The sequence below is a fragment of the Oncorhynchus nerka genome, linkage group LG4 (genome assembly GCF_034236695.1).
Source record: "Oncorhynchus nerka isolate Pitt River linkage group LG4, Oner_Uvic_2.0, whole genome shotgun sequence".
Lineage (NCBI taxonomy): Eukaryota > Metazoa > Chordata > Actinopteri > Salmoniformes > Salmonidae > Oncorhynchus > Oncorhynchus nerka.
In genome coordinates this window covers 86,538,716-86,682,894 of record NC_088399.1, presented here as the reverse complement: position 1 = coordinate 86,682,894, position 144,179 = coordinate 86,538,716, and the positions used below count along the sequence as shown (strand labels likewise).

At 43.2% G+C, this 144,179-nt stretch overlaps 3 protein-coding genes across 3 annotated transcripts in view; 1 reads left to right on the top strand and 2 right to left on the bottom strand.

Moving 5' to 3' along the window:
• The window catches only part of LOC115128710 (alpha-catulin-like), a 111,207-nt gene extending 93,055 nt beyond the window's left edge, over positions 1 to 18,152 (bottom strand). Inside the window, exon 1 of the mRNA XM_065017995.1 lies at positions 17,786 to 18,152. Coding sequence (XP_064874067.1) covers positions 17,786 to 17,881 — 96 coding nt within the window. The 5' untranslated portion in view covers positions 17,882 to 18,152. The remainder of the gene's footprint in view (positions 1 to 17,785) is intronic.
• Positions 18,153 to 29,830: 11,678 nt separating this feature from the next.
• LOC115128821 (elongator complex protein 2) lies at positions 29,831 to 106,217 on the top strand. Its single transcript, XM_065017993.1, has 22 exons — positions 29,831 to 29,968; positions 30,168 to 30,246; positions 30,661 to 30,731; positions 30,899 to 31,040; positions 34,394 to 34,471; positions 34,703 to 34,767; positions 34,909 to 34,975; positions 39,415 to 39,558; positions 39,937 to 40,032; positions 40,374 to 40,474; positions 51,964 to 52,095; positions 61,059 to 61,208; positions 64,123 to 64,314; positions 64,686 to 64,755; positions 64,857 to 64,955; positions 67,134 to 67,191; positions 70,103 to 70,175; positions 81,040 to 81,238; positions 83,431 to 83,552; positions 84,098 to 84,243; positions 85,072 to 85,185; positions 105,470 to 106,217. The coding sequence occupies exons 1-22, from the start codon at positions 29,837 to 29,839 to the stop codon at positions 105,651 to 105,653; spliced, it is 2,514 nt and encodes an 837-aa protein (XP_064874065.1). The 5' UTR covers positions 29,831 to 29,836; the 3' UTR covers positions 105,654 to 106,217.
• Positions 106,218 to 111,909: 5,692 nt separating this feature from the next.
• The window catches only part of LOC115117124 (gamma-aminobutyric acid type B receptor subunit 2), a 595,916-nt gene continuing 563,646 nt past the window's right edge, over positions 111,910 to 144,179 (bottom strand). The window contains exons 14-19 of the mRNA XM_065017992.1: positions 128,969 to 129,079; positions 126,864 to 127,088; positions 126,429 to 126,611; positions 124,497 to 124,626; positions 118,942 to 119,059; positions 111,910 to 115,313 (exon numbers count right to left, since the gene is read on the bottom strand). Of these exons, the coding sequence (XP_064874064.1) occupies positions 115,148 to 115,313; positions 118,942 to 119,059; positions 124,497 to 124,626; positions 126,429 to 126,611; positions 126,864 to 127,088; positions 128,969 to 129,079 (933 nt within the window). The 3' untranslated portion in view covers positions 111,910 to 115,147. The remainder of the gene's footprint in view (positions 115,314 to 118,941; positions 119,060 to 124,496; positions 124,627 to 126,428; positions 126,612 to 126,863; positions 127,089 to 128,968; positions 129,080 to 144,179) is intronic.

Here is a 144,179-nt window from a genome sequence, read left to right as displayed (position 1 = left end):
CTTCCTTGATTCCCTTTTGAAGAGGAAACAAGATATGAAAGACTCCCTCCCCTGCCTGATGAGGCTTTACTGTACCTCTCCATTTATCCCAGAGAGAAGGATCCTTTGGTGGTGAACGAGCGGCGCAGACGATTGATGGAAACCAACCTCCCCTCCCTCCTGGCCGAGATCACGCGTACACACACACACACACACACACACACACACACACACACACAAGGCCCATCGCTGAGAGTGTAAATCAATCCAGATGAGGTAAATCTACCTAGGAACCATTATCATCACACAGGGTTTTGTTGGGACCCTAATGTGAGAGGAGAGGAAAGCAATCACTGTAATTAGCAGCTCTGTGTCTTGTCATCATTATCTTGTCATCTGACTGTTGCCTCACAATAATGGCTCGGATAAGAAACTGCCTGTTTAAACTCCTGTTGTGTTTTGGCCCCAGAAACGTTCCTCTAGGAATATTGCTCGAGCTGTTATTGAGGCTCACTGCAACGGCTGACAGAATTGAACCAGGGGCCATATGTATCAAGGGTTTCAAAGTAGGAGTGCTGATGTATGATCAGTTTTGTCTTTTAAATCACAATGAGATTACATGGACAGGGGAACCTGATCCTAGATCAGCACTCTGATGACACTTGATACATTAGGCCCCAGAAGAAGAGCTAGGTCACAGTGACCAGATGTAGTGGATGTAAGTTAGCTGACTTCGCCTGGGACCAATACATGTCTTTGCTTTACATCACCACACTGGAGCATTAGCAAGACAGGAACCCAGCCTTGGTATGAGGAACCGTCCTGTTCAGGAGAATACCTTCCATAAAGGATTTACTAGCCTAGATGTTCTGCATCTAAACAAGACAAATCAGTTGGTTACTAAACCACACTGGGATCCTAAAGGGGTCTTATCCTCTGGTGATATCTCCCCTTGCCTTAATGTTGTTTCACCCATAGCTATGTCTAATGCCTTGGTAATTACAACCCTGACAGGAGGATAATCCCACATCAGGCACAGAAATTCCTTCAGTCTTCATTACCAGTAATTACAAATAATGAACAAATAATATAGAGCTGGGGAACAGTGTGAAAGTGGCTTAACTCGCTGTGTGACAGCTTCACAGCTTCCCACAGTGCTAACAGGGGCTAATGACCACGGCCCTCAGTCGAGGTGTTCCACCGAACGCTGCACGGCTACAGTGAAAACCTACATTCATTCAGATAGTAATCTAATAAAAGGATCTGTGTGACTGCTGAATGGAAGGCAAAGTAAAGGGGAAAACACTGTTTTCGGTCAGAGAGAGAGAGACACCATCGAGGTGAAATCAAATAAAAGCTAAAATGTCACATGAAAGAGTTAGTCTCGACTATCACCAGGGGTAGGCATGACAGTCAACTGATTTACGCTCGTGAGGGAGTGAGCTGTGGCAGGGCTTTCGCCTGAGTCACAATCACTCAAATTCAAACTAATAGATGGAAGATAAGATGTCAGATGTGATAAAAAGTCAACACGACTACATGTTCTATCTTGAGGGCTAGAAAAATCCCTCGCGTTTTTTCCCCAGGACTGCGGTGTTGTCAGAGACATTTGAATTTTTTTATTTTTTTTTTAAATTCAAAGTAAATGATTGCCTCAATAAATCACTTTTAAAAAGGATATCATGCCAAACATAAAAAAGCAGAAGCTTGGGGCTAGTTGAATGATTCATTGATAAAGTTCGAGCCAATGGGGGTATATTTACATTTGACATTTCCGGCATAATAGCAAATCTGCAGGATAGAGTTTAGCTGGACTGGGCTATGCGGGATCTGCCTTCACATAGGATCTCTAAGAGATCAGAGGCGGCAGAACGGATTGCTCGGGCTGGGGTGTAGGGTTTGCACTATCTCATGCAGACCGGAGAGGCCTATGTGTATCCTCACTGGAGACACCCCTCCTGTCACCACACACACACACTTTCGGTGGAGGGTGGAATGCTGGCCCCTTGCCCTTTGTCTGGACAAAGGAATGTGTCCTTTCACACACACACACACCTGTTTTCACTACATGACAAACAACCATGTTCTTTACTTTTTAAAGTACACATATTTCCTTCAAGCCACCGCATTCAGAAGTCAATCTGTAACCCAAGCCTGTCACTAAATCCACTATATGTACAGAAACCAATACCAACCACATATTTATGAAGTCGGGCTGCATTCCCATATTCTGTGTATGTATTCAAACCAGTCTACACTCAAAGACATTGTTCCAGTTAAACTTCTCTATCTACCACAGTATATCACTCACACTACGTTACATATGAAGCCATTTCAATAAGGGACGTGATCTTTCCTCTTGGAACCAGACCTTTTATAGAAGTGGTCACTCATTAATAGGAGACTTTCACACAGCGATGGAACTTCCTTATTGTCACTGCTGAGATTGTTGGGTTTCTTCCTTGCTTTGCTCCCCCCCCCCCCCTATTTTGCTGTTTAAAAAAAAAAGTGAGTACAGGAAGGTTGAGAATGTTATCTTGTCTTACCCTCCAACCAACCTGGATATGCTATCCATTTTGATGGAGTAGTGCCCTTAAAAACATTCTAGAGAGAGACTTGGATCCCCTATAACGCACAGTCCATTCCCAAGGCTAATGTTTAGCGTTAGCCTCATCTCTGCTTATCTGGCTGACGGATAGGCACTGAGGGCTAATCCATGTGGTCCAGACCAGGGACATGATTGATGGAACTAATTACCCTGAGAAGCTGCTCTTTGAACCCATCTCTGCACGAAGGAAGCATTGATGCCAGGTTCTAGAATCTACACACTGGGACAATCAAAGGAGGATTCACATTGGTGTGCCTTCTCTTCTTTGGACGGCTGGCTTTAACGTGAGCTCTGGTTTTTACCTTTGGAGGTCGGTCGCTTTTTGAAAATAAATGTTTTGGTGTTATCTAAAATTAAAGTGAGAAAAGTTATTTTAAAAGTGACAGAGTGTAGCCAAAACTCAAACAAATATGCCAGACTCATCAATCTCATTACTGTCATACGACAATAATTTCCAATGAAAACTCATTAGCATTGAATGCTGATCTTTTGTTTGGCGAGGACCTTCTCATCTATCAAAATGACAAATCTGTCCCTTTCCTATTAAAATGAGGTATGTGTAAAGTAAACCCTTTTCTGACTGGCCACATGACAACCACATTGCACAAAGGTTGACGTTTATTGGGATAAGTCTTGTCCTTGAAGCAGAACAAAGTGATTTCCTCTAGATGGGCCAGCTGCAAAGTTAATTGTCCATATTATAAAAATGTATTTATGGTTAGGCATTAGGGTTAGCAGTGTAGTTATGGTTAAGGTTTGGTTTCAAATTAAAAATATGATATTATGACTGTGGCTGTGCCAGCTAGCTGCTTCCAGAACAAGATTCATGACGAGTGGCGCAGTGGTCTAAGGCACTGCATCTCAGTGCTAGAGGCATCACTACAGACCCTGGTTCGATTCCAAGCTGTTTCACAACCGGACATGGTGATTGCGTCATCCGGGTTAGGGGAGAACTTGGCCGGGGTAGCCCATCATTGTAAATAAGAATTTGTTCTTAACGGAATTGCCTAGTTAAATAAAAAAATCAATTAAACCTGCATATTACACACACACACACACACACAGAATACCCCCAGCATCTCATTGTTTCAATGTAGACTACTCAATCCCAGTAAGAGGGGTGTTGAATGTGGCCGGTTGTATCCCAAATGGCACCCTATTCCCTATATAGTGTACTACTTTGGACCAGGGCCCATGTCTCTGGGGGAAAAAAATAGTGCACCCCTATAGGGAATAAGGTGTCAATTGGGACTTCTTTACAGACTGTTCCAGGCCAGCTCTGTTCTTTAAAGTGCAGAGATTGGTGGGTATTATCACGTCTCAGTTTATACCTTTGACTCACAGAGAGTAGAAGTAGGAGCTGGGTCATTGTGGAGATGACAGGTTGCTTTTACCTCAGTTACCTGTAGCCTGGGGGCTTTCAATAGCCTGTATAATTCATGAACCTGTGAGTCTGGGACACTGGGTTCTCAGGAGAGAGAACTAAAACACCCTAACAAAGAGTTCTGACGTCACACGGGTATCAAGTGACACTCACCAGCACCCTGCAAATCACAGGAACAGCTGCCAACTCCACCGGCCTGGATGGAGACGGTCTCTTGACCCATCCATACCTATGGTGCCATTCAGCCTGACAAGCAACCCCCGCAGCAGATCCCACACCTGGTTCAGCCAGGGGTGATTTCCTACCTTGGGTGGGGTGGCAGAGGGCAGTGAACACCTGCCAGAGGAAATCAGATCTCGAAAACTTTGGGGCGGAAACTCAACACAGTAAACCTTGAATGTACCTGTAACACACATGGGGGCATAAAACTTAGGAGGCAACAACTTTTTTTGCACTTTTGTGGTGCATTTCCAGTATCAGGCATAGCTCCAATGTTTCCACCATATCTCCAGTGTTTCCACCATAGCTCCAGTGTTTCCACCATAGCTCCAGTGTTTCCACCATAGCTCCAATGTTTCCACCATATCTCCAGTGTTTCCACCATATCTCCAGTGTTTCCACCATAGCTCCAGTGTTTCCAACCATAGCTCCAGTGTTTCCAACCATAGCTCCAGTGTTTCCAACCATAGCTCCAGTGTTTCCAACCATAGCTCCAGTGTTTCCAACCATAGCTACAGTGTTTCCAACCATAGCTACAGTGTTTCCAACCATAGCTACAGTGTTTCCAACCATAGCTACAGTGTTTCCAACCATAGCTACAGTATTTCCAACCATAGCTACAGTGTTTCCAACCATAGCGCCAGTGTTTCCAACCATAGCTCCAGTGTTTCCAACCATAGCTCCAGTGTTTCCAACCATAGCTCCAGTGTTTCCAACCATAGCTCCAGTGTTTCCACCTATAAGGCCTGGCCCCCCCAAAAATCGCAAATGTTCCGGTCCTGACTGTCTTGCTTCTTAAAGGTCATGACTGTTTTGCTTCTTAAAGGTCATGACTGTCTTGCTTCTTAAATGTCATGACTGTCTTTCTTCTTAAAGGTCATGACTGTCTTTCTTCTTAAAGGTCATGACTGTCTTGCTTCTTAAAGGTCATGACTGTCTTGCTTCTTAAAGGTCATGACTGTCTTGCTTCTTAAAGGTCATGACTGTCTTGCTTCTTAAAGGTCATGACTGTCCTGCTTCTTAAAAGGGTCCTGGCTCTGTTCTGTTATGACAACTTTCAGGTCTTTAAAGAACTCATTATCGAGGGGGGGGCTTCAAAGCTGCTCACATGGAGGCAATTAACACATAGAATTAATAGTCTGATGTGATTGACTCTGTGGCCCAGTCAGCTAAGACGGAGATGAATGGGCCCATTATAGAAGAGTAATATGACACTGATACATGCCGTCCATCGCTGGCTGTTTGTTTGCTGTTGTCCAGGCAGCAGAACTGATAGTTTATTCCTCTCTACACTTCACAGGCTGGCAGTGTGTGTGTGTTTGTGTAATTACTGTAAGCGGTGGGTATTTGTCACAAGCCCTTTACATTCCATACTGGGAGCAACTGCTGCATAGCACTGACTATCTGCATGTCTGACTCCAACACAACCACCAAACAATAGTGTGGTAGGCCAACACAAATGAATAATCAGCTTGCATGGAGTGAACCGTCTTATCATGAGAGACAGAGAGACCGAGACAGAGACCGAGACAGAGACAGAACTGCAACACGCTGCTACTCAATACTGTAGTTAACCAAAGCCCAGAGAGCAGAAGCAACATCAGTGACAGACAGTGGATGTTTTGTATTCTCTTTCCAAATAAAAGGGCTCCTCTTTCTTCCCTATGCTGGGTCTAAAGCTGGGGGTGGTCAGTTACAGTGAGATAGGGGGATCAACCCAAAACAACACCACCACCAGTGATAGAGATCACTTCCTGCCCCTAGCACGCTGACAGATATCATGTCATGGCATAAACACGGCCTGCTGGAAGCGGGCCAAGACCTGATCCTGGTGAAGGAAGCCAGAGCAGAGCAGCCCTGGTCAGACCTGGGAGGGACAGGGGACCTCCCCTCAAGTCAGACCCCCAAAATGCATCTTAAGAGACTCAAGAGTAGGAGTGCTGATCAGGTTCTCCCTGTCCATATGATTGTATAAATGATGATTTAAAAAGGGAAAACTGATCCTAGGTCAGCACTTCCTACCCAGGCCCACAGGCTGGGGTCTCCTCTCCCAGGTTGGTCTGAGGCAGCAGGCAGGCAGTTAGCTCCACTACAGATAATGAGTCTGGCTATCAGCCACCAGTCACTGGCCGACAGATGAGAGAAACTCCACTTACCTCCCCATTATCTCAGGTGAGAGATCCCTTCTGGCTAATGACTAAACTAAAACCAATGAGGAGGAGGGGGGTAAAATGGCACCCCACACACACAGCATGGATGGGCTGCCCTCCACAACACCATTCCTGGAGAGGCACTGGACTCTCATCATGCAGTATATTATTACATCTTAATACTTATTTTACCTTTATTTTACTAGGCAAGTCAGTTAAGAACAAATTCTTATTTACAATGATGGCCTACCCCGGCCAAACCCGGACGACGCTGGACCAATTGTGCGCCTCCCTACGGGACTCCCAATCACGGCCAGATGTGATACAGCCTGAAATCGAACCAGTGACACATCTTGCACACAGATGCAGTGCCCAAGAAGTCAACTGATGAACATCTGGGAGTGGTAATGAATCCCTTAATAGCCAGAGTGGGAAGAGAGGGAAGAGTGATCGAGGGAGGAGAGAGGGGACTGTGGTTATAGCAACTGGGTGGGAGGGGAGGAAATTGCAGAGAAAAAAGCTCTCTGGCTTCAGCCTCACACAGAAGCCTATTATGAGAGAACCAACCAACAGATGAAGGCCTGAACTCACATAGCCAGCCTGAAGTCAACTGTGAAATAATTGATCAGATATTGTATTAACCACATTTGTTTCACTAAAGCTAAACAAACGTCATGATGAGGGAACCGATTACCATACACAAGCGCGCACGACCACACACACACACACCTTTGTCTCTAAGGAGGTGTATCATATGGTAATTGTTTGTAGTTTGCCTTAAAGCCATGGAGTCATTCATCTTTATTACAGTCATAGCTAGAAGAAGCAAATCTGTTAAGTTCTCTATAGGTTGATGCCTCTGCTGTCTGTCTACTGCATCACCTGTGTGTCAGTCCACTGCTGGGATGGGGACATTACTAGCATAACTGATATGCTGGTTAAACAGAGCATATTCATCTGGATTCTAGGTTAGTACATTACTGCACAGGGTGGTTAATGCCACCATAAAACTCACAATTTCCATTTTCACGTGAAACATTACGGGATAGATGGTCTGGACTGGAGCATGCGGGTACCAGAGATGAATTAAATGAAAAGATGGAGAATTTTTCCAAACAGGTTTTTTGTGACAATGCAGCTCTGTAGCATTTTACCTCTTTATTCTGAGATGTTAGAAGAGTTATTTGACAAAGTAGATTTTAAAAAAGTGGTAAAAGCGTTGGGGTAGTTACCGAAAGGTCGCTGGTTCAAATACCCAATATTGCAAAGTGAAAAATCTGTCGATGAGCACACATTTCACTGCACCTATCCGGTGTATGTGATAATAAAACATTTAAAAGTGTAAAAAAAAAATACTGAAATCACTGAAGGCTGACACTGAGGTTTTGTTTAGGTAATACATCTTAAATGTTATTCCAGATCATAAATAAACAAAAGAAAAGCTCAATTTCTTCTCAAACCTTTTGACCCTATTTTGTATTTATTATGGATCTCCATTCGTTCCTCACAAGGCAGCAGCTACTCTTCCTGGGGTTTATTATGGATCTCCCTTCGTTCCTGACAAGGCAGCAGCTACTCTTCCTGGGGTTTATTATGGATCTCTATTCGTTTCTGACAAGGCAGCAGCTACTCTTCCTGGGGTTTATTATGGATCTCCATTCGTTCCTGACAAGGCAGCAGCTACTCTTCCTGGGGTTTATTAGTTCCTGACAAGGCACCAGCTACTCTTCCTGGGGTTTATTATGGATCTCCATTCGTTCCTGACAAGGCAGCAGCTACTCTTCCTGGGGTTTATTATGGATCTCCATTTGTTCCTGACAAGGCAGCAGCTACTCTTCCTGGGGTTTATTATGGATCCCTGTTAGTTCCTGACAAGGCAGCAGCTACTCTTCCTGGGGTTTATTAGTTCCTGACAAGGCAGCAGCTACTCTTCCTGGGGTTTATTATGGATCTCCATTCGTTCCTGCCAAGGCAGCAGCTACTCTTCCTGGGATTTATTAGTTCCTGCCAAGGCAGCAGCTACTCTTCCTGGGGTTTATGAGTTCCTGACAAGGCAGCAGCTACTCTTCCTGGGGTCCAGCAATATTAAGGCAGTTATATACAATAGAAACATATTACATGACATTTCATTGTAAATAAATATTTGTTATTAACTGACTTGCCTTGTTAAATGTTAAATAAAATATATTGTTTTAAAGAACACATTTAGGGTGTCCCCTCAGGCCACTAATATACTATCACATATCTACAGTACAAAATCCATATGTACGTGTGTGGAAAGTGCTTGTGTTAGTGATGTGCGGGTTGACGCAAGGCGGACAGGTTTAGGGTCATTAAATATTGTGTGGCTGAAGGGCGGGTGGAATAAAGAGAAACAACACCTCAACAAAATGTAGAATTATTGTGCAATTTATATCGGCTACAGTGAGGTTTTTCTTCTGCTATTACTGCATAAATCTGAACTTTAGGACTTAACTGCATGCACCAAATAGCCTACATAGTCCTCATCAGGGAGGGTAATTAGAAAATGTGGGTTTTTGCTCACGGAATTACAAAGCACAAAGCAATATTTCTTGAACTTATAGAACTTATTGAACTCCAAAATTAAATATAAGTATTGATATTAGTTGGCAGGGGTCATTACATCAACATTAGTGTTTGATGTATTTTCTGATACCTTTTAAGACTTTTTCTGGGTAGATGTTTTCTAAAGACCCCTTTTCCATCTGTTTATCCAGAAATCACAAAGCCTTTACTTATGCCTCATTTTTAAGATGGAACATGGATCTATGCCTTAATTTCCCACAAATACAGACTATTAGCTTTCATCTGACACCCAATTTCATATGCTCCTATGAACTTCCCATGTCAGTGCTAATGGGTCCTTTTCCATGGAAATGCCTGAGGCCTTTAAAATGTTCCCAGATGAGATCAAAGACTCAGGTGTAATTTGTAATTTTGTGTAATTTTTTTCCTTTCTTCCCACAAGACTCATACCACCACCACCACCCATACATCCAGTTAACACAAACACCACCATGTTATGTCTATACTGTATCACAGGAACTTTTGTTAAACCAAAACCAACACCTCAAATATATAGCCAAAGACCAGAACTATTATTTGACTAATCATGGCTTCAAAACAGTAATCGGATGTGAAAAGGAAGCAGAAAAGCTAGATTTACCCAGAGAACTGTTGAAAGACAAATAAAAGGGTCTTAGTTTTGACCTGGTCCTGAGAGGTGCCACAGTGACGGAGGATGCAGACAGACAGCCAGGTTGTCGTAGCCGTGTGTGTGTGCATGCATGATGCAGGACCATAGAGATACATCATTGTAGCCATAGAGATACAATACAGCAGTGTTCTATATTATTTCGTTCTGAGAATGTATAAAAGTGTTCTATTTTATTCTGTGGTTATAGTCGTGTGCAGTCGTGAGTAGGCCCATGAGTACGTCTCCCTCCCGGCTACTAACAAGCCCTCTGATCACATGCTGGTGGGAGTGGAGCTGATAACAGAACAGAGGCTGTGAGAAGTTCAACGTCACAACCTACAGACCGGGTGGAACGAACCCCATAATAACCTTCCCAGGACATTTCTCAGTGATACTGGCCTTTCATTTCCTCACAGATAATCATCCCCCCTCCTCACAACCCCACTCCCAAAGGAGAGACAATGCAACACAGCTGGACCTCCCCTTCTACTTCTGTCCTCCACACAACAGAAACCTCTCACTGCAGGGAAACAAGTGTATCAACTACACTCTCTGGCAGCCTAGCGGCATGATTATCCCCGATGGCATCATCATCAACAAGCAAACATTGATCCATACGGAAAAAACATTTAACCGAGAATTTCTGTGTTGCAAATGGTTGCTATGGGGATTGTTCCACAGGAAACATTTTTTTTAAAGAGATTGTTGTACAAACATTTTGTCCTAGACGCTTTGTTACATCTAAAAACAGATTGTGAATGTCATTATAGTGCGCTCACACACGATCATCCATCCTCACAACCGGAGAGAACTTGAAACAAACATGATTACGTTCAGTGGCTGTGCAATGTGCATTAACAACAATAACCCTGCTAGTTTTTGAAATGAGTTGGTATGAAAAAGTTAAGCTAGAGAAGTCCTTGAATCTTATAGCATTCCTTCAGAAAGGCAGAACCATTGATTGACTGGTCATTTTATCAATATTGTGACACCCGAATCAATTAGTGCATGACAAGTTACACAGTCCTCCAGGACTGTTTCCAGGTATGGGCGTTTCAAATCGTGTTTAGTGGACAAATCGTGTTTAGTGGATTGGTCGTTCGCAACGACGTGATGTGTCAGTTCTGTTCAAGATGGAAGCAGATCGACTTTTCAGATTTTGAGTGGGCTTGGCTTTAACTAAGTGTTTGACCTTCTTCTTCGCAACCTTTGTATCCGAGTCTATAGACAAAGCCCGTGGGCTTGTTTCTTGATCAAGTGGGCCCTGGATAGGGTCTTGAGTGAGAGTGGGAGAGATTTGAACTTTAACTTCCTTGCTATGGGTGTTAATTCCTGCGGACCTGGTGTCTGGTAATTCCCCGTCTAGTCCTTGTGACTTATCTTTTACGCTTTTCTCAAATGTTTCTCTTTAGTGCTTCACGTAGTGGAACTTCTGGAGAACATTGATCTACGTTTTGATCTTCCTTCAACCCTTTGTTACACTTGTGCTCTGACACTGTGGGTTGGGTGCAGGAACATAGTGAACAGATCGATTGTAGCGGTAGTCGTTTTGATGGCGACGTACTTTAGTTATTTCGACCGCGGAGGTTATTGGAATCATGGTTTCGTTGTAGAAACTGTTGTTGTGCGTCATCTCTTAACGCTCCAATACCTGTTAACGCACCCTCTAACTGGAATGAGTGCTCCTGGTCAAACTTCAAAACAGAGTAGTCAGGGCTCTTAGCGTTGCAAACTTTTGATGCCTCAAAAGCTGTGCTTGTAAGCTCTCTGAGTTGTAAGGTAGGCAAGCCAATGTGGGCTGCATGGCCCAAGTAGGTAATGAAGGTAGGATACAGGTTCGACAAGAACATTTGTTTAAACGGTAACAGGTCTTCCATACCTGTTTCAGTGAGTAGTCCAAAGTAAGCTGAACGAAGCCTATGATAGTAAGCTTGTGGGTGTTCGTTCTGAGCTTGTTTGACCGTGTTAGCCAGTGAGCTATCGTGTTTGCGAGTCGCAGAACCACTGAATTCTAATTTCAAAGCTGTGGCAAGTTTAGCGTAGTCATTTAGCACGTGTTGCTGTTGTAGACGAATGAACCTCGTTACGTGTCTATTCGACGTTCGCTTCAACAGGTAAACCCTGTCAGAACCCGTAGCGTTTGGGTAGCCATCCAACACGTCCTCTATGTCAGCTAGGAACGTCTCAGTATCGTTTGGCTGACCTGGAACGGGGTCAAAGGTGGGGAAATTCTTGACGAGTTTGTCAAGGTATTCCGCGTCAAGCGGGCGGAGAGGGTTGGCTTCATCCTGTGGGGAAAGTGGGGCCGAAGGGCTAAGCGGAGAAGCCCTTCGGCTTTGTTGGCCAAGAGGCACCATATTACTCAGTGCCGAATGGCCGAGAGGAGAAGACTGAGGGACACATGATGGAGGCAATGTCTGAAACCTATCAGCTTCACTACTTTGAGTACAGGGCTCCGTTTGCTTGGATGGATAGTCACGCTGTAGAGCGTGACCATTCTGGACTTCCTCCAGATGGTACCTACGGGTGGTATTCTGCTGCATTGCAGAGTCCACTTGAGCGCTTAGAGTACTGATTTTGGACACGTGTCGCACTTGCTCCTTTCGGTCTCAAACTTATCTGTCATGGTTTGCAGATAGAGGTCTTGAGTACGAAGCGAGAGATTCAGTGATGAGATTTCTTCCGCTTGCTTAGAAATCATGATTTCCATCTTCATCACCAGAGTTCTGTCATCATTCATTTGGTCAGCAACTTCAATGAGTTCTGCTGATTTGTCATCCAACTTAGCCATTGTGTTCATCAATTGATTTTCTTTGGTCTGCAGAATTTTGAGTAGAACCGTGTTACTCTGAGTAACGTTCAACAAAACTGCCTGCATGTTATCAAATTGCGCGCTCCTGTTTGTAGATAAATCTGTTGAGTTATCTAGTTTGGAGTGGACAACATCGTATTTAGTTTTGGCTAAATCGAGTTGTTCCTGGAGACGACGATTTTGTTGAAGAGTTTCTGCTCGTTCATCGTCTTAAGTATTTGCAATTACTTTTAATGGTTCAGATTTCAATACGCAGTTCCTCGACTAGCAGAATGTTTTCATTTCCTGCTTTTGTCAATAGTTGCTCAGTTCTCTCCACCTGTCCCCTCATGTTAGCCATGTCTGGCACGTGCTTCAGCTGTGCACTGTGGTATTGGACCGATACCACATTTTTATGGCGAAACATCAGTGGGGAGAACCATCACAAAGCTTGTGTTTGATGGTTGATTTTGGAGAGGGTTCGCAATTTCGGATGTTTTTTCTCTAATGGCATAATTAGGGTTGGTATCGCTGCTGAGGTTAGAGATCAATCCTTTTATGGGTGGAGGTTCACTAATTAGCAGAGGAGTGGTGACCACCTCCTTTGATAGCTTGCACATTATTAGAAACATTTAGAGGAAAAATTATCCTTTTTTTTTTTAGTATGGGTTTGGAATTCATTGGAAGCTGCAAAGACAAGTTTGCAAAAGCAAATTGAATTAATGAATCAATGCCAATGATTAATCCTATCTGGGTATTCAACTTTAATTAACCTGAGAAGTTGCTTCATCTAGGTTAATATGAGAAGTTTAAAAGTGTCTCATTTGATTGGAAGAACATTAAGTGATGTTCAACAATTTAACTTATGAAATTGAATGAGACGATAATCAGTACAATCTCCATTGATTGGATATCATAAGTGTAAACAGTAGATCAAATGTTGGGAACATTCAACACTGTGGCACTTCTCCCTAAGGCCGAAACCACATGGGATTCCCGCTGGGGCGGGGCTTTTGTCAGTACTGGATTACTGAATGGTTTTTCAAAAAACACATTTTACTGATTGATCAATTTAATGATAAATCAGACCTGTATAGGCTATTTGGGAATTAAACTTTAATTAACCTGAGAAGTTGCTTCATCTAGGTTAGTTTGGAAAAAGTTTACAATGTCTTATTTACACTTATTAGTTCAATTGGATAAGACATTGATATCCGTCTGGATATCATAAGTAATGACTTGTGTGACCTGAATAATTCTTCATGAAAGAATATACTAGGGCACATCAGCGGTCAATGATGTCACACGTTGAAATCAAATGGAACTAGCCGGGCCGGGACTTCCATTCCGCAAGGCGGAGCAATTTCAACGTAGCACAAGAAAATAAAATTGCTATTTTCCCCTTGTTAGCTTTAGCATGCAAGCTAAACCCTCCTTTGTGACTGATAATGCAGCACATAGGATTCCCTTGGCAAGAGAAAGGTTTAACTTAGAACGTATTATGTTCAAGCCCTTTTCGGCGTTTTTTTATTTTTACTATGTTTTAACCGGAACACGCGGCAACAACGAAATGCGCCTTGGTCTACTCGTGAGAGACACAGAGATATATATCGCTGGTCAAGCGTATCTCTCCTGAATTTCAAACGGCTGGCTCTTTGTCCTTGCTCGGGAAATTAATTATGACCGAGCCTACCTGCGTCTGAAACGCGCTAGGCAGAAATAGCCCTGCGTTTGGCCAAATGCTCTATTTCTCAGATTTCTATAATTAGCTTTCTCATACAGAAATGTATTAGCTTACGATACCCACTGACTACGTCAGTAAACAACACGGAGACGGGGAATCCTCAGCACAAACACACCCAATAATGCTTGTCTACCACTCCAAAAATGTGTAATAAACTTGGTATATTATGTAATCTGTTTTTCAATTTTATACAGGCTGAATCAAAATGAAAGCCTCATTCTATTTTAGATTCCTATCAGGGGGCACCAATAATGTTGTGTCTTTGGCTATGCCGGATTAAAACCTCTCTGTAATTAATATTACCTGATGTAATATCATGTAAATGTAATTAACTAGAAAGTCGGGGCACCACGAAATAATATTTATAGAGCTGTTATCTTCCAAATAAACTCTTAAAGAACTCTTAAAGACCTAGTAATATTTTACATCAATAGCAGTCAATAGCAGTCAACTTAATTCAGTCTCATCTGAAAGTTGTAAATTCTTGGGTATCTGCACGAACCCTGGCTAACAATTTGAATCAGCAATACAAAATTGGGTTTAATTATTTATTTACTAAATACCTAACTAATCACACAGAATTACATATGCACAGAAAGAATCATACCTTGATTACAAATTACGCCATAGAAGGAAAACGTCCCTAGCGGGCGTAACAGATATGACAGCTTATTACACAAAGGAAAGGGGCTGGGTTTGAGTGAAAGAGCAGGAAAACTGAGGCACACAGGGAGAAGCTGTGCTATCGTAAATACCGTATCTGATGCATTCTAAATTACCGCCCATTTGGAAAAGGAAAATGCAATAAATATTTACTCTGAGCTGCGCTTCGGTAGGTTGGTGGTAGATGGAAGGCCGTGTTGCCCAACCGAGTCCTTTGTAGAATGTCTCTGGTGGTAAATTGAATACGTTGTAGTAACGTCATTGTGTGGTAGATGGGATACTCCGTCTGTTTTTTCCTAGCCCACGTTTGCATCTGCTGTTGCTAACTTAACGGCTAGGAGGTAACACTTCTGTAGTGAATAAGAGTTCAAAGTTCATACCATTCGCAACCAAAGCTCACACTGATGTTGGCTTCATTCTGTAGTTATTATCTGAACCATTCTGACATAGGACCGTTGTCCTACATCCTCGGAACATGAGGTTATATTGTCGTTAAGGGTTTATATAGGAAGGGAGAAGAGGGCGTGTTTGAAAAGTTTTATAGCCCATGTCCCTTCACAGGGGTGGGCCATTGATTGAGCAGAGCCCTATCTTATGAAAACCCAATTCTCACATTTTAGAATCTAAAATCACATTTCATTCCCTCACGAATAAATTCATATTCAAACATTTAAATTGAACAACAATTCCATGTGAATCAGATAACTCTGATGTGTAGACTTTCCACTGTAGAGTTTGTCATCTTATCATTGATGAGAATGTCTCAGATGACAACCGAACTGACATCATATTCATTTAGTACCACCGCATATGTTCAATTGTTCAGATTACCATAACATATGTCACCCCCCCCCCATCTACTGATGTTCCCAGAATCTCTATGTTAACCAAAGGTTTTGCAAATGTAACCTCAGTAGGGTAGAGAGAGGACAAAGGGGGAAAAAGAGGTATTTATGACTGTCATAAACCTATCCCCCAGGCCAATACTTTTATACTTGTTTCCTCCAGCATCTTCACAGGGTTTTTTGCTGTTGTTCTGAGATTGATTTACACTTTTCGCACCAAAGTATGTTCTAGGAGACAGGACGCATCTCCTTCCTAAGTGGTATGACGGCTGCGTGGTCCCATGGTGTTTATACTTGCATACTGTTGTTTGTACCAATGAACATGGTACCTTCAGGCGTTTGGAAATTGCTTCCAAGGATGAACCAGACTTGTGGAGGTCTACAATTTTTTTTCTGAGGTCTTGGCTGATTTCTTTTGATTTTCCCATGATGTCAAGCAAAGAGGCACTACGTTTGAAGGTAGGCCTTGAAATACATCCACAGGTACACCTCAAATTGACTCAAATGATGTCAATTAGCCTATCAGAAGCTTCTAAAGCCATGATATTTTCTGGAATTTTCCAAGCTGTTTAAAGACAGTCAACTTAGTGCATGTAAACTTCTGACCCACTGGAATTGTGATACAGTGAATTATAAGTGAAATAATCTGTCTGTAAACAATTGTTGGAAAAATGACTTGTCATGCACAAAGTAGATGTCCTAACCGACTTGCCAAAACTATAGTTTGTTATCAAGAAATGTGTGAAGTGGTTGAAAAGCGAGTTTTAATGACTCCAACTTAAGTGTATGTAAACTTCCAACTTCAACTGTAGGTGGGTGTGGGCAGTGTGGAGTGCAATTGAGATTTGGTTGTCTATGGATCTGTTGAGGTGGTATCTCTTATCTCTCCCTCTCTCATTCCCCCCATTGCAAGCTGACCATGTGACTAGCTAGAATTGGAAATCAGCCCGAAGGTCACATCAGGGAATAACAGGCTAGTTTTACATTGAAACAAGCCATTTCAGAGAATCTGATTATGTTATTGATCTGATCTGGACAAATCCTATTCTTCAAATGGGGATATTACTCTTTGTGCGATCTGAGAAATGTAGACATAATTTGCTTATAGCTTTCTCTAGAGAACTACAATAGCCTAAGAACCGGCTGAGCAGCCCTAGACCTTATGCTTTTTACCTGCAGAAGAGCAGGTGCTTTTTGTTTACCTGATGAACACTGCATTATCTGAGACTTTAGAGAATGGTAGGTATGGCAAAAAATTAGAGATGTTGCTTGAAAACCAAAATCAAATCAAATTTATTTATATAGCCCTTCGTACATCAGCTGATATCTCAAAGTGCTGTACAGAAACCCAGCCTAAAACCCCAAACAGCAAGCAATGCAGGTGTAGAAGCACAAAACATGTGTCAAATTAGCCTAATAGTAATTAGTGGGTGGGGTCAACACGGTTCTGGAAGTCAGCTCACTGGGAAAAACTATTTCCATGATATTCAGAGTAACTTTCTCTACAATCCTACATGTGCATCGGTCCCCTAGCATTGTTCCAATGGGTGGAGAAAAGTAACATTTTTAGTTCAGAGAATAATTGTAACTTTTTAGATGTTTGGGTCAGTCCTCCTGTGCATTAATTAGAAAAGTTAGGATATGCAGGGGGAAATGTTCACAGACCATTTGATAAACTACATCTAACTGCAACGAAGGCTAACTACACTGTAATCAAATATAGGCCTAACTTAAGTGAAGCCGTTTCAAAAACACCATTCAGGGCAAGCGATACATGGTAGCCTTCCAAAAAGAGGAAACATTTTGAAACTTCCTTGTGTCCACACATTCTTTCCGTAGTTGGTCCCCATGCAACGAAATCAGTTTTGAAACTTTTGACAGCTAAGGACTTAGACACATTTGAACTGTTTAACTGCAACACTTTACGGCTTGAGTTTAATATTTTGCTATCAGATTTCAAACCATTTCAAAAACATAAAACGCAGTTGTATCAATATAGGCTAATTCAACCGGCTCTATCAAACTTCCATGTCTGAATAGGCTGGTTTTAAAACCGACAACTGGAGAGCAATGCAATCTCTCCTTCAATCGACATAGCGTAGCCTGGTAAATTAAACATAACAAATCGTCCTTTTATATTATTAACAACAAAGTTTGGAGTAGCTCGTTCTCGCGCAAAACTCACCTGCGAGACCAATGGGACAAGTGTTTGTTCCACAGACCGAGTTTTGATTTCCAGTCCGGAATCAAAGTTCCCACTGCCGCAAGGAGATGAAGCCATTCCCGCCGACCTTTTTATTGCACGATTCACTATTGAGTTACCGCTACCTGGCGTAACGTTTCAATAAATTTGGGCAATGTCTAAATCTTTGTGATTTCTTCCTCTGGTTACACGATCGACTGACTGCCCCTATAAAAAACCATGCCGTTGTAATCCACTCGTGTTCGACTGTGCTGCGTTCCGTGCGTCCGCTAATGTCCTTGTAGTTAGGCTACTCAACTACAGCAGACCGAAAGGGGACTGCAGCAACTAGAGAGTGGGTTTGCTATCCAGGACTATAGCCGTATGGACAGGAACTGACTGACACATGAGAGAGCACACTGAGGACGTGGGGTAGTTTTACCCTATAATTTACATAAATAATTTCAGTTTGTCTTAAACTCGTACAAAAGTGGTATATTTTCCTCATAGCTTATAGCCTACCCTAACAGTGTTTCGTTATGGCATAGTTATCCATTGACATGGATAACAAAAACCACTATGTGATTATATATTCCATGACTCTTGGACAGCATGTAAAGTATTTCTACACTGAACAAAAATATAAACACAACATGCAAACATTTATCTGATTTTACTGAGTTACAGATTATATAGGAAATCAGTCAATATAAATAAATTAGGCCCTAATCTATGGATTTCACATGACTGGGAATACAGATATGCATCTGTTGGTCACAGGTACCAAAAACAAAAGGTAGAGGCATGGATCAGAAAACCAGTCAGTATCTGGTGTGACCACCATTTGCCTCATGCAGTGCGACACTGTGGCCAGTGGAATGTTGTCCCACTCCTCTTCAATGGCTGTGCGATGTTGCTGTATATTGGCGAGAACTGGAACATGTGGTTGTGCACGTTGATCCAGAGCATCCCAAACATACTGAATGGGTTTACATTTCAGGTGAGTATGCAGACCATGGGAAAAACTGGGACATTTTCAACTTCCAGGAATTGTGTACAGTTCCTTGTGACACATGGGGCAGTGCATTGTCAGGCTGAAACATCAGGTGATGGCAGCAGATGAATGGCAAAACTATGGGCCTCATGGTATCTCTGTGCATTCAAATGCAATTGTGCTTGTTGTCCGAAACGTATGCTTGCCCATACCATAACCCCACCTCCACCAAGGGGCACTCTGTTCACAACATTGACATCAGCGAACCACTCCCCTGCACGATGCCATACACACTGCTCTTTGGTTCTACCCACCAGTGTCGTCAGTAGACCTGAGCTCCCAGGGCTTCAGCCCCGGATGTTTTTTTTTGTTTGTTTTTTACAACTCACTTTAATATGAGTTTCCGTAACCACACATCACTTGCGCTATGCAGTATTACATTTATATAATAGTATTACATTACATGTTTTGGTTTATTTTTTGGCTTGCCTCAAGACATTTATTTTGTGTGCACGAACAGCCCCAAAAAACTTTGCAGAAGATCAAAACAAACAATGAAGTCACAAAATGTCGTCATAATATATGGGCAAACTGTTCCAAACCTTTTTGGGAAGCATGCGGATGTAACAGTATAGCTTCTGTCCCTCTCCTCACCCCGACCTGGGCTCGAACCAGGGACCCTCTGCACACATCAACAACAGTCACACACGAAGCATCATTACCCATCGCTCGACAAAAGCCGAGGCCCTTGCAGAGCAAGGGGAACAACTACTTCAAGGCCTCAGAGCGAGTGACGTCACCGATTGAAACGCTATTAGTGCGCATCACCGCTAACTAGCTAGCCATTTCACATCGGTTACACGGACGCCTTAAGCCAGAGGTTTGTGCAGGGTGGTGGTAGCTAACTAGCTAGTCTCCCTCAGCATAAGGGTTGGTGGTAGCTAACTAGCTAGTCTCCCTCAGCATAAGGGTTGGTGGTAGCTAACTAGCTAGTCTCCCTCAGCATAAGGGTTGGTGGTAGATAACTAGCTAGCCTCCCTCAGCATAAGGGTTGGTGGTAGCTAACTAGCTAGCCTCCCTCAGCATAAGGGTTGATGGTAAACTAGCTAGTCTCACTCAGTTTAAGGGTTGGTGGCAGCTAACTAGCTAGTCTCCCTCGGCATAAGGGTTGGCTAATGCTAATAAGCCAGAGTTAGCGCTCAGCACCCTAAAGCTATTGGGTGTCAATTATTTAATTAACAGTATATTTAGTGAATAGGAAAGCTAAGGATGCTGATATACAGTAAGTCATGATATTAAGAAAAACATTTATTTCAAGTGAGTGTATTTTGGGGTTTGTTTCTTTAGTTTGGTTGGCAAGTAGCCTAGTGGCGTTGGGCCAGTAAATGAAAGGCTGCTGGATCGAATCCCCGAGCTGACAAGGTAAAAATCTGTCGTTCTGCCAACTGAACAAGGCAGTTAACCGACTGTTCCCCGGTAGGCTGTCATTGTAAATAAGAATTTGTTAACTTTCTTGCCTAGTTAAATAAAGGTTAAATTTAGCTTGGCTGGCTAGCCACTTCGGTAGCTACTGGCTGGCTAACGTTTTTCTGACTGAAGCACATACTGTATTTTCTGACAGGGACACAGTGCCCACCTGTGGAATGAAGCTGAACCCTGTTTACAATTAGCAATGTTGTGGTAGAACTGACTAAATTAAAGGAATCATAGAATTCTTATAACCTATTCCATTCCACAAGTTGGTGGTAGCTAACTAGGCTCATGTCTGTTATTTCCATATAGGCAATTTAAAACAAAAATATCTATTATTAAATTGTTGAAATTATTTAATTGATCTTTTATTTGTATTACTCTTTTTATTCACTTAGCTACTTCCTTTTTCCATTGTTGTTGCATTGTCTAGAGGTTAACCTACAAGTAAAGCGTTTCATTGCACTGAGTACTCCCTGTTTATCACGTGTATATGACAAATAAACAAACTTGAACTTAGAAGGGAAGGAAAGACAGAAATAGAGGGGAAAAGATGGCCAGCTTTGTGGTTAGGTTGTATGTGAACACAACATTGAAAATACATAGGCACTTAAGTTATGTGTCCTCAAATATGATTTAATCCAAAAATCTTGCATTAGCTGATATAACTGATTAAATAAAATGTATCATAGATGTCTTATTTCATTCTACAGGTATTTTTTGGCTCATGTCTCTTTATGACCAAGGGGCTATGCAGCTTTTTATGTCATGTTTGGAGTTGTGTTGCGCTGATATTTGGACACTTGACTTTTTCTTCACATTTCAGTTGCCCTGGTCGTGTCAGTATACAGTAACTTTAAAAGAGCAACTTCCCCTAAAAAACAACTTCATATTTAGAAAACAGCCTATGTAGCATCGATATGAGGCGGAAACATTTATTCTACTGTCAAAATTGACCACAAAGTGTAAATAGGATAATTTTGGTTGTAAAGTCAGTCTGAGTTTTGTGAGACTTATGGTAGTGACTGCATCACACCACCTGATTGTAATGCCTGTGGTAAATTTGGGTTGACTTTGGATAGCCCTATGGGGTTAATTGGGGATCATCGGTAAATTACACACAATGCACATGGGACAATATGTTACAATTCCAATAGCTCCAAATTCCAATGACTTTAAAACCTCAAACCTACTATGAATTGTAGAAATTCATATACAAATATGGAAAGCATTTAATGAGAAGACTAAAAGGTGTGCAACATGAAAATATTGTCTCATTTACATTGTGTAAATTCTTGTCGGTCCCTAACTAGCCGTGGAGAGTTAGGTCGCACACCAGCCAACTAAATCATTTTGGGCTAACTCTTCATACCTGTGAAAACACACACAAGACACCGACCTCAAACCACACCCTGAAACCAACTCACCTTTGAATTCAGTCATGGCCGCTAGCATTTCTCAATGAACCAAATTTAACATGAGGCCAAATCAGGAAGTACAGTCGCCCTTTAAAAACTATCTAATAACATGTTGCACCTCTACCTTGCTTCCTTCCAGATGTGCCAAGGAGGAGGACAGATGAGAACAGCAGGCCAGTGGAGCATTTAGAACAGCAGCATGGTAGGGAAGAGGATGATTTAGATGACCCAAATACAGGCTCAAACAAGTTACCCCAGTATCCCCTTGACCGTTTTGGATTGGAAAACTGAAGAAGATGATGAAGAGACACCAGAAGAACAGAACAGGCCATAATAGAAGATGATAGACAAAGGAGACAGTAACAAACAAGAACCTGAGAAAATAATGTTTCATCATATTTGCATACTGTTTTACCCACTTCATATGTATATACTGTATTCTAGTCAAGGCTCATCCTATATAACTACTGCTTTACACACTTTTCTTATTCATATACTGTCCATACTGTCTACACACAATTTCAGATATTTATTGATTTCTTTCTTTAAACTTTTGGTGATTTGTGTATATTGTTTTGTCAGGTATACTTCACTGTTGGGAGCTAGAAACAAGCATTTCGCTGCACCTGCGATAACATCTGCAAAATATGTGTACCCGACAAATTAAATGAGATTTGTCGGATTTTGACAGCATCAGACAAGACACAGACAGCAACAGACAAGATACAGCGAAAGTGACAGAAGAAGGCAGATGGAGAGAGAACAGAGGTGGGTTGAGCACACAGTAGACCAGCAGTAGACTGTATCACTTCAAGCTATTCTATAGATTCAAATTATTTGTATTTATTTACACAGATTATAACAGGTGAAATACAGACATTGGAAAAGTAAAACAAGGTTGACAAAATATTTTCTGGGGAGGGGAATATTCCTGTGAAATTACTATTAAAACAATTGTGTACTTTTACACTTTTTAGAACCAAGAAAGGACAAGAGAGGAGGGTAGACAAGAGACAGCAACATAGAATACTAAGAGACAGCAACAGATGAGAAAGTGTGAACACACACTCACTTAAAGCTGCTCTATGGATTCTAATTACAGCACTGTGTGTGCATGTGTGCGCATGCTCGTGTATGAGAGAGAGTGTTTGGGTACTGTGGGATTCTTGAATCTGTTTGGCTCATTGGACAGGTAAGAATCCATGTTTGAACTTGTTGATTGTTTTTTTGCAATACATTGTAGATGTATGTGTTCCAGAGTAGAGAGACCCATAGTAGCTACTGTAATTGAATACTGCTGTGGCAGGTGGGAAGGTGAAAGTTACCTGAAAAATATCTAATCACAAAATGTTTATCTCAAAGTGCAAATTAAATAAAATTAAGTAAATTCATGCATTTAGCTGTTGAAATTCCATTTTTATGCTGGGGGAGAATGCCCCTGAACCCCCCTACTGATTTTGGGCTAAACCACAATATCTTAAAATCCTAGAAACTCCCTACTGACCACCATGTTTATATAGTGGATACAGAACAACCACATGTCGTAGTGCTTTGGTTCTACCCAACATGTTTATATAGAGGATGCAGAACAACCACATCTCATAGTGCTTTGGTTCTACCCAACATGTTTTTTAGAGGTTGCAGAACAACCACATCTCATAGTGCTTTGGTTCTACCCAACATGTTTTTTAGAGGTTGCAGAACAACCACATCTCATAGTGCTTTGGTTCTACCCAACATGTTTTTTAGAGGTTGCAGAACAACCACAGCTCTCAGATCAGCCGTCATAGAATCTACTGGGCTGAATGGAATTCGAGTGAGATTGGATGCTTGAACATGCTTGAACACTGGATTGTGTGTTAAACTATGACGATGTACAGGGCTTTTGCTTATTAGTCTATTCTACAATTCAGGGGTTATCATAAAGTTCAGAGTTATCTTATGCTTTACATTTATCAAGAACAGGAGACTAACAAGTTCAGAAGCACTGCAATTACAATGTAGTCCATGTAGAGTTGTCCTCTACGGAGTATACAGTTGTGTTGGTCTGCAATAGGGAAATTGCCAAACATTGTTACATTGACTCGCTGATTCATTTTGTCAATACCAAGAGGCATCCTCCCAGACGAATAGAACACTAGTTATTCAGAGCAGTCTTTTTCATTTATTGCCATACTGTATTTCAATGTCTTTTTTTTCTAATCTCGCTTTTTTTTCTAATCTCCCAGACAAATTGACTGTTCTGTTTTTGTTTGTCAACAACATTTTTTTTTGTTTAAGCATATCCGCACTGTCCATTTTTCATTTTGGGGGAATTGAGTACCAGCTCCTATATAAAACAAAGTAGCCTATCACCGGCCATGAAAAGGAATGGAAATGTTTTCCATAATTTTTGTTAATGTAATTAATGAAGGCACACTTAAATATTAGCCTATCAATCACTTAAAACTCGACATATCAGCCATCATCGGAATGACCCTTCAGTGCGTGTCTGTGTGTGCTGCGTGTGTTCCAGTGCCAGTGCCAGTGCAGTGCGTGTCTGTGTGTGCTGCTTGTGTTCCAGTGCCAGTGCGAGTGCGTGTCTGTGTATGCTGCGTGTTTGCGAGTGCGTGTCTGTGTGTGCTGCGTGTGTGCCAGTGCGAGTGCGTGTCTGTGTGTGCTGCGTGTGTGCCAGTGCGAGTGCGACATTTCAGCAGCAGGTAGGCTAAAATGACAGACAGACTAAGTAGATAGCCAATTCAAAACATAACTTGTAGCAGTTAACTCGATAGTTAACTATACCTAACTAAGCATTAATCTCGTCGTCGCCTTATTTCTACTGGCACTACATAAATCTTGAAAAATGGTGATTCCACTCCATTAAACAGTAGCCATGTAATTGCAACACCGTTAAAAAATTATTGACAAATGACTTGCTGTGCATAGATCTTCCCTGAAACATTCATATTTGAGCCTTATATATAAACATGTCTAGTAAGATACCTTGCTTTGAAGTAGCCTACCTTGTCTATTTGATTCCCGATTCATTGAATGAGGGAATCATTAGATAAAAACAGAAGTATTTGGTTGTAATGTTGCAAAATGTTATATCAAGGGTGGCAACCATCCTCCAGCATAGTTACTGGGGGTGCAGGCCTTTGTTCAAGCCCTGGTCAAACCACATTGTAGCCTAAACATCAGCTGCACAACAGTACTTTGATAAGCAGCCTTGGGAGCTTCAGGGCTGGATCAGAAGCCTGCACACCCAGGAGCTCTCCAGATTGAGGGTTGACCACATGTTGAAAACGTTGTGTGTGTGTGGAGTGTAATGAAAAATGCATATGAAAAAAATTAGCAGAGGTCTCTATAGCATACCATTTGTGAATTTCGGTGAATACAATCTAATCAAATCAAATTTGATTTGTCACATTCGCTGAATACAACAGGTGTAGTAGACCCTACAGTGAAATCCTTAAACAATGCCGTTTTAAGAAAAACAAATAAAAATAGAAATAATAACAAATAATTAAGGAGTAACAATAAAATACCAGTAGTGAGGCTATAAACAGGGGGTTCCGGTACAGAGGGTACCGGTACAGAGTCAATGTGTGGGGGCACCAATTAGTCGAGGTAATATGTACATGTAGGTACAGGTAAAGTGACTATGCATGGATAATAAACAGAGAAGGTGGTGGGGACAATGCAAATAGTCTGGGTAGACATTTGATTAACTGTTCAAGAGTCTTACAGCTTGGGGGTAGAAGCTGTTAAGAAGCCTTTTTGACCTAGACTTGGCGCCCCTGTACAGATTGCAATGCGGTAGCAGAATGAGCGGTCTCTAACTAGGGTAGCTGGAGTCCTTAGCAATTTTTTGGGCCTTCCTCTGTCACCGCCTGGTATAGAGGTCCTGGATGGCAGGAAGCTTAGCCCCAGTGATGTACTGGGCCGTACGCACTACCCTCTGTAGTGCCTTGCGGTCGGAGGCTGAGCAGTTGCCATTCCAGGCAGTGATGCAACCGGTCAGGATGATCTCGATCTCGATGGTGCAGCTGTAGAACTTTTTGAGGATCTGAGGACCCATGCCAAATCTTTTCAGTCTCCTGAGGGGAATAGGTGTTGTCGTGCCCTCTTCATGACTGCCTTGGTGTGTTTGGAACATGATTGTTTGTTGGTGATGTGGACACCAAGGAACTTGAAGCTCTTAACCTGCTCCACTACAGCCCCGTCGATGAGAATGGGGGCGTGCTCAGTCCTCCTTTTTCTGTATTCCACAATCATCTGCGTTGTCTTGATTAACATGGAGGTAGAGATTGTTACCCTGGCACCACACTGTCAGGTCTCTGACCTCCTCCCTATAGGCTGTCTCATCGTTGTCAGTGATTGGGCCTACCACTGTTGTTTCGTCAGCAAACTTAATGATGGTGTTGGAGTCATGCCTGGCCATGCAGTCATGAGTGAAAAGGGAGTACAGGAAGGGACTGAGCACGCACCCCTGAGGGGACCCAATGCTGAGGATCAGCGTGGCAGATGTATTGTTACCTACCCTTACCAGCTGGGGGAGGCCCGTCAGGAAGTCCAGGACCCAGTTGCAGAAGGAGGTGTTAAGTCCCAGTGTCCTTAGCTTAGTGATGAGATTTGAGGGCACTATGGTGTTGAACGCTGAGCTGTAGTCAATGAATAGCATTCTCATGTAAGTGCTCCTTTTGTCCAGGTGGGAAAAGGCTGTGTGGAGTGCAATAGAGATTGCATCATCTATGGATATGTTGGGGCGGTATGCAAATTGGAGTGGGTCTAGGGTTTCTGGGATGATGGTGTTGATGTGAGCCATGCCTTTCAATGCACTTCATGGCTACAGACTTGAGTGCTACGTGTCGGTAGTCATTTGGGCAGGTTACCATGGTGTTCTTGGGCACAGGGACTATGGTGGTCTGCTTGAAACATGTTAGTATTACAGACTTGGACAGGTTGAAAATGTCAGTGAAGACACTTGCCAGTTGGTCAGTGCATGCTCGGAGTACACGTCCTGGTAATCCGTCTGGCCCTGCGACCTTGTGAATGTTGACCTGTTTAAAGGTCTTACTCACACCGGCTACAGAGAGTGTGATCACACAGTCGTCCGGAACAGTTAGTACTCTCACGCATTGTTCAGTGTTGCTTGCCTCGAAACGAGCATAATAGTTATTTAGCTCATCCGGTAGGCTCGTGTCACTGGGCAGCTCGCGGCTGTGCTTCCCTTTTGTATTCCATAAAAGACCGTGCTTGATCTGGAATGAAAGAAGTGAAGAAGCTGTCTTTTTACAAGTCTGTCCAAGTCTGGTCTTGTAAAAACACAGCTTCTGCACTTCTTTCATCCCAAATCAAGCACTGCTATTAGCCGTTAAATACAAGATGTGTCGGCATTGTGTGATTGTCTTACTAACAGCTGCCGCTGAAGTTATTATGCTCTTCAGAACCGCTGACTGCTATTTCACTCTCTGTATCTTTCTTCATGGCTGTGCGGCTCTTGGGAACAGAACTGCTGAGCTGAATGTAAAGATCATGAAAGGAGGGTGATTTTGTGTACAGTGAAATGTGGAATCAGCTGCATAGTCAGTAAGTTTCCTAGGATATGCAGATTAAGGATTTTTAAGTATTTTCTCAGGAATATTGGGTTCATGGGCAGGCATATGATTATTCAAATAATCTATGAACTAAGTTTGAGTGGTAGTTTTCACTGCAAAATGCAATAGTGTCATATCTTGTCTGAAATAGAGTTATGGAATGTAAGTTCTAAAAATGTACAACAGCTTTCATATATAATTTCCTGTAGCATGTCTTTTTTGCTCCAAAGGTATGTAGGTTTTAGGGTAACGACACTGCATTGACACTGATACAACCATGAACCATAAAAACAAAGTTGTTTTTCTGCTTCCAGAGAGTGGCGGGCAATGACGGAAATATTCCCATACCTCTACTATTAAACCCCCTTGCCCTGGCATTTGAGACCACAGGTGCAAGCTGGTGATTGTGCCACCCACCCAGCCTGCCAGTGCTATATTCCAAATATGCACATGCCACTGCTGCCCAGTCTGCCAGAGGGAGGCCCTTATGGGCTAGGCTCATTGAATTACCTGTAAACAAAAGAAAGCTGCAGAAAGTGACATAGTAATCTGTCTGCTGTGTTTTGTTTGGGTATTTCCGCTCGTGTTAAATCCCGCACAAGCTTAATTAATACTCTCCGAGCCTCTCTCTCTATCCTGCACGCTAAACTACAGACCGTCTGTCCGCTCTGCAAGCTGATGTGTGCAGGTAGGGATAACATTATACACACACACACACACACTTATGGGGTTGTGTCTCCCTTGTGAATGACACGGGTTTGACCTCTGCTGGCCTTAGTGATTAGCTGTACCTGCGCCCCCAATCTGTCCGGTGCTGGGCGAGATAATAAAGTGATCATTTCTGATGCAGAATGTGTCTGTGGCTTACATCAGAGAGCCGGCACAACAAAGCCTTCAGCATGGCTGGTGCCATACTGCCTGTGCCCCAAATGGCACCCTATTTCCTTTGTATTGTACTACTTTTGGCCAGAGGCCAGTGTACTATATAGAGAATAGGGTGCCATTTGGGATGCAGCCTGTATTGTAGATGTTGTATGATTCTTAGGGTGATTTTAAAATATTTGTTTTTATTTTATATTTAACCTGTATTTAATTAATTAAATCTTATTCTTGATTTATTTGTCATGAATCATGTTGTGTCAGCGGGTTCCGAGATGACAACCCATTTTCTTCTTTGTGATCAAGTCAAGAGGTGGTTTTTAAACTGCTTCTGACAAAACTGTTGTCTGAGACCTTTGCTATATACCTTGTTTTGACGAGCAGTTCCTTCCAGCCCAGAACGGACAGACCAACTCAGGTCAACCACATCACTTCAGTGTGTAGCCTACTGACAGAGTAACCTTTCATACAGTGCCTGTGATCATATGCCACTGGCAGCTCTGTCATGACCCTGTATATGTTGGGCTGTTTGAAGATGGATTCGTCTTGCTTTCTTTGCATGTTATATCTTCTGACATGCAAATCAGCAAGGCTGACAGTACAGAGGATACGGTGGAGACACATGACATAATGGAACAAAAGGCTGCAACACTCTTCTTGTCACATTAATTCCGTTGTCAGTGTTCAAAGCACTGGCTTATGTATTTCACAGAAACAAAGCTAAATGCAATACAACCCTCATCCACAGCGCTAAACCATATCTTAATGTAGTCCTATAACAGTGTAAATGTTAACATCCAATATAGCTTCTATTTGAACTAAATGATTCCCAAAGCCCAGACCATTCCCAGAGAAACAGTCCAGTTATTTATTTCCCATTGCCGTGGTTTATGACTTGAGCAACCAGAAATGACAGGTCAAACTATTTTGGGGGCCCCCTGTAAAACTGCCTTTAGTCACACCAGGTCATTTTGGACTATTCTAAGCCCATGGTACAACAGTAGTACACAGCTGTGTTTCAAAATGGGTCAGCCTGACAACTTTAATTATATAAATAATTCTAAAACTTAAAACCCATGGTATGCTATGGTAATTGCAACATGAGTTGGAATGCATTTAGTGAGCTTAGCTTTGGTTTAATTCCATGGTTTTAAAATTTAAATGGGGGACATTTCAATCCACTCAGTACACAAAGCACAAATACTTTTAAAAACCTAAATGCTCACTTGTGACACATTAAATACACAAACCAGCTAGGGTAGGCTACACAACGTCATTATCTCTGGTAGTAGTGTGTATGCCCATTCCTTTTCAAATACAATACTTTTAAGGAATTCACTATAATATATATATTAAACCTTCTCCAGCCCAATTTAAATATTTGAACTTGCCATTAGTTTGTTATCATATCAATTACTTTATTCAATGAGTGTATTGCACCACCTACTGGATTATACCGAATAATGAGCAGAAGAGTTCAGTAACTAGAATGTCCCCTCTCATTTAGACACAATTTATTTACATGATAAACCGTGGGTTATGTTTGCCAGTAATACTGTAGCGGCTGTCCCCCTCAGCGAAACAAAAATATACAGTTAGTCCAGAGTGAGTTCCAGATCATTTTATCCATCGCCGTATAGGAGCGGAACGTTCGTAGAATCTTGTGCGGCGCGTATACCCATATTTACGGTAACTCTACCGGCTAGCATACAAGATGGCGGCTCCCATAATAGAAACATGTCATGTCGCATGTTGTGCAAATCGAACCCCAAATGTTCTTTCATGGGGTCGTGGGGGGCTCATTGCATATGGAACATGCAATTCTGTCGCTCTCTATGACCCACAGGTTATATATTTCTTTCACAATTTGAATTATTCGTGTCGTTGCAGTGGCAGCATAGGCTAGCTATAGCTAGCTACATCATCAGTCTCGTCATTTTTGACAGTTCACGTTAATCAGCTTTATTTTGTATTGTGCTGGGTGTCCTTATGTTGTTATTTTTGCTGTGACAGTCAGCTTTACTCTTTTACATACCATTATACAGGAGAAGTGTGTTGTTGCTGTCCTCAATGGACATACCGGGAGGGTGAACACAGTCCAGTGGGTCCACAGAGAGGACTGTGGTGAGTAGCTACCTGCATGCTTCATCCATTGCTTTGGTATGCTGATAATGTCAAATCAAATCAAATTTATTTATATAGCCCTTCGTACATCAGTTGATATCTCAAAGTGCTGTACAGAAACCCAGCCTAAAACCCCAAACAGCAAACAATGCAGGTGTAAAAGCACGGTGTGCTTTATAATGTTCATCCAATGCTTTGGTATGCTGATAATGTGCTTTATAATGTTCATCCAATGCTTTGGTATGCTGATAATGTGCTTTATAATGTTCATCCATTGCTTTGGTATGATGATAATGTGCTTTATAATGTTCATCCGATGCTTTGGTATGCTGATAATGTGCATTATATGCTTTATCCTTTGCTTTGATAGACTGTGTCTGACTATTGGTTGTTCTTCCCTGATGGCTGTTAAAGGTAGAGAAACTCACCTGGTGTCAGGAGGGTCTGACAGTCTACTGATTGTGTGGGAGGCCCAAGATGGAAAGGTGTGTTTTTAAAGCCATTAGAAGTAGGAATAGTCCTCATACCATATGTCAATGATCTGTATTGACACTTCTGTGTACATTTGATACATTATCTAAACACAGCAATAGTTTCACTAATATTGGTCCTTTCTAAGGCATATGTTTTGTGTTTGTGCCCCCTGCCCCAGTTTAAACAGTATGTTGAGTGTGTTGGGCATACTGGACCAGTGTGTGCTGTGGATGCCATCCACCTGGACAACAATAAGCTACTCATCGCCTCCACAGCCTCCGACTCCACTGTAAAACTATGGCTCTACACTGGGAGTAAAGGTAAGGGAAGCTTTTTTTGTCTCAGCGATAGACAAGTGTCCTGTCCAGCGGGTGTACTTGTACATCAAGTTGCCTCACGCTACAGGAACAGGAGATGGAAACTTAACTCGGGCAAGGCTACTTTACTTAGTTTTTTTGTGACATGGAACAGGTAAAGGAACTCTTTAGGACAGTCAGATTGGGGAAGGCAATCAGATCAGTGATATTGGACTCATGGGCCTGCATCCCAAATGACACCCTATTACCTATGTAATGCACTACTTTTGACCAGGGCTCATAGGCCACCTCAGTAGTACTCTCAAGTACTGATGGGGCGGCAGGGTAGCCTAGTGGTTAGAGTGTTGGACTAGTAACCGGAAGGTTGCGAGTTGCCCCTAGACGCTGATCGTGGCTCAGTTTTAAAATAAAAATGGTATTTGTCACATGCTTCGTAAACAACAGGTGTAGACTAACAGTGAAATGCTTACTTACAGGTCCCTTTCCAACAATGCAGAGTTGAAGATAAATATTACAAACATTTAAATAGTGACACGAGGAATAAGTACACAGTGAATAACAATAACGAGTAAAAATAACATGGCTAAATACAAGCAGTACCAGTACTGAGTCGATGTGCAGGAGTATGAGGTGGCTATATACGTATATATAGGGTTGAAGTGACTAGGCAACAGGATACATAATTGACTGAGCTGTGTCAGCAGTGTATGTGGAGCAGTAGCGTATGTGGTGAAAGTGTGTGTGTGGCGTGAGTATGCATGTGTGCGAGTGTTGTGTGTGTGTGTGTGGGGGGGTGGAGTCCAGTGTGTGTGGGGCGGGGGGGGGTAGAGTCCAGTGTGTGTACATAGTCAAGTGCAAGAGTTAATAAAAAAAATAAAGGGTCAATGCAGGTAGTCCGGGTAACTGTTTGGTATTTAGCAGTCTTATGGCTTGGGGGTAGAAGCTGTTCCAGACTTGGCGAATTGGTACCACTTCTGTACCAGGCGATGTCAGAGGAAGGCCTTAAAAATTGTCATGGACTCCAGCCACCCAAGCCATACACTGTTCTCCCTGCTACCGGAAGAACAGTGTATGGCTTGGGTGGCTGGAGTCTATGACAATTTTTAAGGCCTTCCTCTGACATCGCCTGGTCCAGAACTCCTGGATGGCAGGGAGCTCGGGCCCAGTGATGTACTCACCACCCTCTGTAACTCCTGGATAGCAGGGAGCTCGGGCCCAGTGATGTACTGGACCGTACTCACCACCCTCTGTAACTCCTGGATGGCAGGGAGCTCGGGCCCAGTGATGTACTGGACCGTACTCACCACCCTCTGTAACTCCTGGATGGCAGGGAGCTCAGGCCCAGTGATGTACTGGACCATACTCACCACCCTCTGTAACTCCTGGATGGCAGGGAGCTCGGGCCCAGTGATGTACTAGACCGTACTCACCACACTCTGTAACTCCTAGATGGCAGGGAGCTCGGGCCCAGTGATGTACTAGACCGTACTCACCACCCTCTGTAACTCCTAGATGGCAGGGAGCTCGGGCCCAGTGATGTACTGGACCGTACTCACCACCCTCTGTAACTCCTGGATGGCAGGGAGCTTGGGCCCAGTGATGTACTAGACCGTACTCACCACCCTCTGTAACTCCTGGATGGCAGGGAGCTCGGGCCCAGTGATGTACTAGACCGTACTCACCACCCTCTGTAACTCCTGGATGGCAGGGAGCTTGGGCCCAGTGATGTACTGGACCGTACTCACCACCCTCTGTAACTCCTGGATGGCAGGGAGCTCGGGCCCAGTGATGTACTAGACCGTACTCACCACCCTCTGTGCCTTGCAGTTGCCGTACCCAACGGTGATACAGCCAGTCAAGATGCTGTCAATGGTGCAGCTGTGGAACTTTTTGAGGATCTGAGGGCCCATGCCAAATATTTTCAGCCTCCTGAGGGGGGGCATTGTCATGGCCTCTTCATGACTGTGTACATGTAGGCGTGTGTGGACCATATTCATTCCTTGGAACTTGAAAGAAAAAGGAGAGAAGAATCCAGATATGTAACTTAACTGATCCCCCCCCTCCTCTCTCCCCAATCACCAATGTAGATGCATGTTCCCCAATAATAGATAAGGTTAGGATTGGATGAGGAGAGATGATCCTAGACCTGTACCTAGGGGAAACTTCACCACAAAGCAAGAGAGACATCTGTGAGTTAATCTGTGCTGAATTGTTCCAGCTAGCCTGACATCTGCTGCTATGCTGTGGTAGCACAGACAGAACAGTCTGGTCATTTGAATCGCAGCGTTTAATGAGTCATCACTTATCAGGTCTGATATTGTACTGATCTATTGTTACCGGCGTGGTTTCCACTCTATCATGACACCAGGATTGTATCAGGACATGGTTTGGTATCAAGGATATTATGCCGGGTCGTATTCATTAGTGCACAAGACATGGTGTCTAGTGAATACGACCCGGGATCACTCTGTTGTCTGCGTACCAAATGGTACCCTGTTCCCTATATAGTGCACTACATTTGACCAGAGCCCTAGGGTGTCATTTGGGATGCTGGGATGGCATTATATTCACTGGACTGTTCTCTTCTCATCCTTATAAGTTCTGTGAGAGGAGAGGAGGAAGGAGGATGAAGAGAATAGTGGGGGGGGGTACTGTAAATTAGCTGCTATCATCTTCCTCTTCTTTGATGATATTTCATAAAAAATCAGGCCCTATTCATTTTGATGTGAGTTTCTTGTCAGGTCAAAGTAATTTCCATGTATCCTAGTATCAGTGCTGTTTTAATTTGAGATCTGTCCCTGGTGGCGACATCTTGTTTCCTTTGTAGCGTTGGTTGTTTTTTCCCTCTCTGGGTGTTGGTGGGTGTGGGGGGAAGCGAACGCTGATGTTACGTGACAGTCATGGAGATGGCCGTGTAGCCAAATGGTACTCTTTTTTTCCCCTACAGAGTGCATTACTTTGACCAGATTTTTTTGGGCCCCGGTCAAAAGTAGTGCACTATATAGGGAGTAGGGTGATATTTGGGACACTGGCTGGGTCTGTCCTCAAGGCATGTTGTCTAATGTAGCCCAGCCGGAGCTCTGCTACAAGTATGTGTTGCTAGTGCTAGCTAGTACCTGGAAGACCCCTGGGTTTCTGGGGAAAGGAGAGAAGTTCAATATGTCACCCTTTGACAAATGTCTCTGCAGATAGCATCAATGGAACTATCCTGGCTGTTAGCCATCTCACCTCTCTAGGATAAGTTAATGAAATCATCTCGGAACAGTTCATTTATGGAACCCAATGATTTTTCATAATTTTTATGCCCTATCATTAAGGCTAATTTTTCTGTATTTATGTTTCCTCTTACTATGAAGCGGAGTGCACCCATACCATATCCTTTGGGAGCGGGTTTATGATGGATGTCTCGCTAGCGTGGTTGCCAGGCAGCAGAGGTAAGCTGTTTCCACAGCAGCAGTGAACCCTCCACACCTCAGATCATCTTGAAGTGTTCCGCATGTCATCTCGACTGCCTTTCACATGCCTATTCCTTTTGATGCTTTGTCCGCCCCCCCTTCCTCCCCTCCACTCAATCTGTCTTAAAAACATGAGGCACATGCAAATGTGTTATTATGCGGTCTGACTTCAGCAAGCGTGGCAAGACTAACACAATACACTCATTGCAGTTCCCATACTTGCCTGCGGGGGCGACGATTGCAGAATCCATTTGTATGCACAGTGCAATGGACAGGTAAGCTCAAGTAGCTGACTATATGGGCCAACTAATAAAGGTCATGTTAACATGAATACATTTAGTATGTTGGGTTAACGATGTTTAAACATATTTATTGACATTGATGCCGACCTTCTTCTTTCCCTGTGTCTCTGACAGTTCAGGAAAGTCCTCTCCTTGCAAGGGCATGAGGATTGGATCCGTGGTGTGGAGTGGGCCTGTGTAGGTGAGGACCACACCACTGTTTTAAAAATCTATTTCTTCATTGCCTTGTTTTATCTGGTGTGACCTACATAAATCTGACAAATAATCAGATAGTTTGACCAAATGGATTTGTGGTATAATCTGTATGTCCTGCTGACTAGTTAGGTACAGGTGGTTGTGTCACCCTGCTGGCTAGTTAGGTACAGGTGGTTGTGTAACCCTGCTGACTAGTTAGGTACAGGTGGTTGTCACCCTGCTGACTAGTTAGGTACAGGTGGTTGTCACCCTGCTGACTGGTTAGGTACAGGTGGTTGTCACCCTGCTGGCTAGTTAGGTACAGGTGGTTGTCACCCTGCTGACTAGGTAGGTACAGGTGGTTGTCACCCTGCTGACTAGTTAGGTACAGGTGGTTGTGTAACCCTGCTGACTGGTTAGGTACAGGTGGTTGTAACCCTGCTGACTAGTTAGGTACAGGTGGTTGTGTAACCCTGCTGACTAGTTAGGTACAGGTGGTTGTCACCCTGCTGACTAGTTAGGTACAGGTGGTTGTGTAACACTGCTGACTAGTTAGGTACAGGTGGTTGTGTAACACTGCTGACTAGTTAGGTACAGGTGGTTGTGTAACACTGCTGACTAGTTAGGTACAGGTGGTTGTCACCCTGCTGACTAGTTAGGTACAGGTGGTTGTGTAACCCTGCTGACTAGTTAGGTACAGGTGGTTGTGTAACCCTGCTGACTGGTTAGGTACATGTGGTTGTCACCCTGCTGACTAGTTAGGTACAGGTGGTTGTCACCCTGCTGACTAGTTAGGTACAGGTGGTTGTGTAACCCTGCTGACTAGGTAGGTACAGGTGGTTGTCACCCTGCTGACTAGTTAGGTACAGGTGGTTGTCACCCTGCTGACTAGTTAGGTACAGGTGGTTGTCACCCTGCTGACTAGTTAGGTACAGGTGGTTGTCACCCTGCTGACTAGTTAGGTACAGGTGGTTGTGTAACCCTGCTGACTAGGTAGGTACAGGTGGTTGTCACCCTGCTGACTAGTTAGGTACAGGTGGTTGTCACCCTGCTGACTAGTTAGGTACAGGTGGTTGTCACCCTGCTGACTAGTTAGGTACAGGTGGTTGTGTAACCCTGCTGACTAGTTAGGTACAGGTGGTTGTGTAACCCTGCTGACTAGTTAGGTACAGGTGGTTGTGTAACCCTGCTGACTAGTTAGGTACAGGTGGTTGTGTAACCCTGCTGACTGGTTAGGTACAGGTGGTTGTGTAACCCTGCTGACTAGTTGGGTACAGGTGGTTGTGTCACCCTGCTGACTAGTTGGGTACAGGTGGTTGTGTCACCCTGCTGACTAGTTGGGTACAGGTGGTTGTGTAACCCTGCTGACTAGTTAGGTACAGGTGGTTGTCACCCTGCTGACTAGTTAGGTACAGGTGGTTGTGTAACCCTGCTGACTAGTTAGGTACAGGTGGTTGTCACCCTGCTGACTAGTTAGGTACAGGTGGTTGTCACCCTGCTGACTAGTTAGGTACAGGTGGTTGTGTAACCCTGCTGACTAGTTAGGTACAGGTGGTTGTGTAACCCTGCTGACTAGTTAGGTACAGGTGGTTGTGTAACCCTGCTGACTAGTTAGGTACAGGTGGTTGTGTAACCCTGCTGACTAGTTAGGTACAGGTGGTTGTCACCCTGCTGACTAGTTAGGTACAGGTGGTTGTGTAACCCTGCTGACTAGTTAGGTACAGGTGGTTGTCACCCTGCTGACTAGTTAGGTACAGGTGGTTGTGTAACCCTGCTGACTAGTTAGGTACAGGTGGTTGTGTAACCCTGCTGACTAGTTAGGTACAGGTGGTTGTGTCACCCTGCTGACTAGTTAGGTACAGGTGGTTGTGTCACCCTGCTGACTAGTTAGGTACAGGTGGTTGTCACCCTGCTGACTAGTTAGGTACAGGTGGTTGTGTAACCCTGCTGGCTAGTTAGGTACAGGTGGTTGTCACCCTGCTGACTAGTTAGGTACAGGTGGTTGTCACCCTGCTGACTAGTTAGGTACAGGTGGTTGTCACCCTGCTGGCTAGTTAGGTACAGGTGGTTGTCACCCTGCTGACTAGTTAGGTACAGGTGGTTGTCACCCTGCTGACTAGTTAGGTACAGGTGGTTGTGTAACCCTGCTGACTAGTTAGGTACAGGTGGTTGTCACCCTGCTGACTAGTTAGGTACAGGTGGTTGTGTAACCCTGCTGACTAGTTAGGTACAGGTGGCTGTCACCCTGCTGACTAGTTAGGTACAGGTGGTTGTGTAACCCTGCTGACTAGTTAGGTACAGGTGGTTGTCACCCTGCTGACTAGTTAGGTACAGGTGGTTGTGTAACCCTGCTGACTAGTTAGGTACAGGTGGTTGTCACCCTGCTGACTAGTTAGGTACAGGTGGTTGTGTAACCCTGCTGACTAGTTAGGTACAGGTGGTTGTCACCCTGCTGACTAGTTAGGTACAGGTGGTTGTCACCCTGCTGACTAGTTAGGTACAGGTGGTTGTGTAACCCTGCTGACTAGTTAGGTACAGGTGGTTGTGTAACCCTGCTGACTAGTTAGGTACAGGTGGTTGTGTAACCCTGCTGACTAGTTAGGTACAGGTGGTTGTGTAACCCTGCTGACTAGTTAGGTACAGGTGGTTGTGTAACCCTGCTGACTAGTTAGGTACAGGTGGTTGTGTAAACCACTCCAGAGGTACTCCAGCAGTGCTCTGTTCAGGGCTACATCATAAATGGCTGCATGTATCACTTAATGTATCACTGTATGTATCACTGTATGTATCACTGTATGTATCACTGTATGTATCACTGTATGCCCTTTATATAGTGTGTTACTTTTGATCAGAGTCCTATTTTTTTATTATTTTATTTCACCTTTATTTAACTAGGCCAGTCAAGAACAAATTCTTATTTTACAATGGTGGCGTGCCAAACCTTCCCCTGCCCCGGCCAAACCTTCCCCTGCCCCAGACGACTCTGGGACAATTTTTCGCCGCCCTATGGGACTCCCGATCACGGCCAGTTGCGATACAGCCTGGATTCAAACCAGGGTCTGTAGTGACGCCTCTAGCATTGAGGTGCAGTGCCTTAGACCGCTGCGCCACTCGGGAGTCCTATTGGGCCGGGTCAAAAGTAGTGCACTATTCAGGGCATAGGGTGCCATTTGAGATGCACCCCAGGGTTTGTAAAAGCTATTCCATCTCCTTCACCGACCCTCATCACTAGACTCATCCCACTCAGTTGATGACTTACTCCAAGCTGGTCAGCCAGTATTGGCAGAGACATAGTGTGTCCCAAATGGCACCATATTCCCTACATAGTGCACTATTTTTAACCAGAGACTCTGATCCAAAGTAGTGCACTATATAGGGAATAGGGTGCCATTTGGGATGCTGTCAGAGATTAATTTATATGCACCAGCCCCACAGGCAGGGTAAAATTGCTCTCCACCTTAAAAGGGTAAAAGAAAATGAAAATGTGTCCTTTTATGACTAGGACGTCTGTTTAATTAGATTTCACTTCTGTAGACGGACGTCTTTCCATAATGCATGAAACGGCTGCAGCAGAGCCCAGTCACTGCTTTATTTCTCCCCCCCTCTCTCAGATACACTGTATCCTTCAAGCAGCTATTTCCACAGCCCTGTCTTTTGAGATCACTCCTTTTCATTCCAGCCCTTGTTAGGACATGGTTCAGCCAATGTTCTGACACTTTGTGGTGACTAAAGGTCCCCTCTCGTCACAGGAGTAAGGGTATTAGTCCTGGTGTCCTGGCCCCCTCATACTACCATGGCCATCTAATCACCCCGTTTCTTTCAACCAATCTCCTCGCTCTCTTCCCCAGGTAGTCGTAGTTGGACTGTTCTCTCTTCTCAGCTGTCTTACCTAGAGTGCATCTGAAATGGCCCCCTGTTCCCTCTGTAGTGCCCTCATTTTGCTCAGAGGATATAGGGAATAGATCACATTAAGTGACAATAATGAGTCTACATCGAGTCTCACTTGTCAAAGATGTCTTCTGACTTCAACAGGATATCCTGATTTTTTTTTTTTTTTTAATAAAAAAAAAAATATATATATATTTTACCTTTTTATCTAGGCAAGTCAGTTAGGAACACATTCTTATTTTCAATGACGGCCTAGGAACAGTGGGTTAACTGCCTTGTTCAGGGGCAGAAAGACTGATTTTTACCTTGTCAGCTCAGAGATTCGATCTTGCAACCATTCGGTTACTAGTCCAACGCTCTAACGACTAGGCTACCTGCCACCCCCGGAATAAATAAAGTTTAAATTAATGAAAGTTAATAAATAAAGGTTAAAGTTTAATAAATAAAGAATAAATAAATAAATAAAGGTTCAAGGTTAATAAATAAATAAAGGTTCAAGGTTAATAAATAAATAAAGGTTAAATTCAAATCAACTAATGTCTACCTCCATGCTGGCAGACGGGGATCTGTTACTGGCCAGCTGTGCTCAGGACTGTCTGATCCGGGTTTGGAGGCTGGTTGCCAAGTCTAGGACGAAGAGAAACGCACAGGAAGAACGCACCATTAGGATGTCTGAAGATGTCTTTACACTGACACAGAACGGTGAGCAGACAGCATCAGGTTTCATTAGAAAAATGTGTTGTTTAGAATGATTAAAAATGAATGATTGAATCAAAACGTCAGGTTTGAGTCACTTTCACAGTCTATTTCAATGTCTGTCTAGCAAGAAGAATCACGTGATCATTAATGTGAATGTCATCATTGTCGATGTTCATTGAATTGATGCCTTTTAATTTAAATGTTTTGTAAATGTTGTGTTATTTTAATGCGGGGAAATTTGGATTGTTCCCCTGGCAACAACCGTACAATTCTAAAACATGCCTTTTAACTGAATAAGTTATCACACAGATGTGGATGGAGTTTGATTGTACAATCATACCGTTCGACTTTAGATTCATGCATGTTGTCTTTTTGCCCCAGATGCGTCCTCAGCATTTGCAGTGACGCTAGAGTCAGTCCTTGCCGGCCACGAGAACAAGGTCTATGGAGTCCACTGGCAGCCCCCTGTCATCAAAGGTACTTTACTGTCAACCTATACGCCATTTGTTCCCCAGATCACACTTGACTTATTTCACTGTGATGTGGAGGTGTCATACTAAATGGTTTCATGGGGATGGAGGGAGAGTGATTTGTTCCACACGCCCATGACATCAGAAAGGGTGAACGCTGAACTCTTTTAATAGTTCACATCACTCACTGTCTGTGCGCTGCGGTACTTTCATGATGTTTTTATCCATCCAACCTGCGTTGCTGTATCTTGGCTCCGAGGAAGACGTTTCTCCTAGGTACAGTTCAGCATCTAGGGGCGATTTCACTACTGTGTTCCTTCATTGTGAAGCTCTTTGTCTCCCCTACAGGTGGCGACCAGCACCAGTCTCTGAGCCTGCTCTCTGCTTCCATGGACAAGACCATGATCCTGTGGGCTCAGGAGGAAGGCTCAGGGGTGTGGGTGGAGCAGGTCAGTGTCTACTTCTGGTTGTGTCCCAAACAGCACCCTGTTCCCTATAGGGCACTACTTTGGTCTCTGGTCTTAATAGGGTGGTGTTCAGGACAGAGACCTGTGGTAAAGGTCACCCCCCCCCCCCCCCCCCCACTCACACACACACACACATCTCTCTCGCGCTCTCTCGCGCTCTCTCTCGCTCTCTCTCTGTCTCTGTCTCTCTGTCAATTCAATTCAAGGGGCTTTATTGGCATGGGACACGTGTTACATTGCCAAACAAGTGAGGTAGATAATATACAAAAGTGAAATAAACAATCAAAATTAACAGTAAACATTACACACACAGAAATTTCAAAACAATAAAGACATTACAAATGTCATATTATACATATATATATATATATATATATACAGTGTTGTAACAATGTACAAATGGTTAAAGAACACAAGGGAAAATAAATAAGCATAAATATGGGTTGTGTATTTACAATGGTGTTTGTTCTTCACTGGTTGCCCTTTTCTTGAGGCAACAGGTGACAAATCTTGTTGCTGTGATGGCACACTGTGGAATTTCCCCCAGTAGATATGGGAGTTTATCAAAATTGGATTTGTTTTCGAATTCTTTGTGGATCTGTATAATCTGAGGGAAATATGTCTCTCTAATATGGTCATACGTTGGACAGGAGGTTAGGAAGTGCAGCTCAGTTTCCACCTCATTTTGTGGGCAGTGAGCACATAGCCTGTCTTCTCTTGAGAGCCATGTCTGCCTACGGCGGCCTTTCTCAATAGCAAGGCTATGCTCACTGAGTCTGTACATAGTCAAAGCTTTCCTTAATTTTGGGTCAGTCACAGTGGTCAGGTATTCTGCCGCTGTGTACTCTCTATTTAGGGCCAAATAGCATTCTAGTTTGCTCAGTTTTTTTGTTAATTCTTTCCAATGTGTTAAGTAATTATCTTTTTGTTTTCTCATGATTTGGTTTAATTGTGCTGCTGTCCTGGGGCTCTGTAGGGTGTGTTTGTGAACAGAGCCCCAGGACCAGCTTGCTTAGGGGACTCCTCTCCGACTCTTCTCCAGCTTCATCGCTCTGTAGGTGATGGCTTTGTTATGGAAGGTTTGGGAATTGCTTCCTTTTAGGTGGTTATAGAATTTAACGGCTCTTTTCTGTGGGTATCGGCCTAATTCTGCTCTGCATGCATTATTTGGTGTTCTACGTTGTACACGGAGGATATTTTTGCAGAATTCTGCGTGCAGAGTCTGTTTGGTGTTTGTCCCATTTTGTGAAGTCTTGGTTGGTGAGCGGACCCCAGACCTCACAACCGTAAAGGGCAATGGGCTCTGACTTATTCAAGTATTTTTAGCCAAATCCTAATTGGTATGTTGAAATGTATGTTCCTTTTGATGGCATAGAATGCCCTTCTTGCCTTGTCTCTCAGATCGTTCACAGCTTTGTGGAAGTTACCTGTGGCACTGATGTTTAGGCCAAGGTATGTATCGTTTTTTTGTGTGCTCTAGGGCAACAGTGTCTAGATGGAATTTGTATTTGTGGTCCTGGTGACTGGACCTTTTTTGGAACACCGTTATTTTGACGAAATGTGTGCGTTGTTGTTTGTGGACATGGATTTTATAATTTTATAATGTCGTATGTTTTACCCCCAACACCACTTTCCATCAGTTTGTATAGCAGACCCTCATGCCAGATTGAGTCGAAGGCTTTTTTGAAATCAACAAAGCATTAGAAGACTTTGCCTTTGTTTTGGTTTGTTTGGTTGTCAATTAGGGTGTGCAGGGTGAATATGTGGTCTGTTGTACGGTAATTTGGTAAAAAGCCAATTTGACTTTTGCTCAGTACATTGTTTTAATTGAGGAAATGTACGAGTCTGCTGTTAATGATAATGCAGAGGATTTTCCCAAGGTTACGGTTGACGCATATTCCACGGTAGTTATTGGGGTCAAATTTGTCTCCACTTTTGTGGATTGGGGTGATCAGTCCTTGGTTCCAAATATTGGGGAAGATGCCAGAGCTAAGGATGATGTTAAAGAGTTTTAGTATAGCCAATTGGAATTTGTTTTCTGTATATTTGATCATTTCATTGAGGATACCATCAACACCACAGGCCTTTTTGGGTTGGAGGGTTTTTATTTTGTCCTGTAACTCATTCAAGGTAATTGGAGAATCCAGTGGGTTCTGGTAGTCTTTAATAGTTGATTCTAAGATCTGTATTTGATCATGTATATGTTTTGTTATAGAGCCAAACATATTGGAGAAGTGGTTTACCCATACATCTCCATTTTGGATAGATAATTCTTCGTGTTGTTGTTTGTTTAGTGTTTTCCAATTTTCCCAGAAGTGGTTAGAGTCTATGGATTCTTCAATTACATTGAGCTGATTTCTGACATGCTGTTCCTTCTTTTTCCGTAGTGTATTTCTGTATTGTTTTAGTGATTCACCAGAGTGAAGGCGTAGACTCAGGTTTTCTGAGTCTCTATGTTTTTGGTTGGACAGGTTTCTCAATTTCTATCTTCGATTTTTGCATTCTTCAATAAAACCATTTGTCATTGTTGTTGATTTTCTTCGGTTTTCTATTTGAGATTTTTAGATTTGATAGGGAAGCTGAGAGGTCAAATATACTGTTGAGATTTTCTACTGCCAAGTTTACACCTTCACTATTACAGTGGAACATTTTACCCAGGAAATTGTCTAAAAGGGATTGAATTTGTTGTTGCCTAATTGTTTTTTGGTAGGTTTTCAAACTGCATTCCTTCCATCTATAGCATTTCTTAATGTTACTCAGTTCCTTTGGCTTTGATGCCTGTCTCTCTCTCTCTCTCTCTGTGTGTGTGTGTGTGTGTGTCTGTCTGTCTGTCTGTCGGTCTCTCTCAGTTTTTGTCTCTCTCAGAACATCTGCTGTTTCACTGTGCTGGGCTAAATTTAACAGAAGTGTGGAAGATGTAAGTTCCTCCCCATCTGCCCCTGAGTTTCAGGAGTGTTGAATTCTGGGAGAGACCTTTCTTCTCCTCCTCCACTCTTAACATCTCCTCTGAAATCAATAGATGACTATGCTACTACAAAAGACATAGTTGACTTTATCACCAGAATCATGCTTAAATCCCAATGTCAGAGCTCTACTGTACGACTATTTGACTTGCATATGTGCCTAAATATTTAGCTGTGCGTTTCCATTTAAGAGCACCAGTATACCTAGAATAATGAAGGATTCTAGCTTTATTACCTCTAATATTTTGTATTGTGTTCCCAAATTATTTTGTGTGTGTGCCTACATTTTTCAACTTAGGCACACATGTGCTCCTTGTAAAAAAAACAAGTCAGCGTAGAGCTCTGCTTTGTAGCATGGCTATATAGTGATGACCCCCCCCCCTCACTGGCTATCAGCCTAAAAGCAGGCCTTGGCCCATATTCATAAAGCATCTCATGTTAGGAGTACTGATCTACGATCAGGTCCACCTTGTTCTTGTAATCTTATTCATTGTAATAAAAAAATGCTAAAGTCTAAGACACTTTGAATATAGGGCCAGGCCCTCACCCCAATCCAACCTGAACAGGGCTTTGAGTGGCACTCTCGGAGAGGAAGATGACATGATGGAAGGATAACAGTCTACAGGGGATCAATCGATCTTGGCGTTTGTGCGTACAGTGGCAGAAATTCAGTTCCTCCACTCTGACACCAGGAGCCTGATAAGGATCTGCAACAAAGTTTAAAAATGGTTCCAGGCTCCTACTCTTGACGTTGATTAGAACAAGGTCGTCAATCGAAGGAAAGAGCAGCAGCAGCAGGTCTCTGGAAAAGACAACATGGCTCCTCTGGCCAGGGCTTTGACCCAGCAAGGCAGGAGGAATACACACCTGGAATAGCTCCTGTCTTTGTTCAGTGTGAAAGTGCATAAGATATGTGAACAGTTAATTTTTTTTCCCCCCCCTGATTTTTCAAACGGGGAGAAACCTTACAAAGGAAGCCAACGTCTGTTATTGTACACGTCAATGATTGACATCTAATTGCAGATTTCTTCCTCCCCACTGTGCTCACATCCAGTGGAAAGCTCAATAGGTGTAATTCACATTAATAATACTCTTTTGTCAAAGGATATTACAATCTAAAAAAAAACACACTTAAAAAGTGCTGGGCAAAGCCCAGGTTAATGGAAGCACACAGTGGGAAGAGGTTTGTCACTTATCAATGACACATTCACAATTGGGATAGATGACATTGCTAAGGCCTTTCACATGTCCTGTCTGCACCAGAAGGATACATATCCCTTTCTATACTGAACCAAAATATAAACGCAACATGTAAAATGTTGGTCCCATGTTTCATGAGCTGAAAATAAAGATCCCAGAATTCTTCCATGCGCACAGAAAGCTTATTTTTCTCAAGTTTTGTGCACAAATGTGTTTACTTCCCTGTTAGTGAGCATTTTTCCTTTGCCAAGATAATTCATCCACCTGACTGGTGTGGCATATCAAGAAGCTCATTAAACAGCATGATCATTACACAGGTGCACCTTGTGATGGGGACAATAAAAGGCCTCTAAAATGTGCAGTTTTGTCACACAACACAATGCCACAGATGTTTCAAGTTTTTGAGGCAGCGTGCAATTGGTATACTGACTGCAGGAATGTCCACCAGAGCTGTTGCCACAGAAGTGAATGTTCGTTTCTCGTCCATAAGCCGTTTAAGATCATTTGGCAGTATGTCCATAACCGTAGACCATGTGTAACCAAGCCAGCCCAGGACCTCCACATCCGACTTCTTCACCTGTGGGATCGTCTGAGACCAGTCCCCAGACAGCTGATGAAAATGAGGAGTATTTCTGTCTGTAATAACGCCCTTTTTTGGGGAAAAATTAATTCTGAGTGGGTGGGCCTGGCTCCCTAGTGGGTGGGCCTGGCTGCCAAGTGGGTGGGCCTGGCTGCCAAGTGGGTGATCCTATGCCCTCCAAGGCCCATCCATGGCTGCGCTCCTGTCCAGTCATGTGAAATCCATAGATTAGGGACTAATTCATTTTTTAAATTGACTGATTTCATTATATTCACTAACTCAGTGAAATTGTTGCATTTTATATTTTTATTTATTGTAGATCAGGTTCATGTTCAGTGAGGGGAAAAGGTTTTAAAAGGGAAGTGAAATGGGGGAGGAACAACCAGAACTTGTCTAATAAGAATCGCTTGTTTTCATTTTCCGTTATAAAACGTTTTGCTATGGACTTAAAGGCCCACTGAGCTTAGCCAGGCAGTACATGACCAACCTGGGTTATGTCTTAATTAACACCTTACCCCTCCATGATGATTAGAGTAATTGGTGAAATTTAGCGGAGGGCCGGGGCAAGCAGTGGGATGGCGTAAATCACCAAGTACTAACGAGTCATACTGGTAATTAGGGACCGGGGAGACCAATAGACCAGAGCATCCCTCCCTCCCTCAGATGTGTCTGTGTTTGTATGTCTGTGTCTATGTTCGTATGTCTGTGTCTATGTTCTTATGTCTGTGTCTATTTTTGTATGTCGGTGTTCGCGTGTCTGTGTTTCTGGATTCGTGTGTCTGGATTCGTGTGTCTGGGCTCGTGTGTCTGTGTCTGGATTGGTGTGTTCGTGCATTTGTGTCCGTGTGTCTGTCTGTGTTCGCGTGTTTGTATGTCTGTGTTCGCGTGGCTGTGTTTGTATGTCTGTGTTCGCATGGCTGTGTTTGTATGTCTGTGTTCGCATGGCTGTGTTTGTATGTCTGTGTTCGTATTTGTGTCTGTCTGTGTTTGTATTTGTGTCTGTGTTCGTATTTGTGTCTGTGTTCGTGTGTTCGTATTTGTGTCTGTGTTCGTATTTGTGTCTGTCTGTGTTCGTATTTGTGTCTGTGTTCGTGTGTTCGTATTTGTGTCTGTGTTCGTATTTGTGTCTGTCTGTGTTCGTATTTGTGTCTGTCTGTGTTCGTATTTGTGTCTGTGTTCGTATTTGTGTCTGTGTTCGTGTGTCTGTGTGTGTTCGTATATCTGTGTTCGTGTGTCTGTTTTCGTATTTGTCTGTGTTCGTGTGTCTGTACGTGTGTTCTTTTTATTTTACCTTTATTTTGACGGGGAGTCAATTCTGAGACCAACACCTCTTGTCTTTTGTGTATCCATCAACCAATCAAATCAAATTCATGCGCCAAATGCAACAGGTGTCGACCTTACTGTGAAATTCTTACTTACAAGCCCCTAACCAACACTGCAGTTCAAGAAAGAGAGTTAAGAAAATATTTACCAAATAAACTAAAGTAAAAAATACAATTATAAAGTAACACAATTACATTACATCATAATAACGAGGCTATATACAGGGTGTACCACTACCGAGTCAATGTGTGGAGGTACAGTTTAGTCGAGGTCATTTGTACGTGTAGGTAAATTAATTCGTTTATCTAGTTGTCAAAAAGTGCTTTACAGGAACCGATCTAGACCCCAAAGAGCAAGCAGAGACAGTAGCATAGGCCAGGGAAAACTAGGTCCTCTATTGGTTTCTTCCATCTAAGGAGTTTTCCCTGGCCTATGCTACTGTCTCTGCTTGCTCTTTGGGGTCTAGATCGGTTCCTGTTTCGTATAAACCTGTGGATGGTCAAAGCATCCCTTTACTGTACCGTATGGCCTTCTCATTGGTTTCCAGAACAACATCATTCAGTCCCTCCCTCCTTTCTCTTGAATGAAATATGCCTCCCCCTCTTCTCTGTAGTTCTTGTTCTATTCCTCCCCCTCTATCCGCTGGCCAGCCGATAAGACCCCGCGTCGCACCTCGCATCCATATTGTTTTCCCTGCCTAACAAGACTGATGTCGTTTTTGTTGTGCCTCTGTGAATTTTGCATGATTCACGGTGGGGCTGTTGTGTGTAAAAAAATCAATCGGGTTAATGTTGCATCGCTCTGTCCTCCCTCGGATCTCCTCGTCATCTATCCCCTGAATGGCTGGGGAGATGGATCTCTCCTGGTCGTCTATCCCCTGAATGGCTGGGGAGATGGCTCTCTTCTGGTCGTCTATCCCCTGAATGGCTGGTGGAGATGGATCTCTCCTGGTCATTTATCACCTGAATGGCTGGGGGAGATGGGTCTCTCCTCCTCGTTGTCTATCCCCTGAATGGCTGGGGTAGATTGGTGCCACTCAAGTGAAAGCGGACAGATTTATAGCAGTCGTTAGTTCCGCCTTATCGCAGCCTTAGGATCAACAGAAATTTGTCTTTGAAGGTCATTGATGGCTGGGCCTCTAGGAGGGAGAATAATGAAGTTGGCACTAAAAACCTCCCTGCCAAGCTGCTGCTAAGGCCCCCAGGTTACATGTATCATTACGCTACAAGGAGAAGAAATGTGTAGGCCTAATGTTTGGTGAATGTTATTCAAATTTCAACCCAAAATCCAACTTGAATAGGACTAAGAGTATACATACTGCTTCTGCTACTACTACTACTACTGCTTCTGCTACTAATACCACTACTACTACTCTCTCTCTTTATCCCTTCCTTCTCTCTTTATCCCCTTCTCACTCACTCAATTCAAGGGTCTTTATTGGCATGGAAACCTATGTTAAGTAGGTAATATACAAAAGTGAAATAAACAATAAAGATGAACAGTAAACTTTACACTCACAGAAATTCCAAAATAATCAAGACATTAACAATGTTGTTATATGTTGTAACGATGTGCAAATAGTTAAAGTACAAAAGGGAAAATAAATATGGGTTGTATTTCCAATGGTGTTTGTTCTTCACTGGTTGCCCTTTTCTTGTGGCAACAGGTCACAACTCTTGCTGCTGTGATGGCACACTGGGATTTCACCCAGTAGATATGGGAGTTTATCAAAATCGGGTTTGTTTTCGAATTCTTTGTTTATCTCAGGGAAATATGTCTCTAATATGGTCATACATTTAACAGGAAATGCAGCTCAGGAAATGCAGCTCAGTTTCCACCTCATTTTGTGGGCAGCCTTTCTTCTCTTGAGAACCAGGTCTGCCTACGGCAGCATTTCTCAATAGCAAGGCTATGGTCACTGAGTCTGTACATAGTCAAAGCTTTCCTTAAGTTTGGGTCAGTCATAGTGGTCAGGAAATCCCAGTGTGCCATCACAGCAGCAATATTTGTGACCTGTTGCCACAAGAAAAGGGCAACAAGTGAAGAACAAACATCATTGAAAATTCTGCCACAGTGGTCAGGTATTCTGCCACAGTGTACTCTCTGTTTAGGGCCAAATAGCATTCTAGTTTGCTCTGTTTTTTGTTAATTCTTTCCGATGTGTCAACAAGTCATCCTCTCTCTCTCTATTTCTCTCTCTCTATTTCTCTCTCTTTCTCTCTCTCTCTCTCTCTCGATTTCTCTCTCGCGCGCTTCATCCCCTCTCTCTCTCTCGCGCCTCATCCTCTCTCTCTCTCTCGCGCCTCATCCTCTCTCTCTCTCTCGCCTCATCCTCTCTCTCTCTCTCTCGCGCTTCATCCTCTCTCTCTCTCTCGCGCTTCATCGCCTCTCTCTTTCTCTCTCTCTCTCTTGCTTCATCGTCTCTCTCGCTCTCTCTCTCTCTTTCTCTCGCTCTCTCTCTCTTTCTCTCTCTCTCTCTCTCGTGCTTCATCCCCCCTCTCTCTCTATCTCTCTCGTGCTTCATCCCCCCTCTTTCTCTCTTTTGCTTCATTGTCTCTCTCTCGCTCTCTCTCTCGTGCTTCATCGTCTCTTTCTCTCTCTCATTCTCTCTCTTGCTTCATTGTCTCTCTCTCGCTCTCTCTCTCTCGTGCTTCATCTTCTCTCTCTCTCTCGTGCTTCATCGTCTCTCTCTCTCTCTCTCGATTGGACTGGATCTCTTCCTTTGGGCCAGGTTTAGCTGCTAGGATTCTGTAAAAGCCCTTTGTTCCGGTAGGTTGAGTGGTGTGACCTGATGAGCAGCTCAATCGGTATAGGACCCAGGCTTTCATGAACTCTTCATGAACAAAGACTTAGGCCTAGTTGGATATGACAATATTGCAAGGTTCTTGTACATGTTTTCTTCATGTGTTATACTCTCAGGAGCAAATATTGAGTTTGAGGTAGTTGACACCGTTTTAGTGTTATCTGTTTGTATTTCTCATTGTTTCTTTAATACTTGTATGTTTACTAGTGTGGTAGATGTTGCTGAGTGAAAGTTATTTCTGTGTTGCACTTTAATCCTTCTGCAAATGGCCCTGGTTACACAGCCGACAAAAGTGTTTTTAATGTAGGCTGTCTTGTTATTTTGATTTAGGTTTTTAAAATGGTTTTCCCCTGGATATCACTGTCAGGAACTAGATCCGTACACGCGATGACTTAATTTGGATAACGTTTGCTTATTATGTCTTAATGTTATCACTCAATTATAATCTTCTTTTGCTCCACAATTCTCTCTGCCTGAAATATACTTGTTTTCCACTTAGGTCCTCTTCATTTAGTTATTGTTAATTGGCAAATTACTTCATTGGGAAATTGTCCAAATTGGGGGTCCGTATTAATAAAGCGTCCTAGAGCAGGAGTCCTGATCTAGGATTAGTTTAACCTTTTATTGACAGGCCTGTTCCTAGATCAGCACTCTTTTTGAATATGGGTGCTGATTGATAGACTTACTACACCTGTGAAAATAAAGCATTCTGTCTCTAGTTTAAACACTGCACATTGAACTACTAGTACATAACTTCTCTCTATATAGATTTAATGAAATATAGATTTACATAAATGTACTGCAGCATTATTAAAGTGTGAAGCGGGTGGTTGTGATGTTGAAAGACCAGATTGTATTCTGTTCGCCGCAGGCCGAATTTTTGTCGACGCGGATGGTTGGGTGGGCCGGAACATAATTCAAATCATTTGTACCCTGCAAATTGATCACAACTAAGCCCAAAAAGAGATGTATTTGAAAATAACATTCATTTCATAGCTTGATTATTTCTTCCAGCTTTGCATCATTTCATCATCTGACTTGACTACCTGATTTATTTGTCACCCACCCTTTGCGCTTGAATGGTGTTTGTTAATGAGAGATGGTTGGATGGAGAAAGAGTGGACATATATTTATTCCAGCTTTGCATCATTTCATCTTCTGACTTGACTACCTCATCTCTGTTCCCCACACATACCATTATCTGTAAGGTACCTCAGTCTAGCAGTGCATTCAACCACCAAGACCAGGGAGGTTTTCCAATGCCTCGCAAAGAAAGGCATCTATTGGTAGATGGGTAAAAAAAAAAAAAAGCAGACATTGAATATCCCTACGAGCATGGTGAAGTTATTAATTATTAACTCATTTGCCAGAGAGGAAGGAAACCGCTCAGATTTCAAAACAGTTAGGGGTTAATGGCTGTGATAGGAGAACACTGATAATGGATCAACAACATTGTAGTTACTCCACAATACTAACCTAAGTGACATTGTAAAGGAAGCCTGTACAGAATTCAAATATTCCCAAACATCCTGTTTGCAACAAGGCACTGAAGTAATACTGCTAAACATGTCAAAGCAATTTACTTTTTGTCCTGAATACAAAGTGTTATGTTTGGGGGAAATCCAATGCAACAGATTACTGAGTACCACTCTCCATTTTTTTGAAGCATGGTGGTGGCGGCATCATGTTATGGGTATGCTTGTAATCGTTAAGGACTGGGGAGTTTTTCAGGATAAAAAATAAATGGAATAGAGCTAAGCACAGGCAAAATCCTTGAGGAAAATCTGTTTAAGTCTGCTTTCCACTAGACACAGGGAGATCAATTCACTTTTCAGCAGGACAATAACCTAAAACACAAGGCCAAATATGCACTGCAATTGCTTATCTAGAAGACAGTCAATGTTCTTGAGTGGCCGAGTTACTGTTCTTAATTCAGTCTGTAACACAAAATGTGGAATAAGTCAAGGGGTATGAATACTTTCTGAAGGCACTGTGAATCAGTGGACCATAGCTCTTAATACCTAGGATTATCTATTAGTCGTTTCTTAATCGTACGGTCAGGAGGTTTGCCTGACTAGCCTCGAACTAGCTATGTCCAGAGTTTTTAATGTCATAATTGGTGATGTAGTTGTAGAAAAAATAGGTGTGTAAACGCTGATCATCGGTCGAGGTGGATAAAGTAACGCTCCCTATACTTTCAATGCATTTTTCCCAGAAAATGGGAGTAAATGAGGTTTACGTTTGTTTAACCTCTACTACACCACTGGTCCTAATGTCATTTAACCTCCGCTGGTCCTAATGTCATTTAACCTCCGCTGGTCCTAATGTCATTTAACCTCCGCTGGTCCTAATGTCATTTATCCTCCGCTGGTCCTAATGTCATTTAACCTCCGCTGGTCCTAATGTCATTTAACCTCCGCTGGTCCTAATGTCATTTAACCTCCGCTGGTCCTAATGTCATTTAACCTCCGCTGGTCCTAATGTCATTTAACCTCCGCTGGTCCTAATGTCATTTAACCTCCGCTGGTCCTAATGTCATTTAACCTCCGCTGGTCCCCTCCCTCTCTCGCTCCCCTCCCTCCCTCTCTCTCGCTCTCTCCAGGTGCGTGTAGGGGAGGTGGGGGGAAACACACTGGGTTTCTATGGTTGTCAGATGAGTCCAGACGGATCCATGATCCTGGCCCATGCCTTCCACGGAGCGCTGCATCTCTGGACCCAGAGCCACGGCAAAGAGGTGAGACTTCTATTCTATTTCATTATTCTACATCTCTGGCACCAGAACCACGACAAAGAGGTGAGAATTATGGGACAGTACAGCATTGCAGTGCCAACGACACTTCACATAGCCCCCTGCTTGTGAAGATAGACTAATGATTAATCTGCACAGTAGTGGGTCTATCCCAAATGAGCGAGGGAGGGAGCGAGAGAGACTGTGCTAAGTGTAATTAAACTGACTAAAGACCCAGACTGCTGGAGTGTATGACTGGGAATCAGACCTGACTGAGTGGCTGACTACTCTGTTACCCTGGGAACCAGAACTGACTGAGTGGCTGACTACTCTGTTACCCTGGGAACCAGAACTGACTGAGTGGCTGACTACTCTGTTACCCTGGGAATCAGACCTGACGCTGAGTGGCTGACTACTCTGTTACCCTGGGAGCCAGAACTGACTGAGTGGCTGACTACTCTGTTACCCTGGGAACCAGAACTGACTGAGTGGCTGACTACTCTGTTATACCTTTGTTGTTTCACACTGATCTGAGTCTAACTGAGCTGATCTGTTCTGGCCTGGTTCAACATGAAAGAAACACATCTGAGTCAACACAGTGTGGTTGGGGTCACCAGGATAGTGTGGAGAAGGTATCGGGTCTGATTCCCAGTTACCTGGCACAGCAGTGTGAAAAGGGCATGTCTGTGTGTGTGGTGTCCCAGGGAGAGGGGAGACCAGTGGTGGTGGTATCTGGTCACTGACTCAATCTGTTTCTGTCTGAATTAATAAAGCAATTAACATCCCATCATGCTTAGGGTCATTATTTTGTCTATCATGACTGGAAGAGATCTCAGTGACTTTGAAAAAGGGGTCTGTCACCCAATTCAACACTTATAGGAGAGACTGAAGTAGTGCCTGAGACAGAGTTTTCCACCAACATCAACAAAACACCAAATTATGTAATTTCTTGTGGAAGAATGGTGTCACATCCCTCCAATAGAGGTCCAGACACTTGTAGAATCTATGCCAATGCGTATTGAAGCTGTTCTGGTGGCTTGTGGTGCCCAACACCCTATTAAGACGCTTTATGTTGGTGTTTCCTTTATTTTGGCAGATACCTGTGGTCACTGACTCTCTGTATCTGTCTGTTTGTTATGTCCCAGGGAGAGTGGAGACCAGGAGTGGTGATATCTGGTCACTGACTCTCTGTATCTGTCTGTTTGTTATGAACCAGGGAGAGTGGAGACCAGGGGTGGTGATATCTGGTCACTGACTCTCTGTATCTGTCTGTTTGTTATGTCCCAGGGAGAGTGGAGACCAGGGGTGGTGATATCTAGTCACTGACTCTCTGTATCTGTCTGTTTGTTATGAACCAGGGAGAGTGGAGACCAGGGGTGGTGATATCTGGTCACTGACTCTCTGTATCTGTCTGTTTGTTATGTCCCAGGGAGAGTGGAGACCAGGAGTGGTGATATCTGGTCACTGACTCTCTGTATCTGTCTGTTTGTTATGTCCCAGGGAGAGTGGAGACCAGGGGTGGTAATATCTGGTCACTGACTCTCTGTATCTGTCTGTTTGTTATGTCCCAGGGAGAGTGGAGACCAGGGGTGGTGATATCTGGTCACTGACTCCCTGTATCTGTCTGTTTGTTATGTCCCAGGGAGAGTGGAGACCAGGGGTGGTGATATCTGGTCACTGACTCCCTGTATCTGTCTGTTTGTTATGTCCCAGGGAGAGAGGAGACCAGGGGTGGTGATATCTGGTCACTGACTCTCTGTATCTGTCTGTTTGTTATGTCCCAGGGAGAGTGGAGACCAGGGGTGGTGATATCTGGTCACTGACTCTCTGTATCTGTCTGTTTGTTATGTCCCAGGGAGAGTGGACACCAGGGGTGGTGATATCTGGTCACTGACTCTCTGTATCTGTCTGTTTGTTATGTCCCAGGGAGAGTGGAGACCAGGGGTGGTGATATCTAGTCACTGACTCTCTGTATCTGTCTGTTTGTTATGAACCAGGGAGAGTGGAGACCAGGGGTGGTGATATCTGGTCACTGACTCCCTGTATCTGTCTGTTTGTTATGTCCCAGGGAGAGTGGATACCAGGGGTGGTGATATCTGGTCACTGACTCTCTGTATCTGTCTGTTTGTTATGTCCCAGGGAGAGTGGAGACCAGGGGTGGTGATATCTGGTCACTGACTCCCTGTATCTGTCTGTTTGTTATGTCCCAGGGAGAGAGGAGACCAGGGGTGGTGATATCTGGTCACTGACTCTCTGTATCTGTCTGTTTGTTATGTCCCAGGGAGAGTGGAGACCAGGGGTGGTGATATCTGGTCACTGACTCTCTGTATCTGTCTGTTTGTTATGTCCCAGGGAGAGTGGACACCAGGGGTGGTGATATCTGGTCACTGACTCTCTGTATCTGTCTGTTTGTTATGTCCCAGGGAGAGTGGAGACCAGGGGTGGTGATATCTAGTCACTGACTCTCTGTATCTGTCTGTTTGTTATGAACCAGGGAGAGTGGAGACCAGGGGTGGTGATATCTGGTCACTGACTCCCTGTATCTGTCTGTTTGTTATGTCCCAGGGAGAGTGGATACCAGGGGTGGTGATATCTGGTCACTGACTCTCTGTATCTGTCTGTTTGTTATGTCCCAGGGAGAGTGGAGACCAGGGGTGGTGATATCTGGTCAATGACTCTCTGTATCTGTCTGTTTGTTATGTCCCAGGGAGAGTGGAGACCAGGGGTGGTGATATCTGGTCACTGACTCCCTGTATCTGTCTGTTTGTTATGTCCCAGGGAGAGTGGAGACCAGGGGTGGTGGTATCTGGTCACTGACTCTCTGTATCTGTCTGTTTGTTATGAACCAGGGAGAGTGGAGACCAGGAGTGGTGATATCTGGTCACTGACTCTCTGTATCTGTCTGTTTGTTATGTCCCAGGGAGAGTGGAGACCAGGGGTGGTGATATCTGGTCACTGACTCCCTGTATCTGTCTGTTTGTTATGTCCCAGGGAGAGTGGAGACCAGGGGTGGTGATATCTGGTCACTGACTCTCTGTATCTGTCTGTTTGTTATGTCCCAGGGAGAGTGGAGACCAGGGGTGGTGATATCTAGTCACTGACTCTCTGTATCTGTCTGTTTGTTATGTCCCAGGGAGAGTGGAGACCAGGGGTGGTGATATCTGGTCACTGACTCTCTGTATCTGTCTGTTTGTTATGTCCCAGGGAGAGTGGAGACCAGGGGTGGTGAGTCACTGACAGGGGTGGAGACCAGGGGTGATATCTGGTCACTGACTCTCTGTATCTGTCTGTTTGTTATGAACCAGGGAGAGTGGAGACCAGGGGTGGTGATATCTGGTCACTGACTCTCTGTATCTGTCTGTTTGTTATGAACCAGGAGAGTGGAGACCAGGGGTGGTGATATCTGGTCACTGACTCTCTGTATCTGTCTGTTTGTTATGTCCCAGGGAGAGTGGAGACCAGGGGTGGTGATATCTGGTCACTGACTCTCTGTATCTGTCTGTTTGTTATGTCCCAGGGAGAGTGGAGACCAGGGGTGGTGATATCTGGTCACTGACTCCCTGTATCTGTCTGTTTGTTATGTCCCAGGGAGAGTGGAGACCAGGGGTGGTGATATCTGGTCACTGACTCCCTGTATCTGTCTGTTTGTTATGTCCCAGGGAGAGTGGAGACCAGGGGTGGTGATATCTGGTCACTGACTTCCTGTCTGTCTGTTTGTTATGTCCCAGGGAGAGTGGAGACCAGGGGTGGTGATATCTGGTCACTGACTCCCTGTATCTGTCTGTTTGTTATGTCCCAGGGAGAGTGGAGACCAGGGGTGGTGATATCTGGTCACTGACTCTCTGTATCTGTCTGTTTGTTATGTCCCAGGGAGAGTGGAGACCAGGGGTGGTGATATCTGGTCACTGACTCTCTGTATCTGTCTGTTTGTTATGTCCCAGGGAGAGTGGAGACCAGGGGTGGTGATATCTGGTCACTGACTTCCTGTATCTGTCTGTTTGTTATGTCCCAGGGAGAGTGGAGACCAGGGGTGGTGATATCTGGTCACTGACTCTCTGTATCTGTCTGTTTGTTATGTCCCAGGGAGAGTGGAGACCAGGGGTGGTGATATCTAGTCACTGACTCTCTGTATCTGTCTGTTTGTTATGTCCCAGGGAGAGTGGAGACCAGGGGTGGTGATATCTGGTCACTGACTCCCTGTATCTGTTTGTTATGTCCCAGGGAGAGAGGAGACCAGGGGTGGTGATATCTGGTCACTGACTCCCTGTATCTGTCTGTTTGTTATGTCCCAGGGAGAGAGGAGACCAGGGGTGGTGATATGTGGTCACTGACTCTCTGTTTCTGTCTGTTTGTTATGTCCCAGGGAGAGTGGAGACCAGGGGTGGTGATATCTGGTCACTGACTCTCTGTATCTGTCTGTTTGTTATGAACCAGGGAGAGTGGAGACCAGGGGTGGTGATATCTGGTCACTGACTCTCTGTATCTGTCTGTTTGTTATGTCCCAGGGAGAGTGGAGACCAGGGGTGGTGATATCTGGTCACTGACTCCCTGTATCTGTCTGTTTGTTATGTCCCAGGGAGAGTGGAGACCAGGGGTGGTGATATCTGGTCACTGACTCCCTGTATCTGTCTGTTTGTTATGTCCCAGGGAGAGAGGAGACCAGGGGTGGTGATATCTGGTCACTGACTCTCTGTATCTGTCTGTTTGTTATGTCCCAGGGAGAGTGGAGACCAGGGGTGGTGATATCTGGTCACTGACTCTCTGTATCTGTCTGTTTGTTATGTCCCAGGGAGAGTGGACACCAGGGGTGGTGATATCTGGTCACTGACTCTCTGTATCTGTCTGTTTGTTATGTCCCAGGGAGAGTGGAGACCAGGGGTGGTGATATCTAGTCACTGACTCTCTGTATCTGTCTGTTTGTTATGAACCAGGGAGAGTGGAGACCAGGGGTGGTGATATCTGGTCACTGACTCCCTGTATCTGTCTGTTTGTTATGTCCCAGGGAGAGTGGATACCAGGGGTGGTGATATCTGGTCACTGACTCTCTGTATCTGTCTGTTTGTTATGTCCCAGGGAGAGTGGAGACCAGGGGTGGTGATATCTGGTCAATGACTCTCTGTATCTGTCTGTTTGTTATGTCCCAGGGAGAGTGGAGACCAGGGGTGGTGATATCTGGTCACTGACTCCCTGTATCTGTCTGTTTGTTATGAACCAGGGAGAGTGGAGACCAGGAGTGGTGATATCTGGTCACTGACTCTCTGTATCTGTCTGTTTGTTATGTCCCAGGGAGAGTGGAGACCAGGGGTGGTGATATCTGGTCACTGACTCCCTGTATCTGTCTGTTTGTTATGTCCCAGGGAGAGTGGAGACCAGGGGTGGTGATATCTGGTCACTGACTCTCTGTATCTGTCTGTTTGTTATGTCCCAGGGAGAGTGGAGACCAGGGGTGGTGATATCTAGTCACTGACTCTCTGTATCTGTCTGTTTGTTATGTCCCAGGGAGAGTGGAGACCAGGGGTGGTGATATCTGGTCACTGACTCTCTGTATCTGTCTGTTTGTTATGTCCCAGGGAGAGTGGAGACCAGGGGTGGTGATATCATGTCACTGACTCTCTGTTTCTGTCTGTTTGTTATGTCCCAGGGAGAGTGGAGACCAGGGGTGGTGATATCTGGTCACTGACTCTCTGTATCTGTCTGTTTGTTATGAACCAGGGAGAGTGGAGACCAGGGGTGGTGATATCTGGTCACTGACTCTCTGTATCTGTCTGTTTGTTATGAACCAGGGAGAGTGGAGACCAGGGGTGGTGATATCTGGTCACTGACTCTCTGTATCTGTCTGTTTGTTATGTCCCAGGGAGAGTGGAGACCAGGGGTGGTGATATCTGGTCACTGACTCTCTGTATCTGTCTGTTTGTTATGTCCCAGGGAGAGTGGAGACCAGGGGTGGTGATATCTGGTCACTGACTCCCTGTATCTGTCTGTTTGTTATGTCCCAGGGAGAGTGGAGACCAGGGGTGGTGATATCTGGTCACTGACTCCTGTATCTGTCTGTTTGTTATGTCCCAGGGAGAGTGGAGACCAGGGGTGGTGATATCTGGTCACTGACTTCCTGTATCTGTCTGTTTGTTATGTCCCAGGGAGAGTGGAGACCAGGGGTGGTGATATCTGGTCACTGACTCCCTGTATCTGTCTGTTTGTTATGTCCCAGGGAGAGTGGAGACCAGGGGTGGTGATATCTGGTCACTGACTCTCTGTATCTGTCTGTTTGTTATGTCCCAGGGAGAGTGGAGACCAGGGGTGGTGATATCTGGTCACTGACTCTCTGTATCTGTCTGTTTGTTATGTCCCAGGGAGAGTGGAGACCAGGGGTGGTGATATCTGGTCACTGACTCCCTGTATCTGTCTGTTTGTTATGTCCCAGGGAGAGAGGAGACCAGGGGTGGTGATATCTGGTCACTGACTCTCTGTATCTCTCTGTTTGTTATGTCCCAGGGAGAGTGGAGACCAGGGGTGGTGATATCTGGTCACTGACTCTCTGTATCTGTCTGTTTGTTATGTCCCAGGGAGAGTGGAGACCAGGGGTGGTGATATCTGGTCACTGACTCTCTGTTTCTGTCTGTTTGTTATGTCCCAGGGAGAGTGGAGACCAGGGGTGGTGATATCTGGTCACTGACTCTCTGTATCTGTCTGTTTGTTATGAACCAGGGAGAGTGGAGACCAGGGGTGGTGATATCTGGTCACTGACTCTCTGTATCTGTCTGTTTGTTATGAACCAGGGAGAGTGGAGACCAGGGGTGGTGATATCTGGTCACTGACTCTCTGTATCTGTCTGTTTGTTATGTCCCAGGGAGAGTGGAGACCAGGGGTGGTGATATCTGGTCACTGACTCTCTGTATCTGTCTGTTTGTTATGTCCCAGGGAGAGTGGAGACCAGGGGTGGTGATATCTGGTCACTGACTCCCTGTATCTGTCTGTTTGTTATGTCCCAGGGAGAGTGGAGACCAGGGGTGGTGATATCTGGTCACTGACTCCCTGTATCTGTCTGTTTGTTATGTCCCAGGGAGAGTGGAGACCAGGGGTGGTGATATCTGGTCACTGACTTCCTGTATCTGTCTGTTTGTTATGTCCCAGGGAGAGTGGAGACCAGGGGTGGTGATATCTGGTCACTGACTCCCTGTATCTGTCTGTTTGTTATGTCCCAGGGAGAGTGGAGACCAGGGGTGGTGATATCTGGTCACTGACTCTCTGTATCTGTCTGTTTGTTATGTCCCAGGGAGAGTGGAGACCAGGGGTGGTGATATCTGGTCACTGACTCTCTGTATCTGTCTGTTTGTTATGTCCCAGGGAGTGTGGAGACCAGGGGTGGTGATATCTGGTCACTGACTCTCTGTATCTGTCTGTTTGTTATGTCCCAGGGAGAGTGGAGACCAGGGGTGGTGATATCTGGTCACTGACTCCCTGTATCTGTCTGTTTGTTATGTCCCAGGGAGAGTGGAGACCAGGGGTGGTGATATCTGGTCACTGACTCCCTGTATCTGTCTGTTTGTTATGTCCCAGGGAGAGTGGAGACCAGGGGTGGTGATATCTGGTCACTGACTTCCTGTATCTGTCTGTTTGTTATGTCCCAGGGAGAGTGGAGACCAGGGGTGGTGATATCTGGTCACTGACTCTCTGTATCTGTCTGTTTGTTATGAACCAGGGAGAGTGGAGACCAGGGGTGGTGATATCTGGTCACTGACTCCCTGTATCTGTCTGTTTGTTATGTCCCAGGGAGAGTGGAGACCAGGGGTGGTGATATCTGGTCACTGACTCCCTGTATCTGTTTGTTATGTCCCAGGGAGAGAGGAGACCAGGGGTGGTGATATCTGGTCACTGACTCCCTGTATCTGTCTGTTTGTTATGTCCCAGGGAGAGAGGAGACCAGGGGTGGTGATATCTGGTCACTGACTCTCTGTATCTGTCTGTTTGTTATGTCCCAGGGAGAGTGGAGACCAGGGGTGGTGATATCTGGTCACTGACTCCCTGTATCTGTCTGTTTGTTATGTCCCAGGGAGAGTGGAGACCAGGGGTGGTGATATCTGGTCACTGACTCCCTGTATCTGTTTGTTATGTCCCAGGGAGAGAGGAGACCAGGGGTGGTGATATCTGGTCACTGACTCCCTGTATCTGTCTGTTTGTTATGTCCCAGGGAGAGAGGAGACCAGGGGTGGTGATATCTGGTCACTGACTCTCTGTATCTGTCTGTTTGTTATGTCCCAGGGAGAGTGGAGACCAGGGGTGGTGATATCTGGTCACTGACTCCCTGTATCTGTCTGTTTGTTATGTCCCAGGGAGAGAGGAGACCAGGGGTGGTGATATCTGGTCACTGACTCTCTGTATCTGTCTGTTTGTTATGTCCCAGGGAGAGTGGAGACCAGGGGTGGTGATATCTGGTCACTGACTCTCTGTATCTGTCTGTTTGTTATGTCCCAGGGAGAGTGGAGACCAGGGGTGGTGATATCTGGTCACTGACTCTCTGTATCTGTCTGTTTGTTATGTCCCAGGGAGAGTGGAGACCAGGGGTGGTGATATCTGGTCACTGACTCTCTGTATCTGTCTGTTTGTTATGTCCCAGGGAGAGTGGAGACCAGGAGTGGTGATATCTGGTCACTGACTCTCTGTATCTGTCTGTTTGTTATGTCCCAGGGAGAGTGGAGACCAGGGGTGGTGATATCTGGTCACTGACTCTCTGTATCTGTCTGTTTGTTATGTCCCAGGGAGAGTGGAGACCAGGGGTGGTGATATCTGGTCACCGACTCCCTGTATCTGTCTGTTTGTTATGTCCCAGGGAGAGTGGAGACCAGGGGTGGTGATATCTGGTCACTGACTCTCTGTATCTGTCTGTTTGTTATGTCCCAGGGAGAGTGGAGACCAGGGGTGGTGATATCTGGTCACTGACTCTCTGTATCTGTCTGTTTGTTATGTCCCAGGGAGAGTGGAGACCAGGAGTGGTGATATCTGGTCACTTCAACGCAGTTCAGGACCTGAGCTGGGACCCTGAGGGGGAATTCATCCTCAGTGTGGGGTCAGACCAGACCACAAGGCTATTAACACCCTGGAAGAGGATGGACCAAACACAGGTACATGTAACCTAGGGCTCTCCAATCCTCTTCCTGCAGAGCTACCCTCCTGTAGGTTTTTGCTCCTAATTCAGCTTAGCAACCAGCTAATTATTCAAATCAGGTGTGCTAGATTAGGGTTGGAGTGTCTCTGTCCCTGATGTAACCTATAAACCCCTTTCACTCCTGTAGGCAGACTCAAGTATGCACTGAAGACACCTAAATACCACATAGACATCATGTTGATGCTCCAATAATGAAACCATAATGCAATTCTAGAGAAAATATACTTTTGTATGCAGTACTACATTTTTTTAAATGTATTTTTATTTAACTAGGCCAGTCAGTTAAGAACAAAATCTTATTTTCAATGAAGGCCTACCGGGGAACAGTGAGTTCTTCAGGGGCAGAACAACAGATTTTTACCTTGTCAGCTCGGGATTTGATGCAGCAACCTTTTGGTTACTGGCCAAACGCTCTAACCACTAGGATCCCTGCCGCCTCTTTACTATGGTCTTTACCCAAACGTCTGGCTACATACTGTGGCCCTAAAACTCAAAAGTATATTTTTTGCTCAGTGTTTTTCCGCTTTGTAATGACCAAATATCATCTACCGGTTTTGCATTTTTTTTTAGTAAGACAGTGTTCTATTGTGTTTCATTTGACATTTACAGTAGCATTTTAACAGTTTGTGAAGATGAATTAGTTTTACTATTCCTTCATTTTCTAATGGAAGACGAAGGAGTCGACAATTTGTTGTTTAGGTTTACACTGTAATGTGTCTGTCTGTCAGGAAAACCTTGTTAAGAGTGGCAAATGTGTTTCTCTATGTCTCATATTCATGCACTTAACCACACTCTTCAAATTGCTTATTTCTTTCTGAGGTAATTTTTTGAAGAGAATAGTGCGTTTTTAGAATGATTCCCAGAATACCTATTGTGGGAATCCATTTCAAAGGATCACATAAACCCTTTTACTCTGAAATGAATACTTCTCTCAAAGTTATGCATATGTATTAAATGTTGCCATCACATTTCCTAACCCCTGCTCTGAACTCATCGCAACGTCACATCATACACCAGGGATACATTCAGGTGTATTAAATGAAAATAACAAACAAGACACACGAAAGCTATAGGCAGCATCCCAAATGGCACCACATCCCCAGTAATGACTATATAGTACACTACTACTATAGGGAATAGAGCGTTATTTGGGCTGCAGCCATAGGAGATCTCCTCTGACATATCCTCCACTATTTCTTCCCTCCTTTCCTCCCCGCAGCCCACCTGGCATGAGATCTCAAACTCTAAAATGTTACCTCACGATCTCTTCAGTATCCCCCCCCCCCCCCCCCTTTGAGTAACACTCAACCATTACTTCCATGTTAATCATCCCAGTCGTTTACTTGCCAAAAAGCTACACAGTTATGATCAATTAGCTGATATAGCAACTATTGAATCTGAAACAGGGGAATTACTATCAGAATACAAATTATTCCATCAAAGATTCTCCCACTTCTATAAAGAACTGTACACCTCTGATTGTAAATGCACACTAAGCCACACTCAGGCCTTTCTAAAATATTCTCTCAACAGAGGAAGCCACCTTGCTGGGAGCCCGCTATTGCTTGAAATGATTACTACAGCTGTTCATAAGCGTTACATTGGGAGAACTGTGAACACATCACTAATTTCGCTTTTATAATAATAAATCAATAAAAGGTAAGGATGCTACCCAGTGTTCTCACTATCGCCACGATCTTTGATGAACACATATATTATTATTTTCCACAATGTTGTTGTCATGTCTCGAGACTTGTTAAAAAGCATTTATCCTTGGATAACCTCAGTTGGCTATTACATACCTTAGATCCATCAAACTCAACTCTGGACCTCGAAGCCAGTTACACAGCTTTCTTTTTAATTGTTCCACTCTAATCGGGGACTGATTTAGACCTGGGACACCAGGTGGGTTAATTATCAGGTAGAACAGAAAACCAGTAGGCTCCGGACCTCGTTGGGTAATGGTTATAAAATCCATGCTTTAGATGCTTCATCAGAAACAACAGCTCCTTGGGCTATATTATCTCTCTGTGCAGAAAAAGCTTTTGATAGACTAGAATGGTCATATTTCCGGTCTGTCTTGGAACGTATGGGAATCGGCTCCAATTTCATTAATATGACAATCCCTCAGCAGTCCCTACATGCCAATCCATCAGCCATAGTTATAACAGACAATATCTGCTCTGCTCTGTTCAGAATCACTAGAAGCAGCAGACAAGGCGATCCAATTTCGCCTCTGCTATTCTTATTATCCATGGAAGCTCTGGCCCAGTTCATTCGTCAATCGAAGGAAATAACACCAATTTCTCTCAAATCTATTGATCACTTCATCTCATTATACACAGATGATATTTGACTATATCTAGACAATGTACATTACATTGACAATGTACTTTGCGGCAACAGTTTGGAGAAAGCTCTTTCCTGTGTCACCATGACAATATCCCCGTTCACAAAGTGAGGTCCATACAGAAATGGTTTGTCGAGTTCAGTGTGGAAGAACTTGACTGGCCTCCACAGAGCCCTGATCTCAACCCCATCGAACACCTTTGGGATTAATTGGAACGCCGACTACGAGCCAGGACTAATGGCCCAACATCAGTGCCCGACCTCACTTATACACTTGTGACTGAATGGAAGCAAGTACCCACAGCAATGTTCCAAGAAGAGTGGAGGCTGTTATAGCAGCAAAGGGGGAACCAACTCCATATTAATGCCCATGATTTTGGAATAAGTTGTTAGACGAGTAGTTTTGATCATGTAGTGTATCTCTTTCCCCTTCCCACAGCCCACCTGGAACGAGATCGCTAACTGTATCTCAGTATGTCTTCAGTAGCTCTTCCCCTCTGTCCCCTGTGTCTTAACTACAGCCTACCTGGCACGAGATCTCTCGCCCCCAGATCCACGGCTATGACATGCAGTGTCTGGCCATGGTGGGCCGCTTCCAGTACGTCTCCGGGGCCGACGAGAAGGTCCTCCGGGTGTTCCGCGCCCCACGCAACTTTGTGGAGAACTTTGCAAACATCTCTGGCACTTCTCTGGCGAAACTGCTGGCCTTCAGTGTGAGTAGTAGTTCCTAAATCCTGCTTTGCTGTTGGTCGAAGTACCAACATTCTGTTTTGTTATTGTTTGAGCAGTGTGTCAATCAACGCCAGTTGCTTCCTACATCACCCCCACTGGCTACTGTTGGCCTCAATCTCAATTCGTCCTTCCATGATTCCTCGCATCCTATGTCTATGCCTCCCCATCAACCATATTGGAGAAGATCCCTCCCCTCGGGCCTTCTTCTCCAATGCGTTTTGAGAAGTAGGCAAGGGAAAAGGATGTGAGGACTTGAAGTGAAATGAACTGGGAAAGAGCCTAGAACTTTTGAAATTCCCCTTTGACCCCTCTCCCCTGTATGTGTGTGGGTATGTCTGTTTCTCTTTCCCAGGACACTGTAGATCAACCAGAAGGGGCCAGTACCCCTGCCCTAGGTCTCTCCAACAAGGCTGTGTTTCAAGGTACGGCTCCAAGTCCATCCTAAACTTGGTCTATCTGCACATAACCGTCAATGTCTCGTTATATCTGGCTGATTTTGATAGTTTCTTCTTTTGATTGACAGGTGATCTTACTCCCAAGACCAATGAAGAGGAGGGAACCGGGTTCAACAGTGTTTCTGACCAATACCAAGAGTCCTACTTCCACCCGCTCACCCTTAATGGTATTGTATACTGAAAACTTACCATCCCTATTACAATATTAGACCCATTTAACAGCCGCATCTGTCTGAGGCATGGCTCCCACAATACATAATACCTACATAACCCTTAATACTGTTTTTTATTGGGATGGGATAAACTTCCTTTCTACACGGCCTCAGTCAGTGCAGCCCATCTCTCCTTCACTCTCTCCATATTTCTGTTTATTCCTTTAAGGGACAATGATATCCAGCCTTCGTGACTGACTATTTATTAGATGCCTCTGCTCTGTTCTATTTTGTTCTGCCCTGTTCTTTAATGCTCTGCTCTGTTCTGCTCTGTTCTTTAATGCTCTGCTCTGTTCTGCCCTGTTCTTTAATGCTCTGTTCTTTAATGCTCTGCTCTGTTCTGCTCTGTTCTTTAATGCTCTGCTCTGTTCTGCTCTGTTCTTTAATGCTCTGCTCTGTTCTGCCCTGTTCTTTAATGCTCTGTTCTTTAATGCTCTGCTCTGTTCTGCTCTGTTCTTTAATGCTCTGTTCTGCTCTGTTCTTTAATGCTCTGCTCTGTTCTGCTCTTCTTTAATGCTCTGCTCTGTTCTGCTCTGTTCTTTAATGCTCTGCTCTGTTCTGCTCTTCTACTCTGCACTGTTCTGCTCTGCTATGCTCTATTCTCCATGCCTGCATTTTAGAAGAGTGGGATGAATCGGAGCACCTGGAGACATGTAATTACTAAATAAGGATGAGAAGCAGCGCAGGAAGAGAAGGGTGGTGGGATGAGGGCGAGGGGAGTGGGAGTGAGAAAGAGATGGAGAGCGAGACGGGGGGGAGAGCGAGACTGGAGGGGGGGGACTGGGGGAGAGAGCGAGAGTGTAAAGAGGGACGGAGGGTTAGCGAGAGGAAGATGAGAGACAGATCTAATTGTATTTGTCACATGATTTGTAAACAACAGGTGTAGACTAACAGTGAAGTGCTTACTTACGGACCCTTCCCAACAATGCAGAGAGAAAAAAAGAAGGAAAATAAGAGAAAAAAAATAACTGGAGGAATAAATCCACAATGAAAGAGAATCAAGGGATGGGGAGCTTTGGGTGCCTTGCCTCTAGTCAAACACTGCCATGTGTTGTCATTCATTGTGATTGTAAAAATCTCCTTATAGTCTTGAGATCATCATTACAATGACGTCTTATAGGATTACAGAGTTAGGATATTAATGACTCGTTTGTGTGTGTGTGTGTGTGTGCGCAGAGCGAAGTTATAATATCGATGACTAGGCTACAGGGCTATGTGTGTCTGCATGTACAGTTCTACGGGGAGAGGGAAATGAGGTGGATGGAATAATGAGTCGTTAACAGAATAATGAGTTTACACAATAGTGAGTTGTCAAAAGAATAATCAGTTAACAGAGTAATGCCATGTCTCTGATTAACTACTAGAAAGGATTAAGTGAAGGAACCATTTGGGAGAAACAGGAAGCCTGGGACAAATAACAACGAGAGGGAACGAGGCTTTACATGTCATGTGTAATGAAGGAGAGTAAGGGTTGTGTAAGTTTACACGTCCCAAATGGCACCCTATTCCTTACATAGTGCACTACTTTTGACCAAGGCCCATAAGGAATAGGGTGCCATTTGGGATACACACTGTCTGCAGGAGTAGATAGTGAAGTTGTCTTGGCATGGGTGGAGAATGAGAGAAGGGGTACATTTGATTCTCATTTCGCAGCACCCCTCAAAGCGAACAGCCGTTGAAAATTGGGAGATAAAGAGTCGTTGTTACAAAATGGTTTTTCAGAAATAGCAAACTGAGGGTTAGGTATTGGAGCTAAATGCTAACGATGAGCGCTGTGAAGAATCCGAGAGAGAACATTGTCTTGAGGCGGTCAATTCTGTTCTTCATTCTGTTTCGTGTCTCCAGTGTGTCTCTTCTTTAATTCTCTCCCTCCCTCCCTCCCTCCCTCCCTCCCTCCCTCTCTCCCTCCCTCTCTCCCTCCCCTCTCTCCCTCTCTGCTTAACATTAGGGTTTGTTTCACAAGAAAATCATAAATGCCATTGACGTAGATACAATCTCCACATAGATACAATCTTCATTTTAGTCAATTGGAAAATGGTTCCCATTAGGGTGAATGTTGAATACGTTAAATACAGTAGTTATGTAATTATTTTGAAATGGACTTTCTTTGTAATTTTGTGTGTGTGTCCACAGAGCCACCGCCAGAGGACCACCTCCTTCAAAACACACTATGGCCTGAGGTCCAAAAACTGTTAGTGTCCCATGATCATTCTAACAGTCCTTTCATTCCATCTTCACACATACACGCACACACACACTTTCGGTCTCAATGGCTATATTTACACAGGCATCCCAATTCTAATCTTTTTCCACTAATTGGTATTTTGACCAATCGGATCAGGTGTTTATCAGAATTGGGCTGCATGTGTAAAGGCAGCTAATGTTAGAGTACCACTTTTGCACACGCTTCATCAACTACAGAATCAGACTTGTCAGAAAAGGTTTCAGCACTGTTTCCTGCTTTCTAGGAATGCACTCAAGGCATCTATGATTTCAACCTTTAGTGTGCAGCATCCATTTTCCATGCGACACGATATTTCAACGCATTTCTCATATTTATAGACAAATAACTGGTTGTGGTTTTTTCCGCCTCCTGTGAGGATTAATGGGTCTGAAAATATTTCTAAACCTCAGAGCCAGCCAAAGACCTCCCACCAATCAGAATGCAGATTTCCCCATGAGCCTCTTCTCTGCCCAGGAGAATATATCGCCTCTATTTGTTGCCAATGTTAAATCTATTTACCAGTCAGTCCTGCATTAACATGACATACAGCTGTGACATTTACTGCAAGTACTGCCATTGTGTTTTTGAATAGCACTTTTCTTACTCCCATTTGGCAAGGATTGCATTGTATAATTGAACGCGTAATAGCAACATTAAAATTCATGTGGTGTCATATTTTTGATTCTGTGGTAGGGTTTCTATTCTGAGTATATTTCTGAATATGAAATGTTTAGAAGGTTTGGTAGGTTGAGAGGATGAGATGTTTCTGCGTTCTTGTGTGTGTGTGCCCTGCAGTCTGCTGTTCTGGAGTACCGTACGTCACTGTTTAATTCCACAGTCTAGCTCTAGCGTGCTTTACCAGTAAGGTATCATCTGTGTCTTCTTAACCTTTGCAGCCTGTGTGAGTGGAATCTACATAATTCCAGCTAGAAAACCTTCCGCTCTCTGGCTGAGTCCCAAATGTCACCCTAGTCCCTACAGTTGAAGTCGGAAGTTTACATACACTTAGGTTGGAGTCATTAAAACTCGTTTTTCAACAACTCCACAAAAATACTTGTCAACAGCCTATAGTTTTGACAAGTCAGTTAGGACATCTACTTTGTGCATGACACAAGTCATTTTCCCAACAATTGTTTACAGTCAGATTATTTCACTTATAATTCACTGTATCACAATTCCAGTGGGTCAGAAGTTTACATACACTAAGTTGACTACCTTTAAACAGATTGGAAAATTCCAGAAAATGGTGTCATGGCTTCAGAAGAGTCAATTGGAGGTGTACCTGTGTATGTATTTCAAGGCCTACCTTCAAACTCAGTGCCTCTTGACATCATGGGAACATCAAAAGAAATCAGCCAAGACCTGAGAAGAAAATTTTAGACCTCCAGAAGTCTGGTTCATTGGCATCAATTTCCAAATGCCTGAAGGTACCACATTCATCTGTACAAACAACAGTACGCAAGTATAAACACCATGGGACCACGCAGCCGTCATACCGTTCAGGAAGGAGACGCGTTCTGTCTCCAAGAGATTAACGTACTTTGGTGCGAAAAGTACAAATCAATCCCAGAACAACAGCAAAGGACCTTGTGAAGATGCTGAAGGAAACAGGTACAAAAGTATCTATATCCACAGTAAAACGAGTCCTATATGGACATAACCTGAAATGCAGCTCAGTAAGGCAGAAGCCACTGCTCCAAAACCGCCATAAAAAAGCCAGACTATGGTTTGCAACTGCACATGGGGACAAAGATCGTACTTGTTGGAGAAATGTCCTCTGATCTGATTAAACAAAAATAGAACTGTTTGACCATAATGACCATCGTTATGTTTGGTGGAAAAAGGGGGAGGTTTGCAAGCTGGAGAACACCATCCCAACCGTGAAGCACGGGTGGCAGCATCATGTTGTGGGGGTGCTTTGCTGCAGGAGGGACTGGTTGCACTTCACAAAATAGATGGCATCATGAGGATGGAAAATTATGTGGATATATTGAAGCAACATCTCAAGACATCAGTCAGGAAGTTAAAGCTTGGTCGCAAATGGGTCTTCCAAATGGACAATGACCCCAAGCATACTTCCAAAGTTGTGGGCAGAACTGAAAAAGTGTGTGCGAGCAAGGAGGCCTACAAACCTTACTCAGTTACACCAGCTCTGTCAGGAAGAATGGGTCAAAATTCACCCAACTTATTGTGGGAAGCTTGTGGAAGGCCACCTGAAACATTTGACCAAAGTTAAACTATTTTTAAGCAATGCTACCAAATACTGAAATACTAATTGAGTGTATGTAAACTTCTGACCCACTGGGAATGTGACGAAATAAATAAAAGCTGAAATAAATCATACTCTCTGCTATTATTCAGACATTTCACATTCTTAAAATAAAGTGGTGATCCTAACTGACCTAAGACAAGGAATTTTTACTAGGATTAAATGTCAGGAATTGTGAAAAAACAGAGTTTAAATGACTTTGGCTAAGGTGTATGTAAACTTCCGACTTCAACTGTATATAGTCCACTATCTTTGATCAGAGCCCTGTGCACTAATAGGGAATTGTGGGCCGTTTGGGACGTAGTCGCTCTGTTTCAAATGCCCCTGTTTAGACCCTGGCAGCTCGCCAGAAGCGTGATTCTAAGATGCGCCATTTTAAAGCTTTCAGGAGGATTGTTTGTGCTTCAAGTTTGACCACTTGTCTTTTATCACAGTCGCATCTGGTGACTAAGCTCTCATCACTCCTCTTCGCTCCCTCCCCTCTGCTCTCTCTCTTTTTCATATTCTTGCTCTCTCTCTCTCCTTCTCTCTATCCTTCTCTCTATCCTTCTCTCTCTCTCTCTCTCTCTCTCTCTCTCTCTCTCTCTCTCTCTCTCTCTCTCTCTCCAGGTATGGACATGGCTTTGAGATGTTCTGTCTGGCGTCTGACAGTGGGAGGACGGTGGTGGCTTCGGCATGTAAGGTAGTGTGACAAGTTGGAGGTCAAATGCCAAACGTCGATCTGTGACTGTAGCAAAGCACATTGTACTTTATTAGCAGGGGTTGGAACTGGTTCCGGGAACATAACTGAAAACCATAAATTGTTTTAACAAATAGAGGAATCAGACCCGGGAACGAAAGTGATCTTCTACTGTTCCGGAACATTTAAATTTAAAGCATGGGAGCCGGTTAATAACGTTTTTTTTTTTAATGTTCCTGGCATCTACTGTAGGCTACTGACGTTGCGGGTCTACTTTTGGCTACTGACGTTGCGGGTCTACTTTTGGCTACTGACGTTGCGGGGTCTACTGTAGGCTACTGACGTTGCGGGTCTACTTTTGGCTACTGACGTGGCGGGGTCTACTGTAGGCTACTGACGTTGCGGGTCTACTTTTGGCTACTGACGTTGCGGGTCTACTTTTGGCTACTGACGTTGCGGGTCTACTTTTGGCTACTGACGTTGCGGGTCTACTTTTGGCTACTGACGTTGCGGGTCTACCGTAGGCTACTGACGTTGCGGATCTACTTTTGGCTACTGACGTTGCGGATCTACTTTTGGCTACTGACGTTGCGGGTCTACTGTAGGCTACTGACGTTGCGGGTCTACTGTAGGCTACTGACGTTGCGGGTCTACTTTTGTCTACTGACGTTGCGGGTCTACTTTTGTCTACTGACGTTGCGGGTCTACTTTTGGCTACTGACGTTGCGGGGTCTACCGTAGGCTACTGACGTTGCGGGGTCTACCGTAGGCTACTGACGTTGCGGGGTCTACCGTAGGCTACTGACGTTGCGGGGTCTACCGTAGGCTACCGATGTTGCGGGTCTACCGTAGGCTACTGACGTTGCGGGGTCTACCGTAGGCTACTGACGTTGCGGGGTCTACCGTAGGCTACTGACGTTGCGAGTCTACCGTAGGCTACTGACGTTGCGGGGTCTACCGTAGGCTACTGACGTTGCGGGGTCTACCGTAGGCTACTGACGTTGCGGGGTCTACCGTAGGCTACTGACGTTGCGAGTCTACCGTAGGCTACTGACGTTGCGGGGTCTACCGTAGGCTACTGACGTTGCGGGGTCTACCGTAGGCTACTGACGTTGCGGGGTCTACCGTAGGCTACTGACGTTGCGAGTCTACCGTAGGCTACTGACGTTGCGAGTCTACCGTAGGCTACTGACGTTGCGAGTCTACCGTAGGCTACTGACGTTGCGGAGTCTACCGTAGGCTACTGACGTTGCGGGGTCTACCGTAGGCTACTGACGTTGCGGGGTCTACCGTAGGCTACTGACGTTGCGGGGTCTACCGTAGGCTACTGACGTTGCGGGGTCTACCGTAGGCTACTGACGTTGCGAGGTCTACCGTAGGCTACTGACGTTGCGGGGTCTACTGTAGGCTACTGACGTTGTGAGCATGATTCAGAAAATGGGGGGATTTTTTGAGTTGTTGAGATGACTGGATTAACTTTATCAATGCTAATTAGGATAGTATAGTTATCACATTTCACATTGGATTTATTAACTACATAAACGTAAAATGTGTTTTTATTTAAAATTCTGGTGCTGATCTACACACACTAGCTAGCTCTGGTCCAACCAATGTTAAGCCAACCCCCGAAATCACAGACTTATCCTCTCTTCTTCATCTATGGTATTGAATCTACCTACTTCAATTGCCAGAGACAGTATCCCTGTTCTCAACTGAGCGCACAAGGATCTTTTTGATTTCTTGTTAGTTGACAGTGATATATCAGTTGAAGGGTTTATACCTAAGTTTATCTTGTGTTTGATCATGTTGACATTGCATGATAACTTATTTGTAAATATGTGTTGTAGATCCTCCTCCTTAAATATGTAATTTACTGGTTACAACAGGGTTTCCCAAACTCGGTGCACATTTTGGTTAGGGGTCCCTAACACTATACACTAGCCTATACCCTAACACTAGCCTATACACTAGCCTATACCCTAACACTAGCCTATACACTAGCCTATACCCTAACACTATACACTAGCCTATACCCTAACACTATACACTATACACTAGCCTATACCCTAACACTATACACTAGCCTATACCCTAACACTATACACTATACACTAGCCTATACCCTAACACTATACACTAGCCTATACCCTAACACTAACACTATACACTAGCCTATACCCTAACACTATACACTAGCCTATACCCTAACACTATACACTAGCCTATACCCTAACACTATACACTAGCCTATACCCTAACACTATACACTAGCCTATACCCTAACACTATACACTAGCCTATACCCTAACACTATACACTAGCCTATACCCTAACACTATACACTAGCCTATACCCTAACACTATACACTAGCCTATACCCTAACACTATACACTAGCCTATACCCTAACACTATACACTAGCCTATACACTAACACTATACACTAGCCTATACCCTTAACACTATACACTAGCCTATACACTAACACTACACTAGCCTATACCCTTAACACTACACTAGCCTATACCCTAACACTATACACTAGCCTATACCCTAACACTAGCCTATACACTAGCCTATACCCTAACACTATACACTAGCCTATACCCTAACACTAGCCTATACACTAGCCTATACCCTAACACTATACACTAGCCTTTACCCTAACACTATACACTAGCCTATACCCTAACACTATACACTAGCCTATACCCTAACACTATACACTAGCCTATACCCTAACACTATACACTAGCCTATACCCTAACACTATACACTAGCCTATACCCTAACACTATACACTAGCCTATACCCTAACACTATACACTAGCCTATACCCTAACACTATACACTAGCCTATACCCTAACACTATACACTAGCCTATACCCTAACACTATACACTAGCCTATACCCTAACACTATACACTAGCCTATACCCTAACACTATACACTAGCCTATACCCTAACACTATACACTAGCCTATACCCTAACACTATACACTAGCCTATACCCTAACACTATACACTAGCCTATACCCTAACACTATACACTAGCCTATACCCTAACACTATACACTAGCCTATACCCTAACACTATACACTAGCCTATACCCTAACACTATACACTAGCCTATTCCCTAACACTAGCCTATACCCTAACACTATACACTAGCCTATACCCTAACACTAGCCTATACCCTACCACTATACACTAGCCTATACCCTAACACTATACACTAGCCTATACACTATACACTAGCCTATACACTATACACTAGCCTATACACTAACACTATACACTAGCCTATACCCTCACACTATACACTAGCCTATACCCTAACACTATACACTAGCCTATACCCTAACACTATACACTAGCCTATACCCTAACACTATACACTAGCCTATACCCTAACACTATACACTAGCCTATACCCTAACACTATACACTAGCCTATACCCTAACACTATACACTAGCCTATACCCTAACACTATACACTAGCCTATACCCTAACACTATACACTAGCCTATACCCTAACACTAACACTACACTAGCCTATACCCTAACACTAACACTACACTAGCCTATACCCTAACACTACACTAGCCTATACCCTAACACTACACTAGCCTATACCCTAACACTATACACTAGCCTATACCCTAACACTATACACTAGCCTATACCCTAACACTATACACTAGCCTATACCCTAACACTAGCCTATACACTAGCCTATACCCTAACACTATACACTAGCCTATACCCTAACACTAGCCTATACCCTAACACTATACACTAGCCTATACCCTAACACTAGCCTATACCCTAACACTATACACTAGCCTATACCCTAACACTAGCCTATACCCTAACACTAGCCTATACCCTAACACTAGCCTATACCCTAACACTAGCCTATACCCTAACACTAGCCTATACCCTAACACTAGCCTATACCCTAACACTAGCCTATACCCTAACACTAGCCTATACCCTAACACTAGCCTATACCCTAACACTAGCCTATACCCTAACACTAGCCTATACCCTAACACTAGCCTATACCCTAACACTAGCCTATACCCTAACACTATACACTAGCCTATACCCTAACACTATACACTAGCCTATACCCTAACACTAGCCTATACACTAGCCTATTCCCTAACACTAGCCTATACCCTAACACTATACACTAGCCTATACCCTAACACTATACACTAGCCTATACACTAACACTATACACTAGCCTATACCCTAACACTATACACTAGCCTATACACTAGCCTATTCCCTAACACTAGCCTATACCCTAACACTATACACTAGCCTATACACTAACACTATACACTAGCCTATACCCTAACACTATACACTAGCCTATACCCTCACACTATACACTAGCCTATACCCTAACACTATACACTAGCCTATACCCTAACACTATACACTAGCCTATACCCTAACACTATACACTAGCCTATACCCTAACACTATACACTAGCCTATACACTAACACTATACACTAGCCTATACCCTAACACTAACACTATACACTAGCCTATACCCTAACACTAACACTATACACTAGCCTATACCCTAACACTATACACTAGCCTATACCCTAACACTACACTAGCCTATACCCTAACACTACACTAGCCTATACCCTAACACTATACACTAGCCTATACCCTAACACTATACACTAGCCTATACCCTAACACTAGCCTATACACTAGCCTATACCCTCACACTATACACTAGCCTATACCCTCACACTATACACTAGCCTATACCCTAACACTAGCCTATACCCTAACACTATACACTAGCCTATACCCTAACACTATACACTAGCCTATACCCTAACACTATACACTAGCCTATACCCTAACACTATACAGCTGATTCAAATGATCACATTTTGATGAGTTATTTGAATCGGCTGTGTAGTGCTAGGGCAAAAACCAATCTGTACTTGACTATTTATATTTTTGACTTCTTCAACTTCTCTACATTCCTAAAGAAAATTATGTACTTTTTACTCTATACATTTTCCCTGACATCCAAAAGTACTCATTACATTTTAAATGCTTAGCAGGTCAGGAAAATGGTCCAATTCACACACTTATCAAGAGAACATCCCTGGTCAGATTGACATGCACACATTAGCACACTGCTGGACTTGGTAAAGGTCCGTGTCAGTGCGGGTGGACAGTCAGCTTTTTAATCGGAGCAAAATCAATCTGAAAGTGTCTATTTTTCAGGGAAATAACCTGTTATCTGTCAGGTGAAGTCCATTAGCAGCCATCAGGATCATTCAGATTCCTATCACAACTGGAATGATGTGATTTGATGGCAGTCACCTGACCTGGGTGGTCCTGCAGTCCATGCTGTCACCTACAGGACATATTTGCTGTGGGTTCCAAATTGGCCCATTATCTTTCCTGCTGTCTCGCCTTTAGCCAATACAAACATAGGCCTCTATTTTTTTAAGTCACTTCAATAGACTAGACCAGGGTTGCTAGTACATCTTTGAGTCAAAGTTTAAAATTAGTGTTTACCGAACACAGAGGGAGGAGAATTGTATACTGTTTGCCCCCTGGTGAGGAATGGAGATAGTATTAGCTAATCTATACAGCACTTGGACAAGCTCGCATTAATGGCTGGAATGGTATCTAACATAGCATGAATGGTATAGGGTCCTATGACTATCTTGTCAGCTATGTGTGGGGTCCTCCAACCGCTATTCTTCTCTGGTTCTAGGCCTCTTAGGCTGAGCTAGTTCAGTATGGTCCTCCAACCACTATTCTTCTCTGGTTCTAGGCCTCTTAGGCTGAGCTAGTTCAGTATGGTCCTCCAACCGTTATTCTTCTCTGGTTCTAGGCCTCTTAGGCTGAGCTAGTTCAGTATGGTCCTCCAACCGCTATTCTTCTCTGGTTCTAGGCCTCTTAGGCTGAGCTAGTTCAGTATGGTCCTCCAACCGCTATTCTTCTCTGGTTCTAGGCCTCTTAGGCTGAGCTAGTTCAGTATGGTCCTCCAACCGCTATTCTTCTCTGGTTCTAGGCCTCTTAGGCTGAGCTAGTTCAGTATGGTCCTCCAACCGCTATTCTTCTCTGGTTCTAGGCCTCTTAGGCTGAGCTAGTTCAGTATGGTCCTCCAACCGCTATTCTTCTCTGGTTCTAGGCCTCTTAGGCTGAGCTAGTTCAGTATGGTCCTCCAACCGCTATTCTTCTCTGGTTCTAGGCCTCTTAGGCTGAGCTAGTTCAGTATGGTCCTCCAACAGCTATTCTTCTCTGGTTCTAGGCCTCTTAGGCTGAGCTAGTTCAGTATGGTCCTCCAACAGCTATTCTTCTCTGGTTCTAGGCCTCTTAGGCTGAGCTAGTTCAGTATGGTCCTCCAACAGCTATTCTTCTCTGGTTCTAGGCCTCTTAGGCTGAGCTAGTTCAGTATGGTCCTCCAACCGCTATTCTTCTCTGGTTCTAGGTCTCTTAGGCTGAGCTAGTTCAGTATGGTCCTCCAACCGCTATTCTTCTCTGGTTCTAGGCCTCTTAGCCTGAGCTAGTTCAGTATGGTCCTCCAGCTGGCTGCTTCTCTTCTCTGGTTCTAGGTCTCTTAGGCTGAGCTAGTTCAGTATGGTCCTCCAACCGCTATTCTTCTCTGGTTCTAGGCCTCTTAGGCTGAGCTAGTTCAGTATGGTCCTCCAGCTGCTTCTCTTCTCTGGTTCTAGGTCTCTTAGGCTGAGCTAGTTCAGTATGGTCCTCCAACCGCTATTCTTCTCTGGTTCTAGGCCTCTTAGGCTGAGCTAGTTCAGTATGGTCCTCCAACAGCTATTCTTCTCTGGTTCTAGGCCTCTTAGGCTGAGCTAGTTCAGTATGGTCCTCCAACCGCTATTCTTCTCTGGTTCTAGGCCTCTTAGGCTGAGCTAGTTCAGTATGGTCCTCCAACCGTTATTCTTCTCTGGTTCTAGGCCTCTTAGGCTGAGCTAGTTCAGTATGGTCCTCCAACCGCTATTCTTCTCTGGTTCTAGGCCTCTTAGGCTGAGCTAGTTCAGTATGGTCCTCCAGCTGGCTGCTTCTCTTCTCTGGTTCTAGGTCTCTTAGGCTGAGCTAGTTCAGTATGGTCCTCCAACAGCTATTCTTCTCTGGTTCTAGGCCTCTTAGGCTGAGCTAGTTCAGTATGGTCCTCCAACCGCTATTCTTCTCTGGTTCTAGGCCTCTTAGGCTGAGCTAGTTCAGTATGGTCCTCCAGCTGGCTGCTTCTCTTCTCTGGTTCTAGGTCTCTTAGGCTGAGCTAGTTCAGTATGGTCCTCCAACCGCTATTCTTCTCTGGTTCTAGGCCTCTTAGGCTGAGCTAGTTCAGTATGGTCCTCCAACCGCTATTCTTCTCTGGTTCTAGGCCTCTTAGGCTGAGCTAGTTCAGTATGGTCCTCCAACCGCTATTCTTCTCTGGTTCTAGGCCTCTTAGGCTGAGCTAGTTCAGTATGGTCCTCCAACCGCTATTCTTCTCTGGTTCTAGGCCTCTTAGGCTGAGCTAGTTCAGTATGGTCCTCCAACAGCTATTCTTCTCTGGTTCTAGGCCTCTTAGGCTGAGCTAGTTCAGTATGGTCCTCCAACAGCTATTCTTCTCTGGTTCTAGGCCTCTTAGGCTGAGCTAGTTCAGTATGGTCCTCCAACCGCTATTCTTCTCTGGTTCTAGGTCTCTTAGGCTGAGCTAGTTCAGTATGGTCCTCCAACCGCTATTCTTCTCTGGTTCTAGGCCTCTTAGCCTGAGCTAGTTCAGTATGGTCCTCCAGCTGGCTGCTTCTCTTCTCTGGTTCTAGGTCTCTTAGGCTGAGCTAGTTCAGTATGGTCCTCCAACCGCTATTCTTCTCTGGTTCTAGGCCTCTTAGGCTGAGCTAGTTCAGTATGGTCCTCCAGCTGCTTCTCTTCTCTGGTTCTAGGTCTCTTAGGCTGAGCTAGTTCAGTATGGTCCTCCAACCGCTATTCTTCTCTGGTTCTAGGCCTCTTAGGCTGAGCTAGTTCAGTATGGTCCTCCAACAGCTATTCTTCTCTGGTTCTAGGCCTCTTAGGCTGAGCTAGTTCAGTATGGTCCTCCAACCGCTATTCTTCTCTGGTTCTAGGCCTCTTAGGCTGAGCTAGTTCAGTATGGTCCTCCAACCGTTATTCTTCTCTGGTTCTAGGCCTCTTAGGCTGAGCTAGTTCAGTATGGTCCTCCAACCGCTATTCTTCTCTGGTTCTAGGCCTCTTAGGCTGAGCTAGTTCAGTATGGTCCTCCAGCTGGCTGCTTCTCTTCTCTGGTTCTAGGTCTCTTAGGCTGAGCTAGTTCAGTATGGTCCTCCAACAGCTATTCTTCTCTGGTTCTAGGCCTCTTAGGCTGAGCTAGTTCAGTATGGTCCTCCAACCGCTATTCTTCTCTGGTTCTAGGCCTCTTAGGCTGAGCTAGTTCAGTATGGTCCTCCAGCTGGCTGCTTCTCTTCTCTGGTTCTAGGTCTCTTAGGCTGAGCTAGTTCAGTATGGTCCTCCAACCGCTATTCTTCTCTGGTTCTAGGCCTCTTAGGCTGAGCTAGTTCAGTATGGTCCTCCAACAGCTATTCTTCTCTGGTTCTAGGCCTCTTAGGCTGAGCTAGTTCAGTATGGTCCTCCAACCGCTATTCTTCTCTGGTTCTAGGCCTCTTAGGCTGAGCTAGTTCAGTATGGTCCTCCAACCGCTATTCTTCTCTGGTTCTAGGCCTCTTAGGCTGAGCTAGTTCAGTATGGTCCTCCAACCGCTATTCTTCTCTGGTTCTAGGCCTCTTAGGCTGAGCTAGTTCAGTATGGTCCTCCAGCTGGCTGCTTCTCTTCTCTGGTTCTAGGTCTCTTAGGCTGAGCTAGTTCAGTATGGTCCTCCAACAGCTATTCTTCTCTGGTTCTAGGCCTCTTAGGCTGAGCTAGTTCAGTATGGTCCTCCAACCGCTATTCTTCTCTGGTTCTAGGCCTCTTAGGCTGAGCTAGTTCAGTATGGTCCTCCAGCTGGCTGCTTCTCTTCTCTGGTTCTAGGTCTCTTAGGCTGAGCTAGTTCAGTATGGTCCTCCAACCGCTATTCTTCTCTGGTTCTAGGCCTCTTAGGCTGAGCTAGTTCAGTATGGTCCTCCAACCGCTAGTTTCTTCTCTGGTTCTAGGCCTCTTATTCTTCTCTGGTTCTAGGCCTCTTAGGCTGAGCTAGTTCAGTATGGTCCTCCAACCGCTATTCTTCTCTGGTTCTAGGCCTCTTAGGCTGAGCTAGTTCAGTATGGTCCTCCAACCGCTATTCTTCTCTGGTTCTAGGCCTCTTAGGCTGAGCTAGTTCAGTATGGTCCTCCAACAGCTATTCTTCTCTGGTTCTAGGCCTCTTAGGCTGAGCTAGTTCAGTATGGTCCTCCAACAGCTATTCTTCTCTGGTTCTAGGCCTCTTAGGCTGAGCTAGTTCAGTATGGTCCTCCAACCGCTATTCTTCTCTGGTTCTAGGTCTCTTAGGCTGAGCTAGTTCAGTATGGTCCTCCAACCGCTATTCTTCTCTGGTTCTAGGCCTCTTAGGCTGAGCTAGTTCAGTATGGTCCTCCAACCTGAGCTAGTTCTATGGTTCTAGGCTCCAGCTAGTTCAGCTATTCTTCTCTGGTTCTAGGCCTCTTAGGCTGAGCTAGTTCAGTATGGTCCTCCAGCTGGCTGCTTCTCTTCTCTGGTTCTAGGTCTCTTAGGCTGAGCTAGTTCAGTATGGTCCTCCAACAGCTATTCTTCTCTGGTTCTAGGCCTCTTAGGCTGAGCTAGTTCAGTATGGTCCTCCAGCTGGCTGCTTCTCTTCTCTGGTTCTAGGTCTCTTAGGCTGAGCTAGTTCAGTATGGTCCTCCAACCGCTATTCTTCTCTGGTTCTAGGCCTCTTAGGCTGAGCTAGTTCAGTATGGTCCTCCAACCGCTATTCTTCTCTGGTTCTAGGCCTCTTAGGCTGAGCTAGTTCAGTATGGTCCTCCAACCGCTATTCTTCTCTGGTTCTAGGCCTCTTAGGCTGAGCTAGTTCAGTATGGTCCTCCAACCGCTATTCTTCTCTGGTTCTAGGCCTCTTAGGCTGAGCTAGTTCAGTATGGTCCTCCAACAGCTATTCTTCTCTGGTTCTAGGCCTCTTAGGCTGAGCTAGTTCAGTATGGTCCTCCAACAGCTATTCTTCTCTGGTTCTAGGCCTCTTAGGCTGAGCTAGTTCAGTATGGTCCTCCAGCTGGCTGCTTCTCTTCTCTGGTTCTAGGTCTCTTAGGCTGAGCTAGTTCAGTATGGTCCTCCAACCGCTATTCTTCTCTGGTTCTAGGCCTCTTAGGCTGAGCTAGTTCAGTATGGTCCTCCAACAGCTATTCTTCTCTGGTTCTAGGCCTCTTAGGCTGAGCTAGTTCAGTATGGTCCTCCAACAGCTATTCTTCTCTGGTTCTAGGCCTCTTAGGCTGAGCTAGTTCAGTATGGTCCTCCAACCGCTATTCTTCTCTGGTTCTAGGTCTCTTAGGCTGAGCTAGTTCAGTATGGTCCTCCAACCGCTATTCTTCTCTGGTTCTAGGCCTCTTAGGCTGAGCTAGTTCAGTATGGTCCTCCAGCTGGCTGCTTCTCTTCTCTGGTTCTAGGTCTCTTAGGCTGAGCTAGTTCAGTATGGTCCTCCAACCGCTATTCTTCTCTGGTTCTAGGCCTCTTAGGCTGAGCTAGTTCAGTATGGTCCTCCAGCTGCTTCTCTTCTCTGGTTCTAGGTCTCTTAGGCTGAGCTAGTTCAGTATGGTCCTCCAACCGCTATTCTTCTCTGGTTCTAGGCCTCTTAGGCTGAGCTAGTTCAGTATGGTCTTCCAGATGCTTCTCTTCTCTGGTTCTAGGCCTCTAAGGCTGAGCATGCGGCCGTGCTGCTCTGGAGCTCCACTTCCTGGCGCCAGCTACAGGCGCTGCCCTGCCACAGCCTCACTGTCACCCAGATGGCCTTCTCTCCCAATGGACTGTTCCTATTGGCCGTGTCCCGGGACAGGACCTGGTCGCTATGGAAACGGGACGACCCCGCCGCCACCCCTACAAACACAGGTGAGCTGAGGGTCCTGTCTGTCTGCTTTACTGGTATTATGCTTTTTCTTTTAATAGTATTTTCTTCCTGCTTTTGAAGTTAGTTTGGTTTCATGTCAGGTGTTTAAGCAGCCAAGAGCTAGTTTAGTTTGAGTTTAGTCCTGTTTTACTAGCCTAGGGATAGTTTGGAGCCATACAACCAATGTCTCAAATCCCCATTTAAACCCAGTCAGGTAAATCACCAGTGACACAGCCCTAATCGGTGAAGCAACTGTTTTTCTTTCCCTATTTGCCTGTGGTGGGTTCCTTGGTGGGTTCCCCGGCGAACTGGCAGTCTGTTCCAGTTGAGCCCTGAATTACTCACGGTCTCACACATGCCTGCACACGTGCAGACACACTCTCTCTCTCTCTTAACCAGTCTAGACATGCCAATCGAGGGGCTGGAAAGCACAGTACAGGACGGCCCAGCCGGCCAGTAAAGACGGGGATGGAGAGTGGCTGTAGCTGGAGGTAGAGAGAAGACAGGCCTCCCTAAGCTCCGACGGCACGTGCGTGCGTGTAGGGAAGGGAAAGGGGGATATCTAGTCAGTTGTACAACTGAATGCATTCAACTGAAATGTGTCTTCCACATTTAACCCCCTCTGAATCAGAGAGGTGTGGGGAGATGCCTAAATCGACATCCACGTCATCGGCGCCTGGGGAACAGTGGGTTAACTGCCTTGATCAGGGTCAGAAAGACCGATTTTATTATTTTTTACCTTGTGTGTGTACACTGCTACTAGCATGGATCTATCTGGAGAACGGCTGATGCAGGCAGAATAGTTATTAGTAATCAAATGGAAGTCAAAACTCTTTCTTTAACCATAGATCACATTTGTTTCCCCCAAATACTGTGACAACTATTGGGTGGAATGTGCTTTGTGGCTTGTCACAATTTTTGTATTTATTATTTGTTTTGACTCTAGTGTTCCATTTGTACATGTTAATTTGTGTGGTATAACACAAAAAGAAACCATGCCAAGCATCACACAGTTCTTCTCCCTAAAGTCCAATTCCCCTCAGAGTTTCACTTAATTGTGTTTCGACCCCCCACACACACACACACACACACATGCTGAGTTCACACACAAGAAACATGCCTATACAAACTGTGGGACTAGACACATGCCTATACAAACTGTGGGACTAGAAACATGCCTATACAAACTGTGGGACTAGAAACATGCCTATACAAACTGTGGGACTAGAAACATGCCTATACAAACTGTGGGACTAGAAACATGCCTATACAAACTGTGGGACTAGAAACATGCCTATACAAACTGTGGGACTAGAAACATGCCTATACAAACTGTGGGACTAGACACGTGTGAAACAACAGTGTCTCTCTAGAGGGCTGACTGCTGGAACGACACAGACAGCAGTGTCTCTCTAGAGGGCTGGCTGCTGGAACGACACAGACAACAGTGTCTCTCTAGAGGGCTGGCTGCTGGAACGACACAGACAACAGTGTCTCTCTAGAGGGCTGGCTGCTGGAACGACACAGACAACAGTGTCTCTCTAGAGGGCTGGCTGCTGGAACGACACAGACAACAGTGTCTCTCTAGAGGGCTGGCTGCTGGAACGACACAGACAACAGTGTCTCTCTAGAGGGCTGGCTGCTGGAACGACACAGACAACAGTGTCTCTCTAGAGGGCTGGCTGCTGGAACGACACAGACAACAGTGTCTCTCTAGAGGGCTGGCTGCTGGAACGACACAGACAACAGTGTCTCTCTAGAGGGCTGGCTGCTGGAACGACACAGACAACAGTGTCTCTCTAGAGGGCTGGCTGCTGGAACGACACAGACAACAGTGTCTCTCTAGAGGGCTGGCTGCTGGAACGACACAGACAACAGTGTCTCTCTAGAGGGCTGGCTGCTGGAACTACACAGACAGCAGTGTCTCTAGAGTGGTGGCTGCTGGAACACAGACAGCAGTGTCTCTCTAGAGGCTGCTGGAACGACACAGAACAGTGCATCACAACCAACATTAATGACAGACATCATGGAGAGGAGGAACTGAGGCTTTGGGTTTATTTGTGTGTCAGTGGAGAGATTCATTGTTACCACTGAGCAGTTATGTACTGTTTTAGAACGTTTTGTGGTTCAATACTAATGCAAAGTGCAAGGTAGATGGGTATTTATTGTGCCTGTGTGTGTCTCCCCCATCCAGAGCCCCATTTCTCCCTGTACACATCTACCAGGAAGGACACGGCCGTACACACGCGCATCATATGGTCATGTGACTGGAGTGCCGACAACAAGTACTTTGTGACGTCGAGTCGAGACAAGAAGGTCATTATTCTACACCAGCAAGACCTTAGTGTTGTTAGTAGAGGTAGCTTGTATTCTCCGGACTTCAACGTCTATTCACTGCGTGTGTTCACAAAGTTTCTCAGAGAAGGAGCACTGATCAAGGATCAGTTTTGTTGTTTAAATGGTGATGAATAAGAGGGTGGGGGGGGGTCCGATCCTAGAGCAGAACTTCTACTCTGAGAACCTTTTTGAAACAGGCCCTGATCCACAGTTTAAGAGTCCTTTGATGTCAATGCAAGACTGAAACATAATGATGTGCTAATCTCAAACCAGCATCAGCCTTCAAAGGTTGTTCCTTACAAATGAGCTCCTCGGTAAGTAAAGGTCACAATGGTAAGGAAGAGGCAGTAAAATACTGTTCATCATAGGCTACATCCCAAATGGCAACCTTTTCCCTTTACAGTGCACTACTTTTGACCAGGGCCCATAGAACTACATAGGCTATAGGATACCACCTGGGACCTACACACATTCTATGTTAGTGTGACTTTCCAGAATAACTTAATTCAAGTTTCTCTCTACAGGTGATCGTGTGGGGTGACTGCAGCAGTTGTGAGGCCATTGTGACCCCTGATGAACCCCCAGTCATCCGGCCCTGTTCCTCCATATTAGATGTAGGAGACTCGGCCACTGCTGTCTCCTTCTGCCCCATCCTGTGCCCCGGCAACAGGTACAATACTGAGGCAGTGCTTATTTTCTGAATTCCAATTGAACCACTAGCTCCCTTCACCCTAGACACTGCTGTAGGCCTGCAATACGATAGGTATTAGCAATATGGTTGAAATGTATACGCAGCCTATCAGAAGGCATAGGGAAGCTTTAGCCGTTATCCTATCCAATCGTTTCAGATCAACAAGAGTTCCTAGGGGTTTCATATCTTGATGGTAGTGTGTATGGATGGAGTGTGTATGCTTCCCTTGTAGCCAACTGTCTGTCTATGGCCTAGTAACCCATCTTTGCACATGCACTTTATTCGCACATGCGCTTTATTTCCACATGCGCTTTATTTCCACATGCGCTTTATTTCCACATGCGCTTTATTTCCACATGCGCTTTATCTCCACATGCGCTTTATCTCCACATGCGCTTTATTTCCACATGCGCTTTATCTCCACATGCGCTTTATCTCCACATGCGCTTTATCTCCACATGCGCTTTATTTCCACATGCTCTTTATTTCCACATGCGCTTTTTTCCCCAGCTGGCTTCTAAAGTTGATGACGTTTCTGTGTTATTTAGCCTTTTGTGTGATGTGTTGAACTATTATACATGTCTAGCTGTAAGCCTGCCTGTTAACCACATGTCCATCTGGGACAATAAGCCTGCCTGTTAACCACATGTCCATCTGGGACAATAAGCCTGCCTGTTAACCACATGTCCATCTGGGACAGTAAGCCTGCCTGTTAACCACATGTCCATCTGGGACAATAAGCCTGCCTGTTAACCACATGTCCATCTGGGACAATAAAGTTTGATTGATTGATGTATGTTCCTCCAGCTATCTGCTGGCGGTGGGGCTGGAGAGTGGCCAGGTCCTGCTGTATAAGTGGGAACTCAGTGAGGAGCCTGCTGGAGCATCAGACTGGACCAGATATGGAGAAACAGACTCCTCGTATCCTTTAGACACACACACCGGTATGCATGCATGCACGCCCCCACAAACACACAATCCCAAGCTTTCATCACACATTTCAGTTTCTAAAATTACCCCCCCCCCCCCCTGCGCACACACCTTTTGGCACTGACTAACTACAGGCCTTTAGTCCAGCTGTCCTATAAGCACTGGTTCCATTATTCTACGCTGAAGCCTCCTCAAGACAACATATCTCAATGGATAAATACCCCAAAAGGTACTCTGACTCTTTAGGCAGGAGTTGTTATGACTCTGCCCAGAGTTTTTAGAGTACGTCCATAGTGGACCCTATTCCCTACCCTAAGGGTCCTGGTCAAAACTAGTGCACTATATAGGGAATAGGGTGGCATCTGGAAGGTAGCCAGAGAAAGAACATCCTCAAGTGGGTTTGAATAGCTGTGTATTGAACGGAGGGTTATTGAAGAGGAAATTGCAATCAACAGGCTCTTTTTTCTGAAGGCCCCACCGGCTGAGTCATGAAGAGAAGGAAGGGAAATCTCTGGACTGAAGGAATGTACTAACAATGTAATGTTACCTGATCTGTGAACGTTTGGTTTATTCATGGACCACAATTAACATGAATAAGACAAACGATAACGAAGTGAGGTATCACAATGGACGTGCCAATAACAGCTGAGGACAGAGTGGCATCTGATTCAGCGCCAACAAATACATACTACTGTATAAAACAACATTTAGCAGATTCAGCACATTTGGAAATTTCATATGAGAACGTCTATGCTTCATCAGGTTTTATTTTGGTGCGTTATATCTGAATGTGACACCCTCAGGGAGCTAACACAGGTCTTTAGGTCTCAGGCATATTAAACTACTCATCATGCAACCATGGTTGACCTAACCCTAGAAATATAATTCATTCTTATATAGTACCATGCGCCTAAAAAACTATTTTACATAGTCTGCTTGTGGTAGACACAACACAATGATACACTGACTGTAGTACAGTATGGAGACACAACTCAATGATACACTATGACTGTAGTACAGTATGGAGACACAACACAGTGATACACTGACTGTAGTACAGTATGGAGACACAACTCAATGATACACTATGACTGTAGTACAGTATGGAGACACAACACAATGATACACTATGACTGTAGTACAGTATGGAAACACAACACAATGATACACTATGACTGTAGTACAGTATGGAGACACAACACAATGATACACTATGACTGTAGTACAGTATGGAGACACAACACAATGATACACTATGACTGTAGTACAGTATGGAGACAACACAATGATATACTATGACTGTAGTACAGTATGGAGACACAACACAATGATACACTATGACTGTAGTACAGTATGGAGACATAACACAATGATACACTATGACTGTAGTACAGTATGGAGACACAACACAATGATACACTATGACTGTAGTACAGTATGGAGACACAACACAATGATACACTATGACTGTAGTACAGTATGGAGACACAACACAATGATACACTGACTGTAGTACAGTATGGAGACACAACACAATGATACACTATGACTGTAGTACAGTATGGAGACACAACACAATGATACACTATGACTGTAGTACAGTATGGAAACAACACAATGATACACTATGACTGTAGTACAGTATGGAAACATAACACAATGAACCACTATGACTGTAGTACAGTATGGAAACACAACACAATGAACCACTATGACTGTAGTACAGTATGGAAACACAACACAATGATACACTATGACTGTAGTACAGTATGGAGACACAACACAATGATACACTATGACTGTAGTACAGTATGGAGACACAACACAATGATACACTATGACTGTAGTACAGTATGGAGACACAACACAATGATACACTATGACTGTAGTACAGTATGGAGACAACACAATGATATACTATGACTGTAGTACAGTATGGAGACACAACACAATGATACACTATGACTGTAGTACAGTATGGAGACATAACACAATGATACACTATGACTGTAGTACAGTATGGAGACACAACACAATGATACACTATGACTGTAGTACAGTATGGAGACACAACACAATGATACACTATGACTGTAGTACAGTATGGAGACACAACACAATGATACACTGACTGTAGTACAGTATGGAGACACAACACAATGATACACTATGACTGTAGTACAGTATGGAGACACAACACAATGATACACTGACTGTAGTACAGTATGGAAACACAACACAATGAACCACTATGACTGTAGTACAGTATGGAAACACAACACAATGATACACTATGACTGTAGTACAGTATGGAGACACAACACAATGATACACTATGACTGTAGTACAGTATGGAGACACAACACAATGATACACTATGACTGTAGTACAGTATGGAAACATAACACAATGAACAGTACTATGACTGTAGTACAGTATGGAGACACAACACAATGATACCACTATGACTGTAGTACAGTATGGAAACACAACACAATGATACACTATGACTGTAGTACAGTATGGAGACAAACACAATGATACACTATGACTGTAGTACAGTATGGAGACACAACAACAATGATACACTATGACTGTAGTACAGTATGGAGACACAACACAATGATACACTGACTGTAGTACAGTATGGAGACACAACACAATGATACACTGACTTTAGTAAAGTATGGAAACACAACTCAATGATACACTATGACTGTAGTACAGTATGGAGACACAACACAATGATACACTATGATTGTAGTACAGTATGGAGACAAACACAATGATACACTATGACTGTAGTACAGTATGGAACACAACACAATGATACACTATGACTGTAGTACAGTATGGAAACAATGATACACAATGATACACTATGACTGTAGTACAGTATGGAGACACAACACAATGATACACTATGACTGTAGTACAGTATGGAGACACAACACAATGATACACTATGACTGTAGTACAGTATGGAAACACAACACAATGATACACTATGACTGTAGTACAGTATGGAAACAACACAATGATACACTATGACTGTAGTACAGTATGGAGACACAACACAATGATACACTGACTGTAGTACAGTATGGAGACAACACAATAGACACAACTCAATGATACACTATGACTGTAGTACAGTATGGAAACACAACTCAATGATACACTGACTGTAGTACAGTATGGAAACAACTCAATGATACACTGACTGTAGTACAGTATGGAGACACAACACAATGATACACTGACTGTAGTACAGTATGGAAACACAACTCAATAATACACTATGACTGTAGTACAGTATGGAGACAACACAATGATACACTGACTGTAGTACAGTATGGAGACACAACACAATGACACACTATGACTGTAGTACAGTATGGAGACACAACACAATGACACACTATGACTGTAGTACAGTATGGAGACACAACACAATGACACACTATGACTGTAGTACAGTATGGAGACACAACACAATGATACACTATGACTGTAGTACAGTATGGAGACACAACACAATGATACACTATGACTGTAGTACAGTATGGAGACAACACAATGATACACTATGACTGTAGTACAGTATGGAGACACAACACAATGATACACTATGACTGTAGTACAGTATGGAGACACAACACAATGATACACTGACTGTAGTACAGTATGGAGACACAACACAATGATACACTATGACTGTAGTACAGTATGGAGACACAACACAATGATACACTATGACTGTAGTACAGTATGGAGACACAACACAATGATACACTATGACTGTAGTACAGTATGGAGACATAACACAATGATACACTGACTGTAGTACAGTATGGAGACACAACACAATGATACACTATGACAGTGGTACAGTATGGAGACACAACACAATGATACACTATGACTGTAGTACAGTATGGAGACAACACAATGATACACTGACTGTAGTACAGTATGGAGACAACACAATGATACACTATGACTGTAGTACAGTATGGAGACAACACAATGATACACTATGACTGTAGTACAGTATGGAGACACAACACAATGATACACTATGACTGTAGTACAGTATGGAGACACAACTCAATGATACACTATGACTGTAGTACAGTATGGAGACAACACAATGATACACTATGACTGTAGTACAGTATGGAAACAACACAATGATACACTATGACTGTAGTACAGTATGGAAACACAACACAATGATACACTATGACTGTAGTACAGTATGGAGACACAACACAATGATACACTATGACTGTAGTACAGTATGGAGACACAACACAATGATACACTATGACTGTAGTACATTATGGAGACAACACAATGATACACTGACTGTAGTACAGTATGGAGACACAACACAATGATACACTATGACTGTAGTACAGTATGGAGACACAACACAATGATACACTATGACTGTAGTACAGTATGGAGACACAACACAATGATACACTATGACTGTAGTACAGTATGGAGACACAACACAATGATACACTATGACTGTAGTACAGTATGGAGACACAACACAATGATACACTATGACTGTAGTACAGTATGGAGACATAACACAATGATACACTGACTGTAGTGCTGTATGGAGACACAACACAATGATACACTATGACTGTAGTACAGTATGGAGACACAACACAATGATACACTATGACTGTAGTACAGTATGGAGACAACACAATGATACACTATGACTGTAGTACAGTATGGAGACACAACACAATGATACACTATGACTGTAGTACAGTATGGAGACACAACACAATGATACACTATGACTGTAGTACAGTATGGAGACACAACACAATGATACACTATGACTGTAGTACAGTATGGAGACACAACACAATGATACACTATGACTGTAGTACAGTATGGAGACACAACACAATGATACAATATGACTGTAGTACAGTATGGAGACACAACACAATGATACACTGACTGTAGTACAGTATGGAGACACAACACAATGATACACTATGACTGTAGTACAGTATGGAGACACAACACAATGATACACTATGACTGTAGTACAGTATGGAGACACAACACAATGATACACTATGACTGTAGTACAGTATGGAGACACAACACAATGATACACTATGACTGTAGTACAGTATGGAGACACAACACAACACAATGATATGGAGACAACTGATACACTGACTGTAGTACAGTATGGAGACAACACAATGATACACTTACTGTAGTACAGTATGGAGACACAACACAATGATACACTTACTGTAGTACAGTATGGAGACACAACACAATGATACACTATGACTGTAGTACAGTATGGAAACAACACAATGATACACTATGACTGTAGTACAGTATGGAGACAACACAATGATACACTTACTGTAGTACAGTATGGATACACAATGATACACTATGACTGTAGTACAGTATGGAGACACAACACAATGATACACTATGACTGTATTACAGTATGGAGACACAACACAATGATACACTATGACTGTAGTACAGTATGGAGACACAACACAATGATACACTATGACTGTAGTACAGTATGGAGACACAACACAATGATACACTATGACTGTAGTACAGTATGGAGACACAACACAATGATACACTATGACTGTAGTACAGTATGGAGACACAACACAATGATACACTATGACTGTAGTACAGTATGGAGACATAACACAATGATACACTGACTGTAGTACAGTATGGAGACAACACAATGATACACTGACTGTAGTACAGGATGGAGACGCAACACAATGATACACTGACTGTAGTACAGTATGGAGACGCAACACAATGATACACTGACTGTAGTACAGTATGGAGACACAACACAATGATACACTGACTGTAGTACAGTATGGAAACACAACACAATGATACACTATGACTGTAGTACAGTATGGAGACATAACACAATGATACACTATGACTGTAGTACAGTATGGAGACACAACACAATGATACACTATGACTGTGGTACAGTATGGAGACAACACAATGATACACTATGACTGTAGTACAGTATGGAGACAACACAATGATACACTGACTGTAGTACAGTATGGAGACAACACAATGATACACTATGACTGTAGTACAGTATGGAGACACAACACAATGATACACTATGACTGTAGTACAGTATGGAGACACAACACAATGATACACTATGACTGTAGTACAGTATGGAGACACAACACAATGATACACTATGACTGTAGTACAGTATGGAGACACAACACAATGATACACTGACTGTAGTACAGTATGGAGACAACACAATGATACACTGACTGTAGTACAGTATGGAGACAACACAATGATACACTTACTGTAGTACAGTATGGAGACACAACACAATGATACACTATGACTGTAGTACAGTATGGAAACAACACAATGATACACTATGACTGTAGTACAGTATGGAGACAACACAATGATACACTTACTGTAGTACAGTATGGAGACAACACAATGATACACTTACTGTAGTACAGTATGGCGACACAACACAATGATACACTATGACTGTAGTACAGTATGGAGACACAACACAATGATACACTATGACTGTATTACAGTATGGAGACACAACACAATGATACACTATGACTGTAGTACAGTATGGAGACACAACACAATGATACACTATGACTGTAGTACAGTATGGAGACACAACACAATGATACACTATGACTGTAGTACAGTATGGAGACACAACACAATGATACACTATGACTGTAGTACAGTATGGAGACATAACACAATGATACACTGACTGTAGTACAGTATGGAGACAACACAATGATACACTGACTGTAGTACAGTATGGAGACACAACACAATGATACATTATGACTGTAGTACAGTATGGAGACACAACACAATGATACACTATGACTGTAGTACAGTATGGAGACACAACACAATGATACACTGACTGTAGTACAGTATGGAGACACAACACAATGATACACTATGACTGTAGTACAGTATGGAGACACAACACAATGATACACTGACTGTAGTACAGTATGGAGACACAACACAATGATACACTATGACTGTAGTACAGTATGGAGACACAACACAATGATACACTATGACTGTAGTACAGTATGGAGACACAACACAATGATACACTGACTGTAGTACAGTATGGAGACGCAACACAATGATACACTGACTGTAGTACAGTATGGAGACGCAACACAATGATACACTGACTGTAGTACAGTATGGAGACACAACACAATGATACACTATGACTGTAGTACAGTATGGAGACACAACACAATGATACACTATGACTGTAGTACAGTATGGAGACACAACACAATGATACACTATGACTGTAGTACAGTATGGAGACAACACAATGATACACTGACTGTAGTACAGTATGGAGACAACACAATGATACACTATGACTGTAGTACAGTATGGAGACACAACACAATGATACACTATGACTGTAGTACAGTATGGAGACACAACACAATGATACACTGACTGTAGTACAGTATGGAGACACAACACAATGATACACTGACTGTAGTACAGTATGGAGACAACACAATGATACACTGACTGTAGTACAGTATGGAGACAACACAATGATACACTTACTGTAGTACAGTATGGAGACACAACACAATGATACACTATGACTGTAGTACAGTATGGAAACAACACAATGATACACTATGACTGTAGTACAGTATGGAGACAAACACAATGATACACTATGACTGTAGTACAGTATGGAGACACAACACAATGATACACTATGACTGTAGTACAGTATGGAGACACAACACAATGATACACTATGACTGTAGTACAGTATGGAGACACAACACAATGATACACTATGACTGTAGTACAGTATGGAGACACAACACAATGATACACTATGACTGTAGTACAGTATGGAGACACAACACAATGATACACTATGACTGTAGTACAGTATGGAGACACAACACAATGATACACTATGACTGTAGTACAGTATGGAGACACAACACAATGATACACTATGACTGTAGTACAGTATGGAGACACAACACAATGATACACTATGACTGTAGTACAGTATGGAGACACAACACAATGATACACTATGACTGTAGTACAGTATGGAGACACAACACAATGATACACTATGACTGTAGTACAGTATGGAGACACAACACAATGATACACTATGACTGTAGTACAGTATGGAGACACAACACAATGATACACTATGACTGTAGTACAGTATGGAGACATAACACAATGATACACTGACTGTAGTACAGTATGGAGACACAACACAATGATACACTATGACTGTAGTACAGTATGGAGACACAACACAATGATACACTATGACTGTAGTACAGTATGGAGACACAACACAATGATACACTATGACTGTAGTACAGTATGGAGACACAACACAATGATACACTATGACTGTAGTACAGTATGGAGACACAACACAATGATACACTATGACTGTAGTACAGTATGGAGACACAACACAATGATACACTATGACTGTAGTACAGTATGGAGACACAACACAATGATACACTATGACTGTAGTACAGTATGGAGACACAACACAATGATACACTATGACTGTAGTACAGTATGGAGACATAACACAATGATACACTGACTGTAGTACAGTATGGAGACACAACACAATGATACACTGACTGTAGTACAGTATGGAGACACAACACAATGATACACTATGACTGTAGTACAGTATGGAGACACAACACAATGATACACTATGACTGTAGTACAGTATGGAGACACAACACAATGATACACTGACTGTAGTACAGTATGGAGACACAACACAATGATACACTATGACTGTAGTACAGTATGGAGACACAACACAATGATACACTATGACTGTAGTACAGTATGGAGACACAACACAATGATACACTATGACTGTAGTACAGTATGGAGACACAACACAATGATACACTATGACTGTAGTACAGTATGGAGACACAACACAATGATACACTGACTGTAGTACAGTATGGAGACGCAACACAATGATACACTGACTGTAGTACAGTATGGAGACGCAACACAATGATACACTGACTGTAGTACAGTATGGAGACGCAACACAATGATACACTATGACTGTAGTACAGTATGGAGACGCAACACAATGATACACTATGACTGTGGTACAGTATGGAGACACAACACAATGATACACTATGACTGTAGTACAGTATGGAGACAACACAATGATACACTGACTGTAGTACAGTATGGAGACAACACAATGATACACTATGACTGTAGTACAGTATGGAGACACAACACAATGATACACTATGACTGTAGTACAGTATGGAGACACAACACAATGATACACTGACTGTAGTACAGTATGGAGACACAACACAATGATACACTGACTGTAGTACAGTATGGAGACAACACAATGATACACTGACTGTAGTACAGTATGGAGACAACACAATGATACACTTACTGTAGTACAGTATGGAGACACAACACAATGATACACTATGACTGTAGTACAGTATGGAAACAACACAATGATACACTATGACTGTAGTACAGTATGGAGACAACACAATGATACACTTACTGTAGTACAGTATGGAGACACAACACAATGATACACTATGACTGTAGTACAGTATGGAGACACAACACAATGATACACTATGACTGTATTACAGTATGGAGACACAACACAATGATACACTATGACTGTAGTACAGTATGGAGACACAACACAATGATACACTATGACTGTAGTACAGTATGGAGACACAACACAATGATACACTATGACTGTAGTACAGTATGGAGACACAACACAATGATACACTATGACTGTAGTACAGTATGGAGACATAACACAATGATACACTGACTGTAGTACAGTATGGAGACACAACACAATGATACACTATGACTGTAGTACAGTATGGAGACACAACACAATGATACACTATGACTGTAGTACAGTATGGATACACAACACAATGATACACTGACTGTAGTACAGTATGGAGACACAACACAATGATACACTGACTGTAGTACAGTATGGAGACACAACACAATGATACACTATGACTGTAGTACAGTATGGAGACACAACACAATGATACACTATGACTGTAGTACAGTATGGAGACACAACACAATGATACACTATGACTGTAGTACAGTATGGAGACATAACAATGATACACTGACTGTAGTACAGTATGGAGACAACACAATGATACACTGACTGTAGTACAGTATGGAGACACAACACAATGATACATTATGACTGTAGTACAGTATGGAGACACAACACAATGATACACTATGACTGTAGTACAGTATGGAGACACAACACAATGATACACTGACTGTAGTACAGTATGGAGACACAACACAATGATACACTATGACTGTAGTACAGTATGGAGACACAACACAATGATACACTGACTGTAGTACCGTATGGAGACACAACACAATGATACACTATGACTGTAGTACAGTATGGAGACACAACACAATGATACACTATGACTGTAGTACAGTATGGAGACACAACACAATGATACACTGACTGTAGTACAGTATGGAGACGCAACACAATGATACACTGACTGTAGTACAGTATGGAGACGCAACACAATGATACACTGACTGTAGTACAGTATGGAGACGCAACACAATGATACACTATGACTGTAGTACAGTATGGAGACGCAACACAATGATACACTATGACTGTAGTACAGTATGGAGACACAACACAATGATACAATATGACTGTAGTACAGTATGGAGACACAACACAATGATACACTGACTGTAGTACAGTATGGAGACACAACACAATGATACACACACTATGACTGTAGTACAGTATGGAGACACAACTCAATGATACACTATGACTGTAGTACAGTATGGAGACATAACACAATGATACACTGACTGTAGTACAGGATGGAGACGCAACACAATGATACACTGACTGTAGTACAGTATGGAGACGCAACACAATGATACACTGACTGTAGTACAGTATGGAGACGCAACACAATGATACACTGACTGTAGTACAGTATGGAGACGCAACACAATGATACACTATGACTGTACTACAGTATGGAGACACAACTCAATGATACACTATGACTGTAGTACAGTATGGAGACAACTCAATGATACACTGACTGTAGTACAGTATGGAGACACAACACAATGATACACTATGACTGTAGTACAGTATGGAGACACAACACAATGATACACTATGACTGTAGTACAGTATGGAAACAACACAATGATACACTATGACTGTAGTACAGTATGGAAACATAACACAATGAACCACTATGACTGTAATGATGAACACTATGACTGTAGTACAGTATGGAAACACAACACAATGATACACTATGACTGTAGTACAGTATGGAAACACAACACAATGATACACTATGACTGTAGTACAGTATGGAGACACAACTCAATGATACACTATGACTGTAGTACAGTATGGAGACACAACACAATGATACACTGACTTTAGTAAAGTATGGAAACACAACTCAATGATACACTATGACTGTAGTACAGTATGGAGACACAACACAATGATACACTATGACTGTAGTACAGTATGGAGACACAACACAATGATACACTATGATTGTAGTACAGTATGGAGACAACACAATGATACACTGACTGTAGTACAGTATGGAGACACAACACAATGATACACTATGACTGTAGTACAGTATGGAAACAACACAATGATACACTATGACTGTAGTACAGTATGGAGACAACACAATGATACACTTACTGTAGTACAGTATGGAGACACAACACAATGATACACTATGACTGTAGTACAGTATGGAAACACAACTCAATGATACACTATGACTGTAGTACAGTATGGAAACAACACAATGATACACTATGACTGTAGTACAGTATGGAGACACAACTCAATGATACACTGACTGTAGTACAGTGTGGAGACACAACTCAATGATACACTGACTGTAGTACAGTGTGGAGACACAACTCAATGATACACTGACTGTAGTACAGTATGGAAACACAACTCAATGATACACTGACTGTAGTACAGTATGGAGACACAACACAATGATACACTGACTGTAGTACAGTATGGAAACACAACTCAATAATACACTATGACTGTAGTACAGTATGGAGACAACACAATGATACACTGACTGTAGTACAGTATGGAGACACAACACAATGATACACTATGACTGTAGTACAGTATGGAGACAACACAATGATACACTATGACTGTAGTACAGTATGGAGACACAACACAATGATACACTATGACTGTAGTACAGTATGGAGACACAACTCAATGATACACTATGACTGTAGTACAGTATGGAGACAACACAATGATACACTATGACTGTAGTACAGTATGGAAACAACACAATGATACACTATGACTGTAGTACAGTATGGAAACACAACACAATGATACACTATGACTGTAGTACAGTATGGAGACACAACACAATAATACACTATGACTGTAGTACAGTATGGAGACACAACACAATGATACACTATGACTGTAGTACAGTATGGAGACACAACACAATGATACACTATGACTGTAGTACAGTATGGAGACACAACACAATGATACACTATGACTGTAGTACAGTATGGAGACATAACACAATGATACACTGACTGTAGTACAGTATGGAGACACAACACAATGATACACTATGACAGTGGTACAGTATGGAGACACAACACAATGATACACTATGACTGTAGTACAGTATGGAGACAAAACAATGATACACTGACTGTAGTACAGTATGGAGACAACACAATGATACACTATGACTGTAGTACAGTATGGAGACAACACAATGATACACTATGACTGTAGTACAGTATGGAGACACAACACAATGATACACTATGACTGTAGTACAGTATGGAGACACAACTCAATGATACACTATGACTGTAGTACAGTATGGAGACACAACACAATGATACACTATGACTGTAGTACAGTATGGAGACACAACACAATGATACACTATGACTGTAGTACAGTATGGAGACACAACACAATGATACACTATGACTGTAGTACAGTATGGAGACACAACACAATGATACACTATGACTGTAGTACAGTATGGAGACACAACACAATGATACACTATGACTGTAGTACAGTATGGAGACACAACACAATGATACACTATGACTGTAGTACAGTATGGAGACACAACACAATGATACACTATGACTGTAGTACAGTATGGAGACACAACACAATGATACACTATGACTGTAGTACAGTATGGAGACACAACACAATGATACACTATGACTGTAGTACAGTATGGAGACACAACACAATGATACACTATGACTGTAGTACAGTATGGAGACACAACACAATGATACAATATGACTGTAGTACAGTATGGAGACACAACACAATGATACACTGACTGTAGTACAGTATGGAGACACAACACAATGATACACTATGACTGTAGTACAGTATGGAGACACAACTCAATGATACACTATGACTGTAGTACAGTATGGAGACATAACACAATGATACACTATGACTGTAGTACAGTATGGAGACACAACACAATGATACACTATGACTGTAGTACAGTATGGAGACACAACACAATGATACACTGACTGTAGTACAGTATGGAGACACAACACAATGATACACTGACTGTAGTACAGTATGGAGACAACACAATGATACACTGACTGTAGTACAGTATGGAGACAAACACAATGATACACTTGACTGTAGTACAGTATGGAACAACACAATGATACACTATGACTGTAGTACAGTATGGAAACAACACAATGATACACTATGACTGTAGTACAGTATGGAGACACAACACAATGATACACTTGACTGTAGTACAGTATGGAGACACAACACAATGATACACTATGACTGTAGTACAGTATGGAGACACAACACAATGATACACTATGACTGTATTACAGTATGGAGACACAACACAATGATACACTATGACTGTAGTACAGTATGGAGACACAACACAATGATACACTATGACTGTAGTACAGTATGGAGACACAACACAATGATACACTATGACTGTAGTACAGTATGGAGACACAACACAATGATACACTATGACTGTAGTACAGTATGGAGACACAACACAATGATACACTATGACTGTAGTACAGTATGGAGACACAACACAATGATACACTATGACTGTAGTACAGTATGGAGACATAACACAATGATACACTATGACTGTAGTACAGTATGGAGACACAACACAATGATACACTATGACTGTAGTACAGTATGGAGACACAACACAATGATACACTATGACTGTAGTACAGTATGGAGACACAACACAATGATACACTGACTGTAGTACAGTATGGAGACACAACACAATGATACACTATGACTGTAGTACAGTATGGAGACACAACACAATGATACACTGACTGTAGTACAGTATGGAGACACAACACAATGATACACTATGACTGTAGTACAGTATGGAGACACAACACAATGATACACTATGACTGTAGTACAGTATGGAGACACAACACAATGATACACTATGACTGTAGTACAGTATGGAGACACAACACAATGATACACATACTGTAGTACAGTATGGAGACACAACACAATGATACACTATGACTGTAGTACAGTATGGAGACACAACACAATGATACACTGATTGTAGTACAGTATGGAGACGCAACACAATGATACACTGACTGTAGTACAGTATGGAGACGCAACACAATGATACACTGACTGTAGTACAGTATGGAGACGCAACACAATGATACACTGACTGTAGTACAGTATGGAGACGCAACACAATGATACACTATGACTGTAGTACAGTATGGAGACGCAACACAATGATAAACTATGACTGTAGTACAGTATGGAGACACAACACAATGATACACTATGACTGTAGTACAGTATGGAGACACAACTCAATGATACACTATGACTGTAGTACAGTATGGAGACATAACACAATGATACACTGACTGTAGTACAGGATGGAGACGCAACACAATGATACACTGACTGTAGTACAGGATGGAGACGCAACACAATGATACACTGACTGTAGTACAGTATGGAGACGCAACACAATGATACACTGACTGTAGTACAGTATGGAGACGCAACACAATGATACACTGACTGTAGTACAGTATGGAGACGCAACACAATGATACACTGACTGTAGTACAGTATGGAGACGCAACACAATGATACACTATGACTGTAGTACAGTATGGAGACACAACTCAATGATACACTATGACTGTAGTACAGTATGGAGACATAACACAATGATACACTGACTGTAGTACAGGATGGAGACGCAACACAATGATACACTGACTGTAGTACAGTATGGAGACGCAACACAATGATACACTGACTGTAGTACAGTATGGAGACGCAACACAATGATACACTAACTGTAGTACAGTATGGAAACGCAACACAATGATACACTATGACTGTAGTACAGTATGGAGACATAACACAATGATACACTATGACTGTAGTACAGTATGGAGACACAACACAATGATACACTGACTGTAGTACAGTATGGAGACACAACACAATGATGCACTATGACTGTAGTACAGTATGGAAACAACACAATGATACACTATGACTGTAGTACAGTATGGAAACATAACACAATGAACCACTATGACTGTAGTACAGTATGGAAACACAACACAATGATACACTGACTGTAGTACAGTATGGAGACACAACACAATGATACACTATGACTGTAGTACAGTATGGAGACACAACTCAATGATACACTATGACTGTAGTACAGTATGGAGACATAACACAATGATACACTGACTGTAGTACAGGATGGAGACGCAACACAATGATACACTGACTGTAGTACAGTATGGAGACACAACACAATGATACACTGACTGTAGTACAGTATGGAAACACAACACAATGATACACTATGACTGTAGTACAGTATGGAGACACAACACAATGATACACTATGACTGTGGTACAGTATGGAGACAACACAATGATACACTGACTGTAGTACAGTATGGAGACAACACAATGATACACTCTGACTGTAGTACAGTATGGAGACACAACACAATGATACACTATGACTGTAGTACAGTATGGAGACACAACACAATGATACACTATGACTGTAGTACAGTATGGAGACACAACACAATGATACACTGACTGTAGTACAGTATGGAAACAACACAATTATACACTATGACTGTAGTACAGTATGGAGACACAACACAATGATACACTATGACTGTAGTACAGTATGGAAACAACACAATTATACACCATGACTGTGGTACAGTATGGAGACAACACAATGATACACTTACTGTAGTACAGTATGGGGACAACACAATGATACACTTACTGTAGTACAGTATGGAGACACAACACAATGATACACTATGACTGTAGTACAGTATGGAGACACAACTCAATGATACACTATGACTGTAGTACAGTATGGAGACAACACAATGATACACTATGACTGTAGTACAGTATGGAAACAACACAATGATACACTATGACTGTAGTACAGTATGGAAACACAACACAATGATACACTGACTGTAGTACAGTATGGAGACACAACACAATGATACACTATGACTGTAGTACAGTATGGAGACACAACACAATGATACACTATGACTGTAGTACAGTATGGAGACACAACACAATGATACACTATGACTGTAGTACAGTATGGAGACACAACACAATGATACACTATGACTGTAGTACAGTATGGAGACACAACACAATGATACACTATGACTGTAGTACAGTATGGAGACACAACACAATGATACACTGACTGTAGTACAGTATGGAGACAACACAATGATACACTATGACTGTAGTACAGTATGGAGACACAACACAATGATACACTATGACTGTAGTACAGTATGGAAACAACACAATGATACACTATGACTGTAGTACAGTATGGAGACAACACAATGATACACTTACTGTAGTACAGTATGGGGACACAACACAATGATACACTATGACTGTAGTACAGTATGGAGACACAACACAATGATACACTGACTGTAGTACAGTATGGAGACAACACAATGATACACTTACTGTAGTACAGTATGGAGACACAACACAATGATACACTATGACTGTAGTACAGTATGGAGACAACACAATGATACACTTACTGTAGTACAGTATGGGGACACAACACAATGATACACTATGACTGTAGTACAGTATGGAGACACAACTCAATGATACACTATGACTGTAGTACAGTATGGAGACAACACAATGATACACTTACTGTAGTACAGTATGGAGACACAACACAATGATACACTATGACTGTAGTACAGTATGGAGACATAACACAATGATACACTATGACTGTAGTACAGTATGGAGACACAACACAATGATACACCATGACTGTGGTACAGTATGGAGACACAACACAATGATACACTATGACTGTAGTACAGTATGGAAACAACACAATGATACACTATGACTGTAGTACAGTATGGAGACAACACAATGATACGCTTACTGTAGTACAGTATGGAGACACAACACAATGATACACTATGACTGTAGTACAGTATGGAGACACAACACAATGATACACTATGACTGTATTACAGTATGGAGACACAACACAATGATACACTTACTGTAGTACAGTATGGAGACACAACACAATGATACACTATGACTGTAGTACAGTATGGAGACACAACACAATGATACACTATGACTGTAGTACAGTATGGAGACACAACACAATGATACACTATGACTGTAGTACAGTATGGAGACACAACACAATGATACACTATGACTGTAGTACAGTATGGAGACATAACACAATGATACACTGACTGTAGTACAGTATGGAGACAACACAATGATACACTGACTGTAGTACAGTATGGAGACACAACACAATGATACACTGACTGTAGTACAGTATGGAGACAACACAATGATACACTGACTGTAGTACAGTATGGAGACACAACACAATGATACACTATGACTGTAGTACAGTATGGAGACACAACACAATGATACACTATGACTGTAGTACAGTATGGAGACACAACACAATGATACACTATGACTGTAGTACAGTATGGAGACACAACACAATGATACACTGACTGTAGTACAGTATGGAGACAAAACACAATGATACACTATGACTGTAGTACAGTATGGAGACACAACACAATGATACACTGACTGTAGTACAGTATGGAGACACAACACAATGATACACTATGACTGTAGTACAGTATGGAGACACAACACAATGATACAATATGACTGTAGTACAGTATGGAGACACAACACAATGATGCACTGACTGTAGTACAGTATGGAGACACAACACAATGATACACTATGACTGTAGTACAGTATGGAGACACAACTCAATGATACACTATGACTGTAGTACAGTATGGAGACATAACACAATGATACACTGACTGTAGTACAGGATGGAGACACAACACAATGATACACTGACTGTAGTACAGTATGGAGACGCAACACAATGATACACTGACTGTAGTACAGTATGGAGACACAACACAATGATACACTGACTGTAGTACAGTATGGAAACACAACACAATGATAGACTATGACTGTAGTACAGTATGGAGACACAACACAATGATACACTATGACTGTGGTACAGTATGGAGACACAACACAATGATACACTATGACTGTGGTACAGTATGGAGACACAACACAATGATACACTATGACTGTAGTACAGTATGGAGACAACACAATGATACACTATGACTGTAGTACAGTATGGAGACAACACAATGATACACTATGACTGTAGTACAGTTTGAGACACAACACAATGATACACTGACTGTAGTACAGTATGGAGACAACACAATGATACACTTACTGTAGTACAGTATGGAAACAACACAATGATACACTATGACTGTAGTACAGTATGGAGACAACACAATGATACACTTACTGTAGTACAGTATGGATACACAACTCAATGATACACTATGACTGTAGTACAGTATGGAGACACAACACAATGATACACTGACTGTAGTACAGTATGGAGACACAACTCAATGATACACTATGACTGTAGTACAGTATGGAAACAACACAATGATACACTATGACTGTAGTACAGTATGGAGACAACAAAATGATACACTGACTGTAGTACAGTATGGAGACACAACACAATGATACACTATGACTGTAGTACAGTATGGAGACACAACACAATGATACACTATGACTGTAGTACAGTATGGAGACAAACACAATGATACACTGACTGTAGTACAGTATGGAGACACAACACAATGATACACTATGACTGTAGTACAGTATGGAGACACAACACAATGATACAATATGACTGTAGTACAGTATGGAGACACAACACAATGATACACTGACTGTAGTACAGTATGGAGACGCAACTCAATGATACACTATGACTGTAGTACAGTATGGAGACGCAACACAATGATACACTGACTGTAGTACAGGATGGAGACGCAACACAATGATACACTATGACTGTAGTACAGTATGGAGACGCAACTCAATGATACACTGACTGTAGTACAGTATGGAGACACAACACAATGATACACTATGACTGTAGTACAGTATGGAGACACAACACAATGATACACTGATTGTAGTACAGTATGGAGACACAACACAATGATACACTATGACTGTAGTACAGTATGGAGACACAACACAATGATACACTATGACTGTAGTACAGTATGGAGACATAACACAATGATACACTATGACTGTAGTACAGTATGGAGACACACCACAATGATACACTGACTGTAGTACAGTATGGAGACATAACACAATGATACACTATGACTGTAGTACAGTATTTTACCACTCTGTTGTTTCCTTGACAACGCTTCCCCCCTCCAGTCAGAGTCACTCGCTGACGGTGAAGAGGCTACGCTGGAGGCCGAGGGCGGGCCGAGCCGGCCAGGGGGGTGAGGAGGAAGGCGAGGGCAGCATCACAGCAGCAGGCAGCTCCTGGGTACAGCTAGCCAGTGCAGGGGCAGACCACTCTGTCAAAATCTTCAACATCAACAGACTGGCTGTGTAGCTAGCGTTGGGCCGGAGACACTGACATCATTAGATCGTGGTATCCTGACACTGCTGACTGAGACTACAGGGCTGTCTGGAGAGGAGTGGGTCAGACCTTGGGCTGGCTGTTCACTGGGTCATTCCATTCACCCTCTGTGACAACCAGCCAGCTAGCTCAGACAAGATAGTCACATGGCCAGGTCTGTTGATCTGGGTTCCAGGCTGCTTTCATGATGCCCCAAGCCCAGGACTTCTCTCTCTCTCTCGATGCAGCCCTGGTCTTTATCTTCCGTATTTATGCTCTTATTAAGGTCTGAGACGAGGGATATTAGGCTCACCGTTTCAACATACTTTTATGTTAATGTATTCATTTGTTAGGGTTCAGTAACTGTCAAATCAAGTCATGTTTGAAAGTCCCCTGGCTTCTTGATTACCATATCTTCTTTCATTGTGGTGTATTGCGGTCTCTTCATGTTCTGATGGCTTGAAATATCCTTAGAAAAAAAGGACACTGCAAAGTACTGCTGATACTTTTAATGTAAAATAAGTTACATTTCTGAATAAAGCTCTTTTTGTATACATAGGTTGATTCCTGTGAGTTAGTACCAGAACCAGTTGACCCCAATGACAATGATGACTGCATGACTTTGGCATTTTCCATCCCACTGTAGCAAAATGTAATAGCATACATCCAGCCTTGATTGGGAGTCCCATAGGGCGGCGCAGCGTCATCCAGGTTTGGTCAGGGTAGGTCGTCATTGTAAATAAGAATTTGTTCTTAACTGACTTGCCTAAACAATATATATATATAAAACATTGTTGATATACCATACAATTAACTTAATATAGACTACAACTTAGCAGTAGATTCCCTTCTCTTATGCTTGATACAGTGGAGTACTAGGGTAGAATAGGGTACAATTTATCATTCTCAAGGAGAGAGCCAGAGGAAATCCATATTTACATCCCAAATACCTCCCAATTCCCTTGCATAGTGCACTACTTTTGAGCTGAGCACATTAGGCTCTGTTCAAAAGTAGTGCACTAAATAGGGAACAGGTTGCCATTAGGATCATTGCCTACGGTTAGGATGTACTGTACATGCCGCAGAGGGAGCCATGGTTACGTGATGGACATCAATATACTCACGGTAGTGTGCAAGTGTAGGCCATAACTCACTCTCCCTCTAATGGCAGAGCATGTATATGGAGACATTATTCAATCTGGGGCCCCTTGTCTAATAATATACACTACGGGTAAAAAGTTTTAGAACACCTACTCATTCAAGGGTTTTTCTTTATTTTTACTATTTTCTACATTGTAGAATAATAGTGAAGACATCAAAACTATGAAATAACACATGGAATCATGTAGTTACCAAAAACCTTTTAACAAATCTAAATATGCCTTGATGACAGCTTGACATACTCTTGGAATTCTCTCAACCAGCTTCATGAGGTAGTCACCTGGAATGCATTTCAATTAACAGGTGTGCCTTCTTAAAAGTTAATTTGTGGAATTTCTTTCAATGCGTTTGAGCCAATCAGTTGTTTTGTGACAAGGTAGGGGGGTATACAGAAGATAGCCCTATTTGGTCAAATACAATGTCCATATTATGGCAAGAACAGCTCAAATAAGCAAAGAGAAACAACAGTCCATTATTTAAGACATGAAGGTCAGTCAATCCGGTAAATTTCAAGAACTTTGAACGTTTCTTCATGGGCTGTCGCAAAAAACATCAAGCGCTATGATGAAACTGGCTCTCATGAGGACTGCTACAGGAAAGGAAGACCCAGAGTTACCTCTGCTGCAGAGGATAAGTTCATTAGTTACCAGCCTCAGAAATTACAGCCCAAATAAATACTTCACAGCGTTCAACAGACACATCTCAACATCAACTGTTCAGAAGAGACTGTGAATCAGGCCTTCATGGTCGAATTGCTGCAAATAAACCACTATTAAGGACAACAATAAGAAGAGACTTGCTTGGGCCAAGAAACACAAGCAATGGACATTAGACCGGTGGAAATGTGTCCTTTGGTCTGATGAGTCCAAATTTAACATTTTTGGTTCCAACCGGCGTGTTATTGTGAGATGCGGTGTGGGTGAACGGATTATCTCTGCATGTGTACAGTGGGGCAAAAAAGTATTTAGTCAGCCACCAATTGTGCAAGTTCTCCCACTTAAAAAGATGAGAGGCCTGTAATTTTCATCATAGGTTCACTTCAACTATGACAGACAAAATGAGAAGGGAAAAAAAATCCTGAAAATCACATTGTAGGATTTTTAATTAATTTATTTGCAAATTATGGTGGAAAAAAAGTGTGTATATGTATACAGCATTATGTATACAGTATCCTTTGAATCAGTGGATCACTTTGGCTGTGTTTACACAGGCAGCCCAATTCAGATTTTTTTTTTCTCACTGATTGACCAATCACATCAGATATTTTTCAGAGCTGATCTGATTGGTCAAAAAAACAATTAGTGAAAACATGATCAGAATTGAGCTGGCTATGTAAACCTAGAGCCTCTGAACAGAAAACGGATTACTACATAATACCATATTGGCTTGAAGTGTACAGAGGTCCATAGGTGTACAGTACAGTAGGCCTTGAGGTTGTCTTGCTGTAGCCTCAGTCCTACCTCTCATAGAGGATTGTTCTGGGCCTCTGAGCCCTCTGTCTAGCACTTACATGGTCAATATTTGACAGCACGATGGAAAGGCCTCTCTCTCTCTGTGTCTCTGTCTCTCACACACTCACTCACATCCTGTTTGCCATTGTGCCTTGACAGTTGTATTATTTATCAACCTCTGCACATGGATCTTTTCATTCCTAATGTATTGGCCTTCCTGGCTCTCTCTCTCTCTCTCTGTAATGTGTATGGATTGTAGACAGCTGAGCTCATGTGCTGCGACCCGGTCTGTTTATGCCTGATTCCATTTTACCCCGTACATCATAGTTAGCTATAGTTTTAGTATGCTTTCGGCCTTACAATTTTGAGCAATTTTATTTATTTTTTTTCTTCAATTTCTTTTTCTTCTTCATGATCAGTGATGGAAATAAAACATGTAATCACTGTAGCAATTTATTAAGCAACAGATTTTTTTGCAATTGTTTTATTGAAAAATCTGATAATCCCATGCATCTGAAAAAAATACTGCAAGAAAAGGAAAGCAACATTTTTTCTGTGATTTTATGTACGTATGAGAACCAAAATCATTTGAAAGGTCCAGACTACTGTAGAATCATGATGACTGCCATTTCCCCCACAATGCCTTTCGACAGCAAATAATTGCACTCCATTCTTTGTGGTAATGGATTCATTTGTACTCCTTCTAGAAGGGTTCTGAGGTGATAAAGCAAAGCAGCTCATGAATGATCAGGGCTAGATTATATCAGATCTGCGCGAGCTGACATCCCTATAACGGTTGTTTTGGAGGTGGAACTGTGTTGGAGCTGTCAAATCCACAAGCGGCTGCTTGCGTCACTTTATCGCGGACACTGCCATTGGACGCAACGAAACCACACCCGAAATTCAGACGAAGCCCACGCAGCTGTGTTAGAAGTTCAAAAACTCAAATGCGTAATGTTTTGTTATCTACACCTCAATTAGGCTATACATTCCTCCGCTCCAAATGAACATGAAAACATGTCATTATTTCTATCATCAATAGAGTCTACACTTTCATTCGGCGTTATGAACTTTAACATGGTAAGGATAGTAAGGGCGTGATTGGTGATTTTACAGTTCATACCGCAGTTACACCTGTAAAGCATCTGCTATATGCGGATGTCGCCCAACACAGCTTAACATTGAATCGAGGCCTTCGACAACTTTGCCTTGTGGATAAAACAGTTGTTTTAATTGCCGTTATAATGAACATAACTGAGATCACAATAACAAAAACATGAACTGTGCTTTACTTGACTTCCTATTTCTTTAAAAGCTATAGGTAAAGAGCACTGGCCTAAGGGTAGACAACAGTACATAAATAGGCCTCTGAATACGGGCAGACTGAAACAATCTGGAGGTCTTTACCCTATTAGGCTTTTTGAATTGATCCAAACAAAGCTTTTATAGAGTTATTTTCAGTCTCACTTTATTTGACGATGATGTGAAAAGTAAAGGCTGTCCAATGACATTGACATTTTAAAGAAGAATTCTGTTCAAAACGCCCCATAACAACCGATGGTTCCAGAATCTTATTGTGTTCCAGTGTGATACTTATTTCATACACATTTTCATATCTATCTCAACTGTACATACCATAGTTACAGATACTGTAAATAAAAAAAACGTTTCCAATGAGTTCCAAGTATCATCGTGGCCATTGTGAACATCAAGGTTTCTTATGAAAAATCTAGGTTTAGAACATAAAGATTGGTATATATATTTCTCTATGTTTCTGGAATAATAAAACAAGTTATTGCCCTTCTCATACATGTTATATTTTGCAATTAACATAAGGTTATTAAATTGAACTTAAATTCTACAATGTGTATGGAATACCACATGTTCAATTGACAAAAACAACAGAATGATGTTTATTTTTATATACACTACCAGTCAAATGTTTGGACACACCTACTCATTCAAGGGTTTTTCTTTGTTTTTACTATTTTCTACATTGTAGAATAATAGTAAAGATGTCAAAACTATAAAATAACACATATGGAATCATGTAGTAACCAAAAATGTGTTTGTTAAATCAAAATATATTTTAGTTTCTTCAAAGTAGACACCCTTTGCCTTGATGACAGCTTTGCACACTTTTGGCATTCTCTCCAACAGTCTTGAAGGAGTTCCCACATATGCTGAGCACTTGTTGGCTGTTTTTCCTTCACTCTGTGTTCTAACTCATCCCAAACCATCATTGGGCTGAGGTTGGATGGTTGTGGAGGCCAGGTAATCTGATGCAGCGCTCCATCACTCTCCTTCTTGGTCAAATAGCCCTTACACAACCTGGAGTTGTATTGGGTCATTGTCCTGTTGAAAAACAAATGATAATCCCACTAAGCGCAAACCAAATGGGATGGAATATCGCGCAGAATGCTGTGGTAGCCATGCTTGTTAAGTGTGCCTTGAATTCTAAATATCACAGACAGTGTTACCAGCAAAGCACCATCACACCTCCCCCTCCATGCTTCACGGTGGGAACCACACATGCGGAGATCATCCGTTCACCTACTCTGCGTCTCACAAAGACATGGCCGTTGGAACCAAAAATCACAAATTTGGACTCATCAGAATAAAGGACAGATTTCCACCGGTCTAATGTCCATCGCTTTTGTTTCTTGGCCCAAGCAAGTCTCTTATTATTATTGGTGTCCTTTAGTAGGGGTTTCTTTGCAGAAATTCAACCATGAAAGCTTGGTTCACGCAGTCTCCTCTGAACAGTTGATGTTGAGATGTGTCTGTTACTTGAACTCTGTGAAGCATTTATTTGGGCTGCAATTTCTGAGGCTGATAACTAATGAACTTATCCTCTGCAGCAGAGGTAACTCTGAGTCTTCCTTTCCTGTGGCGGTCCTCATGAGAACCAGTTTCATCATAGCGCTTGATGGTTTTTACGACAGCACTTGAAGAAACATTCAAAGTTCTTGAAATTTACCGGATTGACTAACCTTCATGTCTTAAAGTAATGATAGACTGTCGTTTCTCTTTGTTTATTTGAGCTGTTCTTGCCATAATATGGACTTGGTCTTTGACCAAATAGCGCTGTCTTCTGTACACCACCGCTACCTTGTTACAACACAACAGATTGGCTTCAACGCAATAAGAATGAAAGAAATTCCACAAATGAACTTTTAACAAGGCACACCTGTTAATTTAAATGCATTCCAGATGACTACCCCATGAAGCTGGTTGAGAGAATGCCAAGAGTGTGCAAAGATGTCAAGGCAAAGGGTGGCTACTTTGAAGAATCTCCAAATATAAAATATATTTTTTTGCTTACTACATAAAATACATTTAAAAAAAACATGGTTCCATATGTGTTATTTCATAGTTTTGATGTCTTCACTATTATTCTTCAATGTAGAAAATAATACAAATAAATACACCCTCGAACGAGTAGGTGTGTCCAAACTTTTGACTGGTACTGTATATTTCTCATATTACATTTTGTAATAGATTTTCCAGAAACCCTGATGATGATATATACAAATATATATATATATATATATATATATATATATATATACACACACACGTGTTTTTGACCTTTAAACTGATAGAAACCGAAGAACAGAGTAGCCCTGGCTAATACAGAACGTTAGCATGAAAAAGCAGTTTATTACCAGTTATTATGAGCCCTTTAACTACTAACATTGCATTTGAAGAACTATTGTTGCAGACGTTGAGAACAATTTTTAATTAATAATAGAAAATTAGGGCACATAGCAAATGAAAGTAACAGTACCTGATAAACAGCATTTGGCATTTTGTAAGAACAATAAATAGTGACTGTCAGATTCCATGAATGCTGAGAAAAGAACATTTTTGATGTGTTATTGACTGTTCTATAGGTTAATTCTGACACAGCTAGCCAAAGCTAGTACGTGTTGTACACTTATTGCCCTCAGCATCTTGCAGCATGTGTAATGCTGCATGTAGTTTACATTATATTGTGTGTGTGGGGGGGGATTTCTCACTGAGAATCTTGGCTTTGACATTGACTGCTTGATGATGTCCTCTTAAAGACAGGATATAGAAATGAAACCAGCGTGACAGAAGAAACAGAGTGGATTTGTCACGACAGTCGTAAAAACAGGTAACTCCTATGTGAATGATACATTTTATTTCATGCCATCTTGAGAAAGCCAAACACCAAATATTTCATACATAAATCAACACCATCAGGGTATCAGCAAATTTTACACAATCACATATAATGTAATATATAAAATGTGTTTTTTTTTCTTTTTCTGAAGGAACAACCAACCCCAGTGTCTCACTCACTCAGAAGTGACTGTGTGTTTCTCTGGTGGGCAAAGAGGGATGAGAAAGAAGCCTTTTCGCTTCATGGAGGTCTGTGCTGCTGTGTTGCGGCTCTGGACAGCCCCATTGACTCCAGGCTAGGGGGAGGAGCTCAGACAGGAATTCACACCTGGATGTGTCCAATAGCAGTACTGTCTCCAACCTGCTCCTTCCCAACCATTCCTTGTCCTCCAATAGGCTTCCTCCTTGGCTGACAGACATCATCAGCGTTCAGACGCCAAGCCCAGCTCACAGAGCAGCCCACTCTCTGTAATGAGTTGTCCCCAAGTGATCTATCTCACCCTGTATATTCCAGGTGTAGGAGCAGTGAATGGTTAAGAAGTCATGACAGGTTATACAATTTCCAGATGCGTTACAGATTCTTGTTGAGTTAATTTAGCCTGGCCCACACCATTACCACCACTACCTACTGGGCCTGGTGTATACTGTGGCTCCTGCAGGGTACAGGATATGACTACAAGCACAGAGCTCAACGAACGCCTTTTAAAAACTAAAACTGGAACCAAGACACCAATGGTGAAATATATGCTGAAACAAATCTAGACTTTTGATGATGATACGTAGCTTTTTGGTGGATTTCGTCCACTTTGTGTTTTTCTTGTTCTTGTGACAACAGTTGTACAAATAAAATGACGATAGCTAGCTATGTCTACGGCCCCATTTTAGTCCAAGAAATGACCTTTGGGCCAACTGCACAGAAATACATTTCTATAGTAACTCTGATGTATGTTCCACTGTTGCTAAGTGCCAGGTGATTTAGAGTTGCTTCTCCCAGTCTGTGGTTCAATTGTTGTGGTCGGTTCTGTGGTCTCCATCGGCGCCATTTCTGCTCAAACCACATCTGGAGGGGCGGCAGCGTAGCCTAGTGGTTAGAGCGTTGGACTAGTAACCGGAAGGTTGCGAGTTCAAACCCCCGAGCTGACAAGGTACAAATCTGTCGTTCTGCCCCTGAACAGGCAGTTAACCCACTGTTCCCAGGCCGTCATTGAAAATAAGAATGTGTTCTTAACTGACTTGCCTGGTTAAATAAAGGTAAAAAAAAAAAAAAGGGTTCACATATGCCGTACGTATTTGCCATTTTGGTCATTGACATTTAGATAAACGAATTGAAACAGCTTAAAGGGACTTAATTTCACGGTTTCAAAACTACTGATGAATCCGAAATGGCAAACCCACATCCTCATTACGATCTGAATGTATGTCTTGTCAACAGAACCTCTGTCCAAGTCTTCGATCTCCGTTTCTCACCACTTTTGATGCTGTCTGACCCTGCACCTATTTCATTGACTTATGAAACGTATATTCATTAGAAAGATGCTTCTTTATCCTCACTACAGCCAGATAATGGAGCGACATCACAGTTTCTGGACCATTTACAGTGGTAATGGGAGCCTGTTTGGCGAGGCCTCGTCTGGACACGTAACATCACTAGGATACGGTGTGCACTCCTGTTTCCCTATAGGTGTGTATCTTTATGTGTTTGTGTGTGTGTGTCAACACATAGTGAACACGGAGAGTCATTACTATTGTCATTGTTTCCTGGAAATCTGTCCTGTTTGGTTCTGTTGCCTTTTAAAGGCATTCTACTGTAGTATTTAATTGTTGTTTTGGAGGTCAATTACACTAGGGAAGTTGAAACACATTAAAGGCCTATGCAAAGAGAGAGCATAATCTTTAAGAAAAATGAATGGTGCAAATGTAGCAAAGTGTAAAATAAGATGTGTGCATATTACTCCAAGTTAAAAGAATTGGCCCCTGGTGTCTTACCACAGTTTCCTAGTCACAGAAATTAGAGTAATCTTACTTCTTGCCATGAGCCAATCCATTTAACACAATTAACACACTACAATGATGCAGTAATATTACACAAACCAATTTGTCTTACATTTTGCTTTGTAGTAGGCCAGTTTTTACGGTTTCATTCGTTTTTCAGGACCTCCTACCCCTATACAGACCCCCACCCCCCCAATATGTTCATTCACAGCATACTCAAAGCTAACGGTACGTCAAAGTCAGAAAGTATGCTATTTACATGCTTGTTCACAATGGTGAATTTTGATGAATCCTACGTCAGTCCGGGCTGGAACTCTTTTGTTCCTATAGTAACGCCTCCCAGGCATTGACGTAGCTGAAATGCTCACGTTTTGACAGGCTCACACATAGTCCAGTGTATGACAAAATAAAAACAACAACGTAAAAACCCTCCGAAGCAGATCCACCCCAGGTCTGGTCAGGTCCTCTGCTGTTGGGGTGGTGGGGTGAGACCAAAGGAGGTTGTTGCTCTGGATCGTGTGTCATTTGTAAGGTCCTCCTGTGCCCTCCCCCCTTCCCGACCCATGGTTCTAGAGAGGGGTTCTAGAGACCGAGGCATGACGAGTGGAACCAACTTCCCCCTCCCTGGTCCAACAGACATATTATTCCAATGTTGCTGACAGCCTAAGCTAGGGTCTGCTTGTTGTTTTTAAAACACAGATGTCCTTTCTTGGAAGCACCAGGGGAGACTGATGCTCACAGGCCTGAGACCATGACCCGGTAGGACGGGGGCATGTGTCTGTGCCGCGGGCTGGAGCCAGGGCTGGCGTTGGGGCTGGTACAGCTGGCGTCCACCCCCCCTATGGAGGGTAGGTAGGCATGGTGCAGGATGGGTAGCTGCAACGAGAGCCTGCGCTGTATGCTGTGGACAGAGAGGTATAGCATGTTAAGTATCATTTAAGATCATTATATTCACCTGACTAATTACAAGTTTAAATTGAAGAAGTTGATGTCCCATGTGTGCTGTCAAAGTGCTAAACCCTGTACAATCTTTCTAAATTGATGTGGTGCTACATTGCGAACACACTGTACATACAAAACTATTTACATCCAGCCAGCTTCTGTATGTGCTGTTTCACTGTCAATAATTCAAATGGGCTTTTTGTACACCAGCACTTCTGATTACTGATGCAAAGAGGGCTGAATGACTGTACACTGTAGTTACAATACTGTAACAGGGTCACAACGCAGTCAGTGACATCTCACTTCTCACTGGCATTACCGCACACAGTCGAAGAGCTCCCCGCCCCCCTCCTCCGCCCCCACAGTAACACACCAGGGTCCCCCCCCTCCGCCTCCACCCCCACAGTAACACACCAGATCCTCCCCGGTCCCCCTCCTCCTATACCCCACAGTAACACACCAGAGCCTCCCGGTCCCCTCCCCCTCCTCCTCCACCCCCACAGTAACACACCAGAGCCTCCCCGATCCCCTCCTTCTCCCACCCCCACAGTAACACACCAGAGCCTCCCGATCCCCTCCTCCTCCACCCCCACAGTAAAACACCAGAACCTCCCCGGTCCCCTCCTCCTCCACCCCCACAGTAACACACCAGAGCCTCCCGATCCCCTCCTCCTCCACCCCCACAGTAAAACACCAGAGCCTCCCGATCCCCTCCTTCTCCATCCCCCACAGTAACACACCAGAGCCTCCCCGGTCCCCTCCCCTCCACCCCCACAGTAACACACCAGAGCTTCCCCGGTCCCCTCCTCCTCCACCCCCCACAGTAAAACACCAGAACCTCCCCGGTCCCCTCCCCCTCCTCCTCCACCCCCACAGTAACACACCAGAGCCTCCCGATCCCCTCCTCCTCCACCCCCACAGTAACACACCAGAGCCTCCCGGTCCCCTCCTTCTCCACCCCCCACAGTAACACACCAGAGCCTCCCGGTCCCCTCCCCTCCACCCCCCACAGTAACACACCAGAGCCTCCCCAGTCCCCTCCTCCACCCCCACAGTAACACACCAGAGCCTCCCTGGTCCCCTCCTCCTCCACCCCCACAGTAACACACCAGAGTCTCCCCGGTCCCCCCCTCCTCCTCCACCCCCCCACAGTATCACACCAGAGCCTCCCCAGTCCCCTCCTCCACCCCCACAGTAACACACCAGAGCCTCCCTGGTCCCCTCCTCCTCCACCCCCACAGTAACACACCAGCATCTCCCCGGTCCCCTCCCCCTCCTCCTCCACCCCCCACAGTAACACACCAGCGTCTCCCTGGTCCCCTCCCCCTCCGCCTCTACCCCCCACAGTATCACACCAGAGCCTCCCTGGTCCCTCCTCTCTACTCCTCTCCACTAACCCATAATCCACTCCGTGCTTTGGAGATCTTCTGACAAAAATAAAATGTCATGCTTCTGCCTGGTGTGACAGCTCACACCGCACCTCTCTGCTAGAGCCATTGCTTTTCAAGCCGATTACCTAACCAAATGGCAGTTATGTAAATATAGAAAAAACATGTCCTTCAAAGTCTTTCAATTCTGCCAACTTTCAAAAGAGACCAGTGAATTGTCTCACAGGTTGTTGTACATGTTTCTTGATGAAATAACACTTTATTGACATGGGTTTACATATGTTTACATTGCCAAATTCAAATTCTTTGTGAGTCTTTGTAATCTGAGGGAAATATGTGTCTCTAATATGGGCATATATTTGGCAGGAGGTTAGGAAGTGCAGCTCAGTTCCAACTCATTTTGTGGGCAGTGTGCACATAGCCTGTCTTCTCTTGAGAGCCAGGTCTGCCTACGGCAGCCTCTCTCAATAGCAAGGCCATGCTCACTGAGTCTGTACATAGTCAAAGCTTTCCTTAATTGTGGGTCAGTCACAGTGGTCAGGTATTCTGCCACTGTGTACTGTCTGTTTAGGGCCAAATAGAATTCTAGTTTGCACAGTTTTTTTGTTATTTCTTTCCAATGTGTGAAGTATTTTTATTTATTTTCTAATGATTTGGTTGGGTCTAATTGTGTTGCTGTCCTGGGGCTCTGTGGGGTGTGTTTGTGTTTGTGAACAGAGCCCCAGGACCAGCTTGCTTAGGGGAGTTTTCTCCAGGTTCATCTCGCTGTAGGTGATGGCTTTGTTATGGAAGGTTTGGGAATCACCTCCCTCCCACCATGTGATCAAACATTCATGTGGTGTGCGAATAACTCAGTGTTCTTCCACTTCTTCTGTCTCCCCAGTCTATTTTCAACCCCTGCTGCTACTGCTGCTTCCAACTGTAGCCGTAAATCACTGGTTACATAAGCTCTGTGACTCTCTCATGGATCCTCCCTCTTGGTTCCTCTCCCTCCTTCTCATGTCCTCTCTCTATCATGTAATTTCTGTCTCCCTCTCTCTATCCGTTTTCTGCTCTCTCTCTTCTGTGTCTTCTCTATCATGGTTCCCCTCTCTGTTCCTCTCATGTCACCACTCACTCACTCACTCACTCACTCACTCACTCACTCACTCACTCACTCACTCACTCACTCACTCACTCACTCACTCACTCACTCACTCACTCACTCACTCACTCACTCACTCACTCACTCACTCACTCACTCACTCACTCACTCACTCACTCACTCACTCACTCACTCACGTGTTCTCTCTATCCAATCCCAGTTAGATGAACGTAGGAGGAGGAGGAGAGCTTGGAGGACGAGGGAAAAGATGTGAGGGGAGGGGAGGAGGGGAGAGCAGTCACTATGAGGGGAGGAGGGGAGAGCGGTCACTGTGAGGGGAGGAGGGGAGAGCGGTCACTGTGAGGGGAGGAGGGGAGAGCGGTCACTGTGAGGGGAGGAGGGGAGAGCGGTCACTGTGAGGGGAGGAGGGGAGAGCGGTCACTGTGAGGGGAGGAGGGGAGAGCGGTCACTGTGAGGGGAGGAGGGGAGAGCGGTCACTGTGAGGGGAGGAGGGGAGAGCGGTCACTGTGAGGGGAGGAGGGGAGAGCGGTCACTGTGAGGGGAGGAGGGGAGAGCGGTCACTGTGAGGGGAGGAGGGGAGAGCGGTCGCTGTGAGGGGAGGAGGGGGGGAGAGCGGTCACTGTGAGGGGAGAGTGGTCGCTGTGAGGGGAGGAGGAGGGAGAAGAGGAGGCTCTCAATGATGCTTTAAACTCTTTTTTCCCCTCTCTGATGAAGTCTACATGCCCCAGCCTGCTCATGAATAATAAGTGAAGGTAGCTCTTTATTTGTCAGCTGAGTGTGTTATGAGTGTTCTGGACCGCCACGTTTTAAGAGTTGGGACAACATGCAGTCAGCTGTGCTCTGCCGGTTATGTGTGTGTGTGTGTGTGTGTGGGGGGGGAGGGGGAGAGAGTGTGTGGGAGGGGGAGAGAGTGTGTGTAGATGATTGGGACGTTATATTGGTCCATCTTTTATAGAGCTGGTTGCCAGAGCAACCGCCATGCAGTGCTGGTGGTGGAGGCAATACATCTGATGTCTAGTCTGCAAAAAAAGATAACAATAGGAGGAAAAAGGGGGGAGGAAAAAGGAGGAGGGATACTTTTGAGGAGAACTCACTGTTCAGGTGAGTTGATATCCTCCAGAGGACCTCTGTTTATTCTGGAAGGATCCATGGAGCCCCACTGGGCCTGAGGCTTCTGCTCAAGATGATTCTTCACTATCGATTTCTCCCCCTCTGCAGAGACACGGAGAGATGACACAGCAAACAGGATCAATCCCCATACAGGCTGTCACACCATGCCATAAAATGACTCCCTATTCTCTACAACACAGTAGGAACACCTGTACTTTCCATGACATAGACTGACTAGGTGAATACAGGTGAAAGCTATGATCCCTTTTTGATGTCACTTGATAAATCCATTTGAAATCAGTGTATATGGAAGGGAGGAGACAGGTTAAAGAAGGATTTTTAAGCCTTGAGACAATTGAGACATGGATTGTGTTACGTGTGTCATTCAGAGGGTGAATGGGCAAGACAAAATATTTAAGTGTCTTTGAACGTGGTATGATAGTAGGTGCCAGGCGCACCGGTTTGTGTGAAACCCAGCAGCGCTGCGGTTTCCTGTGTGTATCAAGAATGGTCCACCACCCAAAGGACTTCCAGCCAACTTGACAGAACTGTAGGAAGCATTGGGCCAGAATCCCTGTGGAACGCTTTCGACACCTTGCAGCGTCCATGTCCTGACCAATTGAGGCTGTTCTGAGAGCAGAAACGGGGGAGCTGCACCTCAATATTAGGATGTACTGTACACTCAGTGTAGTTCACTACCTTTGACCAGGACCCGATAGGATTCCAATAGAGCTCTGGGCAAAAGTAGTGCACTATATAGGGAATAGTATGCCATTGGTATGTCCCCTATGCCTGGTTCAGATCACAACACCTGAGAAGCTAATGTACCACCATCAGTCATACTAATAATAATAGATAGTATTACAATGCCAAGCATGTCAAGCATTCTCTCAAAGCAAATGCTAAGTATGAAAATATTGACTGTGAAGATTCTAAGATCTTCATTTGCCTGTAACAGCGTCACTGTCAGACATTACATCACTGATACAGTATCTGTCAGGCATTACATCACTGATACAGTATCTGTCAGACATTACATCACTGATACAGTATCTGTCAGACATTACATCACTGATACAGTATCTGTCGGGCATTACATCACTGATACAGTATCTGTCAGGCATTACATCACTGATACAGTATCTGTCAGACATTACATCACTGATACAGTATCTGTCAGGCATTACATCACTGATACAGTATCTGTCAGGCATTACATCACTGATACAGTATCTGTCAGACATTACATCACTGATACAGTATCTGTCAGGCATTACATCACTGATACAGTATCTGTCGGACATTACATCACTGATACAGTATCTGTCGGGCATTACATCACCGATACAGTATCTGTCAGGCATTACATCACCGATACAGTATCTGTCAGACATTACATCACTGATACAGTATCTGTCAGACATTACATCACTGATACAGTATCTGTCAGGCATTACATCACTGATACAGTATCTGTCAGGCATTACTCACTGTCAGTATCTGCATTACATCACTGATACAGTATCTGTCGGACATTACATCACTGATACAGTATTACTCACTGATCACAGTATTACATCACTGATACATCACCGTATCTGTCAGGCATCACCGATACAGTCACTTACATCACCGAGTATCTGTCAGATTACATCACTGATACAGTATCTGTCGGATCATCACTGATACAGTATCTGTCAGACATTACATCACTGATACAGTATCTGTCGGGATACAGTATCTGTCAGGCATCATCACTGATACAGTATCTGTCAGGCATTACATCACTGATACAGTATCTGTCGGACATTACATCACCGATACAGTATCTGTCAGGCATTACATCACTGATACAGTATCTGTCAGACATTACATCACTGATACAGTATCTGTCAGGCATTACATCACTGATACAGTATCTGTCGGACATTACATCACTGATACAGTATCTGTCAGGCATTACATCACTGATACAGTATCTGTCAGACAGTATCTGTCAGACATTACATCACTGATACAGTATCTGCATTACATCACCGATACAGTATCTGTCAGGCATTACATCACTGATACAGTATCTGTCAGTTACATCACTGACATTACATCACTGATACAGTATCTGTCAGGCATTACATCACTGATACAGTATTACATCACTGATACAGGGCATTACATCACTGATACAGTATCTTACATCATCACGATACAGTATCTGTCAGACATTACATCACTGATACAGTATCTGTCGGGCATTACATCACTGATACAGTATCTGTCAGGCATTACATCACTGATACAGTATCTGTCGGGCAGTACATCACTGATACAGTATCTGTCAGGCATTACATCACTGATACAGTATCTGTCGGGCAGTACATCACTGATACAGTATCTGTCGGGCATTACATCACTGATACAGTATCTGTCAGGCATTACATCACTGATACAGTATCTGTCGGGCAGTACATCACTGATACAGTATCTGTCAGGCATTACATCACTGATACAGTATCAGGGCATACATCACTGATACAGTATCTGTCAGGCATTACATCACTGATACAGTATCTGTCGGGCATTACATCACTGATACAGTAGGCATTACATCACTGATACAGTATCTGTCGGGCATTACATCACTGATACAGTATCTGTCAGGCATTACATCACTGATACAGTATCTGTCGGGCATTACATCACTGATACAGTATCTGTCAGGCATTACATCACTGATACAGTATCTGTCGGGCATTACATCACTGATACAGTATCTGTCGGGCATTACATCACTGATACAGTATCTGTCGGGCATTACTTTAAAGGCAGCAGCAAACAAAGACAACACTTCTGTTTTGTGTGTTCAACACATGCTAAATGGAGCTCTGCTGGTAGCACAATGAGACAGATAGAGAGAGAGAGAGCGCTTCTTGATGTTGTGGAAAATATTTTAGTCCAGGGGGGAAACAGCCTGACAGGATTCTGGTGTTGGCCTCTCGTCGCCGTGGGAGACAGACGGTGAGTGTGAACACAGTTGTTATCAAAGTAAACAGCCTTATCAGTGTTTCAAGCACCACCTGGAGAGCCCCAAAACGAGCCCCTTTTGTGTCCAGTTATTCCTCTCCAGTTGACCCAGATCTTCACCTCTTAGCATAACATTGACCTGATTGGACGATCACATTGTGGCATTGTGTATCCGAAATGTGCATCTGAAGAGGAGGATACAGGGGCGCATGTCTAAACATAGCATAGTGCATTCATATGGATTGGATTGCGGCGGTAAATGATTTATTAATGTGAGCAATTCACGGTATAATCCTATTTGGAAATTAATAATATATAAACCCAGCTCTGAAAACAATGTTGGTGGGATGGTGTCAAAAGAGCAATTTACTGTAACAGGTCACTATCTCTTGTGCCCTGAGAGATAACCTCACAGTAATATGAATGTCTTCTGAACTCTGTAACTACTCTCCAGATCCTTTACGGCACCCATATTAGGTTCCTCAATTGTCTTATGAAACTCTCAAACTTGTCAACTGACTGCTAACAACTGTAGTAGTTGAGGACTATGTATTTTAACTGGCCTGACAACTGAGGCAATTCCTAATATGGATGCCGTGGTCAGTCAACCCCACCGCTCTACCTTCATGTCGAAACCATGTGCTAATGAATATTCATGCACTATGGAGAGTGTTCTTTGTACTTGGTTGTGATTGTAATCTGTTGTACTCTTATAACAGCCCCTCATTCACAGCCCAAATGCATTTAGTCCAGCCAGTCTCATGAATACTGATGGCTGAGGTAGATATATGGTCGTGGTGATGTTCTCTACAATGTGGCTGAATCCTCATGGTGAATATAATGACCCATTTATATTTCTCTATATGCCTGTCTGTCAGTCTAAATGCTGAACAGAAGCTTATCATTGAGCAATCGACAAACTTAGGTTCAGGGTACTGTAGTCCTGAACTACGAGAGAGGTACTATGGTGTAGTCTTTGGCCTGGTTTGCTAACTACCTCTCTCAAAGAGTGCAGTGTATAAAGTCAGAACATCTGCTGTCTCAGCCACTGCCTGTCACCAAAGGTGTACCCCAAGGCTCGATCCTAGGCCCCACTCTCTACTTAATTTACATCAACAACATAGCTCAGGCAGTAGGAAGCTCTCATCCATTTATATGCAGATGATAGTCTTATACTCAGCTGGCCCCTCCCCAGATTTTGTGTTAAACACTCTACAAAAAGCTTTCTTAGTGTCCAACCAGCTTTCTCTGCCCTTAACCTTTGGTAAGTAGAATGCCCCTTTCTCCACAGATGTGATTACTACCTCTGAGGAATTAGAGTTTGAGATGGTACTTGGGAGTATGGCTAGAGACGGTACACTGTCCTTCTCTCAGCACATATAAAAGCTGCAGGCTAAAGTTAAATCTAGACTTGGTTTCCACTATCGTAATCACTCCTCTTTCACCCCAGATTAACCCTGATTCAGATGAACATACTACCCATGCTAGATTACGGAGACGTAATTTATAGATCGGCAGGTAAGGGTGCTCTCGAGCGGCTAGATGGTCTTTACCATTCGGCCATCAGAATTGCCACCAATGCTCCTTGTAGGACACATCACTGCACTCTATACTCCTCTGTAAACTGGTCATCTCTGTATACCCGTCCCAAGACCCACTGGTTGATGCTTATTTATAAAACCCTCTTAGGCCTCACTCCCCCCTATCTGAGATACCTACTGCAGCCCTCATCCTCCACATACAACACCTGTTCTGCCAGTCACATTCTGTTAAAGGTCCCCGAAGCACACACATCCCTGGGTCGGTCGTATTTTCAGTTCGCTGCAGCTAGCGACTGGAACGAGCTACAACAAACACTTAAACGGGACAGTTTTATCTCAGTCTCTTCATTCAAAGATTCAATCATGGACACTCTTACTGATAGTTGTGGCTACTTTGCGTGATGTATTGTTGTCTCTACCTTCTTGCCCTTTGTGCTGTTGTTTCTGCCCAATAATGTTTGTACCCTGTTTTGTGCTGCTGCCATGTTTTGCTGCTGCCATGTTGTGCTGCTGCCATGTTGTGTTGCTAGCATGTTGTTGTCATGTTGTGTTGCTACCATGCTGTGTTGTTGTTTTAGGTCTCTCTTTATGTTGTGTTGTCTCTCTTGTCATGATGTGTGTTTTGTCCTATATTTTTATATTATTTTTATTTTTAATCCCAGCCCCCTTTTTGCCTTTTGCTAGGCCGTCATTGTAAATAAGAATTTGCCCTTAACTGACTTGCCTAGTTCAATAAAGGTTCAATAAAAAAATACAAAATAAAAATAGTTGTCATGCTGTTCCCTATCTATGAGGAGAGCACAGCTGTTTTACCTGGGACAGATGAATACAACTCTTCAGAGAGAATCACGTGCAGACAGTGGGTGCAGCAGCAGCAGTCCATGCTGACAGAGGTGAGTCTGTCTGTTCTAATGAGTGAGGAATATGTGGGAGGTGATGCTGTAGAAGTGTGAACAAAAGCAGCAGTGGTCAGTCACCTTTGCCGTCGGTAAAGTTGCGTATGCTGAGGATGTTGTTGACGTCTCCGTAGTGGTTCTGCTTGATGTACGGGGTCTTCTCTGGGGTATCCTGCAGCTGCATGGTCACCTCTTCCAGTTCCTTATCCAACTGCACAGACAACATGTACTTTATGGGGTTAAAATAGTGTTTAAGTTGTTAACATAATGTTTAAGATGTTAAAATGGTGTTTAAGATGTTGACATAATGTTTAAGATGTTGAAATAGTTTTTAAGATGTTGACATAATGTTTAAGATGTGAACATAATGTTTCAGAGGTTAAAATAGTTTTAAACTTTGGGAGTAATGATTAATACATGTTGAACAAATGGTTTGTAAATGCCTTATAAATGGTTTATTATGGACCCTTAAAACAAAGTGTTACCCAATTGTTAAAATATAGTGAAATAGTGATGGAAAAAACTGCAAGGACAGATGAGGGTTGCCTACTGAAATGTATTGATTTTGATCAGAAAGAAACCTTTTCTATTCAACTCCATTGTACTTCAAGAATGGCGTTAGGAACAACTACAAGGGCTACTCTTACTCTTTATCAGGTGTTACTGGCAGACAGGACCTATTAGAGACAATTTATAGAGTGACAGGATGGTGTTACTGGCAGACAGGACCTATTAGAGACACTTTATAGATGGTGCTACTGGCAGACAGGACCTATTAGAGACACTTTATAGATGGTGCTACTGGCAGACATGACCTATTAGAGACACTTTATAGATGGTGTTACTGGCAGACAGGACCTATTAGAGACACTTTATAGATGGTGTTACTGGCAGACAGGACCTATTAGAGACACTTTATAGATGGTGCTACTGGCAGACAGGACCTATTAGAGACACTTTATAGATGGTGCTACTGGCAGACAGGACCTATTAGAGACACTTTATAGATGGTGTTACTGGCAGACAGGACCTATTAGAGACACTTTATAGATGGTGCTACTGGCAGACAGGACCTATTAGAGACACTTTATAGATGGTGGTACTGGCAGACAGGACCTATTAGAGACACTTTATAGATGGTGCTACTGGCAGACAGGACCTATTAGAGACACTTTATAGAGTGACAGGATGGTGCTACTGGCAGACAGGACCAACTAGAGACACTTTATAGATGGTGTTACTGGCAGACAGGACCTATTAGAGACACTTTATAGATGGTGCTACTGGCAGACAGGACCTATTAGAGACACTTTATAGATGGTGTTACTGGCAGACAGGACCTATTAGAGACACTTTATAGATGGTGCTACTGGCAGACAGGACCTATTAGAGACACTTTATAGATGGTGTTACTGGCAGACAGGACCTATTAGAGACACTTTATAGATGGTGCTACTGGCAGACAGGACCTATTAGAGACACTTTATAGATGGTGTTACTGGCAGACAGGACCTATTAGAGACACTTTATAGATGGTGCTACTGGCAGACAGAACCTATTAGAGACACTTTATAGATGGTGCTACTGGCAGACAGGACCAACTAGAGACACTTTATAGATGGTGCTACTGGCAGACAGGACCTATTAGAGACACTTTATAGATGGTGCTACTGGCAGACAGGACCAACTAGAGACACTTTATAGAGTGACAGGATGGTGCTACTGGCAGACAGGACCAACTATAGACAAGGCAATGTCTGAGGACACTGTCATTGCTGTTATGTCACGCAAACGTAAGACTTATATATGAAGAATCCCATACTTTAGATAAATAGAAAAAACAGGGTGTCTCTCTGGTCACATCAATAGGGACACGAGCGTTTCCTGACTGTGAAATTGAGAGAACTTTGGGGACTAAATGTAGGTAACAGGACTGGTGTGGTCGGGAGAGACTCCCTGGCCTCTTCATGTGTGATGATGACATGACATAAGGCAGTATCACGATGACGTCACCTCTGTTATCTTCATGCGGAGGCGGTGGTTGTCGGTCTGCAGGCCGTCCAGTCTGGACGTGTTGGCCTGGTTCACACTGGTCACTGACGTGGACGTCTTGGAGTCCTCTTTCTTCTGGTTCGTGTTGAACTTTAACCTCCGGTTCTGAGTAGCTGCGTCTGGATTGGTCCTCATCGTGATGAACTGCAAGTTGTCATAATAAAGGGCAGTGGCTTAGAATGACAGGTTGAGGTGTCACACCACATTCCTCCTCTGATGTCATGTTACGTTTACTCATATCGAAATGTTTAAAAACAAGGGAAAGTATTTCATACAATCAGCAACATTATCACTTCCTGAGATTCTCTTAGAGTGCATGAATCCAGTGGGTTGAGCAGTTTCATGCCCCTTGGCTGGACAGGAAGGGGACAGTATACCATTTCCTGTGTTTCTTACCTTTGGCACAAACACCAGACAGAGAGTGATGGTGCTGCAGAAGATGATGACCAGAGCCACGATGCAGAACTGCACATTGGGCTGGTCTCGCGTGAGGAAGGACACGGCCGCCCCGATGATACACATGATGCCCACGTTGTACACACTCATCCCGATGTACTTGCTGTCATTCAGGGCCGGGATGCTCACATTCCTCGTCTCCCAAGCAAGGAAGCACCCAAACAACTGGAGGAGAGGATAGAAGAGAGGGAGAGAAGGGGAAGGATAAGAAAGGGAAGAGGAGGAGAGAGAGAGAAGACAGGAGAGAGAGGGGAAAGGAGAGGAGAGGGGAGGGGAAGGATAAGAAGGAAAGAGGAGGAGAGAGAGAGAAGACAGGAGAGAGAGAGAAGACAGGAGAGAGAGGGGAAAGGAGAGAGGAGAGGAGGGGAAGGATAAGAAGGGAAGAGGAGGAGAGAGAGAAGACAGGAAAGAGAGAGAAGACAGGAGAGAGAGAGAAGACAGGAGAGAGAGGGGAAAGGAGAGGAGAGAGGAGGGAAGGGGAAGGATAAGAAGGGAAGAGGAGGAGAGAGAGAGAAGACAGGAGAGAGAGAGAAGACAGGAGAGACAGGGGAAAGGAGAGGAGAGGAGAGAGGAGAGGAGGGGAAGGATAAGAAGGGAAGAGGAGGAGAGAGAGAAGACAGGAGAGAGAGAGAGAAGACAGGAGAGAGAGAGAAGACAGGAGGGAAAGGAGAGGAGAGAGGAGGGGAGGGGAAGGATAAGAAGGGAAGAGGAGGAGAGAGAGAGAAGACAGGAGAGAGAGGGGAAAGGAGAGGAGAGAGGAGGGGAGGGGGACAGGAGAGTAGAGGAGATAAATAATTAAATATTAACAGGGATGTATAGGCCTATTTATGTTACTACATACTGTAGCTGTTGTGATATAGAGATGTACATTATGTACATTTGCACAAATATATGAATTATACCAGCTAATGTGACCTACATAGCAGACAGCAGCATTGATGTAAACTTGAAAAGCCTTTTGATTTTGTGGTCATAAATGGTTTATTTTCTGAGAGTGCTTTTGTGTTCTTCACAGAACACTGCATGGAATATTCTAGAACAGAACCCCAGTGTGTCTCAACATTATAATGATGTCGCAGCATCACAGGAGCACTCGTCACATGATCACACCTTGGGATAGGATGTGTGTGTGTGTGTGTGTGTGTGTGTGTGTGTGTGTGTGTGTGTGCGCTATAGGATAGATGATGACTCAATCCTCAGATGCTGCTCCTACTGTTGTCATGTCCCAGTTTTGTCTCAGACACAACTACTCTGAAGTTTGTCACGCCATGTATCCCACTTTCTGTCTAACTGCTCTCTTTCTGTTTCCTCTCTCTGTCATGGCTATAAGTGGACTGAAAGGCTGAATTATTTACAGTCTGGACTAGTTAAGTTAAGGAGTTCAAACACACCAGCCGAGGGGAAGCGGAACATTTTCAAATATGTCACATTTAATTTAGAAACCTTAGGCTTCTGGAGGGGTTTGGTTAACTACATCCACTGGGAGCTCTGCTTGGAGGCACACACACACACGCACGCACGCACGCACGCACGCACGCACGCACGCACGCACACACACACTGAACCTAGTTACTACTCAATGGACCACTCTTATTTGGTTGAGGAGAGAACAGTGATCAAAGTATTTTGTGTTTCCTTTGATATTTCTCTTTCTCACAGTGGAAGGTTCTCTTCAGTGAAGGACAAGTCTATTGTGTGTAACTCATCACTGAACCGATGGCAGGTCATGTGCTATTTCTCTCTGTATAGTAGAGTATGAGTCATATCCCAGTATTCAGACAGAACAATAGAATGTGCTCTATGCCTGATGAAATCGACATCTAACAACCACAGATATGATTACCATACGTGTGCTTTGTGAGTGGCAGAAAACTCTCCATCATGACACAATGACCATGGTATACACATGCTAGACGGTGTTCAGATAACAGCCACCACCTCTTCCTTTCCTGCAGCTCAGAGACTACCTCCCTAACCATGAGTAGGCCCTTGAGGTGACGGACACACACACACACACACACACACCAATCTCTCTCCTTACTCACCATAAGCAGGCCCTTGTATGCGTAAACGATCCCCAGCCAAATGGTCATGTGTGTGTTCTCACAGTGTTCCAGGAAGGGTCGGATGGCTATGTCCCGCCCCTGGGGGTCCGCCTGTAGGGACACACAGAGAGAGAGAAAAGGTCAACCAGTGAAGAACAAACACCATTGTAAATGCAACCCATATTTATGCTTATTTATTTTCCCTTTTGTACTTTAACCATTTGTACATCGTCACAATACTTAATTGTAACAATAATATGACAGTTGTAATGTCTTTATTATTTTGGAACTTCTGTGAGTGTAATGTTTACTATTCATTTTTATTGTTTATTTCACTTTTGTATATTATCTACTTCACTTGCTTGGGCAATGTTAACATATGTTTCCCATACCAATAAAGCCCCTTGAATTGAATTGAGAGAAGTGAAGGGCTGGTCAGTGGTGGGCGCATGCATGTCAAAAACAACAACAACAATACCAACAACAACAGCCTAAGCAAAAATATTTTCTACTACAATCAAATTCTGAACAGTACTTCTTCCAAAAAATACAAGTTAGACAGTGTCACACATATACACACATATACACAGCAACTACAGTTGATTATGATCTTATGTGACATGCAGTACAAGTTTTTAAAGGCTTGGACACACCTACTACATTGTAGAATAATAGTGAAGACATCAACACTATGAAATAACACATACCAATTTTTTTTTTTTAAATCAAAATATATTTTATATTTGAGATTCTTTGAGATTCCCTTTGCCTTGATGACAGCTTTGGACACTCTTGGCATTCTCTCAACCAGCTTAATGAGGAATGCTTTTCCAACAGTCTTGAAAGAGTTCCCACATGCTGAGCACTTGTTGGGTGCTTTTCCTTCACTCTGCGGTCCAACTCATCCTAAACCATCTCAATTGGGTTGAGGTCGGGTGATTGTGGAGGCCAGGTCATTTGACGCAGCACTCCATCACTCTCCTTCTTGGTCAAATAGCGTTTACACAGCATGGAGGTGTGTTTTGGGTAATTGTCCTGTTGAAAAACAAATGATAGTCCCACTAAACGAAAACCAGATAGCCATGCTGGTTAAGTGTGCCTTGGATTCTAAATAAATCACAGACAGTGTCACCAGCAAAGCAGCATCACAACCCCTCCTCCATGGTGGGAACCACACATGCGGAGATCATCCGTTCACCTACTCTGCGTCTCACAAAGACACAGCGGTTGGAACCAAAAATGTCAAATTTGGACTCCGAAAAAAGGAAAGATTTCCACCAGTCTAATGTCCATTGCTCGTGTTTCTTGGCCCAAGCAAGTCTCTTCTTCTTATTGGTGTCCTTTAGTAGTGGTTTCTTTGCAGCAATTCAACCATGAAAGCCTGATTCACGCAGTCTGCTCTGAACAGTTGATGTTGAGATGTGTCTGTCACTTGAACTCTGTGAAGCATTTCTTTGGGCCGCAATTTCTGAAGTGGTAACTCTATTGAACTTATCCTCTGCAGCAGAGGTAACTATGGGTCTTCCTTTCCTGTGGCGGTCCTCATGAGGGCCAGTTTCATCATAGCGCTTGATGGTTTTTCTGACTGCACTTGAAGAAACGTTCAAAGTTCTTGAAATGTTCCGCATTGACTGACCTTCATGTCTTAAAGTAATGATGGACTGTCGTTTCTTTTTTGCTTATTTGAGCTGTTCTTGCCATAATATGGACTTGGTATTTTACCAAATAGTGCTATCTTCTGTATACCAAACCTACTTTGTCACAACAATATGAATAAACTTATTAAATTACAAGCCTAGTTGGTTTAGCCACCGAAAAAATGTGCAACCTTCTCGCTAGCCATGATTGGCTGAGATAATGAGTGGGCTCGACATGCCGAGAGATGAGTTCAGATTGGTCTGCCATATAGCACGCTTCTGTCTATTTGAGCTGGTCAGTAAGTTGAGGTAATCCTGTCTAACGCTGCTTTTTAAAAAGTGTATTGCGTAGTAGAACTGCATAAGTGTTGCTCTCCACTTTCTGGAGGAATGAGTTTTGAAATCAGTGGAATTAGAGTATGATAGCTAAGGAGATGGAGAAAACACCTGTGTCCGGATTACATCTTCACACTAAGGGCAACCATGGCATCCATGACAGGGAGAAGCGTCCGTCCATAATGTATACAGGTAAGATAGTCTAGCTAGCTATATTTTCAGATATTACACGTTTCTAATTTTGACAAAGTCGTTTTCATTTGTACTTTTAGCTGGCTCGCTAGCTAACGTTACATGTATGATCTTATTATTCATACCTCTAGTTATAGGCTAGTTATATTCTTACCTCGCTAACAGGCTAGTTATAGCCTGTTAGCGAGCTAACATTGAACCTGGTTGGTTAGCTACCTGCAGATTCATGCAGTGTAGAAACGTCATGAGTTGGGACTATGGTTAATTGATTACCTAGCTAGCTAGCTACATGTCTTAACAAAATACTCCACTATGCAAGTAACTATTTCAATAGAATGTCACTACGACAACTGTTGATAGACATAGCTGGTAAATTCACTCTGGCTATCCACTCAGAGCACTCTCGTCTGAGTGAGCCAGAGCGCAGAATAACTGACGAATTTACAAACGCTCAACACCTGTTGAATATTTTACATTTTGTTATTTCACCATTATTTAACCAGGTAGGCCAGTTGAGAACAAGTTCTCATTTACAACTGCGACCTGGCCAAGTGTTACGGATACAGTTATCCTGTGTGTGTGTGTATCCTGTGTGTGTGTTTCTTTTCTCTCCTTCTCCCCTCACAGGTGAAAACCATCACTCCCCAATCAGTCAACAATCAATCATCAATCAGAAGACACACCTCCTCGTTCCTACCCTATCACAGTTCCTTCCCCATGGTTTAAGAACCCCATCATTTGTTTGTTCTAGAGCTCAATCTCTAGCTCAATCTCTCTGTAAATGCCATGTCTGTAGGTCTCTGTGTTTCACTCTCGCTTTGTGTCTTCACCTCTCTTTTGTTTAAGCACCTCCATAGCACTTTGTCATCACCTGTGAGTATTGTTTTTGGTTATGGTGTTTGTTTGTTGCTGGTGGGAAAAGGGGGAAACCAAGACAAGTCGCCCATGGGCATACACTACCCGTAGGTGAACTTTGTTAAATACACTAGTTAGAACTGGGCGGAACACCAACTGTATTTTTGGTTAGTTAGCTGTTGTTAAAGTAGGCTAGTCTAGCTTAGGGGTGTTTTTGAATACTTATTGTTTCTTTTCTTGGGTCCAGCTCAGCCCCTTTTCCTGCTCCCCCCATTACCGTGTGTTTATAAATAAACCTAGAGTTTGACGATAGATTTCTGTTGTCGTGGTTATTTCGTGCACACTTTTACTTTGTCACAATAATAATTTGCATGAGTTATGTTACGGGTCTCATTACCATTCCCCCTAGACTGTCGGGCCAAAAGGGATTCGTAACACCAAGACAAAGCAAAGCAGTGCAACACAAACAACAACAAAGAGTTACACATGGATAATCAAACATACAGCCAATAATACAATAGAAAAAGTCATATACAGTGTGTGCAAATGAGGTAGGATAAGGGGGATAAGGCAATAAATAGGCCATAGTGGTGAAATAATTACAATATAGCAATTAAACACTGGAGTGATAGATGTGTAGAAGATGAGTGTGCAAGGAGAAGTACTGGGTAAAGGATAAAGGTAAAGGAGAAAAATAAATAACAGTATGGGGATGAGGTAGTTGGATGGGCTATTTACAGATGGCCTATGTACAGGTGCAGTGATCTGTGAGCTGCTCTGACAGTTGGTGCTTAAAGTTAGTGAGGGAGATATGAGTCTCCAGCTTCAGGCATTTTTGCAGTTCGTTCCAGTCATTGGCAGCAGAGAACTGGAAGGAAAGGCGACCAAAGGAAGAATTGGCTTTGGGGGTGACCAGTGCAATATACCTGCTGGAGCGCATGCTACGGGTGGGTGCTGCTATGGTGACCAGTGAGCTGAGATGAGGCAGGGCTTTACCTAGCAAAGACTTACAGATGATTTGGAGCCAGTGGGTTTGGCGACGAATATGAAGCGAGGGCCAGCCATCGAGAGCATACAGGTCGCAGTGGTGGGTAGTATATGGGGCTTTGGTGACAAAACTGATGGCACTGTGATAGACTGCATCCAATTTGCTGAGTAGAGTGTTGGAGGCTATTTTGTAAATGACATTGCCGAAGTCAAGGATCGGTAGGATAGTCAGTTTTACGAGGGTCTGATCGGCAGCATGAGTGAAGGATGCTTTGTTGCGAAATAGGATGCCGATTCTAGACTTAATTTTGGATTGGAGATGCTTAATGTGAGTTTGGAAGGAGAGTTTACAGTCTATCCAGACACCTAGGTATTTGTAGTTGTCAACATATTCTAAGTCAGAACCATCCAGAGTAGTGATGCTTGATGGGCAGGCAGGTGTGGGCAGTGATTGGCTGAAGAGCATGCATTTATAAATGTTATTTTCTACTCTCTATATATAGCCATGTTATTTTCTACTCCCTATATATAGTCATGTTATTATCTACTCCCTATATATAGCCATGTTATTATCTACTCCCTATATATAGCCATGTTATTATCTACTCCCTATATATAGCCATGTTATTATCTACTCCCTATATATAGTCATGTTATTATCTACTCCCTATATATAGTCATGTTATTATCTATTCCCTATATATAGCCATGTTATTATCTACTCCCTATATATAGTCATGTTATTATCTACTCCCTATATATAGCCATGTTATTATCTACTCCCTATATATAGCCATGTTATTATCTACTCCCTATATATAGTCATGTTATTATCTACTCCCTATATATAGCCATGTTATTATCTACTCCCTATATATAGCCATGTTATTATCTACTCCCTATATATAGCCATGTTATTTTCTACTCCCTATATATAGTCATGTTATTATCTACTCCCTATACACAGCCATGTTATTTTCTACTCATTGTTTTTCGTTATTCACTGTGTATTTATTCCTTGTGCCACTATTTAAATGTTCTCTCTGCATTGTTGAAAAAGGACCGTAAGTAAGCATTTAACTGTTAGTCTACACCTGTTGTTTAGAAAGCACGTGACAAATACAATTTGATTTGATATGAATAAAAAATGCAGGTGTATAATGAAACTGAGGAGGTACAACAGCAATACACAATAAAAGTTCAGTTTTCGGCTCAATATTCAAAACACAAAGCCCACAAAGGATTCAAACATTTAGGTAGCATGCAGACAGTCCCTATACACACAAGCCTGGCGGAATGTAACCTAGCCGAGACCGAGGCTACATCCCAAATGTAACCTAGCCGAGACAGAGGCTACATCCCAAATGTAACCTAGCCGAGACAGAGGCTACATCCCAAATGTAACCTAGCCGAGACAGAGGCTACATCCCAAATGGCACTCTGTTCCCTAAGTAGTGAACAATGCGGTCTAGAGTGGTCTAAATCGCTGCCTCCAGATCTCATATATCGCTGCAGTTTGAATCCAGTCCACTGATAATGCAGCACACTCTCTCTTTCCTCTTAACCTGTCTTATCCCATAAACAGAAAACAAACGAGGAAAACACGCAAGTCCTCAACTGGCAGCTTCACTAAATAGTACCCGCAAAACACCAGTCTCAACATCAACAGTGAAGAGACGACTCCGGAATGCTGGCCTTCTAGGCAGAGTTCCTCTGTTCAGTCTCAACGTCAACAGTGAAGAGACGACTCCGGAATGCTGGCCTTCTAGGCAGAGTTCCTCTGTTCAGTCTCAACGTCAACAGTGAAGAGACGACTCCGGAATGCTGGCCTTCTAGGCAGAGTTCCTCTGTCCAGTCTCAACATCAACAGTGAAGAGACGACTCCGGAATGCTGGCCTTCTAGGCAGAGTTCCTCTGTCCAGTCTCAACATCAACAGTGAAGAGACGACTCTGGAATGCTGGCCTTCTAGGCAGAGTTCCTCTGTTCAGTCTCAACATCAACAGTGAAGAGACGACTCCGGAATGCTGGCCTTCTAGGCAGAGTTCCTCTGTCCAGTCTCAACATCAACAGTGAAGAGACGACTCCGGAATGCTGGCCTTCTAGGCAGAGTTCCTCTGTTCAGTCTCAACATCAACAGTGAAGAGACGACTCCGGAATGCTGGCCTTCTAGGCAGAGTTCCTCTGTTCAGTCTCAACATCAACAGTGAAGAGACGACTCCGGAATGCTGGCCTTCTAGGCAGAGTTCCTCTGTCCAGTCTCAACATCAACAGTGAAGAGACGACTCCGGAATGCTGGCCTTCTAGGCAGAGTTCCTCTGTCCAGTCTCAACATCAACAGTGAAGAGACGACTCCGGAATGCTGGCCTTCTAGGCAGAGTTCCTCTGTTCAGTCTCTGTGTCCTTTTGCCCATGTTAATATTTTAATTTTATTGGCCAGTCTGAGATAAGGCTTTTTCATTGCAACTCTGCCTAGAAGGCCAGCATCCTGGAGTCACCTCTTCACTAATGACGTTCAGACTGGTGTTTTGCGGGTACTATTTAATGAAGGTATCAGTTGAGGACTTGTGAGGCGTCTGTTTCTCAACCTAGACACTCTAATGTATTTGTCCTCTTGCTCAGTTGTGCATCGGGGCCTCCCACTCCTCTTTCTACTCTGGTTAGAGCCAGTTTGCGCTGTTCTGTGAAGGGAGTAGTACACAGCGTTGTACGAGATCTTCAGTTTCTTGGCAATTTCTCGCATGGAATAGCCTTCATTTCTCATAACAAGAATAGACTGACAAGTTTCAGAAGAAAGTTCTTTGTTTCTGGCCATTTTGAGCCTGTAATCAAACCCACAAATGCTGATGCTCCAGATACTCAACTAGTCTAAAGAAGGCCTGTTTTATTGCCTCTTTAATCAGAACAGTTTTCAGCTGTGCTAACATAATTGCAAAAGGGTTTTCTAATGATCAATTAGCCTTTTAAAATGATAAACGTGGATTAGCTAATACAATGTGCCATTGGAACACAGGAGTGATGGTTGCTGATAACGGGCCTCTGTACACCTATGTAGATATTCCATAAAAAATCTACCGTTTCCAGCTACAATAGTCATTTACAACATTGACAATGTGAACACTGTATTTCTGATCAATTTTATGTTACTTTAATGAAAGAAAAAAATCTTTAAAAAACAAGGACATTTCTAAGTGACCTCAAACTTTTCAACGGTAGTGTATGTGGGACGCTCGGCTGAAGGGAGTTGTAGTTTTTATTAAGCAAATATTCAACCTAGTTCAGCGCAGAAACGTGGTAATTAACTACAATAACTATAATCCATTGAGCCTGTTTTTTTTGGCTCAGAGATGGATACAATTTTACGCCTGCTACGTTAGATAGACAACATGAGAGAGGAATGTATACAGTTTGTGAAAGCATGCCTTATCTACTTTAAAGATCTAGTAAAATTACTTAGTCAGACAGTTCTGCAGCACGCTTAGGCAAGCTAGCCTAGCTAAATAGGATGACTAAAGACAGTACAGAGATAACGTTGTCTGGCTGTTTGGCTGATACTGCCTGAGCAGGGATGAGATGATGACTATAATGAATGAAAAAAATAAAGTCATCAAATAAAAATAAAGTAATATACACATGTCACGTCCGTCGTAAGGAGGAGACCAAGGCGCAGCGTGGTGAGCATACATTCTGAATTTATTAAACGAATGAACCCGAATGAAACGTGAAGCTAACAGGCAACTACACATAGACAAGAACCCACAAAATACCCAAGGGAATATGGCTACCTAAATATGGTCCCCAATCAGAGACAACGATAAACAGCTGCCTCTGATTGGGAACCAATTCATTCATTCATTCAGACATACAAATACCTAGACTTACAAAAAAAACTAGACAATAAAAAACGAACATACCCACCCTAGTCACACCCTGACCTAACCAAAATAATAAAGAAAACAAATATAACTAAGGTCAGGGCATGACAACACAACTGAAATATTGTGTTATTTCATAGTAATTTCCTATTTTTCAATTGATGTCTACCCAATGTGGACCTGACAGAGACAATGGAATATTTTTAATGTTTTGAAAATGTAATGTTTCCTATTTTTGGCTTTAGAATTCCCATTGAAAAGCTCTAAAATAATTTAAACATTTTTTAAAATTTAAACTGAAATCGAAAACCGTGATTCTTTTATAAATAATCAAACAGAAATCAAACCGACCTCAAAAAGCACTAATTGCTCAGCACTACAGATAGGACACATAGAAAAGTATTTCTTTAGGCAATAATCATGCAAACACATGTATTTTTCTTTATTGTGACACGGCATCAGCGAAATTTCAACCTATAATCTTCTGTTCTCTGTCCATGTATTTAGTCCACTGCACCACCAGGGTGGAGCTAGCGAGCCATGTTTACAAAGCTGTTCATTTTAGTCTATTCAAACAGACCCCATTTCAAAGGAAACAAGCACTCATTAAGATCAGGTGTGGGCGTGGCCAACACACAAGATAGAGAATGGAATCAAATCAAATCAAATTGATTTATATAGCCCTTCTTACATCAGCTGATATCTCAAAGTGTTGTACAGAGACCCAGCCTAAAACCCCAAACATCAAACAATGCAGGTGTAGAAGCACGGTGGCTAGGTAAAACTCCCTAGAAAGGCCAAAACCTAGGAAGAAACCTAGAGAGGAACCAGGCTATGAGGGGTGGCCAGTCCTCTTCTGACTGTGCCTGGTGGAGATTATAACAGCACATGGCCAAGATGTTCAAATGTTCATAAATGACCAGCATGGTCAAATAATAATCACAGTAGTTGTCGAGGGTGCAACAAGTCAGCACCTAAGGAGTAAATGTCAGTTGGCTTTTCATAGCCGATCATTAAGAGTATCTCTACCGCTCTACCGTTTGTTTTTAAATATCATTCTAAGAACGTTCTCTAAACGTTACCAATCCTCTCTTGTTTTTTATGGAAAGTTTTCTTCACATTCTTGGAACAATTTGAGAACATGACTTCAAATAGAACCATGATGAAACCTGTAGGAAACGTTATGCTGAAGTACTGGAATTCCTACAGAAGAACGTTGTTTCTTAACATTCTCTGAACTATTTTGACAACATTTCCGATGTCAAACCAGTTGGAGAACGTTCCTAGAACATTGACAACATTTTAAGAGGCAAGAGGCAAGGAAGGAGGCAGGGAGGTTTAGGGAGCCAGTCATCCGAGTGGCGTGCTCCACACTAGGGAGAGACTAAAGAGAGTAGCGGGTAGGTGTGGAGAGCCCTGCTTCTTTCTGGAGGAGGGATGGAAGGAAGGAAGGAAGGAAGGAAAGATGGAGAGTGGAGGAGTGGGGCCAACAGGTGAGAGGAGGAGTGGGACCAACAGGTGAGAGCGCCAGTGGGAGAAAATTGAGAGCTTACATCCTCAGCTGGTGTGTGTGTGTGTGTGTGTGTGTGTGTGTGTGTGTGTGTGGATGAGCTATCAGCCCACTGACAGCGACTCTCCATCACTTGCAGTGGCAATTACAAAACAGAAGATTCCACTGCAGAGAGAGAAAAAATAGCTCTAGAGTTTGTGGCAGCGATTTATGTCAGTTTGCAGAGGTATTTTCCAAAAAGCACAGAATATGGAGATGAAAAATGGTAGAGAAAAAGCCTTCTACAATCTGAGGGAGGGTTGGTGGGGGAGGAATCAATATAGTCTCCCTTGTTTTGTAGAGAATAAATACTCTACCCTAGCTTTAAAATCAGTAGCTAGGTTTCCATCCAATTGGCGACAGATTTTCATGCAAATATTCTAAAATCTACATAAAGAGAAGATGTGCATTTTCCCACCAGTGGTGTTTCCACCACACAGACTTGCTGCTGATTAAAATCAATGTGTGACTAAGTACTTCTTATCTAAAGTTGAATGTGTTTCCATCAGATTTTCAACTCTACCGATAGTTTTGTGACAGACACTGTTGTGCGGGTAGGCTAGTCTACATGATGAGATTATTATGGATAAGAGAATATTTTTATTTGTCAAACGGCAGTCCACCATCGATCATTACGTCACCAGAATAAGACCCTCGATATTTATTGGAAAGGAAGCATCACCCTGCACTTTCACCACCCTGTGAAGTTCATCATAAATTATTTCACCTGGAGCCTAATAAACTGCATGCTTTCCCAAACTGTGTCAACACGTGACTCCAAGCGTACTTCCATATGGTTATTATATCAAACTGCATGCTTTCCCACACTGTGTCAACACGTGACTCCAAGCGTACTTCCATATGGTTATTATATCAAACTGCATGCTTTCCCACACTGTGTCAACACGTGACTCCAAGCGTACTTCCATATGGTTATTATATCAAACTGCATGCTTTCCCACACTGTGTCAACACGTGACTCCAAGCGTACTTCCATATGGTTATTATATCAAACTGCATGCTTTCCCACACTGTGTCAACACGTGACTCCAAGCAAACTGCATGCTTTCCACACTGTGTCAACAGGTGACTCCATATGGTTATTATATCAAACTGCATGCTTTCCCACACTGTGTCAACAGGTGACTCCAAGCGTACTTCCATATGGTTATTATATCAAACTGCATGCTTTCCCACACTGTGTCAACACTGACTGTCATTATATCAAACTGCATGCTTTCCCACACTGTGTCAACAGGTGACTCCAAGCGTACTTCCATATGGTTATTATATCAAACTGCATGCTTTCCACACTGTGTCAACACGTGACTCCAAGCGTACTTCCAAATGGTTATTATATCAAACTGCATGCTTTCCCACACTGTGTCAACAGGTGACTCCAAGCGTACTTCCATATGGTTATTATATCAAACTGCATGCTTTCCCACACTGTGTCAACACGTGGTTACAAACTCCCCACACTGCAACACGTACTTCCATATGGTTATTATATCAAACTGCATGCTTTCCCACACTGTGTCAACAGGTGACTCCAAGCTGGTTATTATATCAAACTGCATGCTTTCCCACACTGTGTCAACACGTGACTCCAAGCGTACTTCCATATGGTTATTATATCAAACTGCATGCTTTCCCACACTGTGTCAACACGTGACTCCAAGCGTACTTCCATATGGTTATTATATCAAACTGCATGCTTTCCCACACTGTGTCAACACGTGACTCCAAGCGTACTTCCATATGGTTATTATATCAAACTGCATGCTTTCCCACACTGTGTCAACACGTGACTCCAAGCGTACTTCCATATGGTTATTATAAACTGCATCAAACACGTGACATGGTTATTATATCAAACTGCATGCTTTCCCACACTGTGTCAACACGTGACTCCAAGCGTACTTCCATATGGTTATTATATCAAACTGCATGCTTTCCCACACTGTGTCAACACGTGACTCCAAGCGTACTTCCATATGGTTATTATATCAAACTGCATGCTTTCCCACACTGTGTCAACACGTGACTCCAAGGTTATTATATCAAACTGCATGCTTTCCCACACTGTGTCAACACGTGACTCCAAAGCGTATTCCATATGGTTATTATATCAAACTGCATGCTTTCCCACACTGTGTCAACACGTGACTCCAAGCGTACTTCCATATGGTTATTATATCAAACTGCATGCTTTCCCACACTGTGTCAACACGTGACTCCAAGCGTACTTCCATATGGTTATTATATCAAACTGCATGCTTTCCCACACTGTGTCAACACGTGACTCCAAGCGTACTTCCATATGGTTATTATATCAAACTGCATGCTTTCCCACACTGTGTCAACAGGTGACTCCAAGCGTACTTCCATATGGTTATTATATCAAACTGCATGCTTTCCCACACTGTGTCAACACGTGACTCCAAGCGTACTTCCATATGGTTATTATATCAAACTGCATGCTTTCCCACACTGTGTCAACACGTGACTCCAAGCGTACTTCCATATGGTTATTATATCAAACTGCATGCTTTCCCACACTGTGTCAACACGTGACTCCAAGCGTACTTCCATATGGTTATTATATCAAACTGCATGTGTCAACACGTTTCCCATATCAAACTGTTTCCCACACTGTCAACACGTGACTCCAAGCGTACTTCCATATGGTTATTATATCAAACTGCATGCTTTCCCACACTGTGTCAACACGTGACTCTGCGTGACTTCCATATGGTTATTATATCAAACTGCATGCTTTCCCAAACTGTCAACACGGTGACTGATTATATCAAACTGCATGCTTTCCCACACTGTGTCAACAGGTGACTTACTTCCATATGGTTATTATATCAAACTGCGCTTTCCCACACTGTGTCAACAGGTGACTCCAAGCGTACTTCCATATGGTTATTATATCAAACTGCATGCTTTCCCACACTGTGTCAACAGGTGACTCCAAGCGTACTTCCATATGGTTATTATATCAAACTGCATGCTTTCCCACACTGTGTCAACAGGTGACTCCAAGCGTACTTCCATATGGTTATTATATCAAACTGCATGCTTTCCCACACTGTGTCAACACGTGACTCCAAGCGTACGTACTTCCATATGGTTATTATATCAAACTGCATGCTTTCCCACACTGTGTCCCACACTGTGTCAACACGTGACTCCAAGCGTACTTCCATATGGTTATTATATCAAACTGCATGCTTTCCCACACTGTGTCAACAGGTTTCCCCACAAACTGTGCTTTCCCACACTGTCAACACGTGACTCCAAGCGTACTTCCATATGGTTATTATATCAAACTGCATGCTTTCCCACACTGTGTCAACACGTGACTCCAAGCGTACTTCCATATGGTTATTATATCAAACTGCATGCTTTCCCACACTGTGTCAACACGTGACTCCAAGCGTACTTCCATATGGTTATTATATCAAACTGCATGCTTTCCCACACTGTGTCAACACGTGACTCCAAGCGTACTTCCATATGGTTATTATATCAAACTGCATGCTTTCCCACACTGTGTCAACACGTGACTCAAACTTCCATATGGTTATTATATCAAACTGCATGCTTTCCCACTTCAACATGACTCCAAGTTTCCATATGGTTATTATAAACACGTGACTCCATCAAAAACTGCATGCTTTCCCACACTGTGTCAACACAGGTGACTCCAAGCGTACTTCCATATGGTTATTATATCAAACTGCATGCTTTCCCACACTGTGTCAACAGGTGACTCCAAGCGTACTTCCATATGGTTATTATATCAAACTGCATGCTTTCCCACACTGTGTCAACAGGTGACTCCAAGCCTGCATGCTTTCCCACACTGTGTCAACAGGTGACTCCAAGCGTACTTCCATATGGTTATTATATCAAACTGCATGCTTTCCCACACTATGACTCAAACTGGTTATTATATCAAACTGCATGCTTTCCCACACTGTGTCAACACGTGACTCAAAGCGTACTTCCATATGGTTATTATATCAAACTGCATGCTTTCCCACACTGTGTCAACAGGTGACTCAAGCGTTTCCATATGGTTATTATATCAAACTGCATGCTTTCCCACACTGTGTCAACACGTGACTCCAAGCGTACTTCCATATGGTTATTATATCAAACTGCATGCTTTCCCAAACTGTGTCAACACGTGACTCCAAGCGTACTTCCATATGGTTATTATATCAAACTGCATGCTTTCCCACACTGTGTCAACACGTGACTCCAAGCGTACTTCCATATGGTTATTATATCAAACTGCATGCTTTCCCACACTGTGTCAACACGTGACTCCAAGCGTACTTCCATATGGTTATTATATCAAACTGCATGCTTTCCCACACTGTGTCAACAGGTGACTCCAAGCGTACTTCCATATGGTTATTATATCAAACTGCATGCTTTCCCACACTGTGTCAACACGTGACTCAAGCGTACTTCCATATGGTTATTATATCAAACTGCATGCTTTCCCACACTGTGTCAACACGTGACTCCAAGCGTTTCCATATGGTTATTATATCAAACTGCATGCTTTCCCACACTGTGTCAACACGTGACTCCAAGCGTACTTCCATATGGTTATTATATCAAACTGCATGCTTTCCCACACTGTGTCAACACGTGACTCCAAGCGTACTTCCATATGGTTATTATATCAAACTGCATGCTTTCCCACACTGTGTCAACACGTGACTCCAAGCGTACTTCCATATGGTTATTATATCAAACTGCATGCTTTCCCAAACTGTGTCAACACGTGACTCCAAGCGTACTTCCATATGGTTATTATATCAAACTGCATGCTTTCCCACACTGTGTCAACACGTGACTCCAAGCGTGGTTATTATATCAAACTGCATGCTTTCCCAACTGTGTCAACACGTGACTCCAAGCGTACTTCCATATGGTTATTATATCAAACTGCATGCTTTCCCAAACTGTGTCAACACGTGACTCCAAGCGTACTTCCATATGGTTATTATATCAAACTGCATGCTTTCCCACACTGTGTCAACACGTGACTCCAAGCGTACTTCCATATGGTTATTATATCAAACTGCATGCTTTCCCACACTGTGTCTCCAACACGGTTATTATATCAAACTGATGCTTTCCACACTGTGTCAACAGGTGACTCCAAGTACTTCCATATGGTTATTATATCAAACTGCATGCTTTCCCACACTGTGTCAACAGGTGACTCCAAGCGTACTTCCATATGGTTATTATATCAAACTGCATGCTTTCCCACACTGTGTCAACAGGTGACTCCAAGCGTACTTCCAAATGGTTATTATATCAAACTGCATGCTTTCCCACACTGTGTCAACAGGTGACTCCAAGCGTACTTCCATATGGTTATTATATCAAACTGCATGCTTTCCCACACTGTGTCAACACGTGACTCCAAGCGTACTTCCATATGGTTATTATATCAAACTGCATGCTTTCCCAAACTGTGTCAACAGGTGACTCCAAGCGTACTGGTTATTATATCAAACTGCATGCTTTCCCAACTGTGTCAACAGTGACTCCAAGCGTACTTCCATATGGTTATTATATCAAACTGCATGCTTTCCCACACTGTGTCAACAGGTGACTCCAAGCGTACTTCCATATGGTTATTATATCAAACTGCATGCTTTCCCACACTGTGTCAACAGGTGACTCCAAGCGTACTTCCATATGGTTATTATATCAAACTGCATGCTTTCCCACACTGTGTCAA

What these genes read in the sequence shown, in the direction of transcription:
- LOC115128821 (XM_065017993.1), top strand. Translation starts at nt 29,837, where the DNA reads ATGGCGGCTCCCATAATAGAAACATGTCATGTCGCATGTTGTGCAAAT. An exon ending in GGTCCACAGAGAGGACTGTG is followed by an intron (nt 30,247 to 30,660) that starts GTGAGTAGCTAC and finishes TGGCTGTTAAAG; the next exon opens with GTAGAGAAACTCACCTGGTG. An exon ending in GCAGCCCCCTGTCATCAAAG is followed by an intron (nt 40,033 to 40,373) that starts GTACTTTACTGT and finishes TCTCCCCTACAG; the next exon opens with GTGGCGACCAGCACCAGTCT.